General features: G+C 37.8%; 1 protein-coding gene and 1 pseudogene across 2 annotated transcripts; one reads left to right on the forward strand and one right to left on the reverse strand.

The window, feature by feature from the left end:
* Positions 1–19,235: 19,235 nt before the first annotated feature.
* On the reverse strand, positions 19,236–20,841 carry LOC149248110 (caffeic acid 3-O-methyltransferase-like). Of its 2 annotated transcripts, none has more exons than XM_089458340.1 (3): positions 20,004–20,841; positions 19,836–19,900; positions 19,236–19,733 (listed from the first exon to the last, which is right to left on the reverse strand). In XM_089458340.1, the coding sequence occupies exons 1-3, from the start codon at positions 20,785–20,787 to the stop codon at positions 19,440–19,442; spliced, it is 1,143 nt and encodes a 380-aa protein (XP_089314466.1). In that variant the 5' UTR covers positions 20,788–20,841; the 3' UTR covers positions 19,236–19,439. The 2 variants fall into 2 exon arrangements, with proteins under 2 accessions (XP_089314466.1, XP_089314465.1); XM_089458339.1 differs by having other exon boundaries at positions 19,836–19,918.
* Positions 20,842–22,131: 1,290 nt separating this feature from the next.
* Positions 22,132–44,658, forward strand: LOC149248111 (RNA-binding protein L pseudogene; annotated as a pseudogene).
* Positions 44,659–144,179: the final 99,521 nt, after the last annotated feature.

The following is a 144,179-nucleotide window of genomic DNA, read 5'->3' on the forward strand; positions in this document are numbered from 1 at the left end:
GCAGTGCCTCTATTTTGCGGGCAGCGACACGGTTTTGTTGATTTGAGTGTGCCCATTAAGTCGATGAGGGGATGTTGGACGTAGAGGGAGGAAGGAGGAGAACGTTGTTTGAGTAGGACAGCATGGAGAACCTAAGAACTTGAGCGTTGAAACAGAGTCTTTGGCTTGAACACTTCCACGACTAGGTTGTTGGGAGCTTAAGCACAAACCTTGGTCGCTGATATGAGGGGGGTTATTCCCTAAGTGTGGGAGGTGTGTTAAGACAATGAGAGATCATTTTGGTAGAGGTTCGAATCACTTCACATTCCCAAGAAGTGAAAACAGAGTTCTAGAGGCGCTACGAAAATATTTTGCATTGTGCTACGAAAATATTTCATAGCACCTACAGCGAGTTTATCTCTGCACTATGTTGTGCCTAGATTGACTTTTGGGTTTCTTGTTGCCATCAATAATTATTGTGCTTCCTACAATTGAATATGTTGTAATGCATTGATAATTATTATTTTAATGGATTCTTAAAATTGAAAATAAAATTATTTTTATAGTCAATATATTTCACCTAGTTTAACAATTATAAGTTTTCACCCTATTGCAAGAATATTTTGAAGTCAATTTTGTCCCAAAATCTAATAAATATTTGGCGCCTAAGAATATTTTTAATCCCATGTGTGTGTGTGAAGTAGCTTAGCTCTATCTTGATTTATTAAGGGTCAAGAGAGATTAAATATCATGAGGTGCAAACTTTTCTTAATATTTTTCACTTTAACAGAAGTTTGCACCTCAAGAGATTTGATCCCCCTTTAGCCTTGATAGAGATAGATATGAGATTAACATGGATCAATGTTGTTCTTTCTTTATATATATATATATATATTTGTGAGGAATGAAGATGGCATATATTTATGAATAAATTCTTTGTTAGTAACCAATTGATTAATAGATCAAATTACCTCATATATATTAAGGGTCAAGAGAGATTAAATATCTTGAAGTGTAAAAAAGAATTCAAATATTTCACTTAAAAAAAATTACACTTCAAACGATTTCTTCCTTTAAAATTAAAATAAATATATATTAACTTATTTAAAAAACTATATATATATATATATATATATATATATATATATATATATTTATTTATTTATTTAAACAAAATATATATATATATATATATATATATATATATATATATATATAGATATATATATAATAGAAACTTAGATTAATATATATATATATATATAATAAAAAAGGCCATTATTCGTACATAATTGTTAGTAACCAATCGATAAATAGATCAAATAATCCATTTACCAACATGTATAAAACTAGAAGAGTGAGCAGATAAAGAAACTATAATAAATTTGGATAATTTGAATTAAAACCACAAAAAGGCACTTTCTGAAATTTCGTATTAATGAAATATTTGTTTTATAATTCACATCAAACTTTTTAAATCATTTTCTGAAATTTAGTATTAATGAAATATTTGTTTTATAATTCACATCAAACTTTCTAAGTATTTTATGAATTTCAACTAAATATATCTCCTATTTAGTTTTATATTTCAAAATGAGAAGATCTATCATTTTGAAATATAAAACTAAATAGGAGATCTATCATTTCAAAATGATAGATCTCCTATTTAGTTGAAATTCAGAAAATACTTAGAAAGTTTGATGTGAATTATAAAACAAATACTATTTTAGTTTATGAATATAATTTTAATAAGGATAATAATTTTTTTTAATTGTGTTATATGATATGTTTAAAAGTTATATATATCAATTGTGTATTAGAAATAAAATAAATTATATTTTTTTTCATAATGGAAAAGAAAAAAAAAAAATTAATTTGAATTATTTTATTTTTAATTATTAGATAATTATTAGATTTTTTTAATGATATTTTTCAAATGTTATATTTTTTTCACTGTAATTTACGATCACTAAGTCGCTGTAATATTTATGGGTAATAATTCGATAGATCTATCTGAAGGTAAGTGGTCGCTATATCCGTCGTCGACAGGGAAGTGGCCACTATATCCATCAGCAGGTAAGTGGCAGATATATCCATGGGTATGGATCTACCTGTCGGCAGGTAAGTCGCTGGTAGATCTATTTGAAGGTAAGTGATCACTATATCCGTCGTCGATAGGTAAGTGGCCGCTATATCGATGGGTAGAGATCTACACATCGGCTTATCTAGTCGGGCCTAACCCGAAGGGCGTCAAGAAGATTTGACCCCGTGACCTCCCAATTGACAAGGTACTTAGCATCATCGCTGACGTAAAGTTCACCATCTAAAAAAAATACCATTACTAATTTACTGCGCCCTAAGAAGTTTTGGTGTGGGGCCAATTAGCTACACACTATGAAGATTCATAAGCTATCTTTCTAATATAAATACGACACAATTTTGACGGGTAATTTGTTTGTTATGGGGTGACTTGTTAATCAAATATAGTTTAAAATTTTACAAAATCCTAAAAAAAAATTATTTAATATTAAGAAATAGATTAGAAGAATGTGAAAACCGTTAAATTTGAAATTCCAACTAGGCACACGAGATCATTATTTAAAACCAAAAAATTAAATTGGTAAATGTTAATAACCAGTGCAATTTTTCCACGGGACGCGTCGCGAACGTGGGTTGCACGAATCCACTCTTCTCATGTACCTGTCACAGGGGAAACGTTTCTTCACATATCTATTTTGGGTGATGCGGTGGGTTGCACGATTCCACACGTCTCTTGTACCTCGGACAGCAACATCGGAAAATCCTATTTCCACCACTATAGGATCATTAATGCGCTCTTACATGCGCGGGAGATAGACGTTTATAACTAGATAATAAAAATAAAAACGGCGCGTTACCCCTGCACGTGTTATAAAAGTCTATCTCCCGCGCATGTAAGAGCGCATTAATGATCCTATAGTGGTGGAAATAGGATTTTCCCAGCAACATCTCACCTGTCACAGGGGAAACGTTTCTTCACATATCTATCTTGGATGATGCGGTGGGTTGCACGATTCCACACGTCTCTTGTACCTCGGACAGCAACATCTCACCTGTCACAGGGTAAACGTTTCTTCACATATCTATCTTGGGTGATGCGGTGGGTTGGACGATTCCACACGTCTCTTGTACCTCGGACAGCAACATCTCGGTAAACGTTTCTTTACATATTTATTTTGGGACGCAATGGTAAATGTTTTCAGTTTGCGGGCACGTGTCTTCTCAAAAAAATGTGTTTCTGGGCTCACCTTTTCAAAATGTTGATGTCTACTAGTTTCATGATGAGAGGTCGATAAGTACTTTTTCGAGTTTTAAGAACTTTTGTGTGGAGAAGTTTAGTAGGGAAGATTATGGTTTAATTAATGGTAATGCTAAATTATTAAAAGTGGTATTATTTTTTACTTAAATTTTTAATATTTTCATGAAATAATTTAGGATATTTGAGAGTGGATTCGATTTTATTGGATTTTATAAGGAAAGAGTAGAATTTTAGATCTTGTTCAAAATCTAATAGAATTAACAGTTTGTTAGTATTTCAGGATCATGGGATTGCAACGTTTTCATTGGATTTTGTCATGTACAAGGCCATGGAACTAGTATCTAATCAAAAGCACCAAGGCCTCTATGTACCTTAATGTTAGTGGCATTGGTTGTCAAACTCTTCTATCATGACCCTATTAAAAATGTACCCCACTCAAACAAAATCTTGACTTGACAAGCTACATTTTTTCTATCTTATTTTAATGCTTAGAGGGTGATATTGATAATAAAGATCCTAATATAGATAATGATTTTGATGATATGTAGGTATTTGTTGTAACACGAGTTTTTTTTAGATGTTAGAGGCCATCTAGAGCATGTTTGTTGATGTATTTTTTTGTTCAAAGATGGATTCCCTCGGTGTTAGTTTGGTTATGTGCACCCTTGCATGCTATATAAATGACAAATTTTTCTTATTTGTGTATAAATTGTGTGAATTTATATGGAAACACATGAATATATATGTTTTTTTTTTAATTTGAATATTTTAGGTGTTTTTAGTCGACTGGTTTTTTTACCAGTTTTTTGTTCATAGGGTTTTCAGTTCTATTACTCATTTAGTTTCAATAACATTGGTATCTATTATAGTTTCCTTTTGTTAGTACTAATTAGATTTTAGAATGATGAATGACGAATTTAATTTGTAAATCAATTTACATTCTAGAATGATTAATGATAAATTTAATTTAATATAATACTTTATGATGAATCTCACCTCCATCATATGCTATCTAGATCCAACATAAGGAAATTCCATCTACTTTGGTTTTAGAATACTAATATACTCTCTTAAGCAGATTTAATATTTTTGCACTTTTCTTTGATTATCCTTTCACATTTGTAGCATATTCAAGCATAATTATAGGAATCAAGTGGGCTCAAGTGGAAGGGTCTACATCAGTTGTGGCATGGAAAAAGCAAGGTAAGCATCTAGATATCAAATTCATACATGTTAATTAAGTTGTTGTGTCAATGGATTCTTGGTTAAAACCTCACATAAAGTGGATTAAGCTATAGAGATATCTTTAAGATTGGATACATTTTTAGTAAACCTATTACATTTGAATTTCTATGAAATGCTTCATATCATTCAAAATGAATAGCTCCATTATAGAATGTACCAAAACCCTAATTCTAAACCTTGGATGGCTCCTAGACTATATAAAAGTCGAACTAAACAAATTTGTTGCCAACAAGTTGTCATAAGAATATTTGAAATGTTATAGGTGTAGATCTAAGGGTAAGTGCATTGAAACCCACATTGCAGATGTCGTTGCATGCTACCGCCTACCTTGATATCCTCCTAGGACAACCACGAATATAAAGGCCCAAACAGTATATCAAAATTTTATCTAAAACTTGTATTGAGCAGTAGTAAGGAAAACACAATCTAGACACAACAATGTATGTCACTTTGATCTAACATAAATATGAGTTGGATGTGGATTTGCATAGCCTACCAACCCTAAAGAATAGATGATTTATCATATGTAATGCATATATAGTTCTTAACTTAAAACCCTAAAGAATAAATTATTTATCATATCTAATATATATAAGTATGTATAATTGTTAACCTTAAAAGACTCTAATAATAAATATAAAAGATGAAAGAAAATAAAAAATTTATAAAACCTAATATTTTTAGGTAACAAGTAGATAGCAATCAATTTGTATAAAATAAATGAGAAATATTTTGTGACCTTGCATAGGTTTAGGTAGCATTAAGGAATATTGTCACCAAGGTAGGAGAAATCATGGTTGTGCTTTCGCTCGAAATTGAACTGATCTGCTAAAAAACAAGAATAATGACCCAAATTTGGTTGCAATCCTACATGTTTCACTAGATGATTTAATTCTAGGTATGTTTGTGGGGAGAATTCTTTGAAATAGGTTATCAAGTGTATATTTCCTTTTAGTGACAAAATTGCATTGTAGTGCAGGTACAAGATTGTATTGCATCGCAACACAGGTAAAATTGAAAGACTTTTGGTGTCATCCGTTAGATGGTGTATAAGACAAAGAATATTCCCCGAACATGAAATCATGTCTATTCATTTAATAAAATTTTAAAATTCTCCATGCCCAATTCCAATATAGACCATGCCTATTGGCATTGGTAAATGTAGTAGACATCTTTACAAGTTTTAAAACACTTACCTATAATATATCTTAAATTTCTTTATATATATATAAACTAAATTGTAGTTTTATTTTAAATTATTATTATTATTAATTATAAAAAAGAATCAATGTACGTATATTTAAAAAAATCTAATAATATTCTTATTTATGAAGATTAATCCCATTTTATCATGGAAATTTTTAATTTGTAAATAGTTTTTGTAATAATACTATGGGTCAATATTATGTCTTATCAATACCATATGTCTAATATAACATGTATTGATATGACATTTTTTAATTAATTAATTCGAGTTAAATTAATTACAACAACATAACTAAATTAAAAATAAATCTTAATTTTTAATCTGAGAATACTACAACAAATATTTTAACATATTTTTTGTAGATTAAATTTCTAATATTTATCTAATAATTACTAACAATTAAATTAAAATTGTGAAAAAATATTCTAAAATATTAATATTTAACTCATTATAATTAAACTTAAAATTTAATATTTTATGTAATATTTGTTTGTTTATTTTTTATATTTTTATTTATTTATTTAATCTCGAATAAAAGATTTGGAAGCAAAAAGGTGATTGATATTTCCTTTTAAAAGAAACTATACATTCAATGTGCAAACATTTAAGTTACGTATCACAAATTGCTGGCTACCTAATCAGAGGTCTATAGGTAGAAGAAGCCGATTGCCCTCTCAAATCTTAAGTTACGTATCACAAATTGCTGGCTAGCTAATCAGAGGTCTATAGGTAGAAGAAGCCGATTGCCCTCTCAAATCTAAAGATTTGCATAATCATTCTCACATTTTATTTCGCAATGGTTCTTCATTGTTCTCGTCTTTGAATGTAGATGTTGCAAAATTGAAAAATTTTAAATAAAAGAAAGGGTGATATTAATATGTTTTAACACGTTGTGGCTTAAAATATTAAGCTATTAAGAAAATAATTAAAATATTAAGATACATAATTAATAGGTGAAATTTTTAGATCCAATCCCGTTCGAGTCAAATAAGAAGTATTCGTGACAATTTTACATAATGCTAGAGTGTTGTTTTGTTGCTTTGTGGACTTTAGAAAGGCTTTCGATACGGTTCCTAGATCCAACCTTTGGAATAGATTAGAAGAGCTAAAGGTTCCTCTCGAGTTGAGAGATGCCGCTATAAGGTTATACGAGAATGTAATTGCCAAGCTAAAGAGCAATGAAGGGTGGTCAAAAGATATTAAGTGTAACATCGGAGTTAAACAAGGTTGCCCCCTCTCCCCTACCCTATTTGGCATTTACATCGATAAGCTCGAAGGCTATTTAGAGGAAGCAGGATGTGATGGCACGATCATAGCTGGGATAGTCGTCATCCTTCTTCTTTATGCTCACGATATTGTTCTTTTGGCAAGGTGCCCATCTGATCTTAATAAGCAACTCAGGCTTCTTAAGGATTTCTGCTCTACCATGGGTATGACTGTTAACACTGACAAAACAAAAGTTATGATTATCAAATCCAAGAAGGACACTTACGCTAATTTTATGTATGACAATAATAACTTAGAGGAAGTGTATTCTTACAAGTACCTAGGAATTGATATTCATCACAAGCTCAACTGGAACCATAGCATTGAGAAAAGGATTAATGGGGGGTGGAAAGCTTACTATGGTCTTGAAAATAATTGTAAAATTGCAAACCTTGTAATGTGGGATAAAAAGAAGTTCCTCTTTGAAACTTTAGTCACTCCTGTTATCTTATATGGCTATGAGGTTTGGGGTTGCAGCATCTCCAGAGAATCATGGAGAAAGATTGAGCAAATCCAGAAGCGTTTTATAACTTATAACCTGAAAATTAAAAGTAATACACCATATCCTATTCTCCTTATAGAAGCAGGTCTTTCCCCTATTGAGAGCCTAGCTATGCTTAGGTTTCTGTTGTACAAGCACAAAATCAGTAACATAAACGATCATAGACTTCCTAAGCTAGCTTTAAATTCTAGCCAAAACCACCTAAGGCTCAATCGAGGGTGGCATAAAGACACAAGGGCATGGTTAAACTATTGGGAGATCAACGAAAATGATGCATTGCAAAACATAAATAACATTAAAGATATTGTTACCTCTAAGTTCAAAGAAAAAATGTGGTGTGAGAAAGACTTAGTGGCTAAAAGAAAATTAAGTTATTATAAGAAGGTCATCAACCCCACCCTAGAAGATCAAAAGTATCTCTCTATTTTAACTAGCTCAAAGAAGAAAATTAATATAGCAAAGTTTAGAACGAATTCTCATGAGCTACATAGTGAAACAGGTCATTGGGCAGTTCCTAAAACGCCATGGACGGAAAGGATTTGCCATATATGTAAGAATAGGAACATCGAGGATGAAAACCACTTCCTCTTAGAGTGCCCCGCGTATAACCACATTAGATCTCAGTTTCACAATCTTTGTTACAATACTGACCTTCCTAGCCTTTTACAATGTCAAAATTATAGTGAGCTCGAGAGGCTTCTCTCCAAGCTTTTTGAGCATAGGAATAAAATCTTAAATCAAAATAGATAATTTGTTTCTTTAGGTCCGATAGACCATTATTTGGTCGCAGCGGACGTTAACCATCATCATCATCATCATCAGATAGATAATTATGGAGTTTTATTTTTTCTGATTTCTTAAATTTAATTTAGTATTTTGAGAAAAATTAATATTAAATTGAATATTTTGAAAATTAAAAAATCATTTTTAATTTTTTTAAATTGAATTATTAGAAATAAAAATTATATTAAAAAATAATAAATAATAATAAAAAATATTATTCTTTTCTTTTCGGAGTGTTTTTTATCTTTTTCTTTTTCATTTTTCTTTTTTCTTTTTTCTTTCTTCTTTTCTTTTTTCTTCTTGTTTTTTTTCTTTTTTTTTTCTTTTTCCTTTCTTATTTTTTTTTTCTTCTTATTTTTTTTTATTTTTTTTATTTTTTTATTTTTATTTTTTTTCTGACTCCAATCCCTTTGCCTCTCTATATCTCTCTCGATCCTCTCCCTTCTATAGAAGGTGCTCCCTCTCTCCCACTCAAATCTCTAGTCTCTCATCCTCCTTATCCCCTCCACCCTCCCTCCTCCGACATCCTTCTTGCCTTGGCCTCCCCATTAGCCCCCTTCCTCCTCCCTTCGAAAGAATCCTGACTATAAATCAATCTAAGGAATCTCTTCCCATTTGACATTCATAAGAAGCCTAGAAGGAAAACCAATAAGGAAATCAAGGATGAAGCAGTAATAAAAGAAATAGCCATGGGACCTAGCAACCAATGGAAACATACATTGAAAACAACATTGGAAACAAAGAAAAAACAAATCAGACAGTGAGAGGGAAAGGTCTTTCTGCTCCATCTCATAGTAAATAATGTATATGGTCTCCTGGAATTGTAGAGGACTCAGACATCCCTTGAAAGTCAATATAGCAAAACATCTTATCAAATTTGAATGTCTAGACTTCTTCCTAATAGAGGATACCAAGTCCTTTGAACAAGAAATGAATTAGATAATCCAAAAAACCAAAAATTATGAAGGAACGACCATAAAGAAACAGGTGCATCAGTTGGTATTTGTCCAATGTGGAAACAGACCTCATGGGAACTTATATGTCAGTATAAAGAGATGCATTGGATGAAGAATGAATTCAGAAAATAAGATCTCCGATTATCAATTATGTATCTTCAATATTTACGCTCTCTCTCATTTTAGAGACAAGGACCACTATTAGAATTCCTTGGTTGACTGCTTAAGCCTCGAAACCAATAAAAATTTCATAATTGGAGGAGACCTTAACCTGATATTGAATGCAGATGAAAAATAAGGTGGCAACTTTCAAGCAAATCCTTTCAGAGATAAGCTCAAGAACATCATAGAAACTCATAATCTAATGGACATTCTACCCAAAAATGGTAAATACACTTGGAGCAACAAAAGGCTAGGTCTGGGTAATATCAAAGAGAGGTTGGACATATTTTTAATCCATGATAACATCATCTCAGACTATAACTCCGTGATTTCAAAGATCATCCCTTCAGTAGCTTTGGAACACAAGGCAATTTCCATAAAATTCATGGAAAGTGTAAACTTATGACCTCTTCCCTTTCGTTACAATCCCCTCTAGACAAATTTTGAAGAATTCAGAACTCTAGTCTCCACATCATGGAATCAAAGCATCAATGGCTCCCCAAGTTTTGTTTGGAAATCAAAGCTAAAAAATGTCAAAAAAAAACTCTATAAGGTTGGGCTCGATTACATTATAAAGAAACTCAGCAAAAGAAAGTAGAGCTGCAAAGGGAGCTTGAAAATGTTCAGAAGATCATGAAGGAAGGAGAAGTAATAAAAGAGAATCAACTGAAAGAAAAAGAACTACATTGGGAAATTTATAAGAACAATAAAAATGAGGAAGAGACCTGAAGATTAAAGTCCAGAAACTTGTGGATTCATGATGCAGCAACGCTGCATCTTTACACAATTCGTGGGCCTGTGGGTTATGGCCCATGAAAAATTGAATTAATTTCCATTGTGCACTCTGATCGCAGTACTTAAATTGCAATTCCCAAACCTTTCCGCCCGAGTGTGATCTGCGTCAAAGGACTTTGGTTGAATACGATATAACTCCTTGACCGTCCATCTCTCGCTTGATTTTTGTGACAAGATCTCAACCCACACTACTGTCTTAAAACAATTCTCACGCAGATCTAAAATCGAGCCTCACAAACAAACACACCCAAACAAACAATGACAAATATAACTGAATGCCCAATCTTCATTTCTTCACAAAAAGAAAACAATATGTTTAAAACTGAATCTTATTTAAAACCCCACAACTATAACACATGATCCAAAACTATCCAAAATACATAAAAATACAAAGATTCTTATTTAAAATCACAAGCCGGATATTAAATTTCTGTGGCCTTCCAATGTTCTGGTCTTCACTCGCAGATCTACATTGTAGCTGGCTTCTTTTTTCCACAAAGAATAGACTTTACTTTTTAAAAGAGATTACAATAGCATGGATCATCTAGGGTCCACGGTTTCCTCCCAAAATCGCTTAACAATCCCCTAGGATCACTCCTTTTTAATTACATGGCATATTTTGAGAACAAATCAAATCTTCTAGAAACATATGGATTTTACCTTTGAGGGAATAAATTTATCATTTTAATTAAATTTAATGGAAATTAATGCCCCTTTTCAGACCTTTGTCCATGTCTTCTCTTTCACAACTTTGAATTTAAATTTTGATTAAGGGTACTCCGATGCTCCTGCATCAATTCATGTCAGTGATAAGAATATTGCATTCTTCCATAACACCACTAAAATGATAATAATCAAAAACCACATAGAGACAATCAAAGGAGAAGGGAATGCTGAAATAAAGGGACAGGAAGAAATAAAAAGGGAAGCATATCAACACTTCAAAATTTTTCTCTTAGCAGATCTTGAGAATCAAAACTATGAATACTTCACAAGACACATCCCTAAATTAATTTCACAAGAGAAAAAAATTGTTATCATAAAAGAAGTGGAAGAAGATGAATTACAGTTATCCATTTGAAATCTTCAACCAAATAAAGCCCCAGGCCCTGATGGTTTCTCCATTTCGTTCTATTGTTCCTTCTAGTTGTTCATTAAAAAAGGACCTTCTAAAGATGGCCTGACGGCTCTTTAAAAAAAAAATGGCAATACTAACTCAACTTATCTGGCCCTCATCCCTAAGGAAGCTAAGCCACCCTCCTTTCATTACTTTAGACCCATATCCTTATGCAACTCCTCCTATAAAATTATCTCCAAAGTTCTAGCTAATTGGCTCAAGCCTCTCCTCCCCAACTTGATTTCTAAAAATCAAGGAGGCTTTGTACCGAATAGGAAAATTGTTGATAATATTATGCTTGTTCAAGAAGCCATTCACTCCAGTCTATCTAGAAATTAAAAAGGCTTCATCTTGAAACTAGACATGGCTAATGCCTTTGATCGAGTCAACTATTATGTTCTAACTATTGTTCTTCATAAGTTTGGCTTCGATTCAAATTTCGTAGCTCTCATAAAAGCCTGCAATATTGGGCCCTAGATTTCCCCTCTTATTAATGATAGACCTGGTGGTTTTTTTCAAAGTTCAAGAGGCTTAAGACAAAGTTGTCCACTCTCTCCATTCCTCTACATTATCATGACATAATCTCTTAGCAGAAACTTAGAGCACAACAGACATGATGGCACTATCACCTATCTCTATTTTAGCAGAGAAGTCAAGTGCATTAACCATTCACAATTTATTGATGACACCTTATTCTTAGGGGGAGCCTCATGTATTGTTGTTAAAAGATTCAAAAACATCTCAGACATATTCTTGGTTCTTTGGATGCCTCCTAAACAATTTAAAAAATAGTATTTATGGATGGAATACCCCTACAAGAACTCTTTCGCATATTTCTCAAATACTGGGAGTCCCTTTCAAAGCAAACTAGGGTCACTTTAAATGCTTGGGACTGCCAATTTCTAAAGACATTTTGAAGTTAGAGATTTGGATTTCTTCCATAGATAAAATGAAGAAGAAATTCAAAATTGGGGCAATGCTCCAGCTCAATCTAGCCAGGAGAGTTACTTTGATCAAATAAGTCTTATCAACTCTTCTACTTTATCAATTTTCTATCATTCAAGCACCTACTGGAATACAAAAGCAAAAAGAACTTATTATTAGAAAATTCTTATGGCAAGGGGGGAAATCAGAGACCAAAAAATTCAATCTGAAAAATTGGGAACAGGTAGCAACTTCATATGATAATGGTGGCATTTCCATTCGACTTTTTGTTGTAATGAATATCACTTTCGAAGCAAAGATAATTTGGAGATTCATCACAGGGGAGCCCTCTTGGTGGAAACAAATTTTGGAAGCAAAGTACTTAATCTCCACTCGTTAGCATTTTCTAACATAAAAAATTCCCATTAGACCATGTTTGCAAATCTGGAATCTTCTTTGAAAATCTCTACCTATTGTAAAGGAAAACACATCCAAAATTCTAGGTGGGGGTCAAGGCATTAACTTATGGAGAGATAGTTTCATGGCAAATTATCCTATATCTGAACTTCGAGGCATACAACCTCTCATTACTTGGATGACAAACAAAGGAATATACTCTCTCAACCAAATTTCAATCTAGAACCAACATGATAACACATGGGAAGGTTGGTCCCCCCCAACCTTTCCTCCTGATCTTAGCAATCAATAGAATTTTCTCCTTTCACACCTCAAGGAAGCAACTCCAATAAGCCTTGGTCAACTAGACAAATTCAAACCCATCAGGAGGGGATTTCTCTGTAAAATTAGGTTATGTGAAGCTTCAAGAAGAATATGGACATCAGGATTGGCCCTTGTGGAAATCAATTTCGAAAACAAAGAGCCTTCCAAAAATCAAAATTTTTATTTGGACTATGCTAAAAGGAAAGATCCTAATTGCAGAAAATATAAAGAAAAAATGCATCCATGTTCCTACACGATGTCCCCTGTGTCAAAAAGAGGAAGAAACAATTCAACATCTTTTCTTAAGCTACAAATTTTTTGAAGAATGTTGGCTCTCATTGATCTACCCGCTTGAGGCCAATATCTACTTTAATATCACCCTCTCATAACTATATGCTAATTGGAAAGTAAGCTACCCTTATTCTTTAAAAAACAATAATTTGATAAAGAGGTTATGGAGAAGTCTCCCTTCATTTTTATGCTGGAAAATATGGCTCACCCAAAATAAACAAATATTTCAAAACATTAAGCCGAAAGTCAGAAAAATTTTAGCCAAAACAAGGGGATTAGCTTCTTAATTTCTTTTTGCAAAAGGAGACAAGAAATTGGACAAGAGTATCCTTCAACATGAAGAGAAAATCTGGATCAATTTTGTTTTGGATAGGCCACAAATCATGGGCAACCCTCTTAAAATCATTCTCTGCAATCCCAAAGATTGGAAAATTCATCTGAAATAAAGGGATTTTTTGATATGGTTAAATTCCCTAAAAAGACTACTTTTTTTTTATGGAGCTTAAAAATTCAACCCAGGTAGAGTAGGTGTTGGAGGTTACATCATCGATCATGAGAATGCAAGCTCGATCTCCTTTGAGTGGGGTCTCATTATAGAAACAAAAAATAAAGAGGGAGTGTATGGGTTTCTACTGGGATCCCAAATCCTAAGTAGCAGAAATTATATGAACCCAATCATCATTAGGGACTCCTCAATCCTAATTCAAAAAATCATTAAGAATACAAAGCTGAAAATGTTGATCTCGATCAAATTACTACCATAATCCATCATCAGCTAAAATTTTTGGGAAATGTTTCCTTCTTTCATGCTCTAAGAGAGAACAATAAGGTGGCTGACAAGCACACAAATAATGCTTGCGTCTGACCTCAGGGAGAAGTAAAAATCAATAATGAAATACTCTCCAAATTCATCCCCTAACTCCTCCCATCCCTTCCCTCTCTCGCTTGATTATTTATTATTAAGAAAAGACTTCTCTCAACTCCAATACCCACACTCCATGGTCAACAACCTTATCTCTTCGATCTCCTCACCTTCCACAGCTCTCATCACAAAGCAGATATGCATCCCTCCTCGATCCATTTCATCTTCCATTTGAGCTTCTCAACAAATTGGTAATCATGCCTCCTTAGACCATCGGGCTTCCCATTTGACTCTCCCTTCCTATTTATTCATGTCTCCACCTTCATTTCCCCATGCTTCCCTCTCTCTTCACTCGAGCAATTCCTCTCTTCTTCCCCTGCAGTGCCAATTCCTTCCCTCTTCGTTCTCCTCAGCTCCCTCAGTTCCCCTACTTTATTTGTCATGGATGCTACTGCTCTTTTTCCTAAGGGTCAAACTTGTACTCACTGTAATTCCCTCAAGGTTGCTCTGGACCAGATTCGATCCATGCAAATTTCGTATCAGGATAAAATCAAGACAGATATTGCATACCTCTATCATCAACACAATGAGTATAGAAAACAATTCGTGCAACTCAACAACAGATGTGCTCATTTGGAAAATGCAATATGTGTGTTGCAAGAGATGGTTGCCAAAAACCTACGAGAATGCTCAAATACTTTGGACTACAACAGTAAAATCCATAAGACAAAGGAAAATGCAGTCAATAAAGACGAACAGGAATACCCGCTCATTGCTCACTATGACTCTCCTTTGAAATCAACAAAAATTACTCCTTTCTCTTGGATTTATATTTTCAATCATATTTAGCTATGCTATGTAAATGCATTCTGATTCTACAACAATTTGTTAGATCTTTCAAGTTAAACACAGTAGGTAAATTAGGAACTTTTGAAGTTAATGTAACAGTTGGAAAGGAAGGATCAATGATTTTTATCTCTCTGTCTCCCTTGATCACTTTAGCCTTTATGTATTGCTTTCTTCTATTTTGGAATGAATATAACATCCCTGAATCTGTTAAAAAAAAAATATTGTGCTTCTTACAATTGAATATGCTATAATGCATTAATAATTATTATTTTAATGAATTCTTAAAATTGAAAATAAAAATATTTGTATAGTTAATGTATTTCACCTAGTTTAACTATTATAAGTTTTCACCCTATTGCAAGAAGATTTTTTAGTCAATTTTGTCCCAAAATCCAATAAATACTTGGTTCCAAAGACTATTTTTAATCCCATGTGAGAGAGAGAGAGAGAGAGAGAAAGACCTAGCTTAGCTCTATCTTGATATATTAAGGGTCAAGAGAGATTAAATATCGTGAGGTGTAAACCTTTCTTAGAGTTTTTCACTTTAAAATAAGTTTTCACCTGAAGAGATTTGATGATAGAGATAGATATGAGATTAACATGGATCAATGTTTATATATATATGTGTGTGTGTGTGTGTGTGTGGGGCATATATTCATGCATAAATTATTTGTTAGTAACCAATTGATTAATACATCAAATAACCTCATGTCTATTAAGGACCGAGAGAGGGTAATGGTCCTCATGTCTATTAAAGACCTAGAGAAATTAATTGTCTTGAAGCATAAACCTTTTTTCAAATATTTTACTTTTAAAAAATTACACCTCAAATAGTTTAATCATTTAAAATTAAAATGAATATATATTAATTTATTTATTTTTAAATTATACATGAAATACAAACTTGGATTATATTAAAAAAATTTGAGGAATGAAAAAGACAATTGTTCATATATAATTTATTAGTTGGTAACCAATTGATAAATAGCTCAAATAATCCATTTACCAACATATATAAAACTAGGAGTGAGTAGATGGAAAAACTACAATAAATTTGGATAATTTAAATTAAAACCACAACAAGCATTTTCTAAAATTCCGTATCAATGAAATATTTGTTTTATAATTCACATCAAACTTTTTAAAGCATTTTTAATTTCAACTAAATTGTAGATTTATTATTTCAAAATAAACAAAAATTAATTGAATAACCAAATATTAATTTGAATTATAAAATGAATTTGAATCTAGGATTTCTAATTCGATGAGACTTCATTTCCACAATCATTATCAATTGAGCTACCCCGAGTGAACAAATTTACACAAATTTTAATTTAATGAATATAATTTTAATAAATATAAAAAAAATTTCCTAATTTTATAATTTACATCAAAAAAAATGCTATGATATTTTTTAAATGTTATATATCAACTTTGTATTAAGAATAAAATAAATTACATATTTGTTTATAATGGAAAGTAAAATATAAGAAAATTTTTAATTTAAATTACTTTACTTTTAATTAATATAAAATTATCAGATAAAAAATGTTATATATCAATTTTGTATTAAGAATAAGATAAATTAATTATCTCTCACATAATGGAAAATAAAAATATAAGAAAATTTAAATTTAAATTATTTTATTTTTAATTTATATAAATTTATGTTATTTAATATTGACATTCAAATATTCTATTTATTGAAATATTGAAAGATTGGGAATTAACAATTTTATTTAACTATACATAGTGAAATATTTAATGTAAATCTTTGAACATCACTTGAATTTATGTCTTACGAGCATTGTTTATTTTTTTCAGTATAAGAATTGGCATCACACTTACAATAATTTCATTTTCTTTGGTATCTTCTTCATGTTTCTACCAACATCTATATTACTTTCCAAATATTTTGAGAATGCCTAAGAGCTCTCTTTCCCATTACCTCATCCTAAGTCCAAGGTTAAGGAGACACATCCTTTCTTTCCCATTACCTCATCCTAAGTCTAAGGTCAAGGAGACACATCCTTTCTAGCATTAATGTTTGGAATACCATTTTTTACATACAGTGGGATTTTAAAGAAAACTAGATAGAATATATCATAATCTTTATTATTTTCAAATGTATGCATTAGGGATTATGCTCTAATAACACACTATTTTATGCATTTTGCATGATTTGAGAGATAAGTTGAACAACTAATGCTCTCCATAAAAGCAGCATATTTAGTGGTCTTGATGAGTAATTTCATTTAGTTTTGTGTTTATATAGATCTTGAACATATTAAGTTAAATAATAAACAATATATACATTTAAGTCCATAATGCAAGTAGAATTTTTTAGTAGCATTTATGATATTTTGATTAAATTTATTCTTTCCTAATAAGATTTAAAATGAACATAAATCTCATTATTAAGTATATGCTCAAAATATGAACATAAGATGTAGTGCTTATGCATCATAGGTAAATATAGATTACACACTCTTATATTAGTATTCACTAAAACAAATAAAAAATAAAAATAAAAAAGTTATATTAGTATTCACTAAAACAAATAAAAAATAAAAATAAGAAAGTGTGATTGTGTTTAAAGTTCTATAGTGTCACTCAATGAATAAGTGGTGTAATTATTATTAATATAATTTTTATTATTATTAATGTATATACAATCTAAGAAAAAAAATAGAATATACAAAATGTTTTTATAATTTTTTTTGAGGAAGTATCTAGGCAAATCCACCTAAAAAGATATTTAAGCAAATCTACCCAAACAGATCACATCCCATTGGCTTTTGACCCGGTGACCTCCCATTAGGGAGGTGATTCCACCAATTAAACAAACCCTTGGAATGAAAATTTCTTTATAATTACTTTTTATCACAAAAAAATTAAAAATTTAACAATTTATTAAATTTTAAATAAATAAAAATATAATATTTTATTTATTTTCAAATTTATATTTAATTTATTATTTTTCAATTTCTTTGAAACTTAAAAATAAAAGTAATCCTTCAAAATTGGATCAATGCCCACAACTATATGTAAGACTTGATTTAAGCATTATCTCATTCATATATCTCTTTTAATTTATTTATTTGTGTAAATGTTGTTTTCTAATCTTATTTGATTAGATGCATCGATTTTAGTGTAAAAGTTGTTTTCTAATTTTATTTTATTTCTTGCATTAGATGCATTGATTTGAGTGTAGATGTCAATTTTTGACTTGATGTAATTGGATGTATGATGGTACATTGATTTTTGTGCTATAGTAATTCAGCCTCTTAATATTGGAGAGAAAGAGAGACAAGGTATGATGTTTACTACAATAGCTCAAGCTAAAGATTTAAATGGTTTATGATTTAACCTTTCTTTTTCATATAATCAATATGAAAAGATGACAAATGTAACAAGAGAATATAATCAATATGAAAAGATGACAAATGTAACAAGAGTGACAATAACAATAGTAAAAGAAAATAATTTGAGATTAATCAGAATGAAGTCTATTTGTAATTGACTATATTCTTATAATTCACATTTTCTATCATTCAACACTATTACATTGTCACTTTACATTCAAAATTTGTATTTCCTCATTTTTCATCATTAAAATTATTAACAATATTTATCATCTCAACAAACTGAAGTAACTAAGAAAATTTAAAATTAAAATGACTTAATCTGAGACATATTTAGCATATTTAAAATGATTATATTAATATTAAATGAATTTACATATTATTGATAAATTAATCATATGTTCATTAGATTTTCTTTGGCCAAACATGACTGAAACCAACCTAGATCTATCTTAACTACAGATCTATCAAGCTTCGAAAGGGATCAAATCTCTCAGGGTGCAAACCTTTCCTCAAGTTTTGCGCTCAAAAAATAAGTTTGCTCCTCAAGAGATTTTGCTCAAAAAATAAGTTTGCTCCTCAAGAGATTTTCCTCAAATTTTGCACTCAAAAAATAGGTTTGCTTCTGAAGAGATTTGATCCGTTTGGGCCCTTGATAGATATCCGGAATTAAGATGGATCTTAGTTATAAAATAAGAGTTCAGATAATTATATTTGATAATAAATATTAGACTAAATTTATTTTAAATACAGATTTACCAAGCGTTCAAAAAAAATCTAAAATTAACATAAATGTAAGATAGTACTGTGGACAAATACCATAAACTTCTAAACCACGATCGTCAAAAATAAACTCATCAAATAAATAACAAACTTATCTTCAAAATAACATTTTACAACCTAGCTACGATATATATTCTAAAAGTAATAATTATATGCTATTAAACTCAAACCACCATCATGATAGAAGAGAGGACTTCTGTTTTTCAGTAGCATGCTCCGACATCTCGGTGGATGTACACGATAGACGCTGATTAAATATTTTCTACGTGACAGTAGAGGATCATATATTTTATACGACAAATCCGTGGGACTACATTTAAAAAGAGGACCTATTCTTAGGATTTGGAGAGCACCATGAGCACTTGAAGGAAAGGCAACTTGACGATCCTGTGGCTAGCGAAGCCTGATCTCTGGAACAGCCCTTTATATTCTTCCTCGCTTCTTTCCTTCCCTCCCGTTGTAAAAATCATCATTGTTATATCAAATAACAATCCCAGTCGCCTCGACATACTTTGATCTTCTTCAACAACTGCTTCCACAATTAACACCTTTCCCTTCGCTGGCGTTGCCTCGTAGCTTCTTCTCAGCAATTTCACACACTCCTCATCCTCCCAATCATGCAAAATCGACTGCAATAACAATAATTAAAGATCTTCTTTTAGCCCTCAGAAATAATAGTAATAACAAGTTAATTTGCTATGGAAATGCAAAACCAGAGAAGAATTCATCACCTTCATCAAGACTGCATCGGCAGAAGGTATGTGCTCGAACATATTTCCCTCCATATGCTCCACCCCTGCAACACTCAATCCCACTTACAACTTCCTATAAATCATCTTGCTGTCGTGTTATATCAACAAATTTATTATATTAATGGTGACCAACATTACAAATCTTACCATTTGTGGGAGGCGCAGTGGCAATGACATGAGGGAGATCGAGATTAATGCCATGAATATGTGGATGTTCCTTCACAATGATGGACAAGGCAGAGCCCATGCCTCCTCCAACGTCCACCAGCGTTTTCATACTCTGAAACCCATCATCATACATCTTCGCCACGGAAGCCATGACAGCGCTACTGTTAGTGGCCATGGCCTTGTTAAAAGTCTGGTTGGTTTGAGGATTTTTGCCAATATATTCCCAGGGACTCATACCATAAGCTTTGTTGAAGGGGTAGCAACCTTCCAAGACAGAATCGCCCAAATATTGATAAGCCTCCAGGTAGACCTTGTCGGCTGCGAGAAGCAGAAGAGGCGCACAGGATTGCTGGTTTCCATCCTGCACCAGCAGCTTCGAAATGGCGGTCGAGCCGTACTTTATTTTCTTGGGGTCTGCGTCACCTTCCTGATCGGCTTCTCTTTGTTCAGTAAAAACGCCATAAGATGCAAGAAACCTCAGAATTCTGTAGAGGTATCCCAAATCCACATGCGAATTACCAGTAGATGTGGAATTAGCAGCAGCAATGTGAGAAGCAATCTGGTCCACGGAAAGAGGGCCTCTTTTGGCGATAATGTCGGGAATTTTGAGCGACACGGCTGCTTTTAAAGCCATGGGCTTGGCAGCAGAGAGTATCATCTCGTAGAGATGAACTTCATGGATTGCTGCAGATTCAACTGATGAGTTGATCTGTTGCCCGCCATTAGCCAAAACCTGATCCGTCGAGTCCATAGAGGCTGCCATGTGAGCAGTATGTAATGGAGCTTGAATGACCTGAAGTTCATAATTGTAGGAGCTGCTGATCCATTTATATAGTAAAAAGATTTTAAGCCTCCCTCAGCAGGAGTGACCAGTCAATGCTGTCTAGATCTATGCCTTCCCATCAATCAACACTGAGGTCTTCATTTTGGTTATTTTTCCTTAGGAAAGAAATTCACGATTCTGGACCAAATCAGATCTGGATCATTGGGAACACTACAAGAGCCACTAGAGTTTCGGTGTGATACGCCAATGGTAGCATCTTTACCTATACAGGCCATTGCCAAAAAAGTATTGTGAGGTCATTATTCAAAACCCAAAAAATAAAATTGGTAAATTTTGATAAATTAATGTTTAACCCATTATAATCAGACCTGTAATTTGATATTATGTGAATATTTTTTTCATTTTTCAAATGTTTTTTTTTTATCTTGAATAAAAATTTTGGCAATGAATAAAAAATCTTGAAACTGCAGATTCAACATCTAAACATTTAAGTTACCCATCATAAAATTTATAGGTTTATAATAGAAGAGGTTAATGGTCACTATTTCAAATTTAAAGATTTGCAGAATCATTCTTAAATTTTATTTAGTAAAGTTTTTCATTATTTTATTTTTTAAATATATATGTTGTAAAGTTACATTATTTTAAATTATATAGATCCATTTTAATCAGGGATATACCATAGGCCAAGACGGATCAAATCTCTTGATATACAGATCTCTTTTGAAATGCAAAATTTGAAAAAAGATTTGCACCTCAATATATTTAATCTCTCTCATCACTTTTCTTTACTGGTCTAGGGTTTTCTCATTGCGCGGGCGAGGAGGGTGAACCCTAGCCACCTCTGCCCGTGGTTTCGCCTCTGCTTCTCTGGTTGGAATCGGATGGGTTTCTTGCTGCCGCAGACGGTGTTGTTTTGGATGCACGTTGGCCTATCCTTGCTATTTTGGAGCGTTGAGGGAACAGGGGTGCGGAGGTGACTGTCTCTGCTTTGTTTCGTGCCGCTGCAACATGGCTGGGTTTGCTGGGGTTTCTATGGGCTACTGAAGAAGTTTGGGGTAGTTGTTTTTACATTTGATTAGTCTATTTTAGGAGGAGAGTTTTGAGGGGGCGGGGTAGGAGTGGCTTCCTTGGCTTCTCTCTTCCTCATTTTGTGCCTCTCTTTCTTGTCTGGGCCGCCAAATCTAAAGCTTCTTGTTCTCAGTTTCTCTCCTCAGTAGTTTATTTTCCGTTTGTGGTGGTTAGGTGCCGTGTCTATGCTGAACAACTCTTCTGCCACTTCACTCTTGGTGCTGCACCTTTGCTTTTTTCTGTCTTTAGTTAATGGGTATGGGTTACTCTCTACAAGTCTGCTCCGGGGCTCAATATTGGCCCTTTTGGGGTTTTTTGGGCTCCTATATCTGTAGGAACTGGGGTTTACATGCCCATTTTGTTTTTATGGCCTGTCCGAGGGCTTTTTCTGGAATACTTCATTTGGAGTATTGTTTTGTAAGTGGCTCAGCCCACATTTCTTTATATGCTTTTAAGCATCTACAACATGTAATTTTATGAAATCAATGAAAATTACCATATTTCTCCCCCGGAAATCTATGGTTAAAATGCATTAATAAATCTATGGTTAAAATGCATTAACATTGGTTAAGTTTTGCCCCTAAGTAGATTTAAAATGGATCTATATTAGTTAAACACACATCAAGACCATCTGTAGTTTTTCATTATTGAAATTGCAATTTTGAATGCTTAAATGGATACAATACCTTGAAAGTGCGCTTAAGTACTTCTCTAATTCCAACAAACCTTTATTAATTTCAGTGTAAAATATACCCCAAAAATGTTTGAAATGTAAAATAGTTATTATTATCCAATTTTAAAATCACAACTAAGTGTATGAAGGCACCATAGCCCCAATTTTGAACATGTGACCTCTTAAAAGGAAACGTGTGCTGCATCAGGCCCATTCAAATTGTATACTACTTGAAATGTTTTAAATTATATATATATATATATATATATATATATATATATATATATTATATATGTTTAGATGAAATTTATTTTATAATTTAGGGGAGAGATTCCTAATGTTGTGCAAGGACCAGTAATTGATATAGTACTGGTCCCACCAAACTACCATAAATTGAGACTTTTGAAACCAATATTTAAACAAAAATAAATAACATTAAGTATAAATAAGTATTAATTTATGTCCAAAATTTCCCCGTACATTGACTAGGCCCACAACTGTCCATAAATAGTATTTTACTACTTAAGACTGCAAACCATATTGACCCAATTAGAAAACAGCTAAAACCATAAAGGCTTCCAAAATGGTTTATTCCAGAAGTACAAAGCAGCAGTCACTTCAACCCCCACTCATCAGAACTGCAGCTTTGCATCCCAAATAAATATGCCTACCTGCACATAACAAAAGGGAATGTATGTCAGCCATAACTGTTGTGTTGTTCAACAACTAAACACCCTATGTTCAATAAATGACACCCAACCCAATAACATTTAAACCCACTTTGTTCAATAAATGACACCCAGACCCAATAACTGCAATAAATGACACCCAACTCACTCTATTTCTCATTAAAACAGATCAAAGCACATGGATCAACAAATAACCAATTCCCAACCATTAGATCCCATCAAATTAAATCCAGACCACACATTCAAAATGAAGCCATTGCAATCCATTTGCATCCATGTCCACCAATTAAATTCAAGTGCCCAAAACTATAAAAGAAGTCCACGCACTATTGAAGTTGCATCTTATGCTTTCAAACTATTCAGCAAACTTGAAGACAACATCACAAAACAGTTGCCAATATATCCAGGTTAGTTATATGAATTACAACTCATTCTTCTTACAGTTCTGTTTTCATTGTTTTCATTTATCAAATTTCTTACATGATCTGTCTGGCCATAACTGCTAGAAGGATACCTGGATGGTTTCACAAACAGCCATTGAAAGTCATTGTTCTTACAGTTCTGTTTTCATTATTTTCATTTATCAGAGTTCTTACATGATCTGTCTGGCCATAACTGCTAAAAGGATACCTGGATGGTTTCACAAACAGCCATTGAAATTCATTGTTCTTACAGTTCTGTTTTCATTGTTTTCATTTATCAGAGTTCTTACATGATCTGTCTGGCCATAACTGCTAAAAGGATACCTGGATGGTTTCACAAACAGCCACTGAATAAAAAGTAGGTTCTAAATACAGCTATTTAGAAAAGTTAAAACCATTCCTTAAAATAAATAAAAAAATGAATGCCTTCAACATACTTAATTTTTTCAGTTCAATTTTCTAAAACTTTTTATGACTGATAAGTCCATTCCAAAGCTGATCATAGCTGCAAGTTGTTCCCAACATAGAATCAATTGTCCCCAACATAGAATTTATGTCTGGAATGGTGGCCATGGACTGCAATGGAGAAGTTGCAGTACTGAGGCATTTTTGGCAATGCCAAACAGCAAAAAAAAAGGAAAATGATATTTGAAACAACTATCATAGAATCCTACTTGAATCCTTATAAAAGTTGCTAAAATGATGAACTACGGATTTACTTGGAATGACATTTGCAAAATTTTGACACTGCCCTATGAAAGTGAAACATTTACTCTCATTATGAAAACAGATGAATACATGGAAAAATCCAATGTGAACGAAAAAAATACTAAATATTCAGAGTAACTCGAGAATATTGAAATGCTTGATAAGTTCCCTACGGAAAGAGGATTTGCATTAAATCGAAGGCTAGAAAATGTGAATTCATATTGATGTGCAATATTAATATGATTTATCACTTCTGGTGCTCCCATATCCAAACTTCAATAGCTTGAGAAAGAGAATCTTTTGAAATTGGATGTACAATTTCATAGTTGTGTCATTGGTCATATAAAAGTTGCTAAATTGATGAACAGGCAGGCAAATGAGAGACCACAAGGCTGATCACAGCTGCAAGTTGTTCCCAACATAGAATTTATGCCTGGAATGGTGGCCATGGACTGCAATGGAGAAGTTGTAGTACTGAGACATTTTTGGCAATGCCAAAAAGCAAAAAAAATGGAAAATGATATTTGAAACAACTATCATAGAATCCTACTTGAATCCATATAAAAGTTGCTAAATTGATGAACAGGCAGGCAATTGAGAGACCACAAGGCTGATCACAGCTGCAAGTTGTTCCCAACATAGAATTTATGCCTGGAATGGTGGCCATGGACTGCAATGGAGAAGTTGCAGTACTGAGACATTTTTGGCAATGCAAAACAGCAAAAAAAATGGAAAATGATATTTGAAACAACTATCATAGAATTCTACTTGAATCCATATAAAAGTTGCTAAATTGATGAACTATGGATTTACGTGGAATGACATTTGCAAAATTTTGACACTACCCTATGAAAGTGAAACATTTACTCTCATTATGAAAACAGATGAATACATGGAAAAATCCAGTGTGAACAAAAAAAATACTAAATATTCAAAGTAACTCGAGAATATTGAAATGCTCGATAAGTTCCCTGCGGAAAGAGGATTTGCATTAAATCGAAGGCTAGAAAATGTGAATTCATATTTATGTGCAATATTAATATGATTTATCACTTCTGGTGCTCCCATATCCAAACTTCAATAGCTTGAGAAAGAGAATCTTTTGAAATTGGATGTACAATTTCATAGTTGTGTCATTGGTCATACAAAAGTTGCTAAATTGATGAACAGGCAAGCAATTGAGAGACCACAAGGCTGATCACAGTTGCAAGTTGTTCCCAACATATAATTTATGCCTGGAATGGTGGCCATGGACTGCAATGGATAAGTTGCAGTACTGAGACATTTTTGGAAATGCCAAAATGCAAAAAAAATGGAAAATGATATTTGAAACGACTAAAGGAAAAGTATTTGAAAATGATATTTGAAAATGATAATTTCCTGTAATAAAGGAAAAGTATTTTTGCAGAAGTAATAAAGCATAATTTAAAAATATTCTAATGTCTAAATGCATGTAATAATTTTATAGGTTGTTGCATCTATGGCAAAAGGAAGTTACTCTGCTCGTACAAGGAGAAGTGGCAGGAGAGTGACAAGGGGTGCGCAGCTGCGATGCACATCGTCTGATGATGACAGGCCAGCTGATGTCAATGCCAACAATGCACCAGGGAACATTGTTGAGGATGACCATGTGATAGCAGCTGATGTTAACACACCATCAGCCACAGAACCACCATCAACAACAGTCCAAGGGGCAAGCTCAACTAAAAAGATCAGTGCTATAAGAGGATGGACAAAAGAACAAATGTTAGTTGCAATTGACGACATAGAGTTTAATGGATACTCAGTTCGGGCATCTGCAAAAAAACATGGTATTCCTCCCTCATCAATACATTATTGGATAAATGGACTGACTCATACAAAACGTAGAGGGCCTCTTACAGTTATGACTGAGGAGGAGGAGGCCGAGGTGGTTGAGTGGTGTAAAGAGATGGCCCAACTGGGACATGGGCTAGAGTTGATACAACTCAAATCAATAGTTGCTCAAATCTGTCAAGGGAGGCCAAACCCATTCAAAGATGGGTTTCCTGGTAAATCATGGTGGTTTGGGTTTAAAAAAGGGCATCCAGAACTTGTATTGCGTACTGTTGAGGGCCTTGACAGAGACAGAGCATTAAATTTGCGCCCTACAGCTGTGCAAAAGTTCTATGACACACTTTGTAGTTCTTACGATAAACATTCTTATGGAGCAGACCATATATGGAACTGTGATGAAACAGGTTTACAGGCAGGGAGGAATTGTGGCATGCGGGTAATTGCCAAGAGAGGGAGCCGAAATGTGCCAAAGATTTTTCCCAAGAGCAGGGAGTGGATAATTATTTTATGTTGTGTCAATGCAATTGGTACTTCAATCCCAGGATTTTATCTATCCAAAGGTAAAAATCAACTGAAAAACTATATACAGAACTGTGAACCAGGTGCATGCATGGCTGCACATCCCCATGCATGGATGACTAAAGAACTGTTTCTAAGTTGGCTTTTTCACTTTGTTGCATCGGTACCAGGTGGTGTCTCGCCTAATAACAGACACCTTTTGATATTAGATGGCCATGGGAGCCACATGGTTGTACAAACAATTGAGGAAGCAAACAATTTGGGCATCGACTTGTTGACATTGCCAGCTCATACCACTCACAGACTACAACCCCTTGATGTTAGTGTGTTTGGCCCTTTCAAGAACTATTTCAGGTCGAAGCACGCTGCATGGATGGCAAAGAATCCAGGGGTTGAGGTGAAAAGGTTTGAGCTAGCAGAGCTTGCAAGTAAAGCTTTTAAAAGGACTTTGACACCATCAAATATCAAGGCTGGCTTTAGGAGGACATGAATCTGGCCACTGAACTATGATCCTATTATGCATGATACTGGTTGTAGCCAAGCGTTTCATGTGGATGGTCAGGAAGAAGGGAATGCCCAAACAGGTGTTGAAGTGCAAGAAGTAGATGACCAAGATGATGTTGTTGCAGCTGGTAATATGATTTCCTTGTCTCAAGGACACTTATATGATGAAGATAATGAAACTGTATGTGAAACACAATATAACAATGAACAAATTCGCAGTAACATGGAGATCATTCCACCAACTCAAGAACATGAAATTCCTGTTGCTGATACTGTTAATGATATTGTTGAACATGCAGTTGACAATGACCAATTGACTTTGCCAAGCCATGTAACCCCACCTTCATGGCTAGCAGAAGCAATGATCAATATGAATGCACATAGTGTCTTAGCAACCAATGAAGAAAGCATGAACATGCCCTCACAACCAGCAGAATTGAACAGTGAAATTGTTCATTTTTTTGAGGACAATAGATCAATGGAAGAAGATGAAGGACATAATGAGGCATCAAATGAAGATAATGATATAGTTCAATCAGTTCCAACAGATACTGAAAGGGAAGTACCAAGCAATGACATGCAGGTGGGAGGGGTGGAGAAGACACTTGGACGGTTCCTAAAGCTACCAGTAGAGAGAGTATCAATGAAAAAAAATCAAGGTGCACCGGGTAGTCTTCGTTTGGGCCGAAGCTCACAGTTACTCACCTCAGAGGACTATATAAACCTGTTAGTTGAGTTTGAAAAAAAGAAATTTAAAATGCAAGAATTAAAACAGAAAAAGAAGGATCTAGTCAAGGAGAAGAAGGCAGCAAGGATTGTTGCAGCACAACGTCGAGCAGATGAAAGGATTGAAAGAGGTAAAGTAAGGCAAGTTAAGGACCAACAAAAGCAAATGGTAAGACAGGAAAAGGAAAAACGAAAGGCACAACAAATTCTTGAAAAGGAACAAGGGATGATCAACGATACAAGAATAGGTGATGAAACCTGGATTATTTCAAACTCATTGGACTCCATTGCAAATAATACACCATTATTCCAAGATCTCATAAACATTCAAGTGCCCCACTATCAAACTGAGGGTTTACCTACTTGCCTTGTTCCTACCAGAGTTGGTGTCAATTCTCTGTATGCTCATTACACACCTCCACTTAATGCAGGGGTCAGTAGTGCAAATGTGAGGTATGGGTACTCAGTACCTCCATGGTTGGAAGCTGCAAATTGGAATCAATCATATGGCAGCAATCAACCATTTCCTAATCAGCCCTTGACTGGTAGGCCAACCTAACTGGCTCAAGAAGGTAACTCAGGGAGTTTTGGCACTCAAGATTCTCAGGGCCATAAAGAATAGGGGTGTCATATGTTTTTGGTTCTAACTACATTATGATGTGGATTTTGGATGGATTGTATCTTTTTCTTGGCACAGAAACATTTTGGCTTACAACACTAGATTGTATCTTTTTCTTGTCACAAAAACATTTTTGCTTACAACACTAGATTGTATCTTTTTCTTGTCACAGAAACATTTTGGCTTACAACCTAGTAGTGATTTCTTGTGGCAACCTAACTGTGTGTTGAAAAGAAATTTTCAATGGAATATGTCTTTCTGTAAAATCTTAATTATGATAAAACTATTTCTATAAGTTATTATGTGTGTCAAAGCGCATGGATCCGGTACGACACCTGTCCACCGTGGAGTTCCACGTGTTGGGCATCATGTCATCACATAAAATTTTGTGTTCGTGCCATTTCCTCCGTTTGTTTGGGGTAATTGTTGCGATGTTTGGGAATTCAATAATAACATTCCATTCCAACTCTGGACAAGAGATAATGGCCAAAGGATTAGGAAAATAGCTAAATACAAAAATCAAATGACCAAATAGTCTCAAATGAGGAGGCAATCTACCTCATAATAAGTTTTATTAAATGTCAAAAAGCCACTGATAATTTTATTCATTGAGGGGACACTTGAGAAATTGAGAGCACTCATTATCAAGTTGCATATGAAAAAGGCTAAATACAGAAATCACATGACTAGATAGTCTTATCTCATAATAAGTTTTTGAGAGCACTCATTATTAAGTAGAGTAGGAAAAAACCTTCAAATTTAAATTCAGATATTCAAAATCCTAGTTCCATGTCCAAACATAGAACACTAAAATAACAACACCCCATCTCAATATAATTGCTGTAAATATGAGAATAACCTAAATCCTTAAGCAAATGAAGTTTAATCATCCTCCTATGCATTTCTAACCAATGACCATACCTAAACCCAAATCTCTTCTCAACCTCACAAAAAACAGGACACAAAAATTTCAATTGAGGTGGCTACAAACTGCAACAGTTGAGTAAAACTGGCATCATTTAATCATCTTCTCATCCCCAAAAATAAACAGGACACAAAAATTTCAATTGCGGTGGCTACCATTGAAAAAATATTTCAAGGAGAGAAACAAAAGACATATTACCAATATGGAGGAAAATTAAAGAGGTTCCCATATCTAGAAGTTTCTAAGAGATGGTACACATGTAACTCACTCCAAGGGCATGGATTCTAGGAAACAACAAAGATATCTAGATTTGGAATGATAATGTCATGGGGAACAAACCATTAATTACTAATATTGAATTGAATCGTCTTAAGTTATAAATGGGTGATAACAATATAAATTTTTTTTTTGTTATTTCCTCGTGGTCAAATTAGTTAGGTTGATGGAAAGGATGGTTTTTAAGGGATCCCCCCTAGCCACTGTGGCCTAGAGTTTCTAAATTATTCTTAATCCTAGGTGGATGCACTCCTTAGGATATTCAATATAAGGCTTAAAGTGTTGAGACAGGGAATTTCCATGTTAATAATCGAGGTTTGAATCAGAGCAGGAATAGAGCACTGGAAAATAAGTTGTTGGTCAATTTTGACAGCGTTGCATATGCAACATTCACTCCAAAAAAGAAAATTGCTTTGATGTTGATCTGAATCAGAGTTGATTCATGATTCACTCACAATTCATGTTAGATGGAGTCATGGACACAACCTTATGAAATGCAACACATAACAGGCCATAACAATAAAATAACATATTCAATACACCATTCCCATATACTTCTAAATATATACAGCACTAGAAAAGAGAAAACTTTACTCAAAATAATGAATAATGTACCAATAACATTTATGACCGTTTTCCAAGTAAAATCTTATAAAGGTGGTCAATGAGGCCTTGACAATGACCAACTATATCTGTAGCATTCCTTCAAAAAAAGAAAATTGCTTTGATGTTGATCTGAGTTAGAGTTGGTTCATGACTCAGCAAGCATAACTCGCAATTGTTGTTACATGGACACAGCCTTATTAAATGTAACACATAACAAGCCACTAGAAATATAGTTCCAACATCTCATTCTTACAATAAAATAACAGATTCGACACTCCATTCCCATATACTTCTGAAGGTACATAGCACTAAAATAGAGAAAACTTAACTAAAAATAACAAATAATGTACTAATAACAATTGAGTGTTTTCTAAGTAAAATTTTATAAAGTTGATCAATGAGGCCTTGACAATGAGCAACCACACCTGTGGAAATTCGTACTCAATTACCAAAGTACTCTAATGCAAGTCAAACGTCAGCAGAAAAGGACTATGGATATCCTTCATTCACAAGCAAACACAACCGCAACCATTCATGGGTGGGGCAAATGAAATTTCACCCATCTGTGAAAGAACTGAATGGTGCCAAGCCAAAATAATTTATCATCGTCCTGAAGATCCCTTTCCATGAACATCTGTGCTTATGGTACAAGAATGAGTATTGAAAACATAAAATAAATATTGGTATTTCTGCTTTAATTTTCCCATCTCGTCCCATTTAAGACAACTATGAGACAATATCCATCATAAGCTTCTTTCTCACAGAACTAAGCAGTAATTTCCAGCTTCTAATGAATCATAAATTTTGAAAAAATAATCATGTCTATCAGCATAACATACATGCAAGGCTTAACTTGCAGTTTCAACAGGCCAGACAAGCATCAACAAATAAGAACAAAAAACTATGCTTGCTAGTCTAAATAATGTCCAAGTCAGTCAACTGCCTCCCCTTTCAAAATTATTCTTAATCCTAGGTGGATGCACTCCTTAGGATATTCAATTTAAGGCTTAAAGGGGATGGGGAAATTCAATCTTCAAATTCAAATATGGATACATGTTGTTGGAAATAATACTGAGAGGGGGGGTGAATCAGTATTATCAAGCCAAATATTTCCTTTTTCAATTCCAGATGATATACGCTACTTCAGTTAATAAAAACCGCGTATATACACAACTACAGATAAAGAAACCCGCGTATTTAACGCAGACTTATAACTTGATTTATCTTTCAGGTGTCAGTTATTAATCTGTGATTCAGAAGCAAATAAACAGTACCAGAAACAGTGAAACAGAGCAGAAGACAGTCACACACAAGAACACAAGATATAAGGAGGAAACCCAATGTGGGTGAAAACCCCCTGCTGCAATTCGTCTCTATCTTCTTTTTAATTAGAAACTTCTCTTTACAATGTCTTGTACTTGAGCAGACTTTACCAGTACGCAGGCTGCAACCTGCAGAGAGCTACAACTCTCTCTCGTTTTCCAGCTTTCCTGGAAGGGAGCTCCAACCCCCTTAGTTCTTGTACTAGCTTGAGATACTACTATGCAGGCTCCTACCTGCAGAAGGCTGCAACCTTCTCTTTTCTTTCAGGGACCTCGTTTCATTAATTTTCAGACTGGATCCACAAGTAACATCAAGAATTTCTGCATAACCCAAACTCCTTTCCACCAATCAAAAGCTGACCGCTATACCCAGAACACAGTAACTGTAATCAAACACCAATTCTGAACCCAGAACACTGCAGCAATAAAATAGAAGCAGCTAGAACATAAATCAAGATATATACGCTACTTCACTGTTCAGAAACCTGCGAGTATACGCTTCTGTACCATAACCAACCTGCGTATACGCTTCTTTCATTCACAGAAAAAGCGTGTATACGCACCTGCAATTCACTGAACCTGCGTACAGATCTATAAAGGATAATTTATTCTTTTAAACATTCAGACATTAGATAACCTGGATTTATAGATCAAGAGTGCGCCACATATAATAGATCAAAATCATACAGAGATACCAATGTTCAAGCCTTGCGATCTTGATCCATCAATAGTCCTTATCCTTCTTGCGCTCAGGTTCTTCCTTCATTCAAATCTAGATCTGCACCATAACCCAATCACCAGTATTCCAGATCTATCACAATATCAGATATTCAAAAATTCAGATGATGGTTTGCCACATGATCTCCTTCCTCTTTTATAGTTATACGCCTTCCACAATACCACGGTCCAAAACCATAATAAACAATACCAAGGGCCCAAAACCTGGGGTCAACACTCCTGACGAGATATCATGGTCTACAACCATAGGTTCAAATTCCAAGGACTAACAACCATGGACCAAAAATAAGTTTCCCACCATGTACGAGCTTTTATGTGCATAAAAGTGTGTGTATACGCATACGCAATTTCTGAACGTATAACCCGCATGTATACGCGTCCTCTGCAAGGTATACCTGCGTATACAAGATTTCCTTCATTCTGAGTGCCTGAACTGAGATCTATCATCAAAGTGAGTTGCCATCAAGGACAACACCTGTACCATAGCGCCACACCTGTGCCAAAATGCCAACAATCTCCCCCTTTGGACTTGATGGCAACCCCAACATCCTCAAAGTCATTCTCCCCCTTTGTCATCAAGGGTAAAGGGCTGTGCTCCCCCTGAGTACACGCTGATATCTCTACTCTGTTGTGCTGAACATGCTCCCCCTGACTGTAGGCAAGATCTGCAAAAAGGTGTTCTTCAAGAAGAACCATGACTTATACATCATAAAAGACCTTCCTATCACCAAAAGACTCAATACATACAACCATCACCCAACGAAGTGGGGATCATCCACCCAACCAAGTGGGGATACATCAGAAAATTACATATGACAACCAATTGCATCAATCATCCCAGGCATAGTGGGGAAACCAAAATAGGACGTTACATGACCTTGATAAAGAAAATATACATGACATAGAGACGAAATATCAAGACTATGCAAGTCACCAATAACTATTATCAGCAGCATCTGACAATCACTGTATATATCAGCGATCATGTTCTCCTTCTGATCTTCTTTCTGCAGCTGATCCATCTGAACCAAAAACAGCGTGAGTACTAGAACCAAAAGCTTCTAAGGTAATGCCAACAATGCATTATTAGAAGATTATCTGCTCCCCCTGAACCTGTGCGTGATGGTCTCTGACAGACCCATCTCAAACTCTCTCCAACCAAAGTCTGCCCTTGCTGATTTTCTTCAGAACTCCATATACGCGACTACACCTGCATAAATTGGCATATGTACGCGGATACCCCTCATCCAACTCGCATACACCAACTTTTATTTGGAACAGACAAGCTTCAACAGCAGGATGAAGCATCAACGACTCCCAGCTTCTGTCTGAGATACTAAAAAGTTTCCCTGGGCAGTGGTTTGGTGAGTATATCAGCAACTTGTTCCTTAGAAGGAACATACTCCAACTTGAATTTTTGCTCAAGCACTTGTTCCCGAAGAAAATGATATTTGATAGGTATGTGCTTGGTCTTTGAATGCATGACAGGATTCTTTGAAATGCTTATTGCACTTGTATTATCACATAAGATAGAGACAGGTGGAGTGCAAGTGATTTGAAAATCCTGCAAGGTTTGCATCATCCAAAGGAGTTGTGTGCAACAAGATGCCGCAGCCACATATTCCGCTTCAGCTATAGATAAAGCAATCGAACTCTATTTCTTACAGGTTCCTTTCCCTTGTCAATCTTATCCTTATGAGGACATTTGGCAGCATAGTGACCTACTCTTCCACAAGCAAAGCACTTGAAAGGTAACTTACCTCGGAATCGTCCAGCACCCCTTTGAAGATTTTTGACAAAATTTGATTCTTCTTCTTCTTCTGATATGTGTCCTGACTCATAGTAGTCTCCTTTGCCGGAAGCCTTGAAGGCAACTTCTCTCCTGTCTGAAGGTCCTCCTTTCCTCATTTCATAAGCAGTTAGAATTCCATGCAACTGTGACATTTTAAGGTTTTGAAGATTCTCCTTTTATTCTATTGCAGAAACTTTAGAATCAAATCTAGGGGACAAAGATCTTAGAACTTTTTCAACTACAACAGCCTCTTTTACTTCTTCACCCAGATTTTTCATACAATTAACAATCTCGTCTACATGAAGAAAATAGTTAGCCACACTTTCATCATTATACATTCTGAGATTTTCATACTGAATTCTGAGGGTTTGAAGTTTTGCTCTTTTTACCTGATCATCTCCTTCATAGCTCAGAACAATCTTGTCCCATATTTCTTTTGCGGATTTATACTGCATAACTTTGACAAATTTTGATTGCGATAGACATCCCAATAGAGTATTGACTGCCTTTGCATTTGTTTCATATTTCTTCTTCTCAGCCGGATCTGTAGGAGTTGCTGCTGGAAAAGTATATCCTGTATCTATGATATCCCAGACTTCTGTACCCAAAGATTGAAGATAGGCAGTAACTCTTACCTCCCAATATAAAAAGTTTGTCCCATCAAAAACCGGTGGCCTGATTGATGCTTCCCTCTCGAAGTTGCTCATGATGAAAGATCTTCCTTCAAGCGATCAAGCTTCTTCAGAAGGACCTGCTCTGAATCCAATTGTTGGAAATAATACTGAGAGGGGGGGTGAATCAGTATTATCAAGCCAAATATTTCCTTTTTCAATTCCAGATGATATACGCTACTTCAGTTAATAAAAACCGCGTATATACGCAACTACAGATAAAGAAACCCGCGTATATAAAGCATACTTATAATTTGATTTATCTTTCAGGTGTCAGTTATTAATATGTGATTCAGAAGAAAATAAACAGTACCAGAAACAGTGAAACAGAGCAGAAGACAGTCACACACAAGAACACAAGATATAAGGAGGAAACCCAATGTGGGTGAAAACCCCCTGCTGCAATTCGTCTCTATCTTCTTTTTAATTAGAAACTTCTCTTTACAATGTCTTGTACTGGAGCAGACTTTACCAGTACGCAGGCTCCAACCTGCAGAGAGCTACAACTCTCTCTCGTTTTCCAGCTTTCCTGGAAGGGAGCTCCAACCCCCTTAGTTCTTGTACTAGCTTGAGATACTAGTACGCAGGCTCCTACCTGCAGAAGGCTGCAACCTTCTCTTTGCTTTCAGGGACCTCATTTCATTAATTTTCAGACTGGATCCACAAGTAACATCAAGAATTTCTGCATAACCCAAACTCCTTTTCACCAATCAAAAGCTGAAACAAATAAACACTTCTCTGACCGCTGTACCCAGAACACAGTAACTGTAATCAAACACCAATTCTGAACCCAGAACACTGCAGCAATAAAACAGAAGCAGCTAGAACATAAATCAAGATATATACGCTACTTCACTGTTCAGAAACCTGCGAGTATATGCTTTTGTACCATAACCAACCTGTGTATACGCTTCTTTCATTCACAGAAAAAGCGTGTATACGCACCTGCAATTCACTGAACCTGCGTACAGATCTATAAAGGATAATTTATTCTTTTAAACATTCAGACATTAGATAACCTAGATTTATAGATCAAGAGTGCGCCACATATAACAGATCAAAATCATACAGAGATACCAATGTTCAAGCCTTGAGATCTTGATCCATCAATAGTCCTTATCCTTCTCACGCTCAGGTTCTTCCTTCATTCAGATCTAGATCTGCACCATAACCCAAGCACCAGTATTCCAGATCTATCACAATATCAAATATTCAACAATTCAGATGATGGTTTGCCACATGATCTCCTTCCTGTTTTATAGTTATAGGCCTTCCACAATACCACGGTCCAAAACCATAATAAACAATACCAAGGGGCCAAAACCTGGGGTCAATACTTCTGACGAGATATCATGGTCTACAACCATAGGTTCAAATTCCAAGGACTAACAACCACAGATTAAAAAAAAGTTTCCCACCATGTACGCGCTTTTATGTGCATAAAAGTGCGTGTATACGCATACTCAACTTCTGAACGTATAACCCGCGTGTATACGCGTCCTCTGCAAGGTATACCTACATATACAAGATTTCCTTCATTCTGAGCATCTGAACTAAGATTTATCATCAAAGTGAGTTTCCATCAAGGACAACACCTGTACCATAGCGCCACACCTGTGCCAAAATGCCAACAATATCCCCCTTTGGACTTGATGGAAACCTCAAGATCCTCAAAGTCATTCTCCCCCTTTGTCATCAAGGGCAAAGGGCTGTGCTCCCCCTGAGTACATGCTGATATCTCTGCTCTGCTGTGCTGAACATGCTCCCCTTGACTATAGGCAAGATCTGCAAAAAGGTGTTCTTCAAGAAGAACCATGACTTATACATCATAAAAGACCTTCCTATCACCAAAAGACTCAATACATACAACCATCACCCAACCAAGTGGGGATCATCCACCCAACCAAGTGGGGATACATCAGAAAATTACATATGACAACCAATTGCATCAATCATCCCAGGCATAGTGGGGAAACCAAAATAGGACGTTACATGACCTTGATAAAGAAAATATACATGACATGGAGACGAAATATCAAGACTATGCAAGTCACCAATAACTATTATCAGCAGCATCTGGCAATCACTGTATATATCAGCGATCATGTTCTCCTTCTGATCTTCTTTCTGCAGCTGATACATCTGAACCAAAAACAATGTGAGTACTAGAACCAAAAGCTTCTAAGGTAATGCCAACAATGCATTATTAGAAGATTATCTGCTCCCCCTGAACCTGTGCCTGATGGTCTCTGACAGACCCATCTCAGACTCTCTCCAACCAGAGTCTGCCCTTGCTGATTTTCTTCAGAACTACATATACGCGACTGCACCTGCATAAATCGGCGTATGTACGCGGATACCCCTCATCCAACTCGCGTACACCAACTTTTCTTTGGAACAGACAAGCTTCAACAGCAGGATGAAGCATCAACAACTCCCAGCTTCTGTCTGAGATACTCAAAAGTTTCCCTGGGCAGTGGTTTGGTGTGTATATCAGCAACTTGTTCCTTATAAGGAACATACTCCAACTTGACTTTTTGCTCAAGCACTTGTTCCCGAAGAAAATGATATTTGATAGATATGTGCTTGGTCTTTGAATGCATGACATGATTCTTTGAAATGCTTATTGCATTTGTATTATCATATAAGATAGAGACAGGTGGAGTGCAAGTGATTTGAAAATACTGCAAGGTTTGCATCATCCAAAGGAGTTGTGTGCAACAAGATGCCGCAGCCACATATTCCGCTTCAGCTGTAGATAAAGCAATCGAACTCTATTTCTTGCTGAACCAAGATACTAATCTGGAACCCATAAAGAATGCACCACCACTTGTGCTCTTCCTGTCATCCACGCTCCTGACCCAATCTGCATCTATGTAAGCATGAAGTGTGAGATCTGTATCTCTAGGGTACCATAAGCCATAGTTTTGAGTTCCTTGAAGATACTTGAAAATTCTCTTCACTACCTGAAGATGAGTTTCCTTTGGATTTGCCTGAAATCTTCCAACTATTCCCACTGCATGCATGATGTCTGGTCGGGTACCTGTCAAATAAAGTAGACTTCCAATCATAGATCGATAGGTTGGTTGATGCATTGTTGCTGATTCATCATTTTCACTAAGGCTGCATCCTGTAACCATGGGGGTACATACTGGTTTCGAATCTTCCATGCCATACTTCTTCATAATCTGCTTGAGGTACTTGGTTTGAGACAAGAAGATACCGCCTTCATTTTGTTGGATTTGCAATCCAAGAAAGTATGTCAGTTCTCCAAGCAAGGACATTTCGAATTCTTTCTGCATCACCAAGGCAAAGCTTTGACTCATAGCTTCTTCATTTCTTCCAAAGATAATATCATCTACATACACAACAAGTATTAGCAATTTGTTATTTTCAATTTTTATATAGAGATTGCTATCTGCTGATCCTTTTGAAAAACCTTGTTGATCAAGGTATTTGTCCAAATGATAGTACCAAGCCCTTGGAGCTTGTTTAAGCCCATAGAGAGCCTTTTTAAGTCTGCATACAAGATTTGGATCATTCCCAAGGATGAAGCCATCTGGTTGCTCTATGTACACTTCTTCTTCTAAGTCTCAATTCAGAAAGGCTGATTTCACATCCATTTGGAATACTTTGAACTTTTGGAAGCTAGAGAGAGCAAGGAACATTCTGATGGCCTCAAGTCTAGCAACGGGAGCAAAAGTTTCTTCAAAGTCTATTCCTTCCTGTTGAGCATACCCTTTACAAACAAGTCTGGCCTTGTTTCTACTCACTTCCCCATTTTCATTCAACTTATTTTTGAAGATCCATTTTGTCCCTATGACATTTTTGTCTTTTGGTCTAGGAACCAACTCCCAAATGTTGTTCTTTTCGATCTGCTCAAGCTCTTCATCCATTGACTTAACCCAACACTCATCTTTGCATGCTTCTTTTACATTTTGCAGTTCAGTGGAAGAGAGAAATGCCAAATAGCTTGAAGCAATTGCTATTGTTCTTCTTGTTTGTATACCTGCCTCTTTCTACCCCAAAATTTGAGATTCTGGATGATTCTTCTGAACATATCTGGATGGAGTCTTCTCTTCTATCCTTATTTGTTCTTCTGGTGCCTCTTGGGGTTCTTCTTCAACATCTGCCTGATTTGGAGAGTAGTCTTCATCCTCATCGATATTTTCATGATTTACTTGCCTGGGGATGTATCCTTTTTCATCAACCACTACATCAATGCTATCAACAATTCTTCCAAGTCTTTTATTGTAACACATATGCTTTGCTGTAGGGAGAATAACCAAGAACAATGCCTTCATCTGCTCTAGGTTCAAGTTTGCCAAGCTGCTCATCAGTATTCTTAATATAGCATTTGCTCCCAAAAATTTTGAAATGCTTTACCGAAGGAGTCTCACCATACCAGAGCTCATGAGGAGTTTGAGTGCTGTTCACTCGGACATTTGTTTTGTTGAGAATAACAACCGCAGCATATGCAGCTTCACCCCAGAAAGTTGCGGGAGTTCCAGACTCATCAAGCGTAGCACGAGCCATTTGTTGGACTGTTATGTTCATCCTTTCCACCACTCCATTTTGCTAAGGAGTTCTAGCTCTAGAGAATTGCCTTCTTATTCCATGTTCTTCATAGAAATCAAAAAATTCATTTGAGGTAAACTCCCCACCTTTGTCGGACCTGAGGCACTTAATTTTGTAACCTGATTCATTTTCAGCCAAGGCTTTGAAGGATTTGAATTTTTCGAATGCTTCGTCTTTGTGCTTCATAAGTCCTAACCAGACAAACCTGGAGAAATCGTTAATGAATAATATCAAGTATTCTTCTCCTCGAGGTGTCCTTTTCCTAAATGGACCACATACATCTGTATGGACTAGCTCAAGAGGCATACTAGTTGATCCTTCCTTCTCAGGAAAGTTAGTTCTGGTTTGCTTTCCAAACTGACATGATTTTCATATGGTGTTGTTTGGAATTTTGATATCTGGAAGACCACGAACTGCCTGGTATTTGCATGCTTTCCTTATTTGTGAAAAGCTTAGATGCCCCAACCTCCGGTGCCATAACCAGTGTTCATCATCCTTCCTCAAATAGCATTGTTGTTGTCCTTCTTCAAATATGTATAGATTATTTGGAGTTCTTCTACCTTTGATCACTATTTCACCTGTATCAAGATCACGAACACGACATCCATTTGATCTAAATATTACCTCGGTTCCTTGATCGCACATCTGACTGACACTCAGAAGATTATGCTTCAATCCATCAACATACAAAACATTTCCAGCTTTGACCTTTTCTTTCAACTGAGCAATGCCTTTTCCTTTTATAGCTGCAGGGGTATCGTTTCCAAAAGAAACCTTCTTTCCCTTTTCTAATGCAGTATATGATTCAAGTTTTTCTTTATCCCCTGTCATATGCTTCGAACATCCGCTGTCGATATACCATAGATTTTCCTATCCTTCTGCATAAAAAGCTATCCCACATCTTTCTGGTTGTGGTTCCTTCATTCTCCATGTTCTGGCACTTGAGGTTTATTCCTTCTGAGTTGTCTTCCAAAACCTGCTCCTACATTTAGAATCTTCATGACCAAATTTATTACAAATAGAACATTCAACTTCATTTTCAAGGGCCGAAAAGTTGTTATAAGTCCTTTTTGTGATCCTAGTCATATTCCCTTATTTTTGAGCTTCTCTAGTCATGATTGTCTTATAGGCCACACATTGAGCTGCTTTGTGACCAAAATTATGGCAAGAGAAACATTGACCATTGAAGAAACTCCTGCGATTATCAAATCTATCATCCAACCGATTGTAGTTTCTACTGACATCCATTCTTGAGGCAAATTGAGAAGATCTTACCTGTGGCTGATTGTAGCTTCTATTTGTCCTTAAGGTAGCTTGCCCTCGATTTTCTTGATAGTCTTTGTTTGTTCTTGAGGTAAACTGTCCCTGATTTACCTGATGATTTCTATTAGGCCTTTGCTCGCTCCTCCTTGCTTCATCAAGATAACTTTTGGATGTGGATGCTTGAGATGTTTCTCCATTATATCCCAGACCTGTCTTGATTAGTGGAGAACGCTGCACATTGATAATCTCATCCAGAGTTTCAGATCCTTTAACAAATTTAAGATTAATAGCTTTTGTTTTCTCAATCTCCTTTCTAAGGCAAACAATTTCACATTCCAATTTTTCAAGATGTTTTTCCCTTTCAGCCAGTTGACATTGTAGAGAATCAATAATTGCACTTTTCTCTTCTAAGCAAATTTTGAGATTAGTCATCTCTTCACAAAAACCTTCTACATCTATAGCATCCATGTAGTCATCATCTACAAAGGCCATTAAAAGTTTATATTCATTACCTCGTTCATCTTCGTCACTATTTGAAAGACCATCACTATCTTCATGAGTGTAATAGCTTTTCTTATTTGCATTATGTTTCTTGTTCCATCTAACGGGTTCCTTTCCCTTGTCAATCTTATCCTTATGAGGACATTTGGTAGCATAGTGACCTACTCTTCCACAAGCAAATCACTTGAAAGGTAACTTACCTCGGAATCGTCCAGCACCCCTTTGAAGATTTTTGACAAAATTTGATTCTTCTTCTTCTTCTGATATGTGTCCTGACTCATAGTAGTCTCCTTTTCTGGAAGCCTTGAAGGCAGCTTCTCTCCTGTCTAAAGGTCCTCCTTTCCTCATTTCATAAGCAGTTAGAATTCCATGCAACTGTGACATTTTAAGGTTTTGAAGATTCTCCTTTTCTTCTATTGCAGAAACTTTAGACTCAAACCTAGGGGACAAAGATCTTAGAACTTTTTCAACTACAACAGCCTCTTTTACTTCTTCACCCAGATTTTTCATACAATTAACAATCTCATCTACACGAAGAAAATAGTTAGCCACACTTTCATCATTATACATTCTGAGATTTTCGTACTGAATTCTGAGGGTTTGAAGTTTTGCTCTTTTTACCTGATCATCTCCTTCATAGCTCAGAACAATCTTGTCCCATATTTCTTTTGCGGATTTATACTGCATAACTTTGACAAATTCTGATTGCGATAGACATCCCAATAGAGTATTGACCGCCTTTGCATTTGTTTCGTGTTTCTTCTTCTCAGCCGGATCTATAGGAGTTGCTGCTGGAAAAGTATATCCTGCATCTATGATATCCCAGACTTTTGTACCCAAAGATTGAAGATAGGCAGCAACTCTTACCTTCCAATATACGAAGTTTGTCCCATCAAAAACCGGTGGCCTGATTGATGCTTCCCTCTCGTAGTTTCTCATGATGAAAGATCTTCCTTCAAGCGATCAAGCTTCTTCAGAAGGACCTGCTCTGAATCCAATTGTTGGAAATAATACTGAGAGGGGGGGTCAATCAGTATTATCAAGCCAAATATTTCCTTTTTCAATTCCAGATGATATACGCTACTTCAGTTAATAAAAACCACGTATATACGCAACTACAGATAAAGAAACCCGCGTATATAAAGCAGACATATAATTTGATTTATCTTTCAGGTGTCAGTTATTAATCTGTGATTCAGAAGCACATAAACAATACCAAAAATAGTGAAACAGAGCAGAAGATAGTCACACACGAGAACACAAGATATAAGGAGGAAACCCAATGTGGGTGAAAACCCCCTGCTGCAATTCGTCTCTATCTTCTTTTTAATTAGAAACTTCTCTTTACAATGTCTTGTACTGGAGCAGACTTTACCAGTATGCAGGCTCCAACCTGCAGAGAGCTACAACTCTCTCTCGTTTTCCAGCTTTCCTGGAAGGGAGCTCCAACCCCCTTAGTTCTTGTACTAGCTTGAGATACTAGTACGCAGGCTCCTACCTGCAGAAGGCTGCAACCTTCTCTTTGCTTTCAGGGACCTTGTTTCATTAATTTTCAGACTGGATCCACAAGTAACATCAAGAATTTCTACATAACCCAAACTCCTTTTCACCAATCAAAAGCTGAAACAAATAAACACTTCTCTGACCGCTGTACCCAGAACACAGTAACTGTAATCAAACACAAATTCTGAACCCAGAACACTGCAGCAATAAAACAAAAGCAGCTAGAACATAAATCAAGATATATACGCTACTTCAATGTTCAGAAACCTGCGAGTATACGCTTCTGTACCATAGCCAACCTGCGTATACGCTTCTTTCATTCACAGAAAAAGCATGTATATGCACCTGCAATTCACTGAACTTGCGTACAGATCTATAAAGGATAATTTATTCTTTTAAACTTTCAGACATTAGATAAGCCAGATTTATAGATCAAGAGTGCGCTACATATAACAGATCAAAATCATACAGAGATACCAATGTTCAAGCCTTGAGATCTTGATCCATCAATAGTCCTTATCTTTCTTGCGCTCAGGTTCTTCCTTCATTCAGATCTAGGTCTGCACCATAACCCAATCACCAGTATTCCAGATCTATCACAATATCAGATATTCAACAATTCAGATGATGGTTTGCCACATGATCTCCTTCGTCTTTTATAGTTATACGCCTTCCACAATACCACGGTCCAAAACCATAATAAACAATACCAAGGGCCCAAAACCTGGGGTCAACACTTCTGACGAGATATCATGGTCTACAACCATAGGTTCAAATTCCAAGGACTAACAACCACAGACCAAAAATAAGTTTCCCACCATGTACGCGCTTTTATGTGCATAGAAGTGTGTGTATACGCATACGCAACTTCTGAACGTATAACCCGCGTGTATACGCGTCCTCTGCAAGGTATACCTGCGTATACAAGATTTCCTTCATTCTGAGCACCTGAACTGAGATCTATCATCAAAGTGAGTTGCCATCAAGGACAAAACCTGTACCATAGCGCCACACCTGTGCCAAAATGCCAACACATGTAACAATTATTATCCCTTTCTCTTCCATAATGAACTCAAATTTTCAACCAATTTTGGCATTACGATGGACTACCAAATATTAATATCTTATATTGGATGATAATACATATCAAGAGGGTTTCCTCCGTTTGTTTGGGGTCATTGTTGTGATGTTCCATTTTCCCTTTGTCTTTCTGCTCGGGGCAGGTTCTGGTTCAAAATTTCCCTAGCCTTAATACAATTTTATCATACCCATCGCGCTACCATTGATTTACTGGAGCACGCATTACTGTATTTCTGTTTTGGCCCCAGCCACCCCAACCCCAACCCCAACCCCAACCTCGACCTCAGGTTATGGTGGGGAAACCCTGCAACAAGAGAGCTCCGCCAGGGAGATCAGCACCCTCTGGTTCGGTTGTTTGGAACATTGGATGGATGAGATTATCTGCACTGATGTTTAGCTTCTGCCCAGGACCTTCATTCCATTAAGATTATTCGCAATAAGCAGACTGGGCAATCAGAGGGTTATGGCTTCTTGGAGTTTGCGAGCCAGGCAGCGGCCCAGATGGCTCTCCAAAATTACAATGGCATACAGATGCCCAGGGCTGAACAATTTTACAGGTTAAATTGGGCAACGAATACCGGTAGAGAAAATCGTTCTGAAGATTTTACTATATTCGTGGGAGATTTGGCATCTGATGACACAGATGAGCTGCTGCGAGAGACCTTCAGAGCCATATACCCATCTGTAAAAGGAGCAAAGGTTATTACTGATAAGGTTACAGGCCGTTCAAAAGGATATGGGTTTGTAACATTTGGGGATGGGAATGAGCAGGCTAGGGCTATAACAGAAATGAATGGAATATTTTGTTCCTCCAGACCTATGCGAATAGCTCCTGCCATAACAAAATAGACTACGAAAATAACAGCGAAAACAGTGAAAATTCACAAATTCACAAATACCATCATTGAAAGCCATAAACAACATCAAAATATCCACAAAAACCCTAAACCCTTATCCAAAAAACCCTAAACCCTGCCATAGAAAGTTTACAAAATATCCAAACAGAGTTGTTTGTGTTGAAAAACACAGAGAAATTGCTGGTAGGATTAAAATCCTACCGATGACAGTCGTCGACCTTCCCTGGAGCTCGCCAGACCACCTCCACACCTGCAACGACCTTTTCCACACCTGCAACGAGAAGAAAAAGCCATTAGACAACAGAAAACCAGCAAAAAAACCTGCACAAAACAACAATTTAAACAATTACCTCGAGCTCAGTAAAACTGCAACAGGCTCCTCCCCAAACAACAAAAACTGTGAATAAGACCACCACCAGAGAAACCCTAAACAACTGGCAGTCCAGAACGACCAAGAAATCTAGGCAGAAAACCACAAGAAAAGCAGAAGCGATGTTCCAACAACAAACACTAAACCACGAACAAACATTCGCACCAGCACCTGCATACCAGACGAAGCACGCAGGTCCACAAACCCTAAACCTCGAATAAACGCTTGCAATAGTACATTCATAACAGACGACGCGCACAGGTTCTAGGGCCGTCCCGCGCCATCTTCGGCAGGGGGCTTCGCCCAACAACCAGCCCCGAGCAGAAAGACAAAGGGAAAATGGAACATCACAGCAATGACCCCAAAAAATGGAGGAAATGGCGCGAACACAAAGCTTTATGTGATGACACGATGCCCAACACATGGAGCTCCACAGTGGATAGGTGTCGTACCGGCTCCATGCGCTTTGTCACATGGTTTTCCGACGTGGCGGGGAGGGTGCACAGGTAATGGTGACCCTCCCCTGTACATTCGCAAAAAGTTAGCAAACCCTACATTTATGGTTACGGAAAATGAGCGGACTGTCAGATGAGCTAATTTACATGTGAATTATTTTATAACTTTATACGGTCGCGAATTATAAATTGTTTACATTAATTTTTTAATAATTTCTGTGGCTGCGAAAAACTAGCGACCTATTATGTGAGCAAACTATACATTTCTTTACATGAAAATCATTTATAATATATAACAATACATTTGTTCACATAAAAATCATTTAAAATTTATACGGCCGCGAAAAATTAGGAACTTTAAGTGGAATTGGAATTTTAACCTATCTGGACTCGCTTACGAATTTAGAATTTAGGATCAAAAGTTGTTTTACTCTTTGTTGTTTAAAATGCATTGTATATTGTATATATAAATTTAACACTTTGAAAAACTTAGATATTGAAATTGTAAATAATTTACTATTCAAATATGTGATTCCAATAAAGTTCTAAACAAATTCCAAAAAAATATATCTAAAAAAAATTCCAAACATATAATAAATAAACTCCCACTTATTCAAATTCCTTTATAGAAATGTAAATTAAAAAATAAAAATTTATTTTACATTTAGAATGAAAATATATATATATATATATATATATATATATAAACTGATTTTGAATTTAAAATTATAAAAATATATATAATGTATTTTATTTTTTTATTTTTTATTAATTATTAACTTTCTACCATTTTGCCCTTGTATCATGACTATCAATAAAAAGATTATTGACATTTGGTCTTTGTGCTGTAAAAATGAAAAGAAAGAATAATGATATTTTCTCTCTCATTTTAATATAATATAATCTCATTCTCATGTAGCATAAGTACTAATTGGACATAGGTTATATTGTATTGGGTATCCTTATAATAGTAGCATTGTTTTTTAATTTATTAAATATTGTTTTCCTCCACGGATTGTCGGTGTTTTTATGGTAGTTTACTTTTGTGACTGTTACATGTGTTCATTGTTATTAAGATATTACAAGAGGTAGAGGAAGTTAGACTTGCTTCAAATGCAAGTGGTTAGAATTTAATAAGATCCAAAAAAAAGTGAAGTTATTTTGTATATAATGATATAATTATAAATAATTTTGGAATTATTCTCTAGGTTTCCTAATTAAATTTTCTTTATCTATATACATATGTATTTTCTTCCCAAGGAAAACTTTATTGGGAAAACGTGGAATGTTTCTCAACATTTGTGGATGGCATCCCTAGTAAACATATTAGTGCAATCTAGTGCACCTTATTACTACTCAAATTAGCACCCGTTGTGCAAATCCCAACACTAATGCTCAAATATGCCAAAAATATGAGAGTGCTCTAGCATATGACACATGGCATGTGTAGGGGGGCTCCATGTGGATGTAACTAGCACATATGTGCCTCAAAGAGTGTGACCAATGCCTCAAAAACTGTGATATTCCTTGAAAATAGTGAGACTACCTTGGGAAGTGTGAAACTAGATGAGCATGAGCAGAATCATCTATAAGGGATTATGGCCAAAGTGTGAAAAAGACATAAGAAAAGAGAGGGTTGATGTGGGGAACATAGGTGTGCTAAACCATGGATGTGACAACCCTTATGAAGCTTAATCACCTTTTACATATCAATAAGTAAGTGAGTAACTAGGGCTCCTGTAAATCATGTGCCCTAATACATACATCCCAAGATGCTCGAATACTTACCTAGGACATCAATGCCCAACATGATGGGAGTTATCACCACCAAGGGGTAGTCAACCAAAGAAATAAAACCAAGCACCTTGAGAATGGAGTCTAAAAGGACTTTCCATGGCCATCCACCATAGTGGATCCAAGCCACCGCTAGCCAACACTTGTACATCAACTCATCCCACAAGCCCATATACATAGAAATCATCACACTTTGTGGTTATCAACATGATCATATCTTGTGAAAGAAAATGTCGGGTGCAATGCAAAGGATCCAAGGTGTAATAGATGGCTCCAACTAGGGGACATGTGCTCATATTAAGATTGCGTGAGAACTATAGAATCTCTAAAAGCCTATAAACTTGAAACATTCTCACCAAATGGATATTAAATGCAAGGGAGAGATAACGACACAAGTTCCTTATCCCTTCCTTGAGAGAAGTAAATTCATGTGTGAAGGAAATAAATGAAGTATTTACACAATAAATTCATGCGTGAAGGAAATAAATGAAGCATAAAAACCATATTTTAGAGAATTTCATATGATGTGAGCATAATTTTCCTTTTATTCAAATAAAATAAATTTATAAATTCAAATAAAATGAAGCACACAAGTAGAGAATGTGATCAGGGGCACTGCGGGGGAAGCACAGAATGAGGGTTTGGAACAATAGAGGATTGCTGGTTACCATGGAAGTTCGAGGAGGGGGGAGTTATACTCCCTCCTACAGCCACGTAGTGACGAACAAAAACAAGGAAGCGGGATCGAATCGCTTCAAAAAGCCAATGGAAGCAGGAATGGAGAGGATCAACACAGAAAAACCAGAAAATAACAGTTCTCCTGAGCAGGAAAAGAATCAGGAGGAGGTCAGAGGAGAGAAGGGAATAGAAAGAAGCAGTCATAAAGCTGAGAATAGGAGTGGGACAGGACTCTGCAAACCTAGGTCAGCCATTAAACCCGGGTTGTTATAAATAATCTGGCATTACAGGAGCACAGGGATCATATGGCGACATATGCAGTTATATGTAAATTTATGGGGATATGGCCAATAGAGAAGGCATTGCAGGTGTGGATAAGAAACCAATGGAAACCTAAGGGGGAAATAACCCTCCACCTTGGGTCCAAGGGTTTCTTCACAGTGGTATTCGCAAACCTAGAAGACAAAGACAGAGTGTTCGAAGGAGGACCATAATTCTATGCGGCGACTGGCCTCTACATGCGACCATGGGTGATGAATTTTGTCCCAGAACGAGAAACATTCACTTCAGTACTGGTATGGATGCTACTATACTCCCTACCTTTAGATTATTGGCTGCCTGAATCCTTAAAGGCCATAGGTAATAAATTAGGTCATTTTTTTTAAATTTTAGAGGCGACTCTGTGAGGAAAATATACCTCCTTTGTGCACATATGTGTGGAAATGGACATATCAAGGGCACTTCCGGATGAAATGATTCTAGAAGTGTATGCTGAAGAATGGGTGCAGGAGGTGGACTATGAACATGTCCCATTCGGATGCCGCAAATGTCATGAGCATGGGCACCTCATTAGAGATTTCCCTTTAAACAAACTGAAGGACAATATGAAGACCAACAAAGGCAAAGACCACGAAGGCTTTACCAAGATAGGAGGCAAAGGGAAAGGGGGAAAAAAGTACCAAAGGAAAACTAGCGAGGATAAACACCCAAGTCACAAGAGTTTCAAGATTTTAGAAGAAGAAGAGGAGAACAATGCGATGGACCAAGCATCAGAGGATAATCTTGTAGAGAAGGAAAAAGATACTAGCATGGAGGATGTACCGAAGAATAGCAAACTAAAGGAAAATATGCTCAACACCATGGAACTTGGCAGGGACCATGAGATGACCCCAAGTGAAGTGGGAACAGAGGACCACGAACTACAGGATATTCTTGAGTGGGAGAACCTCGATCTAGAAAAGTTCTTGGAGCAGGGAACCACCAAAGGGGTTGATTCTCTACCACAAGAGGAGTTTGACAGAGTACAACAGCTCTTCATCTGGAGATATCAAGCAAAGGGTTTTGGAATCAAAAGAAACCATGACAGCCAGGAAAACGGAGGGGTTAAAACGATGGAGTTAACATTAGGACACACTTCCAAGAACCCAGGTAGGAAAAGAGGAAGGAAAAGACAGAATGAGCTGCTGAAAGAGTGTGGGACACTCATGATTAACTCAAGTAAGATGAAAGATCTTACTAGTTACTCATTTACTAATCTTTCATAATGAAGCTCACAACCTGGAACATTAGGGGTCTAGGAAGCAAAAGGAAACAAATAAATCTTAGCAATAGAATAAAATAAGAAAAACCAGACATGGTGTTTATCCAGGAGAGAAAATGTTCAATAGATAAAATTAGAGATATTCATAGTAAATGGCTCATTAAGTATGAGTATCTAGAAGTTAAAGAAGACAAGATGGTAGGCAGAATTCTCACTCTTTGGGATCCCCAGAAGCTTGGAATCCTGGATGTTGAGGCATCTAGGAACTACCTTTCAATCATGATCCAACCTTTGGGTAATAAGGAAATATATATGATTACAAATGTCTATGGTCCTCAAAAACTAGAAGACAAACTCAAGCTTCTCAACTCACTAGAGGAGTTGATAGGGAGACATCCTATTATGCCCTGGATTCTAGGAGGGGATTCTAATATGATCAGATCTCTTACAGAAAAAAAGGCGGGACTAGAACACTAGGTAAAGACTGCATTGCCTTCCAGAACTTCCTAATCGACATGAGGCTAGTGGATATGGAGACAATAAATGGTACTTTCACATGGAAAATTATAGGGGAGGGGCTTCTCAAGTTGCCTCTAAACTAGGTAGATTTATAATCTTAGAGGACCTCTTTCTCACTGGCCCTGACTTGACTACATTAATCCTTCCTTTTAGAGGCTCAGATCACTGGCCTATCCAACTTGAAGCTTCATTTATATGTACTCCAAGGAATAGACCTTTCAGGTTTGAAAATGTCTGGCTCACTCACCCTGACTTCATGAGTAATATTGGTAAATGGTGGATGGAAGATTTGCCCGTTCAAGGCACTAAGATGTTTCTCCTACAACAAAGACTGAAACACATCAAACTCAAGCTTAAAGAATGGAACAAAGTGGAGTTTGGCAACATTTTCAAAGCTAAAAGAGAGGTTGAATAGAAACTACAAGGAATTAATCAGATCCTTATCACAGATGGATTTATAGAGGAAAGAAAAAGGCAAGCAGGCACTCTACAACAAGAATGGGATGACAGATGCCAGCGAGAGGATATCTTCTGGAGGCAAAAATCGAGAGTGCAATGGCTTGAAGAAGGGGACTGAAACACCAAGTTTTTTCACAAGTTAAACTTCGATCACAGGGCACATAACAAGATTTCAAAGCTCAGAGACACTCAAGGGAAAGAGCTCAGCACCCACAAAGAAATGGAATGTGCTATGGTACAACATTTCCAAAACATTGCAGAGGAGCCGCTCGTAAACAGATCACAATTTATCAACAAATTCACAAAGTATATTCCAAAGCTTGTAACCAGGGAAGATAATTTCAATCTTAACAGGCAAGTGACTGAAGAGGAAGTTTCTGAAATTATTAAAGAAATGCAAAATGGGAAAGCTCTAGGATGGGATGGGTTCAATGTTGACTTCTTTAAAGCATGCTGGGAAATAGTCAAGCAAGATATCCTTGAAGTTGTGGAGGACTCTAGAAGATCCAAAACCGTTTTGAGGGCACTTAATACTTCTTTCATAGCTTTGATTCCAAAGGAGGAAAAATCTATGACACTAGACAGATTCAGACCCATAGCTTTATGCAATGTGGTGTACAAAATTATTTCCAAAGTAATTGCGAACAGACTCAAGCCCCTACTTCCAACGCTTGTGTCTGAGGAGCAAACTGGTTATGTGGAAGGAAGGCAGATTCTAAACAACATAATTCAAGCTCACAAGGTGGTTCATTCTTTGAAGAACAATAAGCAAGCGGGGATGATTATACAACTTGACCTAGCAAAAGCTTATGACAAGCTTAACTGGTCGTACATAAGGGAAGTACTAATAGCATATGGCTTCGACCACAACTGGATAAGATGGATAATGGCCCTGGTTACTATAGTTAATTTTTCGATCCTACTTAATGGCTCTCCATCCAGAACCTTTAGGCCTTCGAGAGGCCTCTGATAAGGAGATCCACTCTCCCCCTTCCTCTTTATTCTTATGATTGAAGGATTAGCAGAGCCGTCAAATCCACCAACATAGAAGGACAAATCTAGGGTCTCAAACTCACCCTGAATGGGGATGCCTGGACTCATCAACAATTTGTGGATGACATTATGCTGCAGGGTACACCCACAGTCAAGGAAGCTAAAGTGTTCAAGAAAATCCTGAACAACTTTTCTATGGCTGCTGGTACAGAGGTAAGCCTCACCAAATCAAAAATTTTCTTTTTGATACTGACATTGTTGTTCAGAGAAACCTCTCCAGTATTCTAGACTTTCAAAGAGATTAACTACCATCCAAATATCTGGGAATACCTCTCACGAACAAACCTCTAAGCAAGGAAGTTTGGGAGCCAGTGACTAACAGATTGCAGGATAAAATCAAGAAATGGACAAGCAGATCTTTGAATTTAGCTGGACGACTAGTGCTTACAAAGGCTGTCCTACAAACTATTCCCACCTTCATGTTCTCAGCTCTACCTGCTCCAAAAGGAGTTTTGCAACTAATCAGAAATATTCAAAGAGATTTTCTTTGGGGCAAGGGGGAAGAGAAAAAGAAATGGGCTTTGGTAGCTTGGGAAAAGCTATGTAAACCTAAGAACCATGGGGGTCTAGGACTTTAGGACCCTGAAACCCTTAGCAAAGTCCTGGGGGCAAAACTTTGGTGGAGATGGCTAAAGGAGTCGGCAACCCCATGGGCCAAGCTCTGGAAACAGAAGTATGCAAACAATTGGCAAGAAAGGGATCATATTCGGATGTCTGGACACATTAAAGGCTCCCACATTTGGAACAGGGCTTGGGAAAATAGAGCCATAGTTCAGAAGCACAGTTTCTAGGAGATCAGAGATGGAAACCTAGCATGGTTTTGGGAGGATAACTGGCAATAGGAACCTAACCTATGTAGAGAAGAATTAGCCAATCTTAAGGATGACACAGATAATAAAGGGTTACTCAGGGTAAGGGATTTCTGGGATCAAACAAGATACAAGGATAAATGGAGAACATGGAAGAACCTGGGATACAGTGAAGAAAACCCTTTGAAAGCCCAAGTAGAAACTCTTGCAGGCATCTTGGATCAGAGAAAGATATTGAAATCTACATTTTCTGACCAACTAAGATGGGGAAGAAACAATGAAGGCAAATTCAACCTCAAAGAAGCCAAAAGAATTTCCATTGGGCTTGACTTTCCAAACCCTGATAAAATATGGAAGGACCTATGGTAGAACTCGCACTGGATGAAAATTAAACTATTCATGTGGTTGGTGCATCACAAAAAAATTCTAACTTGGGAGAATCTTTGGAAAAGAGGTCTTGTTGGTCCATCTAGATGCCAGTTGTGTGGTCTACAAGAAGAAACGATGGATCATCTACTCAACATCTGCTCATTCACCTCTACCTTGTGGAATTGGGTAGCCTCAATCTTCAGGCAAACTGACCGGGACGAATCCAGCATTACTGGCACTTTAAAGAATTGGTGGAAAGATTTCTCAGAAAATGAAATCGTCAACAAAGCATGGACTCTAATCCCTGGTTTCTTGATCTGGGATGTCTGGAAAGAACACAATAACAGGATTTTCAAGGACAGAATTGGTTCGACACAGAGCATCATAGATCTGATTAAAAGACAGCTCAAAGAAACTGTAAGCACCTGTCTTAAGAAACCCCCCGAAAACCCTCCTCTAAACAAGGATGCACATATACTTGTGCATTTGGGTCTCCAGTTGATGATCCCCCATGGCACAAGCAAGAACACAAGCTATATAACAGCGGGCAAGGACTTCTGGCAACCTCCTCCACATGGTTTTCTGAAATTCAATATAGATGGAGCCTCTAAAGGAAACCCTAGAGTGGCTGGTTATGGTGGAGTCATAAGAGATGAGAAGGGATGCATACAAATTATCTTTCACAGTCATTTGGGAAATGCCACTAACAATATGGTGGAACTCATGGCCTTAGAGCAATGCCTAGAAATATTGATTGAGTCAAACTTACACAATGCTATTGTAGAAGCAGACTCTAAATTGATAATTAACTTGGTTAAGAAGATATGTAATGGTACAGCACCAGAGAAAGTGTCAAAACTCTAGCGTTATTGCAGGTTTATCAACGCATCCAATCCCACCTAAGAGCCTTGAGAACACTCCAATTTGTTCATGTTCGCAGAACAGCTAACAAATTAGCGGATCGGCTGGTAAACGAAGGAGTACTATGTTCTAAGAGCAATAGAAGATATGCCTGGATGAGGATGCCTTTAGGGCAATTGCATGAGGACTGCCACAGGCAGGCTATCGAAGATAGGGAGCACTTTTAAAGAAATGAGAACTGAACAGAGAAAAGACCAATGAAAATAGCAAGTAGTGGATCAATCACAGGGCAAAAGAGAGTGATAAAATGCGGGCATATTGGAAGGAGACTAATCGGAGATTCCTCTGAAATTCTACCTCCTATGCATTTCGGGCATAAAATTGCATGAAGGTTAATCTCCCAAATAGACCCGAACTATTATAAAGTGGTGGCCTATTTAATTTTTGGGTCCGTAAGAAATGGTAAAAAGTGTGCAAGTTAACGAGATCTCATCAAAAATCCTTAATCCCTGGGATTTTAGACGGAAAGATGCACAAGGAATAATTCCAGAAACAGACTCGAAAAATTAATGTGTGGTGGCTTATAAACCTTTCGGGTTTGTAAGACAGGTTAAAAAGTGGGCTTGTTAGAGGGGTCACTTTGGTAATCCCCCATCTAATGGATTTCAGGCGGAGAAAACAATCGATGGTTAATTCGTTAGTTGGACCCGAAATAGTTTAGAGTAGTGGCTTAGTTTCTTTTCAGGTCCGCCAGAAAGGTTAAAGTACGGGCAGAGTTTGGGCTCGAAATCATTCAGGATCATTAGATCTCCAAGGGCAGGATCGTATGGTCTTTAAGTTTGAATGTTAATCGAAAAGTAAGGATATTGCATTGTGGCATAGTTTTGGGTCTATGGTTCAGTGGGCTCGCCTTCATGGGTTGATAAGTAGGTTTTTAATCCGATGGTCTTTAGGGTGGACTATTTGGGTTTAGCTTAGACACTGGGCACTCTTCGTAGGGAGGATCACCCTGTCCTCGTTTCTTTTGCAGTCTTGTTTGAAATTCAGTTCGGGGTTCTGCCATCCTGGGTTTCTGTTGAAATATCACAGAGCCGGGTTGTACTATATGTATTTTGTTCAGATTAATGGAAGGATTCACACTTATTTGATCAAAAAAAGAAACACACAAGTAAATATAATGCCAATGCTAAAGATTTTATTCATCCTAGCCTAATATAACATAGGATAAATAACATGCTCAGTAAAACCATAAACCTAACATAACCATTTAATAGTCTCAACCATACCGTAGAGTCTACCTATGTGTTTGTTCACAAACAAAAATAATGTAACATCAAACCTTGAGTAGACATATGTCGCAACTTCCTTCACCATTTGGACAAAAATTGAGGTAGGAATATGATCAAGTGAGGAAATACCAATGGCATGTCAAGGTTTACTTGTATTGCTACAACCTTCTTCAATCGAGAGGTGGATGGGGTTGATGTAGCAATATTTCTTAATGTAACCATAGGGTAACTCATCAATGTTACTCATAAAATCATTGGACAAGAGGGACTTTGTTGGTGGCTTGAAAAGAAACACACAAGAAGATTGTTTCCCTTCTTTACTTTTCTTGATCACAAATCTAGATAAATTATATGGAAACTAAAATATGAAGTTACATGACTTATGGCTAGCATTCCAAAGCGAGTGATGATATTTGTCTTCAAGAACACTGTGATCACCTTTAAGACATTGAAATTGCAAAGAGTTCACAATTCAAATATGTGATTCCAATAAATCTCAACTAAATTCTAAACAAATTCCACAAAAAATATATCTAAAAAACTCCAAAACATATAATAGATAAACTTAGACTTATTCATATTCCTTTATGGAAATATAAATTAAAAAATAAAAACTTATTTTATATTTAAAATGAAAAAAATTATTTTAACTAATTTTTTAATTTAAAATTATAAAAAATGTTATAATATATTTTTTATTAACTTTCGACAGTTTTTCCCTTATATTTTATGCTTTTATTAATCATTAATACTCTACAATATTTCCTTTATATTATGATAATCCATAAAAAGAATTTTGACATTTTGTCATGGTTTAAGATAATCAAAAGAAAGAATATTGACATTTTGTCTTTGTGCCGTAACAATGAAAAGGAAGAGTAATGACATTTTCCCCTCTCATTTTAATATAATATAATCCCATTGTCATGTAGCTTACATTACATATATATAATTTGATTTATTCACATTTTGAATTATCATGGTTTAAGATAATCAAAAGAAAGAATATTGACATTTTGTCTTTGTGCCATAACAATGAAAAGGAAGAGTAATGACATTTTCCCCTCTCATTTTAATATAATATAATCCCATTGTCATGTAGCTTACATTACATATATATAATTTTATTTATTCACATTTTGAATTATCATGGTTTAAGATAATCAAAAGAAAGAATATTGACATTTTGTCTTTGTGCCGTAACAATGAAAAGGAAGAGTAATGACATTTTCCCCTCTCATTTTAATATAATATAATCCCATTGTCATGTAGCTTCATTACATATATATAATTTTATTTATTCACATTTTGAATTATCATGGTTTAAGATAATCAAAGAAAGAATATTGACATTTTGTCTTTGTACCGTAACAATGAAAAGGAAGAGTAATGACATTTTCCCCTCTCATTTTAATATAATATAATCCCATTGTCATGTAGCTTACATTACATATATATAATTTTATTTATTCACATTTTGAATTATCATGGTTTAAGATAATCAAAAGAAACAATATTGACATTTTGTCTTTGTGCTGTAGCAATGAAAAGGAAGAGTAATGACATTTTCCCCTCTCATTTTAATATAATATAATCCCATTGTCATGTAGCTTACATTACATATATATAATTTTATTTATTCACATTTTGAATTATCATGGTTTAAGATAATGAAAGAAAGAATATTAACATTTTGTCTTTGTGCTGTAACAATGAAAAGGAAGAGTAATGACATTTTCCCCCCTCATTTTAATATAATATAATCCCATTGTCATGTAGCTTACATTACATATATATAATTTTATTTATTCACATTTTGAATTATCGTGGTTTAAGATAATCAAAGAAAGAATATTGACATTTTGTCTTTGTGCCCTAACAATGAAAAGGAAGAGTAAAGACATTTTCCCCTCATTTTAATATAATATAATCCCATTGTCATGTAGCTTACATTACATATATATAATTTTATTTATTCACATTTTGAATTATCATGGTTTGAGATAATCAAAGAAAGAATATTGACATTTTGTCTTTGTGCCGTAACAATGAAAAGAAAGAGTAATGACATTTTCCCCTCTCATTTTAATATAATATAATCCCATTGTCATGTAGCTTACATTACATATATATAATTTTACTTATTCACATTTTGAATTATCATGGTTTAAGATAATCAAAAGAAAGAATATTGACATTTTGTCTTTGTGCCGTAACAATGAAAAGGAAGAGTAATGACATTTTCCCCTCTCATTTTAATATAATATAATCCCATTGTCATGTAGCTTACATTACATATATATAATTTTATTTATTCACATTTTGAATTATCATGGTTTAAGATAATCAAAGAAAGAATATTGACATTTTGTCTTTGTGCCGTAACAATGAAAAGGAAGAGTAATGACATTTTCCCCTCTCATTTTAATATAATATAATCCCATTGCCGTGTAGCTTACATTACATATATATAATTTTATTTATTCACATTTTGAATTATCATGGTTTAAGATAATCAAAAGAAAGAATATTGACATTTTGTCTTTGTGCCGTAACAATGAAAAGGAAGAGTAATGACATTTTTTCCCTCTCATTTTAATATAATATAATCCCATTGCCATGTAGCTTACATTACATATATATAATTTTATTTATTCATATTTTGAATTATCATGGTTTAAGATAATCAAAAGAAAGAATATTGACATTTTGTCTTTGTGCCGTAACAATGAAAAGGAAGAGTAATGACATTTTCCCCTCTCATTTTAATATAATATAATCCCATTGTCATGTAGCTTACATTACATATATATATATATATATATATAATTTTATTTATTCACATTTTGAATTATCATGGTTTAAGATAATCGAAAGAAAGAATATTGACATTTTGGCTTTGTGCCGTAACAATGAAAAGGAAGAGTAATGACATTTTCCCCTCTCATTTTAATATAATATAATCCCATTTTCATGTAGCTTACATTACATATATATAATTTTATTTATTCACATTTTGAATTAAGAGATTTGTATTATAACTTAATGTTATAAGTTATATTTTATTATGGTTTATAATTAATTAATAATATATATATATATATATATAGATATTAAAAATGGTTTTAAGTCAAAAGATTGAAGGTCTAATTTATATTATTAATTTTAGATAATTGAGTATAAAAATTATATAAAGTATGTGAAGCAATTCACAATGGTTGAGGTGATTTAAAGAAGGCTTGCAAAAAATGGTATATGGATAGTTATTATTTTTGGGAGAATAACTATTTATAGATTTTTCATACTAAATCTAATTCATATGAAGTGAATATTATTGAGGGAAGTTCGGAGTCTATCATAACCACTAGGTTTTAGTATGCATATTATGTAGCGGAAGTGTTCCTTTTATATCAATAATCAACCTTATTTTGCTATGTTAATTATCTTTTGGATATGAATTGTATTAGGTATTTGGATTCGCGTTACTATAGGGGGAATTGGGAGCACAATAATTGGTCAGTTATCAAGCTCTAATCTCACTAGTTGGTAGTTAGAATGAGCACTTGAACATGGGACTCAAGTTTATGAATGTGCTTCTTAGCTACTTTAGAATTGAAGCTAACACTTATACATGGGATATTTTCCTAAACTATTTCAGTGTTATAGTTAATGCATGTAATGGAAGCCTGGGCTATGGATGTATATCGCACGTACAAGCTTTGACTGCAATGCCTCTTAAAGAGATATAGAACAATGGAATCCTCTTTATGGATCTAATAGGTTCTTATAGGCCTATTATAGTTAAAAGTAGGATAATTATGGTGGTCATTAAATGTAATGTGGACTAGGTCATCATTCCTTGTTACTACTAAATAAGGCCTTATTAGATATTTAACATTTAATACATATAATGTAGTCTCAGTAAAGAAAGCCCACTCGGTAGTTAGGATTTAATAGCTTAAACAAGGATGGAGTCCTTATTAAGCATGTATGTGAATATTATTGTATTGGATATTATAATCTCATTGGGAGGTTGTCAACTTAAAGAGGAAAGTAAACATGAGTGGATCCCTCCATAAAATGATAATTGTAATGTGTTGTCCTACCTTAAGGGTGAATGTGTTATGCTCTTAACCTGCAAAGCAATACCCAAACATAGAATTTGGGAAGAAAAGATACCGAGAACACAGAATATGCGAGGAAAATATACCCAGAACACAGAATAGCAATGATTTTATTATTCAGAGAGAAATGTTCACAGGCCTCTTCGAGGGGGCAACCTCCAATAGAGCAGAGCTCGATTACAAAACAAGACACGATGCTCCTCGCAGGGAGTCTCTATCCTTTATATATGACTCATACATGCAATACCACGGGCCAATATCGTGGGTTTTATTAATACCATCTATCTAATACTACCGCCCATTTGCAACTAACTGTGGTCCCGTCATTAATTGCGGGTTAACCACTTACAAATATTAATATGGGCTTTATTGACTCTTGACTATGACGTGATCCCATGACATAAATAAGGGGGTTAGGGTGGGACCCTAACATGCCCTCCCCCTTAAGACTAGCCTTGTCCTCAAGGCTGAAGCTGCGGAAACTGCTGAAGAATAGTGGCTGGTTCCCAAGTTGCATCTTCCGGAGAGGTGTCTTTCCATTTGACGAGGACCTCCTTAAGCATGCGGCCGCGCAGGTGCTTGTCTCGTGTGTCTAGAACCTGTTCCGGTTGAAGCCAGATTGATCCTTCTTCGTCCAATTCAGGTAGACTGGTTTGAACTCGGCAATTGTTCCCAATCACTTTCTTGAGGCACGATACATGGAAAACTGGGTGGATTTTTGCTGTAGGTGGCAAAGCCAACTTGTAAGCCACTTCTCCAATGCGCTGAAGTACTTGGTATGGTCCGTAGAATTTTGGAGAGAGCTTTTGACAACCCTTGTCTTTGAGTGATGTTTGCTTATATGGTTGCAGCCTCAAAAAGACCTGATCCCCTTCTTGAAATTGGCGCTCTGAGCGATGTTGGTCAGCCTGTTGCTTCATACAGTTCTGAGCTTGATGAAGATTCTCGCGCAGATGGGCAAGCATGGTTGTGCGGTGTTGTAGGAGTTGATCCACGGCTTGTACTTTGGAGCACCCCTTGAGATAAGAAGTAGGGGAAGGCGGAAGTTGTCCATAGACTGCTTCATAGGGAGTCATTTTGGTGGTGGCATGATAGTTGGTGTTATACCACCATTCCGCCAGAGGTAACCACTGTACCCAAAGGTGTTGTTTTTCTGAAGTGAAACACCTAAGGTAGGTTTCTAGACATTTGTTGATGGCTTCGGTTTGACCATCTGTTTGCGGATGATATGAAGTACTGAGTTTGAGTTGAGTGCCTTATATTCTGAAGAGCTCCTGCCAAAAATTACTGGTGAAGATTGGGTCGCGGTCGGACACAATAGAAGTGGGCATGCCATGTAATTTGAAGATCTGATCCATGAAAGTTTGAGCAACCAAAGTGGGTGTGAATGGTTGGGGTAGGGCGCAGAAATGAGCATACTTCGACAGTCGGTCCACAACCACCATGATGACTGACTTATTCCCAGACTTTGGAAGACCTGTAATGAAATCCATGGAGACCTCCATCCAAATTGACGCCGGAATGGGCAATGGTTGTAATGTGCCTGGTGTGTTGACGGTTTCCCCTTTGTGGCATTGACAGACGTCACATTCTGCTACGAAAGTAAGGATGTCCTGTTTCATGCCGGCCCAAAAAAATGATCTTCTGGTGCGAGCATAGGTCTTCTGAAAGCCCGAATGTCCTGCAATGGGAGATGAGTGCAATTCTGCCAAAATGCGACTTTTGAGGGTGGATGTTGGTGCTATTACGACTCTATCCTTGTAGCGAAGAATATCATTCTACCATGAGTAGCCCTTGCTGGAATTAGGATCGATCTGCAATTGAGAAATGAGTTGGGAGAGCCCGGGATGTGAAAACCATTCCCTGCGAGCCTCTTCAATCCAGTCTGGAATGGGGAGGGAAATTGCGAGCAGAGTACTTTCCTCCTCAAATTGGCGTGACAATGCATCTGCTACCCTGTTGTCTTTCCCTTTCTTGTAAATGATCTCATAATCATATCCTAGCATTTTGGCTAACCATTTATTTTGTTGTGGGGAAGATAGGCGTTGCTCCAAAAAATATTTAAGACTGTGATGATCTGTGCGGATTTGGAAACGTCGCCCCAACAAGTAAGGTCGCCAGGTCTCGACTGCATGTAAGATGGCCATCATTTCCTTCTCGTAGGTAGATTGGCCCAGATTCCTCCCACTTAGTTGTTGGCTGGTGAAGGCCAATGGTCGCCCTTCCTGCATTAAGACCGCTCCAATACCTGTTCCTGAAGCATCAGATTCAATGACAAATGATTTGGTGAAGTCCGGTAGTGCTAATACAGGAGTGGAACACATGGCGGTTTTGAGAGCGGTAAATGCCTGTTGTGCTTCTTCGTTCCAGAAGAAGGAATTTTTCTTTAGGAGTTGCGTTAGGGGCTTCGCTATGTGGCCATAGTTGCGGACAAATTTACGATAATAGCCTGTGAGACCCAAAAATCCTCTCAAGCTTTTCAAGGTCTTAGGTTGAGGCCATTCTTGCATTGCCTGGATCTTTTTTGGGTCCACCTTGACACCTTCACGCCCCACAATGTGGCCCAAATACTCAACTTCTTCCATGCCAAACAAACACTTAGACATCTTTACAAATAATTTATGCGTGCGGAGTAGTTGCAAGAGTAGATCTACATGCTGAAGATGTGCCGCCCAAGTGCCACTATAGATGAGGATGTCATCGAAGAAGACAAGGACAAATTTTCTGAGATATGGTTTGAGGAGGTGATTCATAAGGCTCTGAAAAGTAGAGGGGGCATTACAAAGACCAAATGGCATGACCAGGAACTCATAATGGCCTTCATGAGTTCTGAAAGTTGTCTTGGGAATGTCGACTTCCTTCATGCGAATTTGGTGGTAGCCTGAGCGAAGATCCAACTTAGTGAAGAATTGAGCCCCATTGAGTTCGTCCAGCAAATCGTCAACCATTGGGATGGGAAATTTATCTTTGACTGTTAACTTATTGAGGGCCCTGAAGTCTGGACACATCCGCCACTCCCCATCTTTCTTGAGGACCATGACCACTGGAGATGAATAAGGACTAATGCTGGGACGAATGGCACCTGCTTCCAACAATTCCTTGATGATTTTTTCTATTTCATTCTTTTGGGTGAACGGATATCTGTATGGCCGCACATTTGGGGGTTGGGCCCCTGGAACCAATGTGATGCTATGATCATGTTCCCCTCGCGAGGGTGGAAGCTCATGAGGCTTGTCAAAGACCGTCCGATGTTTATTTAAAATCTGTTGCATATCAGGATGAATTGGCGGAGGCATGGTGTCTACTACCTGGATGGAATTAAATTGAGCTACCACTCCATGATGGCCCTTTTTTAACAAATTTTCCATCCTATGTGAGCTGATGATAGAGGGGGCTCCCGCCTATAGTCCACTGAGGGTATGTGTGGAGTTGTTCTGCTTAAAACTCATATATAACTCCTGGAAATCCATTGTGATTGGCCTAAGAGTGCGGAGCCATTCCGCGCCGAGGACAATGTCGCAACCCCCCATGTGTATTGCAAACATGTGGGTTTTCAATTGATAATCCCCCATTTGAATTTTGACATTTTCACAGCGACCTTCACATTTCATTGTGCCCCCATCTGCAATCTGGACTTGGAAGTTAGAAACTGCCCGGACGAAACAATGTGCTGCTTCAGCGATCTTTTGGTGGATGAAATTATGGGTACTTCCACTATCAATCAAGACTACTACTGGGCGATGTTTAAGAAAACCCCTAATTTTGAGAGTTTGAGGGGAAGAAATTCCTGCCAATGCATTTAGCGAAATAATTGGTTCATCAGATACAATCTCCTGTTGGTTATCTTCTTCGATCGCCTCCGGTTCCTCAAGTGGTGGATCTTCCTCGGTGGAGCTGTAGTCAGTGGCATCTATTTGAAAAAACTTGTGCTCTTTGCATTTATGACCCGGGGAATATTTTTCATCACAGTAGTAACATAGTCCTTGCTTCCTTCTTTCGGCCATTTCCGCAGGTGGCACCTTTTGAATCTTAAGTGTCTGAGTCATATTGGGAGCCTGTGAGGGACGACCTTTAGCGGGGAAGTTGGGGCGGCTGGATTGGGCTGTTAATGCACGTTCCACCTTATGGGCTACCTGGAAAGCCTCTGTCCATGTGGGAGGGTGGTGGAGTAGAACCTGAGCTTTGATGGCTTCTTTAAGACCGCTGATAAAGCATTCCATGTAGAACTCATCTGTAAGACCCTTAGTGCGGAAGGTTAATGCTTCAAAAGCAGTAATATATTCCTCCACTGTACCCGTCTGTCGGAGCTTAGTGAGACGCCCCAAAAAAGAGTCTTCCTGTTCAAAGCAACTGTGAAGAGTTTTGGAAAATTGGGCCCAATTCTGAAAATGTCCATTGCAACGCTGATGCCATTCCTTCCATTGCCATCGTTCATTGTCCAAGTACATGGTGCCCACCATAAGCTTAGTCCCCTCATCTGTGATATGATTCAATTGGAAATACTGCTCCATTTGTGCTAGCCATGCGGACGTGTGAGAACCGTCAAATTTCTGCATATCCAACTTGGGAGGTCGCTGACTGGGTGGTGGATGGGAGTGCCAAACGTGAGGAGAGTGGCTAGACTCACCCTCATGGTATTCATGGCCATTATACGCCTCCTCGTGGGCTGGCTCCTTGCCCTTTAGAAGTGCCTCCTGTATCTAGTTACCTATTCCCTTAAGCTCAAGTTGTATGTGGTTACTCATTCCTTGAAGCTCAAGTTCGATCTTGTTCACCGCAGTTTGGAGTGAGTGCACATGGTTTTCAATTTTGTCGATCCTTTCATTGGCCATCGCTTGAGCGCGAGTTTCTACCATACACCAACCTGATGAAAAATTGGGACCGCCTAAAAATTTTTACTAAGAAATTGAATGGTACCACCATGCTCAGCTCGTCGTCCTGATACTGATGGGCTAGGTCACCAATAAGCGCCCCGGAAGATCTCAGACTAATGGTGGAACAACTGCTGCTACTGATCTGGAATAGATGATGTGTGATCCCCCCAATAGAAAGGGAACTATGGTCTTGGGGAGTGTCAGGTGCTACAGATCGCAATATACATAAGGGTCTGACAGTAGTACTCGACCCAATGTTTCAGGGCTCTAACTAAGGAGGATCGACCGTACCCTTAGCCGTACAACCCGACTACCCTATCGTACGGGCGAGTAATCTCTCCAAGTGCTGTTCTCGGTGTATTGTAGCCACAAGACGGCCGAAGGTTTATCTATGGCGAGGTTTCAAGGGAGCTAGGGGGCTTCCTATATACCCAGAGGGTACGTGGAAGACAGTCCGTGCGCGGTTCTGTCTAATGCGCTACTACTCGAAGGGGTACCCACAGAGGTTACAAGGGAGTCCAACAGACGTGACCACCTCTTGTATTTCCTGCATGCATGCCTCCCCAAATCCGCAGGTTTATGCGCTTAACAACAGATCCCGTGGTTTAAAGACGCTGGAACACGTCCCTGGCCAAAAAAAAAATTGCTAAAATTTGGAGATCCCACCGAGCCCTGGAAAGTGCTTGATACCACTTGTTATGCTCTTAACCTGCAAAGCAATACCCAAACATAGAATTTGCGAAGAAAAGATACCGAGAACACAGAATATGCGAGGAAAATATACCCAGAACACATAATAGCAATGATTTTATTATTCAGAGAGAAATGTTCACAGGCCTCTTCGAGGGGGCAACCTCCAATAGAGCAGAGCTCGATTACAAAACAAGACACAATGCTCCTCGCAGGGAGTCTCTATCCTTTATATATGACTCATACATGCAATACCACGGGCCAATATCGTGGGTTTTATTAATACCATCTATCTAATACTACCGCCCATTTACCATCTATCTAATACTACTGCCCATTTGCAACTAACTGTGGTCCCGTCATTAATTGCGGGTTAACCACTTACAAATATTAATATGGGCTTTATTGACTCTTGACTATGACGTGATCCCATGACATAAATAAGGGGGTTAGGGTGGGACCCTAACAGAATGAGATTTTCTATTGATTCTTTGATATAGTGTGCGAATCATTTTTAGATCTATTGAGGTACTTAAAACATTATTTCCAAAAAAATATTTCCCAAGGGAGAACATAAAAAGGTGAAAGAGTTATAAGTAACTTAGATCACTACAAGTGACCCTTTATTTTCTATGTTGATGTCCTTCAAAATATTTATTAAAGCATATAATCCTCTATAAGATTAGTTTTTTCTTTAATTGGGTGCATCTTTTATATATTGTATGGTTATCCAAGGGTTAGAAACCTTTTTTGATATCTCAACTTTTTCACTAAAAAGAATATTCAACTTTGTACTAAAAGAAGTTGTTTCCTTGTACTTTTAGTTTTGCATATCTCCAGGGAAACATAAGTACTATTGGACATATGTTATATTGTATTGGGTATCTGGTCCAAGTGGATATTGGTGTCCACCTGCCAAGTCCACTTGGACCCCCACCATTGTTTCTTTCAACTTTTCAGTTTCCTTAATTGTAGCACAGTTTACTATTTTTTGCAGTTTTTCGGGTCCTGAATTTTCAGAGCTGTTTTGAGGCCCTAAACGACGTTTTTTCGGAGAATTGAGAGAAACATTGGTCCATGGACCGATGTTGCTCTTCCCAAAGTTGTAGTTCTCAGATATATCTTTCTAACGAGATATTGTGCACGTCAAACGGAGATGGTATGCCAAAGTTACGACCCCGGGAAGTTGATGTACGAATTTACCCAAACAGGGCCCACAATTTGGCGTTTCATCTTCTAGGGTTAGGTTTTTGGATGTTTAGGGTTTTCAATTGTTTCTAAAAAATAAATAGGCCTTCAAGCCTTATTGTAACACAGTTCAGACGCATGTAGCTGCCACATCTCTTCTCAGAGATAAACTACCATCGCCCTAGCTGGTTTATTTCCATTTTTGTTTGTAAGCATAGTTTAGTATTTTACATTAATGAAATGAAATATTATTTCCGCTGCATCTCTGTGTTTATGGTTATCTCTGTAATTTTTTGCATTCATGTTTAAATCTGGATCAGTATCCCTATAATAGTAGGACTATTTTTTTAATTTACTAAATTTTGTCTTCCTCCATGGATTGTTAGTGCTTCCATGGTAGTTTATTTTTGTGATTGTTACATATTGTTCATTTCTATTAAGATATTACAAGAGGTAGAGGAAGTTGGACTTGCTTCAAATGCAAGTGGTCAGAATTCAATAAGATCAGACAAAGTGAAGTCGCATTGCATATAATCATATAATTATAAATAATTTTGGAAATAATTCTCTAGGTTTCTTAATTGAATTTTCTTTATCTACATGTATATATGTATTTTTTTCCCAAGGAAAACTTCATTGGGAAAATCATGGAATGGTTCTTAACATTTGTGGATGGCATCCCTAGTAAACATATTAGTGTAAACTAGTGCACCTTGCTACTGCTCAAATTAGCACCCCTTGTGAAAATCCCAACACCAATGCTTAAATATGCCAAAAATATGAGAGTTCTCTAGCATATGACACATGGCATGTGTAGGGGGACTCCATGTGGATGTAACTAGCACATATGTGCCTCAAAAAGTGTGACCAATGCCTCAAAAACTATGATATTCCTTGAAAATAGTGAGACTACCTTGGGAAGTGTGAAACTAGATGAGCATGCGCAAAATCATCTATAATGGATTATGGCCAAAGTGTGGAAAAGACATAAGAAAAGAGAGCGTTGATGTGGGGAACATAGGTGTGCTAAACCATGGGTGTGACAAACCTTATGAAGATTAATCACCTTTTACATAGCAATAAGTAAGTGAGTAACTAGGGCTCCTGTAAATCATGTACCCTAATAGATACGTCCCAAGATGCTCGAATACTTACCTAGGACATCAATGCCCAACATGATGGGAATTATCACCACCAATGGATAGTCAACCAAAGAAATAAAACGAAGAACCTTGAGAATGGAGTCTAAAAGGACTTTCCATGACCATCCACCATAAGGGATCCAAGCCACCGCTAGCAAACACGTGTACATCAACTCATCCCACAGGGCCTACATACATAGAAATCATCACACTTTGTGGAAATCAGCATGATCACATCTTGTGAAAGAAAATTTAGGGTGCACTGCAAAGGATACAAGGTGTAATAGATGGCTCCAACTAGGGTACTTGTGCTCATCTTAAGATTGCATGAGAACTCTAGAATTTCCAAAATCCTATAAACTTGAAACATTCTCACCAAATGGATATTAAATGCAAGGGAGAGATAAAGACACAAGTGCCTTATCCCTTCCTTGAGAGAGAAGTAAATCCATGCGTGAAGGAAATAAATGAATCATATACACCATCTTTTAGAGAATTTCATATGATGTGAGCATAATTCTCCTTTTATTCAAATAAAATAAATTTATAAATTCAAATAAAATGAAACACGCATGTCAATGATAAAGAATTTATTCATCCTACCCTAATTTAACATAGGATACATCACATGCTCAGTAAAACCATAAACCTAATATAACCATTTAATAAGCCCAACCATACCATAGAGTCTACCTATGTGTTTATTCACAAACCAAAATAATGTAACATCATACCTTGAGTAGATGTATGTTGCAACTTCCTTCACCATTTGGACAAAAATTGAGTTAGGATCATGATCAAGTGAAGAAAGACCATTGCCATGTCAAGTTTACTTGTATTGCTACAACCTTCTTCAATCCAGAGGTGGATGGGGTTGATGTAGCAATCTTTCTTAATGTAACCATAGGGTAACTCATCAATGTCACTCATAAAAGCATTAGACAAGAGGGGCTTTGTTGGTGGATTGAAAAGAAACACATTATAAGATTGTTTCCCTTCTTTACTTTTCTTGATCACATATCTAGATAGATTATATGGAAACCAAAAATATGAAGTATTGTGACTTGCGGCTAGCATTCCAAAGTGGGTGATGATATTTGTCTTCAAGAAAATTGTGATCACCTCTTCAATAGCTCACTAAAATTCATCACCTTGGAAGTATGCCAAAGTGTTGTATAACCAAATTAATTAATATTTGCATTCTCTAATTAAAGCTTCAATCTTTCTCCACTTTTCAAAAGATATAACTTTAGCTAGAACCTTATTATCTCTCAACTACTCCCTTGATCCTTATTCTCTACAATTAATCTCATTCTTGGAAAATTCTTGCAAGTTGCTTGTAAACCTCGCAATCAATGCATCATATCAAAAACTTTCCAGGTGACATAGTTATCAGGGATTGAAGGTTTGAAGATGACTTCAAATTTCACATTTTTCATGAGATCTTTCAATAAGTTGAAGAGTTGAGATTGAAATGGCTATTGTGTCATAATTTTCATGTATAAGATATCCATAAACTAGGGAAATGCAAGGATGAAAACTTTATGCTATCACTTGGCCATGAAAAGCCCCTTTTTTCACTTGTAAATTAATCTCTTGGTGAATTTATCTAGTTTTTCCTAGACCATAGAATGGTTTTCACATTCCTTGATCACATTTAGCTATCGATATGACTAAAAGTCAACAATCCTAATTTTGGAAACATCATTATTATGTCATAAATGGGATTCCATCAAAGCAAAAAAAACTTATATCATATTTTTGTCTCTCAATATGGAGGAGAGCATTAACATTTTCAATCTTTTCATCATCATGCTCTTTAGCAAGTGAGGGTTTCTTCATTAGATCCTCCTCTTCTAAGTCACTAAAAGATGTATCATAAAACTCAAATGTTGGAAAGGAGTGTAGCATACCAAACCCTTGCTTTCATACTGTTATGAAACCAGCTCACAAAAAGATAGAAAAGAGAGATCCATGCCTTAGAATTCAGCCTCTTCGAGGGGGCAACCTCCTTTACATTACATAAATGAACAATTCTTCGATGATACAAATGATAAAACCTCCTTTCTATATATAGGAGTCTAAGGAGTCACAATATAATCCAGCCGACCTAACAATAATAATATAAAGCCACAAAAATAACAATAGAGGGATTCTATGGGGCACAGAAATAACAACAAGGGGGTAATAGGGGCACAACAATATAAATAAGGGGTATAACTATAATAGTAATGGGGTAATCACTAGTATTATAGGGACCCAACATGCCCCTCTCCTTCAAAAAAGTGTTGTCCTCAACACTTGAGTAGTTCTAGATACTTCTGCATAAAATTCTCATCCTCCCATGTGGAATCTTCAACAGATAAGTTCTTCCACTTGATAAGATACTCTGAAATTGATCGATTTCGTAGCTGTCGAGTTCTTGTTTCTGTGACTGCTTCCGGTTCCAGTATAATTTTTCCTTCCTCGTCAAGTTCTGGCAATATTGTTTGAACTGGGAGCTTGTCACCTATAACTTTCTTTAAACATGAAACATGGAAAACTGGGTGCAATCGAGAAGCTGCAGGAAGCTCCAATTTGTATGTCATAGTACCAATCTTTTGCAACACCTTGTACGGACCATAATACTTTGGCGATAATTTATTATCCTTCTTAGCTTGCTTTAGGGACATTTGCTTATATGGTTGTAGCCGTAGGAATACCCAATCACCTACATCAAAACTTCTTTCACTGCGATGTTGATCTGCCTGTTGTTTCATTCTATTTTGTGCCAACACGAGGTTATCCTTTAAGAGTTGGAGGACTTGTTATTGATGTTCGATGTGATGTTCCACTGCCTGAACCTTAGAATTTTCTCTTAAATATGATGTGATGGATGGTGGTTGATACCCATAAAGTGCCATAAATGGGGTCATTTTTGTTGTTGTATGGAAGGAAGTGTTATACCACCATTCAGCCAGAGGCAACCATTTGACCCATTGTGTCTATTTATCAGATACAAAGCAACGAAGATATCTTTCCAAACATTTGTTTACTATCTCAGTTTGCCCATCAGATTGAGGATGATAAGATGAGCTATGAGCTAACTGAGTACGAAGACAAGAAAATAATTATGTCCAAAAATTTCCAGTGAAAATGGGATCTCTGTCACTTACAATAATCTTTAGGTTTCCATGTAGCTTTTGAATTGTTTCCATAAATGCAGTAGAAACTATACTGGCTTTAAATGGATGTGATAATGCACAAAAGTGTGCATACTTGGTAAGTCTATCAACTACCACCATGATGACACTCTTTCCTTCAGACTTGGGTAAACCTATGATAAAATCCATTGAAACCTCATCCCAACATTGGCTTGGAATGGATAAAGGTTGTAATAGACCCGGTGTCTTAATTGATTCAACTTTATTTTGTTGGCAAACCAAACATTCTGCCACAAACTTTTTAGTATCTGATTTAAGGCCATGCCAAAAAAATTCCTTCTTAACCCTGTGGTAAGTTTTTAAAAATCCTGAGTGCCCTCCTAAGGGAGAAGTGTGCAATTCCATAAGAATCTTTTGTTTTAGCTGGGAATTCTTACAGAGGTATAAGAAATCTTTGTACCATAATGAATCATTTTGCCAGCTAAATGTATCAGACATACTGGAATCTTGTTGTAGCTTTCGAATAAGTGCCCACACTTCTTCATCATTCTTCCATTCCTCTCTTGCTTCGTTTATCCAATCTGGTTGGATAATAGAAATTGTGCACACCAATGCTTCCACATCCTCATCCTTTCTTGAGAGTGCATCTGCCACCACGTTTTGCTTCCCTTTTTTGTAGATGATTTCAAATTCATAACCCAACATCTTTGTGACCCACTTTTGTTGCTCTTCAGAGGATAATCTTTGTTCTAAAAAGTATTTAAGGCTATCATGATCCGTTTTTACCTTGAAGTGTCTACCCATTAGGTAGGGTCACCATTTCTTAAGTGCATGGAGTATTGCCAACATTTCCTTCTCATAAATAGCTTTGCTTAAAAACTTTCCCTTGATTGGACGACTTTCAAAAGCAATGGGTCTTTCATCTTGCATTAGAACAGCACCAATTCCATTTCCTGAAGCATCACATTCCACAATAAAGGTTTTTGTGAAGTCCGGTGTAGCTAAGACCGGTGCTTGGCACATTGCCTCTTTAAGATGTTCAAAGGCCTTTGTTGCTTCCGGAGTCCATGAAAATGCATCTTTCTTCAATAATGTTGTTAGAGGTGCTGCTATTCTCCCATAATTCTTAACAAACTTGCGATAATACCTTGTCAACCCAAGAAATCCTCGCAGATGCTTTATGGATGTGGGAATTTTCCATTCCTTAATGGCTTTAATTTTGCTAGGGCCTACCTTAACTCCTTCATGAGATACAATATGACCCAAATATTCCACCTCCTGGACTCCAAAGAAACATTTGGATCTTTTTGCATATAATTGTTTCTCCTCCAATAGTTGTAGCACCCTGTCAACATGTTCAACATGGTCCTTCCAAGACTTGCTGTAGATTAGTATATCATCAAAAAATACTAACACAAATTTTCTAAGGAATGGTTTGAAAATTGAATTCATCAAACCTTGAAATGTTGAAGGTGCATTAGTAAGGCCAAAAGGCATGACCAAAAATTCATAATGACCCTCATGAGTTCTAAATGCCGTTTTCGGAATGTCTTCAATCTTCATTCTGATTTGATGATATCCCGAACGAAGATCCAACTTGGTGAAGTAAATTGATCCATGCAATTCATCTAGTAATTCATCAATGACAGGAATGGGGAACTTATCTTTAATAGTGAGCTTGTTGAGCTCCCTATAATCCGGACACATGCGCCATGATCCATCCTTCTTGTGCACCAATACTACTGGAGCAAAGAAAGAACTTTGACTTTGTTGAATTATACCAGCCTCTAGCATTTCTGCAACCATACGTTCAATTTCACTTTTTTGGACATAGGGATATCTGTACGGCCTGATGTTTGGAGGAACACTTCCTGGAATCAGATGAATAGCATGATCATGATCACACATAGGTTGGAGACCTTTGGGAGTCTCAAATACCTTGGAATGATTGTCCAGGACTTTTTGGAGATCTGGAGAAATAGATGATTCCGATGTGGAAACATCTAGCGAACATAATTGTGCAATTACACCTCTTTGCTCCTTTTTTAGAAGCTTTGTCATACCATTAGAGCTGATTATATTTCCTGGTTTCCCTGCAATACCCCTTAATTCAACTTCCTTTCCTTCCGTAGAAAATTTGATGAAAAGTTCTTGAAAATTAAAAGCTATTGTACCCAAGGATTGTAGCCATTGGACTCCTAGTACAACATCAGCACCTCCCATTGGAATGGAAAGCATTGGGCTAGTCAATACATATTATCCCATGGATAGCTTGATATTATGGCACCTTCCAGAGCAATTTATTGTTCCTCCATTTGCAATCATCACTTGACACTCTGGTGTTGGATATAGGAAGCAATTCAATTCTTTTGCAACCCTACAATGAATAAAATTGTGGGTGCTTCCTGAATCAATCAACACTATTACCTTTTTCTTCTTGATTTGTCCTTCTATCTCGATGGTTTGAGGAGTGGTAATTCCCGCCAATGCATTACAAGATATGGTCGGATTTATTTGTTCTTCATCTAGGCTTTGTTCCTGGAGTATATCTTCTTCTTTTGACCTTTCTTGCTCCTTTTCTTCTTCCTCTTCACAATCTATGTAGAATAATTTCTTCTCAGCACACTTATGACCTTTAGTGTATTTGCTATCACAACTGTAACAAAGCCCTTTTGCTCTTTTTTCTTCCAATTGTTGTGGTGTCAACCTTATAGGTTGTTGAAGACTAGGGGCAACAACACTTCCGTCTTTATAGTTGTGAGTGGTATGCTTCTTGGTTGCCATAATTTTTCTTTCCATTTTTCTTGCTAACCTGAATGCCTTCTCTAATGAATCAGGTTCCCAAAGGTGAACATCATGTTGGATATTATCCTTTAAATACCCTATGAACACATCAATCCTATGCTCCTCTGGAATATCTTTTACCCTTATGTTCAATTTTTGGAACTCCTCAATGTGCTCCATTACTGAACCCTTTTGTTTGAGACTTATCAATTGGCTAAAAAAAGTGTTGCTTTTTGTATCTTCAGAATGTGCTATCAATTCTTCCGTAAAAATTGCCCAAGTGATAATTTTTTTACGAGAGCAAAGCCATTGATACCATACAAACTGATTTGGTTCCAAATATACAGTTGCCATACGTACCTTTTGTGTGTTTTGCACATTATTGAGATCGAAGAACTGCTCCATCTGTAATATCCATGTGGCGGGATCTTTGCCATCAAACTTCCTCATATCGATTTTTGGAATATGGTGGGTCTTCGATCCAACATTAGAATCTATGGAATCATGATTAACATTACTTTTGTTCACATCATGAGTTTCCTTTACAACCTTTTCACCATTAGTAAGTATCTCTTGTAGAAAATTTGTCAAATCTGTCTTCAAATCTGCCATGTCTGTCTTCAAATCTGTCTTCAAATTTTCCATGTCTTTCTTCAAATCTGTCTTCAAATCTATCTTCAAATCATCCATCTTAGCTTCCACGCCATTTATCTTAGATTCCACGCCATTTATCTTAGATTCCACGCCACTTATCTTAGCTTATGTTAGCTTTTGTGAGCGTGACATGTGTTGCACTTGTTCTTGTAATTTTGATATATCATGTAGCATTTCTTCCTCTTCTTCATGAGTCATGCTAGAGATTTCAGGTTCCTTACTAGGTTTTTGCATTTTCTTTCCTCGAGGCATCAGTTACCGATAATAATGCTTTACTATTCCCTTTGAATTCCGTTAAACCAAGCTTACACAAAAATTAAAAAAAAACTACACACCTTTTTTTCACTTTATAGAAGCCTGATATTGAATCTGATGTATCTCTATAATTTCGGATCATCCAGTTCTGAAATTACGACTTGTAGTAGCCTTCTGTGTCCTCTTTCCAATGCCACAAGTCTGACCCAAATTGGATTCTCCAAGGAAGAGTTATGCGAAATCTCCCACAGTGACTTGCTTTTAGACTAGTTCAGTAGAGCGAACTTGTACGACGTGCCACGACTCACTGTTTCAACCTTTGAATCTGAAACATGCATACAAGAAACTAAATTCTGTCCTCTTTCTGTAACTTCTTACGAAATTTCAATCTGATCCCCAGAGAGAAAGTTATGACGATTTTCCCCAGGTCACATGTTTTGAATGTAATTCAGGAGTCTGCAAAAAGACCAACTTCCTCAGATCATATCTCCGCAAATATTGCGCGAAAAGCTCTGAAATTTGGACCCAAGGTTCAGCGCGATTTCTTCTCAAATGGGTTTTTTTCGCGACTTCTGAAACGTCACAGAAAAAAAGTTATAGTGAAAATGCCACGATGACCTGTTTGGAGCAGCGAAACCCTAGAATCCAAAGCTCTGATACCAAATGTTATGAAACCAGCTCACAAAAAGATAGAAAAGAGAGATCCACGCCTTAGAATTCAGCCTCTTCGAGGGGCAACCTCCTTTACATTACATAAATGAACAATTCTTCGATGATACAAATGACAAAACCTCCTTTCTATATATAGGAGTCTAAGGAGTCACAATATAATCGAGCCGACCTAACAATAATAATATAAAGCCACAAAAATAACAATAGAGGGATTCTATGGGGCACAGAAATAAAAACAAGGGGGTAATAGGGGCACAACAATATAAATAAGGGGTATAACTATAATAGTAATGGGGTACTCACTAGTATTATAGGGACCCAACACATACAGAGGAGAAAGAATGGTTGATTGGGTGCTCTTCTCATTGAAGTTCTCTTCACTTGTTTATTGTTCAAATGTCTCTTTGTTTCCAAGGGAAGCATGAGAAGGCTCTTATTCATTACTGTATTCTTAAAATTACATGATAAAAGATAAAATATTCAATAGCCTCACCATATTCAAAAACAAGTTTTTTAGTTCTTTCTTAAACGAACTCTTCTTTTTACTCAAAACACATATTTTCGTGGCATCTTCAAGGAGGATACTTTCCAAAAGTGTGGGACTGTTTTTCCCAATTAGGGTTATATGTCAACAATTTAACATAAACCCTTAATGAGAAAGGTTTGGAGAAAGAAAAAAATATATTAAGTTTTTTTTAGACAATAAATAAATTGTTTTTATATTTTTTCCCTTTTGTGTTTTATAAGACAAAAGGAAATAATATGGTTTTTAGGTTTTGTTTTTGGTTGGTTGGTGGGAGTAAGCTTAAATGCCTTATCTCCACTTAGAGATTATGGAATCAAGTAATATACTCCTCCAAATTTGGTATTTCTATGCTTATAGATTAGAGTGACAGATTAGGGTATTGTTGATGAGCTGGAATGTACTGCTAACAAAAAGGGTATCTCCGCAGTGCAGAATACCAACTAGACTCTACACCATTTGGTTTAGGAGTCCCATCCAGTATATAGGCCCGATAGCCATTGTGTTGCTTATATTTTTCTTTGGATGAAACATACAGAATTCATTAGAGAACAAAATAAAACCTTCAATAAATGTGAATGAGTGACTCGTGGATTTAAATGTCTGAAACGCAATTCGTATAACAACAACTAAGTATCAATAACATGAGACTTAAGGGAAGAAGTGTTAGCAAAACTTTACAAAACCCATGTATCCAATAGAGAATAGTTCATTGATCATAAATAATTTCATAATAGCTTGTAAAGGTGCACAATCCCATACATAACATATACTCAAATCAATTAAACAATTCACCAATATAAGCATAAAATAAGCCTAGCATGTACTATCTGATCATCAGAAGAGAGATCCTACAATAATTGATAAGATATGAAAGGATTACACACTTAGGCTCGAGGAGCATCAAAAGTTGAAAAACTCATAACATCATCACATGAAAATTCCATGACATCCATAAGTGGGAGTACAAAATCACCACTTGCATTCACCAAAGGTCTATTAGTTCTCCAAAAAATATGTACCAATTCAATCCAAAACTAAAAGTCCTTTACATTGAGTTATGAGGACATATATATAGAAAATAGGATGACCTTTCATCTACCCTATGACTCTTGATTTACCCCGTGACCTTTAATATTCCCATGTGACTCTATACTCTAATCTCTACTCTACTACTAACACATTACATGAAATAAATTAAATACTCACAATCTACTAATCTAGTAATAGAGAGGTTTGGGACATCCAAATGTAATTCCAGTACTAGATATGTATGCCAAAGCTTGTATTCTTTTGCAAGACCAATGACCTTATGCTATAATTCATCCCCATGCATGTGAATACATTCTAGGGCATCTAGAAATAGATTGTATTTATTCACCTTCACTTGATTTGATAGGGTCATGAACTTTGCGTATATCATTACAGGCTCCACCACATTTTGGGCAATTTCCTCCTTTGTATCTTGCAAGTACTCTGTAGCACCAGCTTGTTTGAAGGGGCTCACAAATGCTTGAATTTCCTGTTTGACTTCTTCTTGTGTCCTTAATTCACCCAATGAACCAATAGAAGGAAATTTATGCTCTTGAATGAAAGATTCCAACCCACTATGTAAGTGCGTTTATGAGGCTATTTCCTTGTCCAAATATTTAGCCAACTTGGCATGTGAATGGACCTTGATGTGGATTTCAACCTTATCATTTTTTGTTGTTATCTAATATTTCTTTGGAAGTGCTTCTGGTACATCTGGATATTGCATGGTCCACTCATGTATGCTCTCAATAGTTGTGGTGGCCAGTTTAAGAATTTCTCCCCCTTCCTAAGATTTTGTCTACATGGCTAGGAATGGTGATATAACCTAATGTAATTTCATCATCTCTTGGTAGACCAAGTCCATGGCATCTTCCATTGTTACTTCTTTGTGAATGGATGCTAATTGCAACTCCTTGTTGTGTGAATTGGACATAAGCAAATCCTGGTTCTCATTCTACACTTGTGCAACTCTTTGTTCAAATCCAACAAGCTTGGCTTGTAGATTGGCAACCTATTTGTTTAATCTACTGACATTTAGCTTAGTGGTTGTCACAAAAGTGGTTTCAGCTGAGGTAATAATTTATGGGTTCATGGTGGTATTTATGACAATTTCTTTATTTGTGACCACCGATATGGGCTTAGCTCGATTCTTGGCATAGCACTTACATATTTCCTACATAATATTACATTGAACCTCATCAAAATTGAGCCTAGTAATATCCAACACTTCTTATTCTTCTTCTTATGGGATTCCCAAGTCCTGTAGTGGGAAATTCCTACTAGTAATTGGAGTAGATGGTGGAATCTCCAAAGGAGGCATATCTAATTGCATCTCTGAAGCTTTTTATTGTTAATCCCCTATTGATTTGAGCAGATCTTGTTGAATTTGTTGGGTTGAATCTTCTTGTTTCTTTTTGGATTCTTCTTATTATTTAAACCTCTTTTCTTCTTCATCTTTCCTCCTTTATTCTTCCTCAACCTTTCTTTTGAGTTCTTGTTCTTCCAGTTTTTATCTCATTTATTCCTCTTCTTGCCTTTTCTTTTGTTCCTCCTTTGATCTTTCTATTCTTTTCTATGATGCTCCTCGTATGCTTCCCTTTTTCTCTTCATCTCTTTTTTGATCTATTTCTGCACTCCTCTTCTCGAAGTCCTCTTTTCTTCTCATGTCCTCCTCTTGCTTCTTTAGGGTCTCCTCCTCTTCTAATATGTCTTTTAGGTTCTTCCTTGCTTGTTAGCCTTCTTTTTCTTTTTCTTTTCTTTATTGGTTTCTTTCCCTTTCCTCCTTTTAAGAATGGCTACCCTGTCTTCAAGAATCATACTTTCATGGATATCATTATCCAATTGTTCTTCCTCCTGTTCTTGTTGCTCATTTGTTCTAATTTCTCTAGAATAATTGTAGAAGTTCTTGATCTTATCCTCGTCATCATCTTTAAAATGAGCATAAGACCACCCAAAGCCAATTTCCTTACAATATGTGGATGAAATATCCTTCGGGTAATATTTTTGGAACCTTATATTAGAATAGAAGAAACCCTTCAAGCCCTTGGTTTCTGCTTCGACCTCCTTAAATTTCTCAAGAGTATATGCTCCAATTGTCAAAGGGAACATAAGCCACAACCCTTTTTTTCCTTTTACTAATGTTTTGTTCACCCAAGTAGTTAATTGATAGTAGACCTCTTACAAAAACACTTTATCTATCACGAGTGTGGGGAGAGTGTGAGGAGGCTTGTAAGTGCCAAAAACCCTAATATAAGTTGCTTCTCCAATAGGGAAAAAATCTACTACATTAGGGAGCATGTTCCTAGCCCTTTCACACATACATGGAGGGTCTTCACTAAAGAGTGCAAGATACAGATGAGCTGAAATATTTTGCAATAGTTTTGTACATGACTTTGTAGCCTGGGTTCCAAGAGATTTACTTGCACCTTTGGGGTCCATTTCAAATTTCATCCCTCAAATTTACATTTTGCACAAACTGCATCAAGCAGATAAGATTCCATATAAAACTTTGATGGCTAACCTCTCTCTGGATTCTTGGTTGCTTGAATGTTTGTCTTGAGTGTGAATGCAAGAATGCTTTCCCAATTAAATATTACCCCTCTAGTGGCAACTCTGTGCATTAGAGGAAGCCATGATCCTAGAAAAGTATCAATATCTACTCTCCCATACATCATGTTCATCATGACTACCATTAACTAATACACCTTCCAAATGCCTTCTATCTTATACACCTAGTCTTCCTTAAGATTGAATTTGGTTGGCTCTTGCCTCCATTATTTTAGTATGTCCTTGGTGGATCCATTAAAATTTGATAACCATCTAGTGTTGAAGGCATCTTATCGCTGAGGTAGCTTGTAATAGGTTGTAATATCATCAGTGCTGAATGATGCTAAAATCTCTGGGGTATGCCTCTTGATTACCCAGTGGTCTTCATCTGCACTCTGAAATATCCAATGTATTGTTGTAACACATGGGAACACTGGTGGGTGTGAAACCAAGACCTCTTGATAATAATGTCTACCTTGAAATCCTCTCGATCCTACAGGATATCCTTGTTTACAAACTTCGAGTAAATGTCCCACCATGTAAGTTTCATTTTCTTGTTAATATTATAGGTAGTATCACCATATATGGGTAGAGTTGGTGGATTTTATACAACTCCTTCAATACTTCTTTCATATTTGGAAAAACTCTTACCTGAACCTTTATGAGAACCTTTGACCACTGGTTATGCCACCTCTCCGAAGAAAGATGATATATTTATGTATTCTAGATCAAGGTCACCTAGCATTTCAAATATATGATCCCAAGAAATAAATGTTAGAATGAATAATGATAAGCACCAATAAACTAGAAAAAGAAAGTGCCATTGTGGGGCCATAGGGTGCATGTATGAGAAATTAGGTATGGCATTAATAAGGCTTCTATGGAGGTCGCAATTCAAAACCATAGGACAGGTCGTAAATTTTCAAAGTAGGGAAGGTCACATAATAGATTAGGTCACATAAATGTTAACCTTTCTAGGTGCGATTTTGTGACTTTGCAACTTAAGGGGTCAATAAGATAGCCTGGTCACATTTTTGAGGGCAAGATAGGTCACAAGATTCATTGGGTCACAGGTCATTGGGTCACAGGGTTGCAAGGTCGCAAGGTCAAAAATTTCTGAAGTCACTAAGTCGCTAGGTCATTGGGTCACAAGTACATTGGGTGCTACTATCTAGTGGATCTGTGACCTCATATAGATTGTGATTTTATACTATGAATAGGTTTTGACCCTAGATGAAAATTAAAACGACTAAGACTTGGTTTCATCATTACTCAGATGTTTGGTGACTATGTGAAATGTCTGCCTGAAGTTACGACCAAAACCCTAGACTCTAAGCAATCGAAAGGTGTTTAGACAGGGGATATGGTGAACTCAAAACCCCCTCCACAAACCAAAACTTGCCAAGGGTATTTCAGTCAGAATCGACAATGTTTAGACACACTAAGGTGTAATATTTAGGGACTGGCATCACATGAAAAATAAAACTAAAATGGTAGGATGGAGCCAAGGTTAGTGGGTCGGTTCAAAACAGGTTGGATAGTAGACTAAGACTTTTGAAGCTTAAGTGAGGACTCGCCACAAACAAAGTTTGCACAGAGCTCGATGATCACAGATGGATATTTGGGAATTTGGGGTTGAGGTTGAGGGCATAGCGAAGTAATAAGAACACTCAAGATGGGAATGTGCATGGTCATAGTGGTGTTGGCAGAAAATTTCCCTAAGGTAAGGGTTGACAACTTCAATAGAGCAGAGCAAGAAAATCAACAAGAAGTAGTCAAGAAAATGTGCCAAACATGTGAATTATTAAATGTGGACTTGGAAACTTACCCATAGGTCCTACATTTGATGATGTTCTGGTAGGGTCCAAATACTCTACCTCCTCCAGAATCGAGTAGGCCTGCAAATCAATTCATAGAAGCATATAGATGATATATAATTCAATGTGCATACATAAAAGATATGTTATATCATCATATATAGACATAGAAATTTATATTCATGAGACAGTAACATATCAGGAACAAGACATGAGCTTCTTTATTGATAATCAGCAATAGGTACAAGAAAGGTACAACCTTATCCAAGCCAAAGCACCGATGAATCCTTCTTTCCGATCCATCCAGCCCAAGCCACGAAGAGAACCTCTCTAACAAATGCAAGGAGATCCTATAAAGATGATGAACATCTCTTCGAAGGAAACAAGGGTTTCCATAGAGACTGGGAGTGCAGGAGGTACGAGAAAATAAAATTTGATCTGGGAGAAAATGGGTGTAATGTCGATAGCCTTTCTCTTATGTCCTTCATGCCTACCCAAGATATGTATATATACCACCTGAAATTAGTTAATTCAGTTGTGTTATGGGCTCCTGTAGGTGGGCTCTCGGTAAAACTCGTGAACCCCACCCGAAAAATAGCATATTATTTTATTTTTTCATATTTAAAAAGGTATACGCGGGTATGCAATTATAGAACCCACGTATGTACGCGCTTTTGAATGGGTAGAGTCATGTATGGAATTTGAAATATTGTTTTTTAATAAAGGATCAAGTCTACATGGGAAAAGGCTTCCCAAGGCCATACAAGAGCATCAAGTCTACAGGAGTGCTAAATGATGCTATAACAGATGCCCCCTAATATATGAGGTCAAAAGGGGTACATGATGGCCGAAATATATTAAGTATAGAGAGAGGAGTCATTTGAAAACCCGAGAGGAGATTGCCAGATTCCAGCTCATCAAATACCTGTGGAAAGGAGTTAGAAAAAAAACTCATGTATGACGCGGGCATACCCATGCTTAGTAGTAATAAAGCATGTTCGTTGATTAAGTATAAAGTGGATCCAGAATTATACATAAGTAAATAGAAATAGTTGTAGAATACATAATGGATCATCAGATCATAGCCACAAAAGAACACAATGAAACTAAGTCTCAATATCACATATAGACGGATATCCGATCAATGATACAAGAAGATTGTCTAATCAATGATGTTGCATAACTGATCCTCATAAAAGTACCAAGTCATAAAGGTGGAATAGTGGTACCGCATAAACTCAGGTTCCAACATATAGGATGTTTTTGTGAAGGAATGCAACATATAAGGTGGAAGGTGTCGCTGGAAAAAAACTAAAGGAGTTTTCAAGTGAAACAAGATACTGACACAACCTAAGGTCTTCACTAACCGCAGATGGTACATTTCTACACTATGGGAATAAATGAGTTGAATTAGACCATGTGAGAAATCGTTTGATTACCAGTCATTGATGTATATCATTAAAAAATGCGAGACAACTCACCAATAATTATAATGAGTGTTAAGGTATCCCAATACAATCTAACAGGCGTGAATAAATGTGTTGAAGTCAAACACTTGAAAGAATCTATCAATCGGGAGACATTGATGTATTCTCACTGTCGATAGCGAACGAGTCTAGCACTAATGACTACAAACCCTAATGTACTGAAAAAAGGACTCTAGACCTTATTCCCAGAGCAACGAGTCAGAGTCGATGGGAAAATATCCATTGGAAGGAAGGCATTAAGGCATCCCACATCAACCAGCACGAGTGTAATCCTCAAGCTAATCATTTGGAAGAATTCGAATGAAGAGAGATGAAGTAATCATTTCAAATTACATTTCCAGCGTACACAAGATGTGGCTAGCACATGGTAGAAATCCTTTAAACCAACCAATAACGAAATTTGACACAGAGGTGAGGAATCCACCAATAGGGTCAAATGGAAACCAAGGTACTGCATGAATCCCAATGTGTGATAATGTAAGCTGACATTGAGCACAAGGGAAACCACTCAGTCAAAGACCCATGATACTGATCGATGTTGAGCATAAGGTCACCTATCAATTATGTAAATAGGGCCAAGGTGCGACTCTAGGTTTACTCTCAGAAAAATTTGTCTAAGTCGATAAGAGGAAACACACTAGCAAGAAATCAATGGGGAGCTCCTTAACTGGCACGAGTGGAGGACCAAATAGCTAATGCGATACTGAAGATAACTTGACAGGCTGGGTATGGTCGAAAAAAATGATTCAAGAGACACTGCAGAATGACTGACAAAAAATTTACCTACCTTGAACAAAAACATGACTCAATGTGACATTATGGCAACATAAAATAACTTTGTATAAGTTTGCAAGGAAGGAGGCATTAACAAACTCTCCATATGATTGGAAGAGATAACCAACCAGAGGAGGACTAACTCATGAACAAGGTTATGGCTTCCCTAAAACTAGACTAATTCCCATCCCAATGGAGGAAAGACTCATTTTAAGCGCTTTGTTCAAGGGCAACACAACTGACTCTAGCTACCATCAAATGATGAAGAAATTGTCTTGTTCCCTCTCTTTTTGGAATATTTTATTTTTTTGTCTTTTTCATATTTAAAGCCTGAAAAAGAATAAAAGAATGTCTATAGTACAGTGGAAAGAACAAGTGTCAAGGGCAAGTGCACTAGTTCTTGGGACTGGAACAATCTTATGCTCAATGCAAGGTGGCGGATGCTGGTCATCAACACTCGAGGGAATGTTCTTTCCACGGAAAAAATAGGTGTCAAGTCACCAAGGCTAATGAATGCATGGTTTGAACTTGCAAAAGGCCATGGTCAGAAGTGGCTTATACATGAGTCAAAATGAAGTTGGCCTAAGGCCAAAATAGGTACAAGTAGTCAAAATGAAATTCAGTAGTACAACTTAACACATGGGAGCCTCTATGGTATAAAGCCATAAAATATCAAAAAAGAAGAAGAATGAGGCTTCAACGCAAAGTCATGACAGGACTAAAGAGGACTCCCGAGCCTACACAATACTTGCATCATGGGCGATATATGTCAACAAGGATCTAACTAGGAATCCCATGGAAGGAAAGGCTCTACCACTATTTTATGACTTTATAATATGGAAAGTGAGAGTGGTTTAAAAATCGCAACATAATGGGGTCGATTGTTTAGTTAATTTAGTGTCCTAAATTGCTTTGCATAAATTATCAGCCGAGGTTCGTAAGATGATGAAGTGTAGTGCACTGTATGTGCTTAGTTAACCCTTCTTACTTCGTTGTTTTGTATTTTATATTGTTTTGGGGGTTTCTGTTCTTTGATTCCTAATGATGTACAATTTGAACTATGAGAAAGTGAATCTAAACTTCCTAAAGGTGAACCAAGAGCTTAAAACTAGTCAAAATCTAAGTTAAAAGAAGGAAAAACAGAGCATATGTCCTATCTTGTCATTTAATCATAATTCATAAATAATTCTTAAAACTAGAAGGTAAAGTTGTAAGTCATGCTGAAATAAATACGGAGAATGAAATTAACTGAAGTACTTCTAGTTACTCTGACCTTCAATTTTGAAAGATAACCTCCTTGAGATGGAATTCAAGCAACTTCTGTACTTCATGATCTAGAAAAGAAAAACTAAATAAAAACATGCAGAAGGTAACTGATTGGTTTCAACCCTTATGTAGAGTGAATGTTTAACCATTTAGTTTAGGATGGATATCAGCTTGAAATGGTGACCAAAAACATTCATTAATACAGTGCATTGACAACCTGAACTAGGAAATAAATAACAACAACAGTGAGTAAACTAATCAATAATGCATCCTTATTACTTTCAATCTTACTCTGTTTAGAAGCAAATTCATTTCCTTTATGAAATGGATTGGAGAAACAAGACTGCACAATTGAATTCTCACATTATGCTACTGATTAAAACTAAAAGAAATCAAACTACAAGAAATCAACCTAAGTTACAAACACTGCTAAAAGAAAATGATGAAATTAAAACTGAACAGAAAGAAGAAAACAAATGAAAAGAAAACCTCCTTCAGCGCAGGGGCCCTCTGCAACTGACTAGGTTGAGCTACTAACTTAATTCAAAATGCTCCTTCAAATGATCATCAGTCAACACATGACTTTGTATTATAAAACAGGAACAAAAGTCCAAAATTACAGAGCTGATAAGTTTAAACTTAATACATCCAAAACTTTGAACCCCTTCCAGTTCTGTTCAACTGGTATTTAAAAGAAAATATTCATAACTGTCTTTTGAGGAAAATTAGCTACAGGTGGTCTACACGTATTACAACGAGTCTGCGTAAATGTTTGATCATCTACGGTGACTTGAATTTGAACAAGGTGGTTGCACAGAACCGTTGAAACAGGTGGCTGATCTAAGTTAATGCTTCAACAAAACTGTTGGATTTATTAATTAACCATGAAAGGGTAGACAAAGAGTCCTATTGTTTCCGAGTTTCATACGTTTGGCTCCACCTTTGACTGTGGTCTTGAGCTGGCTTTTTTATCGATATGGCCTGGGTGACTAGGATAGGATCCATGTCGAGATGATTCCAGAGATGCCCATGTGGTCGGTTTCTTCGTTTGACACCTGTAACCTGCTAAACCATGGAAGTAGCTACGGAACACACAGTTAGTTGCATAATAGGTTGCATTCCATAGCTAATTTGAAAAAACTTATTCAAATAGAAAAAACATAAAAGTATAACATGTCAATCATTTAATGTCCTCCTTGAGACAAAATCTATCATTTATCAATGATGGGGATCTGTCTTTTATGGAAAATAAGAGAAAGAAGTGAGAAAAGCTATCAAGGAGAGGGTAATTTTGAGGTTCAACATACCCCCACTGCAAAATCATTGCATGTCCTCATGCAATTTTGCCAAAAATGTGAACTCTTCTTTCCTATTACATCTGCTCAAACACCTCTGCTAGTACATCTAACTTTCTTCTCTTGCTCCTCTTTGAAGTCACTGCCATCCTGGGTTTCTTCATGAGAAGTTTGTATTTTAGGTTGATGATTGTTCTGTTCAAGTTTCTATTCTTCCTCTTCAACTTCCTATTCTTCTTGTACCATAGCCCTAGGTGGAGTATTGTATTATCATGAATGGCTTTATCCAATTTGCTTTGTTCCTTCAAGGTTTCATTTTCTTTCTTGATATCCCTGTTCAATATCTCTAACTCATAGATTTCTTGTTTGAGAGAGTCAGTTAGAGGTTCTTGTGGATTGACAGGTTGTTCTGGATTCGCTGAGGATTCTGGATCCATTGAGGCACTTTTCTTCTCTAGTGACTCTATGTAATCATAAATTTGTTGCTGCACTAGGTCTATGCCTGGAGATCCTCTATTGGGGCTACCTTCGAAATACTATTTAGGAGAGTTTTGAGGACTGTGTGTAAATGGAACATTATCAGGAGATGGTACTGGGGTTTCTTCTTCTAGATTTATGAACTCTGTTCCCTTTGATGATACCTTCTTTACCATACCTCAGAGTCTAGAGCTCCTTCTAAGTTGTAGGGGGCTTATGTTCTCCTCCTTTGTACCCTTTTTCTCCTTTCCTATCTTTTCCTTTCTCTTGATTTGTTTCCTAATCTCTATCAATTTTTCAGAGATTAATTGTTCATCATCTTGTTGTAATGAAGATTCAGGTTTGTTTCCAGTAATTCCACCAACTTTCTTTTTTATCTTCCCTTTTTGCTTGATCTGCTCCCTGATCTCTATCTCAGAGACTGGATCTTCATCATTTTTCTGTGTGGAGGACTCAGGTTTGCTTTGAATGGTCATACTGGTCTTTTTCCTCTTACTCCTTCTGACATTACCCTCTTCAAGTGATTCTGGTGCCTCTTGGAAATAGTTTCTTATCAAGAAGTTTTCCCAAGTATCTCCTATTCTTTTCAGATGAAACTCAACCAGTATTTTTACCAACCCATGATGGTACATAGTTGTGTCTATGAATTCTATTTTCTTCTGTACATTTGAAGCCATCCTCCTTAAATTGTTTAGAAGGAAGAAAGGGAGGTTGATGTTTCCATTTTCTAGAAAGTTCATCAATAAATGTATATGATAAACATACATGCATCCGAATCTTCCCTCATAGGTAATAAATTTTTGTAATATCAAAAGCATGCTTCTCCATTTATTTTTAAGTGCTAAAATAGGAATTCCTTTTCTAAACACAGTGACATCCATACCTAGGTTCTTGAGGATTACCTTCCATGATTCACTGTGAAATTCTTTATTTTTGAACCATCTCTCACCAAGTCTTGGTAGTTCTGTAGCCTTTGTTATGTAAGATTCTATTACTACAAACTTAATGTCTCCAATCTCTACTTCTGTACCATCGAATGATCTAGCAAAAGATTTTGTGATCTCTTTGTGATAGCCATCAAATTTTTCAATCAAATTGAGCCATCCAACCTTCTACAGCATCTCCTTGAGTTGTGGGTATCCCTCCATATATTTTTCCCCTACGGACTCTGTCCTGATAATGAGTCCCATGGCCTCTGTTTCATAGAATTTTCTAACCTTCAAAATTACTCTCTTGGTCTATGAAATGGACTGACTGCGGGTATGGTGAAAAAGAACTAAGGGTTTTCGTGGAATAAGTGGACGGTGAGGGTTTGGAAGGACGTGAATACGTTGGTCACATCGTAGTTTTGACCGTTAACAAATGGAGTTATTAGGGACCATTTAAGTACATAGTATGGAGAACGTAGCAAAGGTGTGGTATGATGAAATCATTATAGACCGTTTGGTATCAAATGTGGAAGATGTGGCGGAGATGTGGTATCATGAAGTCGCAGTCAAATCAAATGATGACTTGTTAAGGATTCATATGATCATTCATATTATACATGACTTATGTTTGTAACTTGTTGTTTGAAATTTTTACATTTTACCTTTAGAACTTAACCTTTTGCTTGATAATTCTTTTGGTGTTGATTCATAGGTACTTTGAGCATGGTTGATCTCCAAAACTTGATTCTTCAATTTCCTTGCATTCATGATTTATTTGTGAGCTGTACAATTGTGCCAGAGCTGATAAGTAAGTTGTATCTGTAGAATCAGATTAGCTGCGGAATGGAATCAGCTGCAGAATGTGAAAAGAAGGAAAAGTTAAATATGTCTATGAAAAAAATAAGATGGAAATGAGTTATGATAGTGAGATGGAATGAGGTGTAAGATAAAATGAAAATAGGGTGAAATGGAGTAAAATTGTAAAAAGATAAATTATAAATGAAATATGATAGTGAGATGAAGTGGAACTGTAAAAAAAATGAAAACAGAATGAGATGAAATGAGATGATGAATTTGCAGACTTTAAACTACAAATGAATATAGCTTTTTGTCACTACTTATTACATAAAGGAAATGGAAAATATAGGATGTCAGAAATCTCTGATTGTCACCCTGTATTTTCTGTATAAGTATGCCAATCAATGATTGGTTTTCAACCTCATACAATTTTTTTTTTAGGAAGAATAAAGACTAAGTTAGTGGAGAAGAAGAATTCTTCTTCACTAGCTTCATTTTAGAGTTATTCTGGAAAATCTTAATGAACTCCTCTCTTGAAATTGGTTTCTGATATATCTACAACCGATGACCATTCACAAGAAGAGGTATTTTTCTTCCATCTATCATCCTTATCTTTACTGCTCCATTAGTAAAGACTTCTTCAATCTCATATGGCCCAAGCCATTGAGTTTGAAACTTCCATTGAAAATCTTTGAACTTTGAATCGAACAACAATGCCCAATCTCCTGCTTGAAACTTCTTCTCCTTAATATATTTATCATGCCATTTAGCCCTCTGCTATTGGACTATACTGGTTCTTTGAACTGCATCTTGCCTAATTTCATCAAGTTCATTGAGTTGCTCCAATCTATGTTTTTGTGCCTCTGATAAATCCAGTCCCAATTGGACTACCATCTTGAAGGTTTTGATTTGAAACTCTATAGGGAATAGGACTTGTTTCCCATAAACAAGTTCATAGGGTGTATGTCCCGTTGTGTTCCTCCATGTAGTTCTATAGGCCCATAAGGCTTCAGGAAGCCTTTCTGCCCAATCTCTTCTATGTAGATGCACAGTCTTAGTGAGAATTCCTTCAATCACCTTATTTGTAGATTCAACTTGACCATTTGCTTGTGGATGATAGGGAGTAGATTTCCTATGTTTGATCTTGTAATCTTCCACAAGACCCTTCACCATTTTAGATGTAAATTGAGATCCCTGATCTATCACAATTTCTCTTGGAACACTAAAATGAGTGAAGATGTCCTCAAAAAGAAAGTTAACTACATATTTTTCATTAGCAAAAGGTAATGCTTTGGCCTCTACCCATTTAGTGACATAATCAGTGCATACCAATATATACTTCTTTTGCTTAGATGGAGGATTAATTGGTCCAACAAAATCTAAGGCCCATTTTTCAAAAGGTTCAATGAGTACCTGAATTTGTAGTGGCATTTCATTTGAAGGAGCAGGTTTCCCTACCCTCTGGCAGCTGTCACACCTCCTGACATATTATTTGGCATCTTTGAAGATGGATGGCCAATAATATCCTAAAGAAAGGATTTTATAGGCTTTTCTCTTGTCAGCAAAGTGTCCACCACATGGCTCATCATGACATGGCTAAGGAATCTCAGGCATTTCATCTCCCCTAACACGTCTTCTGATCATAAGATCTAGGCCTATTTTATACAATTCATTAGTGATCCATGAGTATCTTGCACTTATCTGAATGATTTTTCTTTTTTCTCTAGGAAACAAATGTGAAGGAAATTTCCCTATGACTAAGTAATTAGCAATATCTGCAAACCAAGGAGTTTGAGTGGTCACTACAAAAGGATATTCATCAGGAAACTTATCTTCAACTGGAGTGTCATCTTTGATATTTTGAATTTGGACAAGAAATCAACAACTGTGTTTTGTTTTCCAAGTCTGTCTAGCACAGTAATATTGAATTCTTGCAAGAGTAAAAGCCATCTTGTAACTCTGCCATTAGTAATAGGTTTATTCGTTAAGTATCTAATTGTAGAGTGATCTGTATGAACAAAGGTTTCATAGCCTGTTATATAATGTCTGAACTTGTTGATTGCATGAAAAACAACTAAAAATTCCTTTTCAGTTATAGTATAATTCAACTCAGTGGGAGTCAAATTATTACTTGTATAGTAGATGGCATAGGGAATCAAATATTTTTGTCCTAATACAGCTCCTAGAGTTGTATCTAAAGTATCTTTTGAAATGTGAAATGGTAGTTTCCAATTTGGACCTCTCAAGATGGGTGCTTCAGAAATTTTTGTTTTTAAAGTCTCAAATGCTAACTGGCAGTCAGGATTCTAATTGAATTCATAATCCTTGGCGAGTAATTTGAAGAGTGGGGATGCTATTTTAGTGAAATTTTCTATAAATCGTCTATAGTATCCTGTAAATCCTAGAAAACTTCTAACATCCTTTTGGCAATTTGGAATTGATAATTTAGAGATGACTTCAACTTTAGATTTATCAACTTTAATCCCATCTCCTGAAATGTGATGCCCTAAAAAAATACCTTCTGTAAACATCATAAAATATTTTTCATGGCTTAGTGAAAGGTTTGCTTCCTTACATCTTTTAAGAACTTTTTCCAAATTTTCCAAAACTTCTTCAAATGTATTCCCATAGACTGTAAAGTCATCCATATATACCTCTACACAATCATGTATTAGATCAGAAAAAATTCCTAGTACTGCTCTTTGGAATGTTGCAGGTGCATTACATAACCCAAAAGGAAGTACTCGGTAGGCATAGGTTCCCCATGGACAAGTAAATGTGGTTTTATCTTGATCTTCAGGTGCCACCTGAATCTAATTATAACCACTAAAACCATCCAAGAATGAGAAATACTTCTTACCTACTAACATATCTAACACTTGATCTATAAAGGGCAAAGGAAAATGATCTTTATGGGTAGCTTTATTCAATTCTCAGTAGTCAATGCACACCCTCCATTTACCATTCTTTTTAGGCGCAATCACTAAAGGGGAAACCCATTGGCTTTCTGAAATTGGGTAAATGAAGTTTACATTCAGTAGTTTTTGTAGCTCTTCTTTCACAATTTCCCTAAGATTTGGATTCATCCTTCTCTGAGGTTGTTAGATAGGTCTACAATTTTCCTCAATGTAGATGTGATGTATACAAGTCTTAAGACTAATTCCTTTCATGTCAGTATATTCCCATGCATATGCAGCAGAATGTTGTTGTAATGTCTTGATTAGCTTTTCTTGTTGTAATTTCTCCAAGTTATTGTTTATGTTCAATGTTCTCCCTAGAAATATTTCAATTGTAGAGCTACCAAATTCTTCCATAGAATAAAGAGACATCTGCCTAGATGACAAATATTCAATATTGGATTTTTCTTGAAATTGATCATGTTCATATTCTGGAGATGATTCAAAATTTTCCATTGTATTTAAGATTTGACTATCTTCACTAATATCTAAAATAGTAAAGAGAGGTTGAATGTCATTTTCATCATCAATCCATTCTTTGTCATCTATTTCTGTGATTGTTCTTGCTGGAGGATATAGAGTGAATTTCTTTATTGAATTCCCATCATAAATATACATATCACCAGATCTACAGCTAATGAAAGCATTAGTTGTGGTCAGCCAAGGTCTTCCTAATATGAGTGGATGTCCTCCTAGATTGTTCTTGGGGTTAAGATCATAAAATCAACAAGATATTTCCAAGAATCTAAGGATACTGAAATATCTTCTAACACTCCATCTAGTTTGATTACAGATTTGTCTGCTAATTGCAGTAATGTAGGTGTGTAAAGAAGATTAGGAAGCTTGAGTTGTTCCATGGTTTGTTTGCTCATGATGTTTATTGCTACCCCTAAAACAATCAATGTATTTGGAATTTCAACTCCACTGATATGTCTTTTCACAATTGGACTTCCTGGATCTACATATTTTTATATGGCAATTTTTCCCCTCATTATATCTGCTATTTTTCCTACCAGGTGAATTCTTTTTGTTTCTTTTGCTTTTCTTCCTGGTTTCTTTATGCTCAACTCCTTTATTGTTTTAGCTAGGATTGGAATCTCCTTAATGGCTTATAAAAAAGGGATTTTGATACAAACATTTTTCAATTCATCTCGAAAATCATAATTAGGCAACATGATCTGCTTTTCTACTCCTCTATCAACTTGTAATATTTCAGGAAAAGGAGGTGCAGAAGTAGATACTGGCTACTCAATGATAGGAGTTGAGTTCACTGGTTCTTTCTATTTTTCATTTTTAGTATTTTGGTTTTGGAGAGATGTTCCCTCAAAACTTTTATTGGGTTGTAGAGAATCTTCCTCAGAATTGTCTTGTTCCTGAATAACTATAGAAGGCCTTTCCTTTTCTAATATCCTACTAGATCTTAGTTGAACATCATTGAGATCTAAAGGAGTGATCATATAAGTTGGAAATTGTTGTCCTTCCACCATGTAAGTATTCTGAGGATTTTTATTGTTGGGGTTTGGTAATGGTTGGGCAGGTAGCTGATTTGGTCTCTGCTAAAATGGCAGTAAGAGTTGAGGATTTTGGTTTTGTTGTGGAAATGGTAATGAAAGTTGAGGGTTCTGATTTTGAAGTTGTGGCTACTGATTTTGTTGTGGAATGTGTGGGGGAGGATAATTATGATATGATGGAGGATATTGATAATATTGAGAAAATCTCCCATAAGGATTTTGTACTCCTTGAGCCCAAGGTTGAGATTGAGATTAAGGTTGAGGCCAAGGTTGAGATTGAGGTTGAGGCCAAGGTTGCTACCAAGAATTCCAATTTGGTGGGGGCTGAAGATACATTTGATTGTTAAATCCCTGATTTTGTGGCCCCTGCCAAGGTTTTCTAGAGACAAAGCAAAGAGGTTCTGCTGAATTTGGAACTATTTCTTCTTGAAAAACAACCTTAAGACCTGGAATTGAAGGAAAACCCTTGGTCTCATGGTTTTCTAAGAAAATCATACAAGTCTCTATAATTTTTGCATCCAAAGGGCATTCTCTTAGAGCATGTTTTTTTTTGCATTTTGGACAGAAAATAGCTAAAGCATCAGCCTCGGTTTTCTGCTTGTTTTGCAACTTAAGGGTGTCTATTTTCTCACTAAGACTCCCTAGAATATCTGTTTTGAATTCATCAAGCATATTACCAATTTCTGCCCTACTCACTGATCCAGTTGCAGATTTATTTACTCTAACAAGAGAAGGATATCTTGGACCTTTTCCAGTTTTGGATTTCCCTCTTGAGAGATGAACACATAATTCGCCTATATCATTTAATGGGAGTTGAGAGATATCTCCCTTCCCCATCATGTTAAGGATATCTATCCACTCATCTCTAATGGCTTTTAATAAAAGAGCTTTTAAGGTATCTTCATCTAAATTGTCCATCTTTGCTCTTTTCAAATTATAGTTGAATCTCTCAATTAAATCCTCTAAATTTTCATCCTCTCTTTGCATCATTTTGAACATTTCATCTTTGTGATTGATAGGCATGCAATAATCCAAATACCTATCCAAAAAAAAAAAAATCATGTCATTCCATGTTCTAATGGACTGAGTGACTAACCCCATGAACCACTTCAAAGCAGCTTCTTTCATTGTTGAAGGGAACAACTTAAGTTTTTGAGAGTCTTCTAGATAATCATAGGTTCTGCACAAGACTTCAAACTCAAATAAAAATGTTTCAGGATCCTCACTTTTTAACCCATGGAAATTTGGGAGGACAGAAGGTGAGATATTTTTCATTGTGGCATTTGTTTCTTCATCCACTATAGGGAATCCAAAAGAATTATCTATTTCCCTATTTCCTCTGCCTCGTCCATTATTTCCTCTGCCGCCTCCATTATTTTCTCTACCTCTTCCTCTACTCCCTCCTCCAAACAGTGTGAATTCTCCATCCTCTCCTTCTTCTGCCATTATAGTTTCTTCAGAGTCAGTATAAGGTTCAACCTGCAAGGTTACTTTCTCTTCCTCTAGTTCTTCTATTAATGGGATATGGGAGAGAGGTTCTACTTCTTCTTTCTCACCAGGTATTCCTATTTCTTCAACTAAAATGTGCTCCCCTATGGAGGTGAAAAAGGCTACTCCTGCTGTTGGAGACCCAAGATTTTTCTCCTCTAGGACTACCTTGGTAGATGAAGTAGGAGATTCTTTTGATTGGATTTTTGACCCTGGAATTTCAGGAGTTCTATGGTTGGGAGTATGATATTGAGATGGAGGTGTATCTCTTCTTGTTCTTGGTGGAGTAGGTGGTGTTGTAGGAATCGAACTCCTGCCTCTAGCTATAAATCTACCCCTAGAGTCTCTTTCTCTATGCATATAATTCTTTTTAATGTAATAGATAAGGTTACCTAGTTACACTTCCCTGACAACGGCGCCAAAATTCTTAGTCAATTTAGTGTCCTAAATTGCTTTGCTTAAATTATCAACCGAGGTTCGTAAGCTGATGAAGTGTAGTGCACTGTATGTTCTTAGTTAACCCTTCTTACTTCGTTGTTTTGTATTTTAGATTGTTTTGGGGGTTTTTGTTCTTTGATTCCTAATGATGTACAATTTGAACTATGAGAAACTGAATCTAAACTTCCTAAAGGTGAACCAAGAGCTTAAAACTAGTAAAAATCTAAGTTAAAAGAAGGAAAAACAGAGCATCTGTCTTACCTTGTCATTTAATCCTAATTCACGAATAATTCTTAAAACTAGAAGGAAAATTTGTAAGTCATGTTGAAATAAATACAGAGAATGAAATTAACTGAAGTACTTCTAGTTACTCTAACCTTCAATTTTGAAAGATAACCTCCTTGAGATGGAATTCAAGCAACTTTTGTACTTCATGATCTAGAAAAGAAAAACTAAATAAAAACATGCAGAAGGTAACTGATTGGTTTCAACCCTTATGTAAAGTGAATGTTTAACCATTTAGTTTAGGATGGGTATCAGCTTGAAATGGTGACCAAAAACATTCATTAATACAGTGCATTGACAACCTGAACTAGGAAATAAATAACAAAAATAGTGAGTAAACTAATCAACAATGCATCCTCATTACTTTCAATCTTACTCTGTTTAGAAACAAAGTCATTTCCTTTATGAAATGGATTGGAGAAACAAGATTGCACAATTGAATTCTAACATTATGCTACTGATTAAAACTAAAAGAAATCAAACTACAAGAAATCAACCTAAGTTACAAACACTGCTAAAAGCAAATGATGAAATTAAAACTGGACAAAAAGAAGAAAACAAATGAAAAGAAAACCTCCTTCAGTGCAGGGACCTTTGCAACTAACTAGGTTGAGCTGCTAACTTAATTCAAAATGCTCCTTAAAATGATCATCAGTCAACACACGACTTTGTATTATAAAACAAGAACAAAAGTCCAAAATTATAGAGCTAATAAGTTTAAACTTAATATATCCAAAACTTCGAACCCCTTCCGGTTCTGTTCTACTGGCATTTAAAAGAAAATATTCATAACTGTCTTTTGAGGAAAATTAGCTACAGGTGGTCTACATTTATTACAACCAGTCTGCGTAAACGTTTGATCAGCTACGGTGACTTGAATTCGAACAAGGTGGTTGCACAGAACCGTTGACAGAGGTGGCTGATCCGAGTTAATGCTTCAACAGAACTTTTGAATTTATTAATTAACCACGAAAGGGTAGACAAAGAGTCCTATTGCTTCTGGGTTTCATACGTTTGACTCCACCTTTGACTGTGGTCTTGAGATGGTTTTTTTATCGATCTGGCCTAGGTGACTAGGATAAGATCCATGTCGAGACGATTCCAGAGATGCCCATGTGGCCGATTTCTTCGTTTGACACTTGTAACCTACTAAACCATGGAAGTAGCTATGGAACACACAGTTAGTTGCAGAATAGGCTGCGTTCCGTAGCTAATTTGCAAAAACTTATTCAAATAGCAAAAACATAAAAGTATAACATGTCAATCATTTAATGTCCTCCTTGAGACAAAATCTATCATTTATCAGTGATGGGGATCTGTCTTTTATGGAAAACAAGAGAAAGAAGTGAGAAAAGTTGTCAAGGAGAGGGTAATTCTGAGGTTCAACATCGACCCTATGCCTAAATATCGTAGTATGAGGTCAAGATGGCTAATGCAACAAAAAAGCGATATGTCTTAACCTATATGCAAGTTTAAAAAATGATACCTGCCATGATAGGGCAGCGATCATGGAGTCGAATCAGTGGAAAAAACATCACTAAGTCTTCAATACCCTGAAAAAATCCTTTCCCAACACTTCAACCAAAAAGTCAAAAGTTCATAAAATTGTAGAAATAAAAATTTTGAACTTTAGAAAAGTGAGTTTTCAAAATTTGGCTATAAAATGACTTTTCAAACTCACCCAAACTCATTTTTACCATTCAAGTGTTGAGAAGAGGGCCCTTGAAGTAAATTTGGGCAAAACATGTCAATCAAATCATCCAACAAACTCATTAGGTAATTCTATCCCTTAAACTCATTCAATTTTTTTGGATTTTTAAAATGTTGTCTCGAGATATTCAAAATATTTTTCCATGAAACAAAAATCTTACAATATTAAATGATCATGACACAAATGTTGGACCAGTGAGACCTTAGGGTCTATCGAGGCATAGGAGTCACAGGGAGATGCGAAGAGAGCAACAGTTGAGTCTGAGAGAGTTCTCCACACTAGTTAGAGGAACTTGGAGAGTCTAACTTGCCAGGTTTCCATGGCAACAGTAGAGGATCTCCCTAAGGCTATACAGATACGAGTGGTTGGCGTACAATAAAAGTGGGTGTGGCTCTTCTAATGAGTGGAAAATTCCATCGACTTCTTTTGAGATGCTTGTCCAGGGTATGGCCCATAGCCTTAGATTTTAGATGACTGATCTTTTTTTATTATGGACATGATTGAGCTTAAGCCCTAATTTTGTAGGACATTTTTCCACATTTTGTAATATTTTGACATACTCTATCTATGTATATACAGAGACTTCATGATGATTTGATCATATATACAGATGATTTTGTGATATTTTTTATTTTAAGGTGATGAATGATTAATATGCCAAGTCAATGCTTGGTTAGCTACAAAATCAGAAAATGCATTATCTATTCATGGAATATGAATGAAAATAATAAAAGTAAATGATCTTTGCAATAATCTCACTCTTAGAAATTGGAGATGTAATAAAGGATCTCTCACACGATAAATGTTATTCAATTGAGACACAACCAATTATGAATCTAAATAAATCACTAATGATTCATTATCGTGAGATATTGATTCAGATAGTAAATTAATAATGGCAATGTATTCAGCCATATTAGTAGAAGCATGACCAATACATATGCCTCTTGAGACTAACAACTGACCAGATGGATAATATATTACCCAAGCAGCGGAATCTAAATTTCGTGTATGTCTACTAGTGCCATCAGCAAATCCTAAATACACCAAGTCACCCATCCAAACCTACCAGAGCAGATCAAAAATATCATCATCACCATGAGACCCATAGACATAAATAAAATACTATGTACAATATTTACAAAATAAAGAAAATTCTAGGAAAGAACCTAAGCCTAATACTTCTTCAGATATAGCCCATTTATGGGCTCCGACAGCACATTTCCTTCAAAGTCAACCAATTCACATGCACCCTTCTTCAAAACCTTTTTAACGATATAAGAACCATACCACATAGATTTAAACTTTCCTTTCCCCAAGATGTCTTTGTCTTGGTAATAGACCAAAAAAAGTTCACCTTCAGAGAAAACCTTTGATCGTACAGTCTTGTCATAATGGGCTTTTACTCTTTTCTTATGAGCTTCGTTCATTGTGGTAGCATCCTGACGTTTCTCATCGATATGTTCCAAATTAATGAGGCATTCTTCAAGAATTGAAATGTCTAGAAGAAGCTGGACTGCTAATTTGAGAGATGGAATTTCACATTCTACAAGAAAAATTGATTCCAACCCATAAACCAGTTGAAAAGGAGTAAAACTTGTAGTAGTCTTAATAGGCATCCAGTATGCCCAAAGTGCGGGATATAGCATGATGTGCCAGTTGGACTTAGCCTGATTAATCATCCTTTGAAGGATAGTCTTAAGGGATTTTTTATGGCTTCTACTTGTCCATTTTCTTAAGGATAATAAGGAGATGAATGCTCCTGTCGAAATCTCAACTTTAAAGAAAACTCAGACATCATCTTGTTATGGAAGTGACCGCCATGATCAATGACAATCTCTCTTGGAATACTGTAGCGTGAAATGATTTGATTATAGGAAAAGAGTTGTTGTCTCACCGTCGTTATTGAAAGTAGGAATAACTTTGAACCACTTGGTAAAGTAGTCTACTGCTATGATGATATATTTGTGTCCCTTAGCCAAAGTTGGGTTACAAGTAGTGAAATCAATACCCCACTTGGTAAATGGAATGACAATGACAACAAGAAAAAATAGAGTTGGATGCAGGCATATTTTCTGAGTATAAACCTGACAAGGATGGCATTTCTTGACCGCTTCAATGAAATCTTTGAAAATCAAGGGCCAGAAATAGCCTGCACATAAGATTTTTGGGGTTGTGGAAAGCCCAAATAGATGACCTCCACAAGCTCAACTGTGGAAGTCATTCAAAATTGACTCAGCTTCCTCTAAGGTTAAACAGCGTCTAAGGATTGAATCAATACCTCGACGATATAAAGTAACACCAATGATAAGATCATTTTTATCCATGTGACGCAACTTCCAACATTCATCCTTAGAAAAAGACTGAGGTAACTTCAAAGTCTTGAGATATATAATATAGCTTCGTACCAAGGATCTTTTGAAGAGATGAGAAAAAAAAATGCTTATCAGGAAATGATTCTTCATAAACAACATCTCCTTCACAAGGCAATTCTAAGATCAATTGCACAAATACCAAAGGTTTCTTTGACTTAGCTAACATAAACTCAAGATCAACTCTTGCAATATGACAATCCATTTATTATCTTTTCCCCCAATCACTCACCTACTAAGAACAAATTGAAATGGGTTGATGTCAGCAAATACAAAAGTTTTTCTAAGCAGAATGTAATGACGAATCCGCTAGATAGCATGAACAACTTCCAAAGCCAATTTATCTATATGATGTAGAAAATCATGTAGATTCACAATCTCATGCAATGTACTAAATCATAGGACAAGAATCTACTACTACTTTCAACCAACGGAAGCTAATAGATAGATGAAAACAATATGAACAAGAAGAAGATAAATCAATGGCACATAACACAAGCTGTATCTGGGGAAAGACACTACTCAAAACCTTGTTATCTGTATTACATATATCAGAAATATGAGTGAAGTTACAAAGGTTGTTCTCACTAGAACAATTCCACACAAGTATTCTCAACTCTCTCAGCTCACAAGCTAGCTCAAGCTAAATCCTTAGCTTATTCAGCAGCTCTCTAAGCCCCTAATCTCTTGCATAATTCCTAGGATGAATAGCTCGTATTTAAAGGGAATTCATGCTTCCAAAACTGCACAATCCAAACATAGGATCAATCTCTTATGCATGCATGATATTTACACTCCAGTAAATAATACAACTGATAGTACACTGTCCATGCACTGTAGTCTCAACTGGGTCTTTCTCAGAATCGACATACATGAGTTTCTGATGAGGGAATCTTCAGTTAAGTAGAGTGATACTTGTGGATGCACTAGTGCACCAACTGACTGCTAACTCTCTATTAGTTCCTCAAATAGTTTTGAACTAATTTAACATAACTTAACTTAGTAAACTGAGTGATCTAATTTCCAACTCAATTTAAACTCATACCGAATCCCTATAAGTTAGGGAGAACATATACATGACTTCAGAAAGACTTCCAACTCGAAATTTCTAGGCTAATTAAGTTAATTAAAATTAATTAACTATTTACAAGTTGCTATGAGAATAGAATTCAATTTTAATTCTCATTTTAATTCAAGGAAAAATTAAACTGGAATTTCTTGTTGCCATTTCTCAACACTCCCTCTCAACAAGAAAGGGATTATCAGCTACCCCAATCTTGTCTCTGTGAAACTCAAATTTACATCTTGACAATGCCTTTGTCAAAATGTCAACATCTTGCTCCTCCGTGGGAATGTACTCTAACAACATAATCTGCCTCAATACACAATCTCTGAGATGATGATATCGGATATCAATATGCTTGGACCGATCATGAAAAACTAGATTTTCAGAGAGTTTGATACAACTTTGATTATCGCAGTAAATCACAATTGGATCCATCTGTTGACCAAACAAACCAACCAGGATCTTCCTCATCCAGATGGCCTCACATGCTGCCTGACTCGCAGCCATGTACTCTGCCTCTATCAAACTGAGTGCAACCGATATTTGTTTCTTGTTGTACCAAGAAATTGTCGCTGACCCAATACTGAAGATCCCTCCTGATGTGCTCTTCTTGTCGAATGGACTCCCTACCCAATCTGCATCGACAAAGCCTTGAAGCTTCACTCCCTCTATTTGTCTGTACCATAATCCATACTGAGAAGTGCCCCTGAGGTATCTCAACACATTCTTTGTCGCCTTCCAATACAGCTTGGTCGGCCTAACCATCACTTGAATAAGTTGGTTAATTGCATAGCACATATTCGGTCATGTGTTCACCAAGTACATGAGTGAAACCCACAAGCTGCCTGTAAATAGTAGCTTCCACTACTTCCCCTAAAGTAACATCCTTCTTCCTCCAGTTACCTTCTAGAGGCGTCTCCATGGGTTTGCTGCTCTCCATGTGGAATCTCCTGAGTATCTCATTGGCATACTTACCCTGAGACACAAACAACTCCCCCTCTCCCTGCCATACCTCCATGCCAAGAAAGTAATGCATGACCCCCATGTCCTTCATCTCAAACTCTCTTGCAAGGTCCTCCTTGCAAGATTTCATCAGTTGATTATCTCCTATCAGTATGAGATCATCAACGTAAAGTACAATGACCAACAGTTTACCTTCCATCACTATGTGGTACAAGTTCATATTTGCTTCACTCTTCGTGAAGCCCAACTCGGTGAAGTAGCTATATATCCTAGTGTACCAAGCATTGGGTGCTTTCTTCAGCCCATACAACGCTCTCTTGATCCGGCACACATGCGAATCATGGTCAAAGGTCTCAAAACCTTCAAGTTGCTCTATGTACACCTCTTCCTCAATCATACCATTAAGGAAGGTTGTCTTCACATCCATATGATGTATCTTCCAACCCATATATGTTGATAATGCCAATATAGATCTGATTGATGAGTACCTTGCAACAGGAGAAAAGGTCTCGTCATAGTCAATCTCATCTACCTGTGAAAAGCCACGGGCCACAAATCTAGCCTTATGCTTCTCCACACTACCATCTGCAAATTGTTTTACCTTGTAAATCCAATGGGAGCTCACCACTGACTTGTCCTCTGGCCTCAGGACCACATCCCAAACATTGTTACGAACTATGGATTCATACTCCTCCAACGTGGCATCAACCCAAACCGGTTGTTGCACTGATTCCTTAAAGGAGTATGGCTCTATCACACCACATTCACTCATAAGAGCCATGTATCCAGTGTACCTCTCAGGTGACCTACTCTACCTACGTTGGGAAGTGGGTGCTCCCACATTCTCCCGTACATAATCCAACAATATGTCAGCCTCTCTGGTGTGTTTTCTTCCCTCTCTAGAAGACTCTGCTTGAGTGGATGTCTCCACTCCCGGATCCTCTGCATGTGGTTTCTCAACATCAATCTAAGGCTCCTCAACCTTAGGGGTTAAAATCTCCTCATCTACATGTAGCTCAAGCTCCCTCTCAAGGGAAATTCACATGGCCTTCTCCTCATCGAATCTAACATCCTTGCGAACCATTTTTATCCTACTGGTCGGCAGGTACACCCGATAGTTGTGAGGTGTATCAATGTACCCCACAAATATCCCCAACTATGTTGTCGGCTCAGGCTTCTTTCATGCATATTTGGTCACACAACAATATATCGATGACCCAAAAATCTTAAAGTGACCAACATCAGACCTCTTACGGAAATAAGCCTCCTCTAGAGTATTCATCTCAAGTATCCAATGTGGGCTACGGTTCTAAACATAAACCTTTGTGTTGCATACCTCGACCCACAAGTGTAGTGGTAGGCCTTGATCATGCAACATTGTCCTTGCTACCCAAACTATGCTTCTATTCTTCCTCTCGACCAACCCATTCTGCTGAGGGTTATGGGGTGTCGTCAACTCCTGTTTAATCCCTTCTGCTACACAAAAGTTCTTAAACTCATTTGAGACATACTCACCACCATTATCACTCCATAGAGCTTTAACCTTCTTGCCCAACTCTTTCTCCACCAATTCTTTAAACTCAAAAAACTTTGTGAAAGTTTGATCCTTTTTCTGCATGAAAAATATCCAGCATTTTCAAAAAAAGTCATCAAAAAATATAACATAATACTTGTGTTTGGTTGTGGATGCTATCATGAATGGTCCACACACATCTGAATGGACTCGCTCTAGAATAGCCTCTTCTTGACTGTCTCTATCATGAAAGGAATACTTGGTGTATTTTCCCAAAGTACACCCCTTGCATGTATCAACTTGCTCAAGCGTACCTTTGGGAAGACTGGTAGAGATTTGCTACAATATCTTCAAAGCCCCATGATGCAAGTGGCCCAATCGTTTGCCACAACTCGCCAATGCATCGGCTTTGCACCCTTTCTACTTTTTTGCTCAAAGCAACACACTCTTCTACCTCCATCTTATAGATATTCTTCACTCGAATCCCTATCTTCTTTACTTGACCCATGGCTATGTGTCAAAGGAACGCCTTTCCTTTTGAGAAGATCACATCATAGCCTCTATCCTCAATCATGGAAATGGATACCAATTTCTTCTTTAGCTTGGGCACATACATAACATTCTTCAAGGTGAGTGGAGCCTCAGTCTCCCTCTGAAAAGTAATCGTGCCCAATCCAGTAACGTTATACTTCCCATCGTCACCTGTCTCAATATGCATCTGGAGATCTTTCTCCTCTAGGTCACTGAATAACTCTTTGTCACCAATCATGTGGAATGAATCTCTATTGTCTAAGTACAATACACTTCCCATCATTGATGAAACCATGCATGCAATGAGGTAAACGTCTAATTCGAATTGAGAGGCCAAAGCCTCACCCGCCGCTCCTCCTAAGGACTTCTTCTTGGACTTCTTGAGTGGACAATTTGTAGAAAAATGGTCCAGTTCATGGCAATGAAAGCAATTAACTTGTGTCATGTCTTTCTTCTTACCTCCATGATAAGAATTTTATTTTGAATGGGAATCTTTCCCTTTCCCCTTCTTCACCTTAATCGCTAAGGCATAGTTTCATCATCAGTCTTTGATGAATATCCATCCCTGGTGTTCCTCCTAATCTCCTCTTGCATCAAATCTGACCACAGTCATTCCCAATCTCGCAGCTTCTCCCGACCATTGACAGAGTCTTGATAACTATTCCAACTCTTTGGGAATCCTAGAAGAGCAAGACTCACCATATCATCCTCAGCAACCTTGATTCCAACACTTCCAAGTTCATCAAAACACTGAGTGAACTTGGTTAAGTATTTTGGAATCGTCTCGCCTTTCTCCATTTTAATTTATTGAATTTTGTCCTTCAATGCCAATTTCCTTTGGCCATTGTTGTTTTGATACAAATCTATCAATGTTTTCCACATAACATATGGAATTTCCTTTCCATGGAAACTCGAGAAAATGTGGTCTCAAACTCCCTCAAGGATTATTTGCCTCACCTTAGCCACACACTTCTTTCATTTGGCCAAATTCTGTGCATCTGATGTTGCTAGCTTAGGAATTTCTTGATCAGCGAATTCCTTCAAGTCATTATCCTCTAGCACAGCCTCCATTTTGCCCCTCCAGGCTATAAAATTCAAGTTTCCTTCCAAGGCATACTCCAGCTACAAACTGTAGAACACCATCTGTCAATCTTGAAGTGTGTATTGCAAATTCAAATTTCACCTGTAAGACAAAAGTTCGAAATCTCCTCTAATGTATTGTTCCCAGCTCCGATGCCATGTAGAAAATCATGTAGACTCACAAGCTCATGCAATGTACTAAAGCACAGGACAAGAATCTACTTCTACTTTCAACTAGCGAAAGCCAATAGATTGATGAAAACAATATTAACGAGAAGAAGATAAATCAGTGACACATGACACTAAATGTATCTAGGGAAATCCACTACTCAAAACCCCACTATCTGTATTGCATATATCAGAAATATGAGTGAAGATACAAAGCTTGTTCTCACTAGAACAATTTCGCACAATTATGGTCAACTCTCTGAACTCACAAGCTAGCTTAAGCTAAATCCTTAGCCTATTCAGTAGCTCTCCAAGCCACTAATCTCTTGTGTAATTCCTAGGATGAATAACCTATATTTAAAGGGAATTCATGCTTCCAAAACTGTTTAATCCAAACATAGGATCAATCTCTTAAGCATGATATTTACACTTCAGTAAATAATACAAGTGATATTATATTGTCCATGCACTCTAGTCTCAACTGGGTCTTTCTCAGAATCGACATGCATGAGTTTCTAATGAGGGAATCTTCAATTAAGTAGAGTTACACTTGTGGATGCACTAGTGCACCCACTGACTCTTAGCTCTCTATTAGTTCCTCAAACAGTTTGGAACTAATTTAACTGAACTTAACTTAGTAAACTGAGTGATCTAATTTCCAACTCAATTTAAACTCATATTGGACCCCTAAAACTTAGGGAGAACATATAAATGACTTCAGAAAGACTTCCAACTCAAAATTCCTAAGCTAATTAAGTTAATTAAACTTAATTAACTATTTACAAGTTGCTATGAGAATATAATTTTATTTTAATTCTTAGTTTAATTCAAGGACAAATTAAACTGGATTTTCTTGTTGTCATTTCTCAAAATATGAGAATACCTAAGTTCAGGACCAATTAAGCCATGGCTTAGATAATAAATCACATGCTCCTTAAGGGCATTATCATCCTGAACCAGAACCATACCAATGGTTGATTTTTTTGTTGAAAGATACAACAGGAAATCCTTGTTATAATCAGGTGGACTCAGAAGAGGAGTAGAGGTCAATGCCCTTTTCAAGGCATCAAAAGAGCATTGAGCAAAGTCATCCCAAATGAATGGGACTCCTTTCTTGAGTAAACGCATAAACCCTTTTGTGATCTTAGCATAATTTACGATAAATATCCTTAAAAATTTGGCTTTTCCTTGGAGACTCTGAAGTTGACGGATACTCAACGAGGGAGGCAACTGAAGTATTGCCTCAACCTTTAACGGGTCTACATGAATCCCTTCATTAGACACGATGAATCCCAATAACCGATCATATGTAACCGCGAAAACGCACTTATTTGGGTTCAATCAGATTTTGTAGTAATAACATCTTTCAAATACTAAACGAAGGTGCTTTGGATGTTTCGCTCTCTTGCGAAATGAGAAGCTAGATCATCCAAGTATGCTTCAATTATATGCTTCATGTCATGGAAAGCATAGGACATTTCCTATTGAAAGGTAGTCCCTGCAGTTTTTAGGCCAAAAGGCATTTCCCTGTATGAAAACGTACTTCAAGGGAAAATAAATTTTGTCTTATGTTAGTCCTCAGGATGAATTGTAATTTCATTATATCCAGAAAATTCATCCATGAAGGAAAATATCTCATTTCTAGCACACTCATTGATGATTTGATCGATAAACAGAGTGGGGAAATTATCTTTAGGACAAGCTTTATTCAAATCCCTAAAATCGATGCACACGCGGATTGTTCCTTGATTTTTATCAACATGGACTAGATTTGTAACCCATTCAGTCAAAGGAATAGAGTAGATGAAACCTGCCCTAAGTAGCTTCTCTATCTCAGCTTTAATAGTTGCAGCTTTCCCAGGATTAATCGGTCTAAGCTTTTGTCGTATAGGCTTTGCATTTTCATATGTCTTGATCTCATGCTGAACTATTGAAGGATCAGTTCCAGGCATTTCTTTATAAGAAGAAGGAGCACACACAAACTGTGTAGTTTGTGTTGTAGAAGCAAATTGTAGAGACAACTATTGTAATTGATTCAAAAAACTAGTCGCATTGCTATCAATTGACCCTATAACATTGTCAGCATGGGGACCTGCTTTCAGTTTGTCGAGGTTGATTTTTGACCTAGGAGCATCAGGCTAAATCTTATAAAGAACCTCTGACTAGGAGTAAATGAACTCTAATTGTTGGGCTCCGAAGATAGCATGTTCTTTAGTGAACACCTCGGAAAGTGACACTTCCTTAGAAATCTTCGATTGAAATGATTTCGAAAACCATTCTAGAAGGAATTCATCAGGGATATAGGCCTTGATCATTCTCTTCCTTCTACACTACTCTTGGATGTGGTCATAAATATGTGTAGCCTTATCCTTCTCAAAATTGGTTAGAAGCTCAATTTTGGCATTGTAACAAATAGGCAACTGAAAATGGTTTAGAAACATTGTGGCTAAATCACCAAACATAGAAAACATACCCCCCTTAACTCGATATACCATTTTTCTATACTCCGAGTTAAAGTGTGTTGGAATAATCTCAACCTAATTGAATCATCAATTAGGGAGTTAGAGGGGCACCATAGATGGAAGTTGGTTATATGGTCAGCCAAATCCTTACCAGACCTCCCTTCAAATTTAGGGATATCGGACAGAAGTTTGGTAGGTACCGAATACCAGGCCAGGTTATAAGGGATTGGATCATTTGTTAATTTCGAAAGATCTGGAAAATTGAGGGTTTCCAGGAATGGTAAGTGATGAGCCCCAATTTTGGTACAATTTGGGCTCATTTTTGGCCTATTTTGCTTGCTCAAACCATTCATTTTTATTGTTTATGCATACACTTCTTAGTTTATTCATGTTGTTTGTAGGAGAAAGGATAGGCACTTTATCTACGTAGCTAATGCATTGTGATTCCAGGTTTTGGCATTAAAAGGGAGCAAAAGACAACGAAAAGGTGGCAAGGAGACAACGAGTTGGCATTGCTGACGTAAGGAGAGGTTGTCCACGGTCTTGGGGGACATTCCTCGTGATCCTCACCAAGAACTCCGAGCCCCACTCCATCCTCCCTCCGAGCTTAATACACGGCCAGCTGTTCTACAGGAACAGCAGTTCAAAACTGCTCTACAGGAAACAGCATTTATGATCATCCTACAGGATCAGCAGTTAAACTATAGATTGAACAGCCGAGCTCCTAGAATCATGGATACTTGTTGGAGCATCATTTTGTATAAGTATAGAGGCCTTAGCCTTGGTTAGGTTGTTGAAACTCTCGTATTACTATTGTAATTTTGGAGCACAGCTCAAGTTTCGTTCTCTTTTGTAAGCCAATTTGGCATGTTATCAGATTATGAATAAAGAAGGCCACTTTTGAGTTAGTTCTGAGTTTTCTCAAGGAGCTATAGCTCTCAGGTTAGGGCCCAACCTGAGAGCCATAGACCTCCTCAGTGTTGTAATGCATTTACAATTAGTTCCAGCACTTGAGTTTGTTTAGTTTCCTATGCAATTCGGATTTCCAGCTTGTTAGTTTAATTGTTTTCATTAGCATAGATAGGACTGGTATGATGCTTTGCTTTCAGTATTCAAGTTTGATAGGTTGGTAGAATAAATCTCTTGGAGCTCCAACAAAAACAGGTTGCAAAAGGTTCACTGCCATCTCACTGATTGGGATTGGGGTATAGACCTTGATCAGCCACCAAAAAGAACAGCAATCTTTTCACCTTCACGCAAGTTGCCACATGAACGTTTTTCATTAAGGATTTATTCATACATTCTCGACATTGATCCATACTGCACTCTCACGCATTAGTTTATTACTTGGTTTCCATTTTGGATTTATAGGTTTCATGGCATAATAGGTTAATGAATTCCTTGTTTTCATGCACAGGTCATTTGTTTCATTTACACTGTTCTTTCTCAAGCCATTTCCTTCGTCGTTTTCTTCATCCACCTGCAAGTTCTATTCACCCTCTATCTCACTCACTTGCCCTCCAACTCTCTCATTTCACGTACAGCTCCATCTCCTTCACTCTCGTTGATTCCTCCCTTCCAAAACATCAACCCATTGCATGCACCCTTCCTTCGTCTGACTTGCCATTTCCTAGGACATCATTAGGTCCATCTCCATCTCCCTTAGCCTCCCACACCACTCCAACACTCCATCAACTCCTAAAAACCTCCACGGCCAACCATCCTGTAGACGTGCACAGCCATCCTGTAGAAAACAGAGTATCCTGTAGGATCCTCTGCAGCCTTCCTGTAGGAGGCCATTCACTTCGTTGCCGAGCTTCTGAATGTGAGGGACCTCTGTGGATGGGTGCTAAGGATCCTTAGGAACCTCTCCTAGCCTCCCCAACCTGTCCCACACTTTCCTTCCTTCTCCATCCCACCTGCACAATCAAACCCTAATTAGGCCAAGTTCACAATCATTCCACACACCTAAAGGAAAAACACAAAAACACATTTCTCATGATGCAAGTAGCTTAGACCCATGCATTTACACTTGTTAGAGGTAATGACAGCATTCATAGGAGTTGCATCCACATTCTTTGCATTATAGAGGATAGACTAGTTAAATTAGGGTTTCATAGATTTACATGCTTTAAATTGCTTTTGATTCAGTTTGTCAAGTAGAGTAGCCTTCCTTTGAGTTAGCTTTCATCCATCATTGATAAAGCTTCTTCTGTGAGCCTATAGAAGTTGGCTTAAGCCCTAGCGGACTTGTGCCAGCTGACCAAGTGACAGCTGCGACAAGGGCTAGTACTTGTGCATACAGCACCGTCGCTTCCAAGTTTGTACGAACTACCGGGTTGATAAAATTAAGAGACAGGAAGCCCCAGGAGTTGTAGCATTATTGCTACAATACTGGAGCTCACCATCTTTTTGGCGCCGTTGCCGGGGAAGCATCAGAGTATTAGCACCTGTTGCTTTTCCTCTACTTTCCTACTCTTACCTTCTGCTAAGTAGTTTGCTTCATTTCCATTCTGCAAAAGTAGCATAGACTTTCCTGCTTTCCTAGACTAATCTTTCCTGCTTTCTTAGATTAGTATTTCCTGCTTTCCTAGATTAATCTTTCCTGCTTTCTTAGATTAGTATTTCCTACTTTCCTAGATTAATATTTCCTGCTTTCCTAGATTAATATTTCCTATTCCGCAAATTTCATTTGAGTAATCTAGTTAGTTGTAGATCACTTTGTTTCAGTTTTGCAGGTACAAGGAAAAAAACAAAAGCACTAAAAACAGAGAAGAGTCCTTTCCCTTTCATGCCTCGTAGGAACCGAGATAGATCAGGCAAATTCCTACCAAACACCCCCACCACATCACTAAGTCACCCTTCTCTCTTCTTTGGTGATAGTGACCCAGAGGAACCTATAGGTGAATATCCCGAGATATACCAAGACCCTATAGAAGAAGAAGAGTTAGAAACCACTCCATCTGAAGCCATGGCTGATAATAGGAGAGAAGATGAGAGAATAGAAGGAGCTTTCCCCATCCGAGAGACCAATGGGGATATGAAAATGAAAAACATTAGCCCCTCTGCCTTGCCTCACTTCCATGGACTGACCACTGAGGATCCTGATACCTTCTTGTTTGAGTTTGTTGTCCTTTGTCGAACCTATGACTATACTGAGGATGAGCAAAAGTTGAAGCTTTTCCCTTCCACTCTTAAGGATGCAGCACTACGCTGGTTCATGGGATTACCTGGGAATAGCATCACCACTTGGGCTCAGATGCAGCAAGCCTTCAATACCAAGTATAGGGATTATTGTAGGTCCAAGGAAACCAAGGGAGAGATCTTTCGAATGACCATGGGGAATGATGAGTCTTTAGAGGACTATGAGGAGAGGTTCCAACTTAGCTATAAACGGGCCAGGTGCACACTTGACCCTGAATCCCTCAAGTTGGTTCTACTCCGAGGAGTCCCTGAAGATCTCCTAGACACCCTTCACATGTTAGCTGGGGGGGACATTTACCAACTGCCTTATGAGGACATCAAGACTGTGTTTCGAAATCATTCCAGGGCAGCTAGAAAACGAGGTAGAGGAAACCTCCTCTCCACCGGTGTCCCTTTCTCCAAACATGAGCTTACAAACCAATTAGAAGATCTTAAGAGTGAGGTGAGACATACCATTGCCATGCAGCTGGACACATTCAGGATCCAGCAAAAGAAAGAGGAAGCTGAGAGAGCCTTGGCTGTCTTCTGTCCTAGGTGCACCAGAAGACACCCTAAGAACGAAAGTCCATTGCATTCGGTCGAAGTGTGTTTCGTTTGTGAGGAGGACCACCCAACAAATCAGTGTCCAACCTTGCCTGGGTTTAAAGCCATGTACCAAGGAACTGAAGCCCCCACTGAACCTCTCTACTTCATCAACCAAAGGAGGCCTCAAGGATCTAGACCTTATCAGCAGGGGATGCAAGGGGCATCTCAAGCTTATTACAACCCCAACCACTTGACTCCCATGCCTTCCTGGGGTCCCCTGCTCATCCTTCCTGGTCCATGCCTCCTCCATGGTCTTATCCACCTCAGTACCCTACTCAACCTACTTCTCATCCATATCACTCACATACCCAGTCGCAGCCTCAATGGAGTGCTCCTCAGTCGGGGTGGAGGCCCCAATACAACACTCCTCCTGCCATTTTGCCTCCACCACCAGTTCAACCTCAGCCTTTACCTCCTGCTCCTCCAAGGCAACCTCAGATGCCTACTCAACCGAACCCGAACCCCAACAGTAGACAGGCTCAGCAGGTATATACTGGGGAGACCTCATGCCCTACCTATGCTGTGGAGATCCAGGAGATCAATCTTAGATCTGGAAAGACTCTTCCAGATCGCCAACCTCCTCCCCCAGAGGATGAGGAAACCCATCAGGAGAGTGAACCAAAGCCTACTCCACCCTTTCCTGAGAGACTAACAGCCACCACACAACCAAACCCAGAAGAAGATGAGCTTTTGGGTGAGCTCAAACAGTTGTGTGTAAAAATCCCACTTCTCCAAGCCATCAAGGATGTGCCAATATATAACAAGCTGATTAAGGAGAATTGTTTCAAACACCCAGGCAGACGGAAGAAAGATGCCTCAACTATCAATGTCATAAGACAACTGTCTGACCTTATGCTAGGACAAGTCATCTGCCCAAAGTACCTAGATCCTGGAAGTCCTGTAGTAGATGTACACATCAATGGCACCATTATCCCCCACACCTTGATTGATCTGGGGGCAGCCATCAATGTGATGACCAGGGATACCATGCTTAAACTCAATCTTCAGGGTTCCTTGAGAAAGACCTCGACAGTACTGCAGTTAGCAGATCGCTCCACCGTGACTCCCGAAGGGATTGTGGAGGATGTCTTGGTCTCAATTGATTCTTGGGAATACCCTGCAGATTTCCTGGTCCTGCAACCAAAGGCCAAGCTTACTGGATATCCTCTCATCTTGGGAAGGCCTTGGTTAGCTACTGCAGATGCTTACATAAGTTGTCGGGCAGGAAACATGACCATCAAAAATGGTCCCATGTCCAAGCAGCTAGTCATATACCCTCCTGCCCAACCCTCTTTAGAGCATGATTTACCACTCTGGTTGGAGGACGGAGAGGAAGACGAGGTGTACTCTGCACCTCTGTGCACCCTAGATACCGCTAGAAGAAATTCTCCTACCGAGGATGATTTAATTGAGACCTTGATCCAGAATCCACCTTCCAGTGCACTATCTTTAGAGAAGTTGGTGGAGGATGCCCAAGCTAGCACCTTAGTGGACCTTTGTACAACCAGCCCTGTCACTCCCAGAGTCAAAAGTGTGGAGTTCGGCCCTGAGAGAGCGTTAAAGATCAGCTCCTCTCTATCTCCTTCCCAGGAGAAGGAGTTGTGTAGCCTATTGGCCAGCCACTTAGATGCTTTTTCTTGGAGCTATAAGGAGATGAAAGGAGTCCACCCCTCGGTCTGTACCCATCATATATACATCAAAGAGGATTGTAAACCAGTTAGGCAACCCTAGAGGAGAATGAATCCAGCCCTTAAGGACATTGTCAAGGAAGAATTGCAAAAACTGTTGGATGCCAGATTCATTTACCCCATCTCAGATAGTGAATGGGTGTCCCCTCTAGTGTTGGTTCCCAAGAAGAATGGGAAGTGGAGGATCTGTGTAGATTACCGGGAGCTGAACAAAGCTACCAAGAAGGACCATTTCCCTCTACCTTTCATAGATCAAGTGTTGGATGGACTGGCAGGAAAGAAGTTCTTCTCTTTCCTGGATGGGTTCAGCGGGTACAATCAAATCCAAATCAGCCCGGAAGACCAAGATAAGACCACCTTCACTTGTCCTTGGGGTACCTTTGCCTACCGAGTCCTTCCCTTTGGGCTATGCAATGCTCCTGCTACTTTTCAGAGAGCTGTCTTGAGCATCTTCTCGGAGTTGGTCCATGATGCAATGGAAATCTACATGGATGACTTTACCCCTTATGGGGCCAACTTCCAGGAAGCATTGTCCAACTTGGGAAAGGTCCTAACCAAGTGCATCGAGATGAACTTGTCCCTTAGCCCTGAGAAATGCGAATTCCTAATGAATGAAGGGACAGTGCTAGGCCATACCATTTCTTCTCAAGGATTGCAGGTGGATCCTAACAAAATTGCTCTCATCAAGAGGGTTCCACCTCCTCAAAAAGTAAGGGATGTCCGGAGTTTCTTGGGATTAGCAGGATACTACCGGAGGTTCATTAAAGACTTCAGCAAGTTAGCCTCACCATTGTTTGGTTTGTTGGCAAAAGATGTGGAGTTTAATTGGACTGACGATTGTCAGAAGAGTTTGAATGAATTAAAAGACAAGTTAGTGTCAGCTCCAATCCTAAGAGGTCCAAACTGGGCCCTACCTTTCCACATCCACATTGATGCCTCGAACAAAGCCATAGGTGCAGCCTTAGGACAAGTTGAGCAAAAACTTCCATATGCCATTTACTTCGTTAGCAAAAACTTGTCCAAAGCAGAGCTGAATTACACTGTAACTGAGAAGGAATTCTTAGTTGTGGTTCATGCACTGAACAAGTTCCGACATTACATTACTGGTTACCAGACTTTTGTACATACTGACCATGCCGCTATTAGATATTTGATGAATAAACCAGATGTGAATGCTCGTATTATTAGATGGTTACTTTTATTGCAGCAGTTTGATCTAACCATTGTTGATAAACCAGGAAAAGAAAATGTTGTTGCTGACTTCTTGTCTAGATTGGATTTTTCTGCAGATGAAGATGGGACGGTGGATGACCAGATGCCTGATGAGCATCTGTTTGCTATCTCAGTACTCTCTCCATGGTTTGCTGATATAGCAAACTACCTTGTTTCAGCTCAGTTTCCTCTGCACCTCTCTTCAAAAGAGAAGAGCAAAATCATCAGAAAGAGTGCCTCATTTACATGGATTGGGGGCAACCTGTTCAAGCTTGGCCCCGATCAGATCTTAAGGCGTTGTGTAAGGGAGGAGGAAGTCTTTGACATTCTCCTCACCTGTCATGATGGGCCTTGTGGAGGACATTTTGCATCAAAGAGAACTGCCTTCAAGATCCTGCAGGCAGGCTACTATTGGCCCACACTTCATCAAGATGTCAGAAGATATGTTAGCCAGTGTGACCAATGCCAAAGAATGGGGAAACCGACCCAAAGGGATGAGATGCCTCTCCAACCTCAAGTGACTCTCGAGCCATTTGAGAAGTGGGGCATGGACTTTGTGGGCCCAATCAATCCCTCTTCGAGGCAGAGATCCTACATCATAGTGTGTACTGACTACTTGACAAAGTGGGCAGAGACTAAAGCAATCAAAGCAGCAACTGAAGAAAAGGTGGTCGAGTTCTTAAGAGAGAACATCTTCTACAAGTTTGGCTACCCAAGAGAGCTGGTGACCGATCAAGGGAGCCAGTTCACCTCCAACTTGGTTGAAGATCTATTAGCTCATCACAAGATCAAGCATAGGACTTCCACCCCCTATCATCCTCAAGCAAATGGGCAGGTGGAAGTCACCAATAGAGCTCTAGAAGGGATCTTGACCAAAGTGGTGAACAGCAGCAGGAAAGACTGGGCAAATCGCCTAGTTGAAGCCACATGGGCTTACAACACCACTTGGAAGACCACCACCGGTTTCACACCTTATGAGCTGGTCTATGGGAAGAAAGCTTTACTGTCCATTGAGTTTGAGTATAACACTTTGAGGTTGGCAGCTCAGCTGGACCTAGATCTCAGCCATGCACAACAAGAAAGGTTATTGCAGCTGAATGGACTAGATGAACACCGCATGTAGGCCCTCCTTCACTCAGAAGTGGTTCAACTTCAGAGGAAGGTGTGGCATGACCAACATCTCCATGACAAGCAATTTCAGCCGGGAGATTGGGCTTTGTTGTATGATTCCAGATTCAAAGATTTCAAGGGAAGTTGAGAACCAGATGGCTAGGACCATATGTGGTGGAACAGTGCCATGACAATGGATCTGTCCTCATTCGAACCATTGATGAGGAATCCATTCCCATGCTTGTCAATGGGCACCGATTGAAGATCTATAGAAGACCTCTCTCAAGACAAGAGTTTATCAGCACTATGGAGAAATCTGTTTTGGTCATAGAGAAGGGTTCTGCCTCCACTTTGGGCATACCCTAAAGGATCTAAAACACAAAAAAAAAAAAAAAAAGAGAAAAAAGAGAAAAATAAAGATCCTTGGGTGAAAACCTCTCTGAGGCGCCCAAGGCAGGCAGTAGGGGTGAAAACCTCATTGAGGCGCTCCTATTGTCTTTCGAAAAAGAAAAGAGAGAAAAATAAAGATCCTTGGGTGAAAACCTCTCTGAGGCGCCCAAGACAGGCAGTAGGGGTGAAAACCTCATTGAGGCACTCCTATTGTCTTTCAAAAAAAAAAAAAAAAAAAGAAAGAAAAAAGGAAAAAGCAATCAGCACAATAAAAGGTTTGCATGCAGATGTTCTATGGAGGAGAAGAAGCCTCTCCACTCCAAGCCAGGGGCCTTCATCATGCTAGCAAAGGATGTCATCAGCACCTCCTCCAAGAACAGCAATGTTTTTTAAGGTATGTGCAATTATTATCATGCTTTGGATCTTCTACAGGAGGATACAGTTTTTCTACAGGAACAGACAGTCTTCCTACAGGAAGACGCGGATCTTCTACAGGAAAATGCCAAATTTCTACAGGAAGCTCTGTGTTCTACAGGAAACTTCCTGTAGAAGGTTACGATGGCTGAAATGTGTTTCAAATGAAGATCTAGCGACTGAGGAGTGGATTGAATGCATGCATGCCAATGATGGCACCCCTGAACATTGCCATTATCGTCCTCCACCATCCTCGTTGCCATGCAACCAAGATCCCTGTAGCAGCACAACAAAGTAATCAGTTCTCGTGAGAAAGCATCTGTCAAAGAAAAACTAAGCACCGAGAACCATACCACATCCACGTTGATACATCAGAAGCGCTGGGATCGTGATCAAGAAGCCAGAACCGCCAGCATGCAGCATACACCCGAGGAGAAAGAACGGTGACAAGACCCCTCGCGGGGATCCTGTAACAGTTCAACCTGCTCAAGTGAAGACCGTTCACAGCACCGCCATCTGAGATCAAACACGGGCGCATGAACGCAGAACCATTCACTCCATCGCCAGCATCTTGTAACCACGAGCCTATAGGAAAGTGCAGCCACATGCGGCAGGTAGATCCATCGCTCAAAAAACTGGAAATCATGTGCAGCCGCGCGCAGGTAAGTGTTCTAATCCTTCTCTCCATCAAACTGCATGATTATTACTTCGATTTGTTTTTCATGGCATAAAGGTGAATGGTTGAGCGGCCTAAAGGCCAGTGATTGGCCACGTCGGTTAGTAAAGGGATAGTCAGAGGACGAGGTGTCAGCCACGACGAAAGAAACACACAGCAAGCACGTGAAGATCAGTCCCGTCAACCGAGAAGTGAAGTTTAACCGAAAAGGGCGGCGGCAGATCTGTGGGAATGAATGCGGCAACAAACGAATGTGCAGGCGGATGATGGGTGACGTCACCCAACGGTCCGGCGGGGACAGCTCACCCCCGCGCCACGAGCTGCGCCGATTCAAAATCTAATCGGCTCGATTAAGCGTGTATCTCCATCAACCTCACTTCAAAACTCGAGTAGATCCTCTGCTTACCTCTGCATGTTGATACGCCGAGCTCTCGGCTACCTGAACGCTGGTAAAGCACCTCTCGACCGCCAGCCAACTAAAGCTCTTCCCGAAGCCTGCGCACTGCTCCTACAGGAACAGTTTCTACAGGAACGCCGTCCTACAGGAAGCAGTTTCTACAGGAACGCGGCTCTACAGGAAGGTGAAGTCTTCACGTAAAAAAAAGGTGGCAGAAAAGAGGTAACCCTGTAACTCCTTCCGCAATTGGTTTTTTAAAAGGTGGCAAGGCCATTAGTCACAGTGTGGTCATAAAAAATTGGATTGCCGTGCCTATACTATCGCTCCTACAGGATAGCTGTATAATCAAACTGTGGTCTGAAAATTCATTGCATGTTCTGTCTTTAAGTCCGAATTTCCTGTGTATCCACCACCTCTGGTATAAACCACTGTGTTCATCATGCCTGGCGGGTTTATCAGGCGAGAGCCCACTAATTTAAATGCATTAAGGAGAAACCCGGCAGTGGTTGAGCTCTTCACTAGAGCACAATGGATGCCTTTCTGTGATAAACTACAGGGCTACGATGATGAAGTAGCCGAGGAATTTTTGCAGGCTCTGCAGCCTAAATCACAGACATTGGCCACAGTAACCTTCAGAGGTCTCAGCCTCAAACTCACCCCAGAGCATATCAGTCGGATTACAGAGCTGCCCATGGGTCTGCCGTGGGACAAAGAAGAGCGGAAGATGAGCCAGCAGACAAAGAAGGATTTCTTCCCACCTGAGGAAGAATTCTCAGAGGATAAAAATGGGGTAAGAAGGACGAGCCTAACACCACCGTGGAATGAAGTCAGTTTGCAAAAAATGAAGTATATTACGTGTGAAGGCCGGTTCAGTATAGTATATGCATATCATTTCCGGCTCCTCACTGAGTTAAGGCACGGAATTGACGATCCTGTAGACCAAAAACTAAGCATCCCTTATTATCTTCTACAGTCCCTCATGGAGTGTGCTACCAAACTAAGACAGGGCATCCCTGATCAGATATCCCATCATGGGTTAATAAAATTGCTTGTGGAAGATGCCTTGCACTCATATAAAGTTCCTCTCTCCTGGGAGTCATTTAGGAATCTGACACGAGATGGAGAGATTAAAATGCTGATCGAAGAGAGTGGCTCCTCCAGCACTGAAGACAAGGAAGAGGTGGCTGAGAAAGAAGAGGCTAAAGAAAATGCTGACTCCCCCATCCTGTCAGCAAGAGAAATAAGGTCAAAAAGCAGAAGAGACAGAGTCAGGGAAAGCCACGTCAGCCCAATTACCTCTCCAGCACTCGCAAGCAAACAAAAGGATCAAACCCCCGTAGAAAAAAGAGAAAAAGGGAAGACACCTACCGCTACAGGAAAGGAAAAGCAGGCTTCTACAGGAAGCCCAAAAGCAAAGACCAAGGCTTCTACAGGAAGCCCAAAAGCAAAGACCAAGGCTTCTACAGGAAGCCCAAAAGCAAAGACCAAGGCTTCTACAGGAAGCCCGACACCAGCGTCTACAGGAAGCACAAGGGTGCAAGAACAGGCTTCTACAGGAAGCCATGCACAACCAAAATCTAAGAAGCAGAAGGTGGATGTTTTAGCCAAAGAGGCAGCGGCTGTATTAGCTAGCCTCAGTACGCCACCTAAGCCAAAGGGAAAAAGGAAGAGGGACCCTCCTCTCTACTTCAAAGCACGGAGGAGTGTTCGGATAAAAACAGGGAAACCACAGCAGCAGTCCAGCAGCCCAATTGTCATTGAGGACACCCCTGTTTCTCCCAAAGACAAATCTCCCTCAAAGGTCACAGTTACCTATGAAAAGGGCAGCCTGAAGAAGAGCACATGGCAAGACCGAGTGGACCTGTTGGACGAGAAAACCAGGCTACAGGAAGCTGCGAACGTCCTACAGGATACCTTAGCTCGACTACAGGAAACCGAACAGAAAGAAGAAGGAGGACCTTCATCACCCAGGGCGGATGAGGCAGAACCCCCTCAAGAAACAGCAAGAGAGCATATACCTGAACCTAGTCCTTCACCCAATCTGAATTCATATTACACTTTCTTGGAGGCAGGCAAGATCATCCCACAAAAATTCACCGTACCTCTATTCTTCGAATTGGAGAAAGAAAGAGTCCGCTCCCATACCTGGATGCAAATTGCCAAATCAAAGGGGGTGGGGGACATAGGCCCTCTACAAGATCAGCTCAGGGAGGTCAGAAGTGAGTTCACTATGGCTAAACATGTGGCTAGCTGCCAGCAGGCACTTCTACAGGAAGAAAACCAAAAGCTACGGTTGCAGCTGCAAGAACTCCAGGCAAAGGCAGGACTATCCTCCAAGGGCATCACATCTGAACAAGAAGGCAAGAAGGAGCTGACCACCAATATTGAAGGACCAAAAACAGTTCTACAGGAAGAAGAACAACAGTTAAGAATTGAGGTGCAAGCCTTAAAGGAGCAGCTGCAACAAAAGGGGACGCAATTGGCTTGCATGGCTAGTTGGGCCATGGAAGCCTTGCAGTGCAGACATCCTGCAAATTCCTATGGGTTGTACTTAAAGGATCAGTGGCTACAATTCCATATCAACACCCTAGCACAAAGAGGTATTGAGCAAATTCATGACCCACAGCAGTTTACTGAAGTATGCAACACTGGCTCAGCAGAGGATAAAGCTAAGCTAGCAGAATTTTATATCCACAATCTAATTCTGCCCAATGAGGTCTCTTGGGATCCCAATATCGCCTTGGGCGATATGCAACTAATGGCTTTTGCATCATGGCTGAATCATGAGGATCAGAGAGCCACTGAAGAGAAATCGGTCATGAACCGAGAAGTGAGTGAACCACTGTATATTCGGGCAGAACTAGAAGATCCGGTTGCCCTCACCTCAGCCCGCCAACAGTTATCCAATGATCCTGCAGCTTCCTTGAGATTTATAGACCAACAAGCCCAAGCAATAGCCCATCTTGAAGACATGGACAGACCCTTGGGAGAAACTGCTGGCCATGCTTGTGCACGTAGATGGCATGCTTTGGCACATAGCTTGAAAATCAGGGAATACCATACCCCGACCAGAATGAGGGAAGCATTTGCAAGGGTGGACCTGTACAAGAAATCAGTGCAAAGACTTCAGGCCAGCTGGATTGGCCTCAAACTCAACCCTCCATTGTTGCTAGGATTGGCTGAAGGAGGTACAGGAAAGGAAGAAAGGGCACAATGGGAAAAAGTGGAAAATACAGCAGGGTTTCATATCAACCATGAAGACATCACCACAGAAGCTTGGGATGTAAGGGGAGCAGTAAAGGCCATGAAGGATGAGGATCTTGACTAAGTTGCTCAAGGATGAGCAAATGGTTCAGCTGGGGGGTGATGATGAGCCTCAATTTTGGTACAATTTGGGCTCATTTTTGGCCTATTTTGCTTGCTCAAACCATTCATTTTTATTGTTTATGCATACACTTCTTAGTTTATTCATGTTGTTTGTAGGAGAAAGGATAGGCACTTTATCTACGTAGCTAATGCATTGTGATTCCAGGTTTTGGCATTAAAAGGGAGCAAAAGACAACGAAAAGGTGGCAAGGAGACAACGAGTTGGCATTGCTGACGTAAGGAGAGGTTGTCCACGGTCTTGGGGGACATTCCTCGTGATCCTCACCAAGAACTCCGAGCCCCACTCCATCCTCCCTCCGAGCTTAATACACGGCCAGCTGTTCTACAAGAACAGCAGTTCAAAACTGCTCTACAGGAAACAGCATTTATGATCATCCTACAGGATCAGCAGTTAAACTATAGATTGAACAACCGAGCTCCTAGAATCATGGATACTTGTTGGAGCATCGTTTTGTATAAGTATAGAGGCCTTAGCCTTGGTTAGGTTGTTGAAACTCTCATATTACTATTGTAATTTTGGAGCACAGCTCAAGTTTCGTTCTCTTTTGTAAGCCAATTTGGCATGTTATCATATTATGAATAAAGAAGGCCACTTTTGAGTTAGTTCTGAGTTTTCTCAAGGAGCTATAGCTCTTAGGTTAGGGCCCAACCTGAGAGCCATAGACCTCCTCAGTGTTGTAATGCATTTACAATTAGTTCCAGCACTTGAGTTTGTTTAGTTTCCTATGCAATTCGGATTTCCAGCTTGTTAGTTTAATTGTTTTCATTAGCATAGATAGGACTGGTATGATGCTTTGCTTTCAGTATTCAAGTTTGATAGGTTGGTAGAATAAATCTCTTGGAGCTCCAACAAAAACAGGTTGCAAAAGGTTCACTGCCATCTCACTGATTGGGATTGGGGTATAGACCTTGATCAGCCACCAAAAAGAACAGCAGTCTTTTCACCTCCACGCAAGTTGCCACATGAACGTTTTTCATTAAGGATTTATTCATACATTCTCGACATTGATCCATACTGCACTCTCACGCATTAGTTTTATTGCTTGGTTTCCATTTTGGATTTATAGGTTTCATGGCATAATAGGTTAATGAATTCCTTGTTTTCATGCACAGGTCATTTGTTTCGTTTACACTGTTCTTTCTCAAGCCATTTCCTTCGTCGTTTTCTTCATCCACCTGCAAGTTCTATTCACCCTCTATCTCACTCACTTGCCCTCCAACTCTCTCATTTCACGTACAACTCCATCTCCTTCACTCTCGTTGATTCCTCCCTTCCAAAACATCAACCCATTGCATGCACCCTTCCTTCGTCTGACTTGCCATTTCCTAGGACATCATTAGGTCCATCTCCATCTCCCTTAGCCTCCCACACCACTCCAACACTCCATCAACTCCTAAAAACCTCCACGGCCAACCATCCTGTAGACGTGCACAGCCATCCTGTAGAAAACAGAGTATCCTATAGGATCCTCTGCAGCCTTCCTGTAGGAGGCCATTCACTTCGTTGCCGAGCTTCTGAACGTGAGGGACCTCTGTGGATGGGTGCTAAGGATCCTTAGGAACCTCTCCTAGCCTCCCCAACCTGTCCCACACTTTCCTTCCTTCTCCATCCCACCTGCACAATCAAACCCTAATTAGGTCAAGTTCACAATCATTCCACACACCTAAAGGAAAAACACAAAAACACATTTCTCATGATGCAAGTAGCTTAGACCCATGCATTTACACTTGTTAGAGGTAATGACAACATTCATAGGAGTTGCATCCACATTCTTTGCATTATAGAGGATAGACTAGTTAAATTAGGGTTTCATAGATTTACATGCTTTAAATTGCTTTTGATTCAGTTTGTCAAGTAGAGTAGCCTTCCTTTGAGTTAGCTTTCGTCCATCATTGATAAAGCTTCTTCTGTGAGCCTATAGAAGTTGGCTTAAGCCGTAGCGGACTTGTGCCAGCTGACCAAGTGACAGCTGCGACAAGGGCTAGTACTTGTGCATACAGCACCGTCGCTTCCAAGTTTGTACGAACTACCGGGTTGATAAAATTAAGAGACAAGAAGCCCCAGGAGTTGTAGCATTATTGCTACAATACTGGAGCTCACCAGTAAGCGTGAAGGAACAAGAGAATTCCAAGTGAATTTCCAACGTTCGAAAAAGAGTACCCTGGATTTGGAGTGGCACCAGGTTTCCATGGATTACTCGTAGAAATACCTAAACTATAAGGAAAACCTTGTAGTCCAAGGGTATACAGAGGGTATCCACCCCCTACTACAGGGTTACTTGTCATAGGAAGACTTCCTCCTAGCAGAACATTATATGAAGGGGAAAGCCCCTGATAAGGATTCCATGCACTAGCTAAAGGAGGAAAGACTTGAGAAGTACCAGCAGTAGGGAAGGGCATACTCCCCTATTGACCAAATAAATGGGAAAAATTCCCTACCCCAAAACCACTCATAGAAGGATTTACCAAGCCCTGGTTCCCTTGAAAAGGATTAATGTTTTGAGCATGACCAGGGAAAGGCATTGATCCTAAGTTCAATAATGGATTGGAAGGAGGAACATGTCCACTTCCAAATTGAAAAGGCACTGAACCAGTAGCCATCAAAGTCATAGATGTAGAAGCAGCAGAGGGTAAAGTAGAAGATACAGAGGGAATCCCACTAGATGGCATCTCGAAAGGATAAGCTCCCATGAAAGGAGTTGAAGGTTGGGTGCCCCCACTTGGAATCAAGATGGAGGTAGATCCAACAACTACCATACTAGGTGCAATAGTAGATATAGGAATAGATCCTCCTCCTACAACTGAGGAAGGAGTATGTACACCAGTAGTATCGGTGAAGCCACTAAGATTGACCATTGAAAATAAATAAGGAGAGTGAATAGGGGTAGTTGACCTATGAGTTGGATTACCCATGTATGAAACAGTGTAAGGAAGATGAGAAGGAAGAATTTTCGTAGGAGTCACTAGAGGCTCTGAAATGTCTTTGATTTCTACTTCATCTTCCAACTGGAAGAATACTCTAGTGAGCACAGAGCATTACCGTCTGAATTATGGACTAGAGTAGGTTCACCTTGTGAAATGAGAGCCCCCGGAGAAGGATCAGTCTTCATTGTGCTCCCTAACATTGGTTCAAAAGCTCTAGTAGAATTAGTCCTACACCTTCTAGGTGAAGGCTCGGCACTCACAGGTGAAATCCCACGAAGCCTTCTAGACCGATGAACTGATCGGTTAGCCACTTTTATATATTAAACGAATTTAAGGCTCAAAACACCTATGTCAAGCTAGGAGCACAGAGCACTCACTAAAAATATCCTAAATATACAACCAAGCAAACAAATTTCAAGTATTTCCACTCCAAGTGATTAGGACCGAACACCAAAATATAAGAAAGTGAAGATAAGGATCTCCCGAAGGTAGTTTGGGATGATGAGGGCCCAATACTACTAGAGAATATATCAAAAAAAGTTATGTTGAGCTCCAGACAATAGCCTTTGTTGGTGCAAGTACCCAAGCTTCACAAGGGAACCCTCCAGAAGTACTATGAAAGTGATGCAATGTTTGCCTCAGGTACCACGGGCATTCCCCCCTACAGTCACCTGTGTGGTCCCTAGGAAAGGAAACTAAAGGTCACCAGTCCATAATCAGAAGTCGAATAGAATAGTCGTGGGCATGTGATCCAACAAGTGGGAGAGGGGGTATCTCTCTTTCCTTATCTTCACACGACCTTGTGCTTAACTCATGTGTTAGAAGTTAACTCATGTGTTAGAAGATATTTCTCGGACAGCTTAACGAGACTAGATTTCCACTCTTTATTAAACTTCTATACTTTTAGTTCAAGCGGCCTTGGAGAGTTTACTCTCCACACGCCTATTCCAAGGCCCTAATGTCCTAGACTAGTTGATGTTTCTATGACAAAATAAAAGTCTAGTTCATTTTAATTAAGTGCTTATTTTAAGTGGTTGTTATTTAGGACAAAAGGTAGCAGAAGTGCAACTGATGATGTTATGATGCAAAAGAAATCAATAGAAAAGCTAGGTTACATGCAAATGCAACACTTATTTTTGTTCAATTAAAGTGGTTTCTACATGCGTTCTACAAGAAAACTAGGAAATCAAAACTCTTTTTCTTTTCTTTTTAGGTACTCACACATTCAACACCTAATGAAAAACTAAATGATGCCCTAAATGCAAATTACCCTAATGCACACTAAATGTAAATGAAAGATTCAAGTAAAGCTCACAGACAAGCAATGGAATTTTGCTTTTGAATTAATCAAGAAACAAGAAGCAAATCCCAAGAAAGAAACGCTTCTAATGAAAAAAGACTTTTAGCCCTAGAGCAAGAATTCACACCTTCGTAAAATATTCAAAAGTCAAAAAATCAAAGAAAAGAAACTCAAAACTAATGTTTTCCTTCAAAGGATTTAAAGGCTACAAGTTTCAGAAAGCGAAAGCAAGTATCAGATTCAAGACTAACAACAAGAAAGAGACTCAAATATCACTAGCCATTAATAATCCCAAAAATTAAAAGACTAATGTGAATAAGAGACAAAAAGAACTCAAGTGATTTGGTCAAGAAGATACAGGAAATTCTGGAAATGAGAAAGATTTTAGAGAACTGAAATCTCTCATTTACCCAAGAATTGCAAATACTTTTCTCAAAGAACTAATGAAAAACAAAAACAAGCCAACTTCAAGAATGTAAAAGAAGCAATCAAGAAAATTGGGTTATAAGCAAGTTGCAAGAGAAACCAACTATCCTAATAGCACAAAACAGTCAAACACTTCCCAAAGAAAGTCTGAAACCCAATTTTAATTATAAAAAGCTTCAAAAATCACAAACCCTAGGTTGACATAGGCTTTTCACCAAAGAGATGGAAATAATCAACAACAATTGCTAAAAAGATTATTTCAAGCCTCATTCAAACGAAAAAGACACATGAAAACATGTCCAAACCCCCAAAAAAAGATAGAAATGAAAAAAAATCAATTTTTTCAATCTGTACGTGACTGTGTAGTTCCAGAAACGTGTACGTACGTGACTATTTCTGAAGAAACTAGCATATACGTGGGTTGCTTCACAATAAAACATCTATGTACACTTTTTTATACAACAAAAATAATGTATAAATGGAAAACTAGGGAAAAAAGAAAATATAGTTTTGATCCAAGAGATCGGGTTGACTGACCAGATTTCCTAGGAGTCAAGAAGGTTAGAAACAATAAGAAATAGGAAACCAAAAACCCATATCAAAGAATAACAACCCTTCTAGGAAATACTTGATGGTATTCCCCATTAGAGTTTCCAATTCTGTTGGCGGGAAAATTTCCCTAAGGTAAGGGTTGACAACCTCAATAGAGAAGAACAAGAAAGTTAACAAGAAGAAGTCAAGCAAACATGCCAAACATGTGAATTATTAAATGTGGACTTGGAAACTTACCTGGAGGTCCTACGTTTGATGATGTTCCCATAGGGTCCAAAACCTTTTCTTCCTCCAGAATTGAGCAGGATTGCAAATCAATTCAGAGAAGCATATACATGATATATAATTCAATGTGCATACATAAAAGATATGTTAGATCATCATATATAAACATGGAAATTGTTATTCATGAAACAATATCATATCAGGAATGAGACATGAGCTTCTTTATTGATAATCAACAATAGGTACAGGAAAGGTACAACCTGATCCAATCCAAAACACCGACGAAGCCTTCCTCTGGATCCATCCAACCTGAGCCACAAAGGCAACCTCTCTAACAAATGCAAGGAGATGCTATAAAGATGATGACCATGTTTTCAAAGGAAGCAAGGGTTTCCATAGAGATTGGGAGTGTAGGAGGCACAGAAAAATTAGACTTGATCTAGGAGAAAAATGGGTATAATGTCGATAGCCCTTCTCTTATGTCCTTTAGGTGTACCCAGGTGTGTATATATACCACCTAAAATTAGTTAATTCAGTTGTGTTACGGGCTCCTGTGGGTGGGCTCTCGGTAAAACTTATGAACCCGACCCAAAAAATAGCATATTATTTTATTTTTTCATATTTAAAAAGGTATACGTGGGTATGCAGTTATAGAACTCGCGTATGTACACGCTTTTGAATGGGCTGAGTCGCGTATGGAATTTGAAATATTGTTTTTTAAAAAAGGATCAAGTTTGCATGGAAAAAGGTTGCCCAAGGCCATACAAGAGCATCAAGTCTACAGGATTGCTAAATGATGCTATAACAAGTGGCAATTGGGATGGACACATATTAAGTTGTAGAAAATAATGGTTACAGAGGGTAGGCATTACTTACCTGTAGATAAGGTCACATTGGTGGCCAGTTGTTGGAGAGGGGTCACGCACTCAATCGTGGAAGGAAGAATGAAAGGATGAGAGCAGCATCAGTATCTTATATGGGAAGGCACACGTGCAAGAGTAGGTTGCAATATGGAATGGAACAAAAAAATCATCACTTGTGACTGAGCTACTAAAGGTCACAAGTTTCATGTCGTGACTAGAGCGGATAGACGCATGAAGGATGTGGTATGAAGGTGTGACCTTGTGCTCTGGAGGAGTCACAAGTGTGGGTCGCGTGGTGTCTAGGTTGCATGCGACCAGCAAAAAGGAGGTCATAAGTCACAACACCAACTCACAAGGGAATTCCACTATAAGTCTAGAATGAGACCTTGTGGCCTGAGAAATATAGCTATAGGAAAGGTCGCAAGTCACAAGTTTTAGCACTCAATATATGTTAGGTCCCTATACTACTAGTGTAAACCCTTATTGTTATTAGTACAACCCCCTTATTATATTGTTGTGCCCATGTACTCCCTGTATTGTTATTACTGTACCCCATAGAAGTCCACTATTGTTATTATTATTCCCTTACATTATTATTGTTATGTCGGCTTTGATTATATTATGACCCCTTAGACTCCTATATATAGAAAGGAGGTCTTGTCATTTGTATCATCCAAGAATTGTTCATTTGTGTAATGTAAATGAGGTTTCCCCCTCGAAAAGGCTTATTTCTAAGGTGTTGATATATCTTTTCTATCTTTTTGTGAGTTGGTTTCATAACATTTGGTATCAGAGCTTTGGATTCTAGGGTTTCATTGCTCCAAATAGGTCATCATGGAATTTTCGCTATAATTTTTTTTTTTACGATGTTTAAGAAGCTAAAAAAAAAAAACCCATTTGAGAGGAAATCACGCTAAACCTCTCATCCGAATTTTAGATCTTGTCTCACTATATTTTAGGCGAATTGATCTGAGGAAGTTAGGGTTTTTTTCAAGCTCCAGAATTTCATCTAAAACAGGTCATAGTGGAAATTTTGAAATAACTTGTTCGCTACGAATTTTCAGAAGCTAAAAACAAAACCCATTTGAGAAGAAAGTGGTCTAAACCTTGGGTCTGAACTTCAGATCTTGTTTCACTATATTTTAGGATATATGATCTGAGGAAGTTAGGGTTTTTGCAGACCCCCGAATTACATTCCAAATAGGTCACCTTGGGAAATTTTTCATAACTTTCGCTCTGAGCATCAGATTGAATTTTCGTTAGAAGTTACACAAAGAGGACGAATTGTATTTTCCTGTTTATATTTTTCAGATCCGAAGGTCATAACAGTGACACGTGGCATCTCATACAATTTAGCACTTTTGAAAACGTATATAATCAAGTCATCTTGGGATATTGTGCATAACTCTTTCTTGGAGAATCCAATTTCCATCAGACTGGTGGCATTGGAAAGAGGACGCAAAGGGCAACTGCTAATCGCAATTTTAGAACTGGAAAATCCAAAATTATAGAGTTATAGTCGTTTCAAGATCGAGCTCCTAAAATCAAGAAAAGGAAATATGAGGAATTTTGATGGCAAGGATCCGGTAAATTGGATACTACAGATGGAGCAATATTTTGATCTAAATGAGGTGCAACAGTTACAAAAGGTACGTATTGCATCTTTATATTTAGAACCAGATCAATTTTTATGGTATAAAGAGTTTTGATCTCATAAAGCACTTGTCACTTGGTCAATTTTCACGAAAGAAATGATAGCACATTATGAGGATACAAAGAGTAACACCATCTTTAGCCAATTGATAAATCTCGAACAAAAGGTTTCAATGGCAAAGCACATTGAGGACTTTCAAAAATTGAATATAAGGGTAAATGATATTCCAGAGAAGCAAAGGATTGATGTCTTCATAGGGACTTTAAAGGATAACATTCAACATGAGATTCGTCTCTGGGAACCTAATTCATTGGAGAAGGCATTCAAGTTGGCAAGAAAAATTGAAAGCGAAATTATGGAAACAAGGAATCCCACCACTCACGACTATAATTATGGAAGTGTTTTTTCTCCTATCCTTCCACAACCTACAAGGTTTACACAACAACAATTGGAAGAAAAAGGAGAAAAAGGGCTTTGTTACAATTGTGATAGAAAATACATTAAAGGTCATAAGTGTGCTGAGAAGAAATTATTTTACATTGATTGTGAAGAGGAGGAAGAAAAGGATCAAGAAACATCAAAAGAAGAGGATATACACCAAGAACCAACCCCAGATAAAGAAGAAATTAATCCAACCATATCTTGTAAAGCATTGGAAATAATTACCACTCCTCAAACTCTCAAGATAGAAGGACATATCAAGAAGAAAAAGGTTCAAGAAGTGAAAGATCACATCAATAAAGAAGAAATGAATCCGACCATATCTTGTAATGCATTGGCCAGAATTAACACTCCTCAAACTATCAAGATAGAAGGACATATCAAGATGAAAAATGTTCAAGTAGTGAAAGATCACATCGAGCATCAAGAAATGAATCCGACCATATCTTGTAATGCATTGGAAGAAATTATCACTCCTCAAACTCTCAAGATAAAAGTACATATCAAGAAGAAAAAGATTCAAGCAGTGAAAGATCACATCGAGCATCAACAACAAGTTCTCCAACTTTTAAAGGATAACGCCACTTTGGTACAGAATCGAATGAAACAACAGGAAGATCAACATCGCAGTGAAAGAAGTTTTGATGTAGGCGATTGGGTATTTTTACGGCTACATCTCAAGCAAGCTATTTATGAGAAGGAAATGTTGGCAATACTACATGCACTTAAGAAATGGCAACCTTACCTAATGGGAAGACACTTCAAGGTAAAAATGGATCATGATAGTCTTAAATACTTTTTAGAACAAAGATTATCTTTAGAAGAACAGAAAAAATGGATCACAAATATGTTGTGTTATGACTTTGAAATCATCTACAAAAAAGGGAAGAAAAATGTTGTTGCAGATGCACTCTCAAGAAAGGATGAGGATGTGGAAGCATTGTTTTGTGCTATTTCTATTATCCAACTAGATTGGATAAATGAAGCAAGGGATGAATGGAAGAAGGACGAAGAAGTGTGGCCACTCATTCAAAAGTTGTAGAAGATCCCAGTTCAAACAATATTGCCAGAACTTGACGAGGAAGGAAAAATCATATTGGAACCTAGAGCAGTCACAGAAACAAGAACCCGACAGCTACGAAATTGATCAATTTCAGAGTATCTCATCAAGTGGAAGAACTTACCCACTAAAGATTCCACATGGGAGGACAAGAATTTTATACAGAAGCATCAAGAACTACTCAAGCATTGAGGACAACACTTTTTTAAGGAGAGGGGCATGTTAGGTCCCTATACTACTAGTGTAACCCCTTATTGTTATTAGTACAAACCCCTTATTATATTGTTGTGCCCATGTACTCCCCGTATTGTTATTATTATTCCCCATAGAATCCCACTATTGTTATTATTGTTCCCTTACATTATTATTGTTATGTCAGCTCTGATAATATTATGACCCCTTAGACTCATATATATAGAAAGGAGGTCTTGTCATTTGTATCATCCAAGAATTGTTCATTTGTGTAATGTAAAGGAGGTTTCCCCCTCGAAGAGGCTTATTTCTAAGGCGTTGATCTATCTCTTCTATCTTTTTGTGAGCTGGTTTCATAACAATATAGAATCTCCAAATGTGACTAGCGACCTAGTGGAAAACTTAGGTTTTTAGGATTTTAGTATTAAATTTTCTAAGTTCCAAGGAAACACTAGACAAGTAAAGAGAGAGGGAAACCCTAAGAGACCATAGGCAAAGGATGACAGGAATTTTGGTATGGAATGTCTCCAAAAATTTTGAAAAGGGGTAAATTTTGGGGTTGTTGTAGCAGCTAAAACAATTGGTGATACACTAGTAGGACCTTAGAATATTTATCTTACCTTTATTCAAGATGAATTCTTACCCTTAGAAGTATTTTCCTAGACTCGTGAGTCCTAGTGACTTTTCTATACAACCCTTTGTTAACAATAGTAGACCCTTCATTACTCTAATTGGCTTGCTTTGAAACACTTTATTAGTTTGAAGATGGCACTAATGGCTTCATTAGGGGATCCAGATAATAACGTACTAGCTAAGAATGTATGGAATTGAAGTAGTTTCCAGTGTTTCTCCACAACCAGCAGACCTGTTCAGTACTCAGGCTAAGTCACTTCGAGAAATCACAGATGTTGCTTCGCTGCCAATAGGAATGTTCAATACCCTGGTGAAGTCATCTACATCACCTCTCTGAACAAGAAGCCTTTCTCAATCCTTTACCCTTTTATTCAATCACTTATTCTTTTTGCAAATGACACCATTTATGAGGCATTCATTTTGCCAAGGCAGATGAGGGATCCTGACTTATTTTATGGGCAAGATAGGTTGTTCCTCATTTTTCAAAGACTTTATTTATTCTTTGAAAAAGAGTTTTCTCATGGTGAGTTTCTCATTTTCCCTTATTGATCCATTAGGTCAAGTTATTGAAAATTCAATCTTTATTTGAAGCCATCGATCCTATTAAGGACAAAGGGAAATTCAAATGGTTGAGGTTCCCCACATAGTCTAATCCATATTTTCTTGTGGCATTGACTTGTAAGGTATTCAAGATCAAACAAGAGAACATATATCAATAGCTGAATAATGATGGAACAACTACTATAGCTCTTAAAATACATTCAGCTTATTGATGATGTCCTAGAACTCTTTATTCTATGCAAGGCCTTTATTTATGGACAATATACCTTTAAGGAGCTAAAAGAAAAGGAAATGTGACTACAACAAGGCGGGAAAATAAAAGTAAAACGAGTAATGACAAGAAAGAAAAGACAAGAAAGTAAATATGTACAAGGATGAGTGAGTAGATATGAGAGTTGATAAGTGAAGTAAAATTTGAGATCTTTACCATTTACGGGAAGAGGTTTGGTCCTCCTATCTAAGATTTTGAGGCAGTAAGTGTGTTGTCCAATTTCCTCTATGAATTGATAAGTGCTAATCCACAAGACTTGAAATTTGGTATGATTTCCCTTGTCCTCATGCGCTTTACCCCATTTTAGGACAAGATTTCCTACATTAAACTCTTTGTTCCCACGAAATTCTTATCAAACCATCTCTTAATTTGTCTTTAGTGTGAAGAAAATTTTTCACGGGCCTTCTACCTTTCTTCCTAAAGTTTAGGCAACTTGTCAATCCTACTCTCCGTGATGGGACATGGCCTACTGTGAGATTCTTGTGATGACTACAAGGCGGGTAGGCATAGGTTTAGTGGTAGGATGACTTCCTTGTCGTAGACTGGGAATTAAGGAGAGGTACCAAGATACAGTTTGGGAGTGACACGATTAGAAAAAAGAGCATTAGTTAAATCATTATGCAAATTTATCTTATGGACAACATAGTTTTCTTGATTATATGGATTATGTTCTTGTTAGTGGACTTGGCTAAACCATTGCCATGGGGATAGTAGTTAGCAGAGTGCTTCAAAATAATGCCATTTTCCAAAGTGAAATCATATAATCTCAGTGGTGAAAAGTAAGTTGCATTATCAAAAATGAGGGAGGTAGGAGCACCCTTGCAGTAGTTTTATTGCAAGCAGATAAAGAAGGCTCAGAGCATCCGGTGGCATTTTTCAGCAAAAACTTAAGGGATGTTGAACTGAGGTATGATATCATCGAGAAACAAGCATATGCTCTTATCAAGTCTTTGAAAGCTTTCAGAGTTTACATTCTGCATTCCAAGATAATTGCATATGTGCCCTCTGCTGCAATAAAAGATGTCTTAACACAACCTGATGCTGATGGAAGAAGGGCTAAATGGATTGCAAAGATGATTGAATTTAATATAGAACTGAAGCCCACCAAGCTTGTCAGAGGTCAGGGCCTTGCCAGACTGTTAGCTGAAGAAAATTGTAGAACATTGGACATAAATCTCATAAGCACAAATGCAGAAAATGGTCAAATAGAAGAAGAAGCAGCTGAACCAGGAGAAAAGCAGTCATTGACAGAAAATCTAGCTTCTTGTGATTGGTATTCTGCAATAGTTAAATTCTTGCTAAAGCTAGAAATCCCTCCAGGCCTTACTCAAAGTCAAGTTAGAACTGTCAAACTTAGGGCAGCAAAATATTGCATCCATAAAAATATGCTCTATTGGAGGGACCCATCTGGAATTCTCTTGAGGTGTCTGGACAAAGAACAATCAATGGAGGTTATGCAACAGTTTCATTCCAGCATGTGTGGAGGACACCATTATTGGAAATCTACAACCCACAAGATCCTCAGAGCTGGGTACTATTGGCCCACCTTATTTTCTAATGTCTTTTCATTTGTTAAATCTTGTGACAGGTGCCAAAGATTTGAAGGGAAACAGCAATTAAAGTCCCTGCCCTTAAAACCAATACATGCAAAAGGACCTTTTCAGTAGTGGGGCTTGGATTTCATTGGAGAGATCAATCCACACTCCAGTGGCCAACACAGATGGATCCTAGTAGCCACTGATTACTTCACTAAATGGAATGAAGCAATCCTGACCAGAAAGGCTGATCATAATGTGGTCATCAAGTTTTTGACTGAAAATATCTTCACCAGATTTGGTTGTCCACATAAATTAGTCACAGAAAACGCAGCAGCCTTTAGGGCAAAAGAATTGGTGGATATGTGTGACTCAATGGGCATTAAGCTAGTTCATTCCACCTCCTATTACCCTCAAGGCAATGGTCTAGCAGAATCCTCTAACAAGAGCCTCATAAGGATAATCAAAAAGCTGTTGGATGACAACAAAAAGAATTGGGATTCTAAGCTCAAATATGCACTATGGGCTGATAGAGTGACCATTAAGAAATCCATGGGGAATTCTCCATTTAGGCTGGTCTATGGCACTGAGGCTGTATTCCCGATTCAGTTAATCCTCCCTGTGGCAAAGTTCCTGCAACAAGAGAAAAATGAGGAAGTAGACATGGAAAAAAGGATCACTGATTTGGCAGAGGTACATCAAATCAGAGAATAGCTGGTTGAAAAGGCTGCAACACATCAGAAAAATATCAAGGAAGCTTTTGACAAAAGGACAAAAACAGATAATTTTCAGGTTGGAGACTTGGTTCTAAAGTGGGATGCACTAAAAGAAAAGAAATGCAATCATGGGAAGTTTGATGCTTTCTAGACAGGGCCTTTTATCATTTCTCAGATTCAAGAGAACAACACCTTCATACTGAAAAGTATGGGAGGAGAAGCAGTTTTTGATGGCCTAGTTAATGGGCGTTTTCTGAAAATTTATGTTGTTTAAGGTCTTGGGCCTTAAAATTGTAAATATGTTGTTTCATCAGTTTAGTGTAAGCACAGTTAAACTCCATGCCCAATGGAACACTAGGAATTTTGCTAATTTGTTTTCATCAGAAAGGCATTGATCTGCAGGTTCTTGAGACCTCACAGGGAGGATCTCATCCCCAGAAGGAGCCAATGTTAGCTCTGCTACATCCTTCAACAATTGAAGGTCAAATACAGGCCTGGCCGTGTTGCTGTTGTTCAAAGAAACTCACAACAGTCATTTTCTCCTTCTCTTGCACCACTCATTCTCCCTTCATCAGTCCTAAAAACGGTTAATTCCTTTCTCAGGTCCGGGTTTAATCGCTATCGCAAATCGCATCCATGTGTGTATAAAGGCTACACCCCTTGATTTCCGCTGATGCGATATTGCGATGCGATCTGATCAGAATTGCACATCGCCCTATGTAAAGGCCCAAAATTATCAAAAGAAAAACCCGATCCGATGACTCCCATCGCGCCCGATAAAGTGACTCATCTGATCACTCCTCCGCCATCCGATCAGTCCCGACAAGATCAAAAGGCCTTCGCTCATTTCACACCCACAAAGCGATAGCACCTTAGCACGTGATGGAGAGCGGTTTTCTCTCTCCTCCGTCGCTATGTGTCACGCGCTGAATGGAATCGCACGCCCACACCATTTTACCACCTAACGCCCAAAAGCAATGCGATAAATACCGCCCGCCGCTCAAACCGTTTTCCCCGGCCGTTAATCCCCATGCATCTTCCGCCCTCGATGATCGTTGGATCTGCCCGTATGAGATCCAATGGCCCTCATCCACTCCGCTTCCATACCTCCCAATACCCCTTGTCAAGCGCTCCCCGCCGTCCATCCGTGCGATCCAACGGCGATCGCTTCTCCCGTGCCCTCAAGTTGCCCGCGCATTAACTCTCGAGCAAAGTGGTTTTCATCCCATCACATCCGCCATGCGTCACCCGATAACTCACATCTCTCGCCCTTGTACAATTACCGCTTACCGTCCAAAAGCGGTGCGATACATACCGTTTACCGCCCACTCGCCCGTCCTCGCTCGTTATCTCCCGTGTATCTTCTCCGCCCGATGACCGTTGGATCTGTCCGCCCGAGATCCAACGGCTCACGTTGTTTGCTCCCGCTTCCACCCGATTCTGCTCCCTCTTCCGCTCAATTCTTCTTGCCAACAGATCTCTGCCCTCCATTCACTTGATCCAACGGCTGATATCTGTTCCGCCATGTAGTCAGCTCGTCCATAGCCTGTCCCATGCATCCGAAGGAAGAAGGTGGCCAGTATCCAGCACTCGGCGTAATAGATCCTCAACAACCACATTTAACATGAAGAATGGCCGAGAAGAAAAAGACCAGCCTCGAGCAGATCGCAGCAATTATCAATTATGGAGCTTCTTTCATACAACACTCCACCTGCTCAAGAAGGACAACAGAGTATCAGAAAAGATCAGATTCATTCATTGAAGCAAGTAGATTGCAGCAGGGACTCTTTCAGACAGTTAAAGTGGTTGGTGGTCAATTATGACCCCTCCACGCCTAGAGTAGCAGAGCATTTTTGTAAAGAAAACTCTATATATACCCAGAAAATAGATGTAATTAGGGTTGATGGTTATTGTTTTGATGTAAGGTTCAACTTCTGGAAACTGTAACTACTTTGATACTTGCAGCGTCTCGTCTTCTTTTTCAGCTAATATAAGCTTCTTTTGCTGTTAATTGCTCACTTTCAATTTCTATTCTGTTCTAGGTTGTGCCTGTTATGCAGTTTTCATGAACTCTTGATGTTTGGCATTAGAGAAGTTGTCATCCTACCTCTGTGTTAGAATCTTGAATGTATCATTGAATATGTTATGCAGGTTTCTGTTAACTTCGTGCCAGAGAGCTGTCATCCTGTCTGTGCATTAGGAAATAGATTTGCAGACCTTTTTACTGGTTGCAGCCGGCCATCACATGGTCTTTTGCATCTGCTGGTGTGGTCAGTATTCTCCATGTTCACCTAATTCCTTAAACTGTGAGTAATTGGTGGTCTAAAGCCTTGTATTCTGGGGGTGTTCACGCATGTCTAGAGTTAAGCATAGTAGAAGTGGTTATCTGGCTTGAACAAGCATCATTCCTTGCATTCATCCATTTGCAACATTAAGTTGAGTTTGTAATGTTCCCGAGCATCTCTGAGATACAACCTAGGAGAGTTTCTTGGGGTGATAACAGTTACCTATGTCTTGAGGTATTGTTCGCTTCTTATCCCATTTTCCTTTATTCCTCTCATTACCTTTCCAATCCTGCTTAGTTTCAGATTTGTGCTTCGATTACTCATAACAATGCTTTATCTTTCTGATGACTTCCTCCAATAATCTAGGCTCATCAAAATGAATCTTGTCTTTGAATGCTACTGGCAACCCACTGATGAATCTCTAAATATTCGCTTTCTCTTCCTTTAAATAAGGCACATACCTCAACAACTCCAAGAATCTTCTAGTGTACTCCTCATCGGTCATGGATCCCATCTTCAGCTCATAGAATTATTTTTCCCTGTCATCATAGTATCTCTCAGATAGATACTTCTTCCTAAAAAGTATCTTGAACTCTCTCCAAGTAAACTCCTCTTCATTAATACCTCTAACATTATTTAAATCTTTCCACCAAATGTCTCCTTTACCTTTAAGACTGAACGTAGCTATTCTAACCTTCATGTTCTCTGAGTAATCATGTAATCTCAAGAACTTATTCATTCCAAGCAACCATGTCCCTACATCTTGTGACTTCTTCATTTCTTTGTCAAATTTAGGTGGCTTTTCTTTCTTGAACTCATCTAGTAAATACCCCGTATCACTCCTCCTATAAGGATGATAGTGATGATGACTATGGTACCTGTTTGAACCAGAACTAGTGTAAAGTCCATGTCCATTGCCTTGTCTATCAGGTGTTTCCAAGAACTTGTCATCTCTATCCAACTTGCGCCAACCATGATACCTACTACCATATGCTCTATTAGTCTTGTCCTCCTATCCATGACTGATCCTAAGTGGGCCCTATCTTTTCAAGTCTGAAAAGCTATAAAGGATGACTGCATTAACCTCTACTTGTTTCTCTTATGCCCTAGCAAGTCTCTATTGTGCCCTGACAAGTATCTCTTGTGATTGAATGGTTCTATCATTATCTATTTTGAAATTTCTTATTTCTTCCTTCAAACTTCTCAAAGAATATGCTATGTGAGGGGAGTACTCATCACCACGTTTCTCATCTGATATGTAGGGAGAATATCGTGAGCTATAATCCACCATTTTTCTAGTCATATTTGATCTTCTTCTTCCTGCAAGTATATCATGTCAGGTAAACCAAAACATAAATATAACCAACATACCTCAGTATAGTTTAGGAGAGGATAGCCCCAAAAGTTAGCTCAACTGGTCGAATCCCCGTTATTAAGTACCTCACCAATTGGGAGGTCACGGGGTCAATTCTCCTCAATGCCCTTGGGGTTAGGCCCCGCTAGTCTGGTCGACAGGCTTTAAAAGATTCCCTTCGGAGTTTATCTACCCAGATTTTTCCAAGGGAACAAAAAAAAAATCAGGAGAGGATATCTCATCTACAAGATCAACCAGATTAGCACAATACATGTATAACCATAATCATAACAATATCTAGACATCATCTCAATCATCATCCAGTTACAATGCATGATGCCACAACTATAACACCAACTAGACACAATGTATGCATAACAACATATAGACAATAACATGCATAACCAATGCATATACAACCGACATGCATTCACGATGTTAGGGTCCTATATTTTATAAGATGAGTTGACTTTAGCTATTGATTTTTGTATATGAAATGTTGTAATTAATGTTCCATTTTGTAAATTATTTCCAAAAGAAGGATACAAGAAAAAATGTATATATATGGAAAATAATGAAAAACCAAAAAATATGAGAAAATAGAAAAAAGAATGAAATACCCCATTAAAAAAAAAAAAAAGTGAGCAAGTCTAAATGCCACTCAAAAAATGAAAAAATGCATCAATAATGCCTTAGAAAGTTTGAATAATGTGATGCTAGTTAAAATTCCACACTGAAAAGTTAGATAAATAGATTAGTTTGTTTAATCACACCGTTTAACTGTGATTAGGCTTGATTAAATGTAATTAGTTTTGATAAGAGAATGTTTAACCACATAATGTAACCGTGTTTAAACTGGACTAGGTAAAATAAAATTGGTTTACCACATTGTTTAATTGTGGTTTAACTTTAAAGTAGATTAGATTAGCCTAAGTTTGATTAATTAGACTACGTTGTCTAATCGTGGTCTAATTAACATGTAAATAACATAAATATAACAAGTTTGATTTACATGCTATAAGCGCAAATATCATATGCAAAGGTATGAATAAAGTTTAAAAAGGCAAAAATTCTTGTCACATTGTGAATAAAGTAAACGACAAGACCCTTTTGTCGTGTAGCGAATAACATCGGCACATAATTGAATGGCGAAGATTTCACCCCACCCAGATCAATGGCGGGGAACCGTATTCGCCCCCGCCCCCCCCCCCCCCCCCCCCCCCCCCCACCTAATACCACAAATTGTCCCTTCCCCCCTCTGAAAACCACCTTTTCCTCTGCATCCCATTTACCCTCGCGATCGTTGACTTCCTCCCTCTCCCATCCATTCCCCTTCCGCCAGGTGGCCTCCCATCCCCGCCTCGCTTCGATGCCAAGCCACATCAACCCCCGACCCCACTCAACCCCAATACATTATTGCCACCTGTCCTTCTGCCACCTCAGCATCAAGTCATTGGTCAATTAATTTTTACCTGTTCCCATGACAACAGACCCACTCCTCCAACCGTTAAATCACAACGGTACATCATTTTGCCTATATTAACCACTAAAACCTGTTTTATCCACCTTTTTGTTGTTGTTTCAAGCTTCTAATTATATCAAAGTTGTTACAGTGTCCCTCTTGCACACCAGAACCTGTTGCAGTGCCAAGTCAGTAGAACCTGCCACTGCTATAGTAATCCAGACCACCATTGCGACCTGCACGTCCAGCCGAATACCAGTCCGCTTCCGAATACCAACCTGCAACCATTTTCCTAGGTAATTCGAAACTCTGATTTCATTTCTCTTCTATCATGGCCCCTGAAGGTAAATGTAAAGCCCCATATGACAATAGCATGCTACCCCCTATCCTAGACCTAGACCATCAATCCTTTGTGGATCAGCAATACAAAATTGTTGAAACCAGTAGATCTATATAAGCTTCACAATTGGTTAAAGAAAAACTTCTTAGACCAGATAAATGAGTTGAATCTCTTGGACTCTCTCCTGCCCCAATTCATCTTTCCCCTAGCACACCACTTCCCTGAATTTCTCTCCTGGCGTCAGTTTAGATATATTACTAGTCAAAGGGCAATTGTTGCCCAGAATGGAGACACTTTGTTCACCATAATCCCTGAGTCAATCAACCAAATGCTACAAATCCCAAATTTTGACTCCCTGAAGCCATTTTCAGTAGATTCCCTCATGGAATTCTACAAGACCCTGACCTTCCCAGAAAGAGCTAAGATTTTTGAAACTTTTCTACCAGAGGATGCCCAAATACCTAAGAAGAACCCCTCGTATTCATCCTCTATGTTCTCGAAGATGACCAAGAAAATAATTTCCATTGTTTCATGTTTACTGGGCTACCAATCTGATCAGTGGATTGATGAGGCCATTATTGGTTTTTTATCAGTCTTTACAACTGGTGAAAAACCCTTTATTTTCAATTACAGTCAATTTCTTGTAGATACAATCCATGATCAATTCCTAAAGTTCTCTACTGAAGGAAATTTCAAATATGCTTCAGTACTTGTTTATCTATTTCTTTATCATCAAGCAGATAAGTTTCAGTTTCCCATGCAGAAATCAAAGGAGCAAGGCAATGCTCAATCAATAATTCATTGGACTTCTTTGATCAGGAAGCATTCCAATGAGTTTACCTTCACTGATTTTGTATATCAATCCCTATTTCAGTTGCAACCATAGCAGGAGAATCTACGTCGACAACAACAGAAGCACATACCACAGATTCCTCAAATGGGTTGGTTAAAGCTATGGAAGACCTGTCCATTCAAGGGCAAGAAATTGAAAAATTAAAGGCCCAACTCAAAACTTTACAGGAGTAGAAATTAAAAATAGATAATACATATGTAGCAGAACTACAGAAATCTCACAAGCTAACCCAAAAGATTGAGCAGTTGGAAAGTGAATCTATATTATTACCTTGTAAAAAAAATTCTCTCATCATTCATTTATTGATTTACTCAATTGAGCAGAATATCAGCAGCATACAGAAATGTATGCTGCACATAACAAGAAGCATAGTCAGCATACTTATGCGTATCATGCAAACACTTTTAAAGCCTCAAACCTGAAGAATACAAGTAACTAGGTGAATACTTATAGGCTGGTTGGACCTCCTTTTCAAGATAGTGTCTTGATATTTCTTCTAATCTGGCCCTCGTAACTGTTTCTCGAAGGTAAGGATGCATTAGGACTACAACATTAGAAAAAACAACTTGAGAACCATCAATAATGGCATAACCTAGAACTAGTATGCTATCATTCCCCATCAGTTCCTCCCAAAAAAAGACTAATGAAAACAGAAAATAAGTTTCTTTCAGCGTAAGTTCAGTTTTCTATTATTTCTAAATACAACAACTTAGATGTAGACTCCATGGAGTGGCTTGGAACCTTCGACACTGTTCAAGCATTTTCTTTAGCAGATGCTTCAAATAAATGAAGCCTAAAATAACAGTTCCAAAGATAAGTTTTTTGAATACGGTGCTTCATACCTTCTATGGGTAGTACCACTATTCATGCATTATGTCCTTGTAAGAAATTCTCAGGCAAGGAAGCATGTCATGTTTCTCAAAAGAGATGCATTTGATTATGATTAACTGTAAGAGACCAAACCACTGGTTTGGGCTAGTACATCAGCCATAAAGTAACTAGAACAAGAGGAAGACTTGAGCATTGGCTGAATTACTAGAGCCTAGAGGTATTTGAGGCTGAGGTGCCCTAGAGACTACCTCAAAACAAGCTTGAAAGGATCATTCATGGTGCTTGTATTGAGGATTAAGTCATCAACAAAAATTGCAAGTCAATAGCATCTACCTTGGCTTAATGCTTTGTTGGATTCATTAACCTTTGTGTTCAAGGTATTTAGACAAGTTAATTTTAAGGCAGAACCTCTTCTGAGGAGGAGGTTTTGAGAACCTCTAGGTTGATTGCAGATTTATTTACCCAGATAATTTTGATATAAAGGAATGAACTAAATGAGAGAGTACAAAAAAACTATTCATGCACAACGAAGTGCTGCAAAATGTGATAGCTCAACATGCAGACGAACAAAATGTAGAAGTGTTGAATGGTATAAAAGTTTTCATTTTGTTTATGATGATCTCAATTTCCATTAAATGATAAATAAAGGATATGCTTAGTTGATAAACTAGTTAGAAGTGGATCTGTCCAATTCCCAACTTTCCTAGAAATATTAAATACCCTGCCTCTTTATACGTGAATATTGTGAAAGAATAACGCATACCAGAATACTACGGTTTGCAACAGATCGCCAGTTGAAGTGCAAAGGCTGTCAAATTGAACTAGACCTCAAACGTTGTAGCAATTCACTGCTTTGAAACTGTAATGTATAAAAGCAAAGACAAATTGTATCGTAAAAAGGTAAAGACAGAGCTTTTAAACAAGTTAAAAACAGAGCTTTTAAATAGACACTTGTCACACATGCAAAAAGAAATGTATAATACAAAAATAAATTTCAAACACGTAAAATACCATGGGGCCCACAATTTTACCACCTGCCTACCTCTCATCCTTCTTGCATACCCAACGTCTTTACCTCTGTCTCTTTTGAATGTCCAACGTGTCTACCTCCTAGCTAACCAACGCAAAAGCAGGAGTTCCAAGTTCACCACTGGATACTACAAGGCTTAACGCTGAACCCAGGAATGCGCGAGACGACCGGGAAATTGTATTTACAGGGCGGTTGGGGGAGGGCTGACCTAACTTGAGGTCTATTACAGACAAGGGGAGGCTACTCGGCATGCGAGGAGAACTCCTTGTCCTTCGGCAATGCGAGTAGGAGTGAAGTGAGGCGAAGAAAGTCCTTTGCTGTCTCAAATGGCTTCTTTTCTTCTTTGATCGCTAGACCATTGGGCGATTCCTCCTATTTCCCCCATCTCTTAACAACAGCCTAAAGCGAGGCCTTAGGGCGGATTTGAGAAGATGAAGAAATTAGGAGATTTTGCAACTGCCTGGCAATTTAAAAATTAAATGAAACCTAAGCCACTTGCACATGGGGGTAACAGCAATTGATGAACTCTGGAAGCAGGCAGCTGGTACTTCCGCCTTCCGCTCGCAGTGGCTTCAACTTTTCACGCAAAGCGTATGCAAACCCAAGGTCTTAGAAGAAACCCATCCAAGCATAATAAAAGCGAAGTAGTTTGAGGCATACGGTTGGGGCTTCAATCTATGTTCCTTGTTTCAGACCTGGCAACCATGTCAATCACAATTACTCCATGATTCACACAGGTGGTGGTTGTTTGAAATCAAAAGGAAGGAAGGTTACGAGCTTGCCATCCTTGAGGAGAAAGGAAAGGTGCGGAAGATCTGTATGCCAGATCAAGTTTTCTTCTTGATTATTAAGGTGTGAAGCCACCAGAGAATCAATAGGAGGGGCAAGGGCCCTTTCCGGGGGCAACGAAGTCAGTAGCGACAGATAAGGAAGGTAGGAGCTCCCACCAGTCCAAGAAGGGCTATTCTTCCCTTCATGCTCATGGAAAAAGCGTCTACTAGCTGCAGAAAAAGTGGCCGAAGCCAAACCAAAGAAATGGCATGAACAAAAACAACTTCTGTAATCGTGGAAATGCTCCTTAGATTTTGTGTAAAATTAGGTCATTGTAAAATGAAACCATTAAACATACTTACAAGTAGTAAAGCTGAAGCTCCCCCCTTGACAGATGTTGCTGGTGGACACTCTCTGCTCTGCTCCTCTACTCCTCAAACTAGCTGGTGGACACTCTCTGCTCTGCTCCTCTGCTCCTCAAACTAGCTCGAAACTGAAACTCACTCTCTCCCCTGCTCGTCTCCTCCAGAGAAAGCATTTCTAGACAAACGTGGACGCCTCTGCATACACTTCAAACATCTGGCACTTGCAGCATGCAGGACACTGCATGCAGGACACGGAGAACAGGCACCAGAAACAACTTAGGATAAATTAAGTTGTGCGCACATCGGGCCAAGTGAGGCGGGCAATAAGAGGGTAAACTGAAAACTTTGGTTAAAGTTTTCTGGCGGACAAAGTGCCCAGCATAAGCCCAGCATAAAGTTTGGTTAAACAGTGAATAACCCGTAGAAATTGATGATCAACGCGCAATTTAATAGCAAGTCAACGCCCTATCGAACACTATAGTCCCTGCCATGCCGGAGGTAGGAACTAATAATTAAATAGCTTCTTTTAGCCCTCAGAAATAATAATAATAAGTTAATTTGCTACGGAAATGCAAAACCACAGAAGAAATCGTGACCGTCATCATGACTGCATCGGCAGAAGGTATGTGCTCGAACATATTTCCCTCCATATGCTCTACCCTTGCAACACTCCCTCGTTCCCAGTCATAAATCATCATCAACATGCTATCATGTTATATATATGAACACATTTATTATATTAATGGTGACCAACATTACAAATCTAATTACAGTTATGGGAGGCGCAGTGGCAATGACATGAGGGAGATCGAGATTAATGCAATGAATATGTGGATGTTCCTTCACAATGATGGACAAGGCAGCCCATGCCTCCTCCAACGTCCACCAGCGTTTTCATACTCTGAAATCCATCGTCACGGAAGCCATGACAGCGCTACTGTTAGTGGCCATGGCCTTGTTTAAAGTCTGGTTGGTTTGAGGATTTTTGCCAATATATTCCCAGCGACTCATACCATAAGCTTTGTTGAAGGGGTAGCAACCTACCAAGATAGAATCGCCCAAATATTGATAAGCCTCCAGGTAGACCTTGTCGGCTGCAAGAAGCAGAAAAGGCGCACAGGATTGCTGGTTTCCATCCTGCACCAGCAGCTTCGAAATGGCGGTCGAGCCGTACTATATTTTCTTGGGGTCTGCGTCACCTTCCTGATCGGCTTCTCTTTGTTCAGTAAAAACGCCATAAGATGCAAGAAACCTCAGAATTCTGTAGAGGTATCCCAAATCCACGTGCGAATTACCAGTAGATGTAGAATTAGCAGCAGCAATGTGAGAAGCAATCTGGTCCACGGAAAGAGGGCCTCTTTTGGCGATAATGTCGGGAATTTTGAGCGACACGACTGCTTTTAAAGCCATGGGCTTGGCAGCAGAGACTATCATCTCGTAAAGCTGGACTTCATGGATTGCTGCAGATTCAACTAATGAGTTGATCCGTTGCCCGCCATTAGCCAAAACATGATCCGTCGAGTCCATAGAGGCTGCCATGTGAGCAGTATGTAATTGTAGGAGCTGCTGATCCATTTATATGGTAAAAAGATTTTAAGCCTCCCTCAGCAGGAGTGACCAGTCAATGCTGTCTAGATCTATGCCTTCCCATCAATCAACACCAAATTAGATCGATCCTTAGGAAAGAAATTCACGATTCTTGACCAAATCAGATTCTAGACCATTGGGAACACTCCAGGAGTCGGTGTGTAGGCCAATTGTAGCATCTTCACCTATACAGGCCATTGCCAAAAAAGTATTGTGAGGTCATTATTCAAAACCCAAAAAATAAAATTGGTAAATTTTGATAAATTAATGTTTAACCCATTACAATCAGACCTGTAATTTGATATTATGTGAATATTTTTTTCAAATTTTTCAAATGTTTTTTTATCTTGAATAAATTTTTTGGCAATGAGTAAAAAGTCTTGAAACTGTAGATTCAAACATAAACAATTAAGTTACCCCATCATAAAATCAATTTATAGGTTTATAATAGAAGAGGTTAACGGTCATTATCTCAAATTTAAAGATTTGCAAAATCGTTTTCAAATTTTATTTAGTAATAGTGTTTTATTGTTTTATTTTTTAAATATATATATTGTATATTATTTTAAATTATATATATTTATTTTAATCAGGGATCTATCAAGAGCCAAGAGGGATCAAATCTCTTGATACACAGATTTCTTTTAAAATGTAAAATTTGAAAAAAAAATTGCCCCTCAATATATTTAATCTCTCTCATCACTTAATAAATCTATGGTTAAAATGCATTAATAAATATATGGTTAAAATGCATCAACATTGGTTAAGTTTTGCCCCTAAGTAGATTTAAAATGGATCTATATTAGTTAAACACACATCAAGACCATCTGTAGTTTTTCATTATTAAAATTGCAATTTTGAATGCTTAAATGGCTACAATGCCTTGAAAGTGCGCTTAAGCACTTCTCTAATTCCAACAAACCTTTATTAATTTCAGTGTAAAATATACCCCAAAAATGTTTGAAATGTAAAATAGTTATTATTATCCAATTTTAAAATCACAACT

The sequence above is a fragment of the Pinus tabuliformis genome, chromosome 7 (genome assembly GCF_031772625.1).
Source record: "Pinus tabuliformis cultivar Carrire ecotype Pingquan chromosome 7, CPIR1, whole genome shotgun sequence".
In the NCBI taxonomy this organism is placed as follows: Eukaryota; Viridiplantae; Streptophyta; class Pinopsida; order Pinales; family Pinaceae; genus Pinus; species Pinus tabuliformis.

What these genes read in the sequence shown, in the direction of transcription:
- LOC149248110 (XM_089458339.1), bottom strand. Translation starts at nt 20,787, where the DNA reads ATGGCAGCCTCTATGGACTCGACGGATCAGGTTTTGGCTAATGGCGGG. An exon ending in CACTGCGCCTCCCACAAATG is followed by an intron (nt 19,919 to 20,003) that starts GTAAGATTTGTA and finishes GGAAGTTGTAAG; the next exon opens with TGGGATTGAGTGTTGCAGGG. An exon ending in CCGATGCAGTCTTGATGAAG is followed by an intron (nt 19,734 to 19,835) that starts GTGATGAATTCT and finishes TTGTTATTGCAG; the next exon opens with TCGATTTTGCATGATTGGGA.